Source organism: Vulpes lagopus, chromosome 22, assembly GCF_018345385.1.
Source record: "Vulpes lagopus strain Blue_001 chromosome 22, ASM1834538v1, whole genome shotgun sequence".
NCBI lineage: Eukaryota > Metazoa > Chordata > Mammalia > Carnivora > Canidae > Vulpes > Vulpes lagopus.
In genome coordinates, this window is record NC_054845.1 from 15,409,863 (window position 1) to 15,541,815 (window position 131,953).

Below are 131,953 nucleotides of genomic sequence, written 5' to 3' on the forward strand. Positions count from 1 at the left end.
GTCCACAGTCATACAGACAATAAGCAACCGAACTGGATTGAAGTCAAGTGTGCTTGATTGGCAGTTTCTCTCCTGACAACTCTGTTACATGGCTTCTCAAAACATGGTCTCAACAAGTTGGTAGTTCTTCATCTATGGTGCATCAGTTACCATGCTAGCTCCTTTACATTCTTCATCTCTGTTAATGCTCACAACAGTTCTGTGACTTGGGCATTATTATCTGCATGTTAGAGACCAAGAAACCAGCTTAGGTAACTTGCCCAAGGTCACAGAATTTATATGGTAGAGTCATACTGTTAGGCGCCCTTCATTCCTTCAGCTCACACATTAAGCACAGTCTCTGCGCTGGGCACCACAGGACCAGAGTTGGGCCAAGGTGAGAAAGAAACGTAGTATCTTTTCTCAGCTACTTAAATATTTGAAAAATGTTTTTAATGAAGATGCTGATTCGTGCAAGAACTAAAGAACAAACATTATTAGAGCATTAGCATCTCTGAAATTTGACTTTAGACTTTTGAAGGACCTCACACACTCCAGTGCCTTCTTGGAACACTCTGAGAATTACTGAACTGGGTTTAATCCATTTGTTTTGGAATCTAGGAAGATCCTCTTCTCTTACCCTGGGGCTTTAAAAAATCACTGGTTTCCAAGGAGAAGGAGGGGAGGGATGGGCAAAAGTGGGTAAAGGGGAGTGGGAGTTGTAGGCCTCCAGTTATGGAAAGAATAAGACACGAGGATGAAAGGTACAGCCTGGGGAATATAGTCCAAGATACTGTAATAGCTTTGTATGGTGACAGATGGGAGCTACACTTGTGGTGAGCATAGCATAATGTATAGACTTGTGGAATCACTATATTGCGCATCTGAAACTAACGTAGCATTGTGTGTCAATTATACTTCAGTTAAAAAAAAAAAATCCCTGGCTTCCTTTCCAGTCTCTTTTTGCTCCAGGCCCACTCAGTCTCTCTTATAGGGAAAAGACTTGATCTGCTGATGCCCAGACACCCACCTGCCCCCTCACTCTCATTCTGTTTGTCTCCTTTCTTCCACTGCCCGACACTCCCAATGAGGAGTTTATCCTGCCTGCTTCCATTTCCACACTCCCTGTTCTTTCTTAAGTACTTGCAGTCTACCATTATCCTTACCTCAAACTTTGTAAGTTTGAAGTCACCAATAACCATTAGTCACTAGTTTGATTGTCTTTTCATAGTCACCTCCACCAACTCCCAATGACAAGATCAAGTTCAGAACCCTTAGATGGGACTTCCGGTGTCCTCTACAATCTGGCTTGGACCAAGGTTCTGTTTACCTCCCTTGTGACTCTCTGATGCAAATAGCTCTGCATCAGCAAAACTGGTCTATCCCATGTTTCCTGAAGGCATTTTACACATTTTTGTGTTAGACAAATAGCAATTTTCTTATTAGACAGATGCAGTATGGTTTAGAATACCAGTGACATAAAAGCCCAAAGTATAGAGAAAAGTGAAGCTTCCATTAAACTACCTAGAATTTTTCTACTAGAAAATCTAGAAAGAAACTATTTTAATTTCAGCACACATGGGTGATCTGCACTTTAGAGTTCAGGGTGTGCATATGTTTCAATTATGAGTTAGATGGTGTGCTTGTCAGTTCTTAATAAGGTATCCCCCACTTACCAAAAGTTTGCAATTTATCACTTCCCTTTTACAAAAAAACCTACACTAATATGGTTAGGGCTGTTTTTGTAAAAGTGAAAGTCCTTTTGGGATTTCTTTCAGTTGGTGAAAACAGGTACAAACGTAGATCTTCTGTGAAAGCAAATGGCCTAACATGCTCAGAAAGTGGGGGATACTCTTCACTTTACACCATTCTGGCAGATGAAAGGTTGAAACTTCATGGGAATGCTCTACTTTTGGATAGCAGTGGGGAATCCTGTATTTGAATTCCCTGAATGCCACTAATTAAGTTTAGGACTTTGGGAAAGTTTTCTAACACACTGAGACTCATTTAGCTCATATACAAAATGGAGGTGATTATAGTACCTGATTGACAGTACTGTTTGGAGAATTAAAAAAGAGAATGCAGATAAAATGAGCAGAGAAGGTGTTCACTAAGTGCCAGCTCTTCTAGTTGCTGTCACTGCCACTGCTCATATGTGCGCCTCACTATCATACCAAATGTATTAGATTCCTAGGGTTGCCATAACAAATTACCGCAAACTTGGTGACTTAAGACAACAGAAACATACCATCTCAGGGTTCTGGAGACCAGAAGTCTGAAGTCAAGAGGTCTCCAGGGCTGCTTTCCCTCTGGTGGCTCTGGGGGAGAATCTGTCCCATGCCTCTTCCAGCTTCTGATGCCTGCTGGAATTTCTTGGTGTTCATTGGCTTATGGCCACATCATTTTCATCTTTGCCTCTGTCTTCACATGGTCTTCTGTCTACGTGGGTCAGGTCTGTGTCTCTCTCTAAGGACACGTTTGATGGCATTTAGGGTCCACCCAAAGGATCCAGGACAATCTACTTATTATTATATCCTTATCTTAATCATATCTACAAAGACCCTTTTTCTAAATAAGGTGATATTTACAGGTTTCAAGGGGTAGAATTTGGATATGTCTTGGGATCCATTATCAGCTTATTATACCAAATTAGAGGCTTTTTGAGAGGAGTGATCCATTTTCCTCATCTTTGTGCCTCCCATAACATCTAGAACTCTTAATAGAGTCTGATAGCTTCATGGGTGTCTGTAAGTTATTAATAAGTAAACAAACATGTAGATAAGTAAATTATCAAACAGGGTCATGCTTGGATCGAAGATGTGTATGTGCCTATGGTCTGATTTAAAAAAATCAAAACACAGGAGGTGTCCAACTGACATCCATTGAATGAAAAACCTAATGTTAAATAGTTTGTAACTAGGCAGTGGTCTGATATGATTATTAATTAAATTATTAGGAAAAGTTAGATTTCCAACTAAAAAATTGTAATGTGTACTAAGCTATGACCTATGCAGCCCAGGCTCTATCCTGAGTGCTTTCACATTCAAAGAAGCAGAGCCCACAAAAGGATTCCAGGATTTCCTTCTCTCAAACATTTAAAGGTCCATGCACTGGTGTACAATTCCTTAAAATCCCCTGCTCTCTTCCAGTCTCCAGTTTACTCTGAAACTTTGTGAAACAATCAAACCTCTCATTTTATTGATCCCAAAGAACACTACTATTCATGGTATGCTACCGGTTGCCCCGTTCCATGGTAAACGTGCCCCTATCTTCTTCTTACCTTACCTTCCTTGCCCAGGGAGGCTGCGGAGGCATGGACCCTCTATAAGGACATAGGTGGAGGGGGGTATCATGAAGGGTTTAGAATTGATAGCCACTGTCTGGCTGAGCCAGCTGGCTTTTCCTTCTCAGCCTCCTTATAGTGTTCACTAATCACAGAAATGTATTAGCTCTCCCCTGGTGATATATACAGTATCTAGAAATCAGATGTTTGGCAAATAGCCCACTTGGGTCCAGTCAGAATAAGATGAACAATTCTTCAACTAGTGTGAGATTAAAAAGACAGAGTCTGTTTGTGTGTGCAAATCCATTTCCTCTCTTAGAATCTTAGAAATCACAAAACATACACCACGGTAGGCCCTGCACGTACTATTGCCAAAGAGAAAATTCAAAATAAAGGCCCACTACTGAATGGATTGCTCAGTCAAAGGAGAGCCATGGCACATTAAATTCAATAAACCACTCAAGCTTCTGATCGAATATATTATGGGAACACTATAGGCTACAGTTTAGAAGATTAGTCCAAGAAGAAACAATATACTACTGCATTGGCTTTCTTGCTGGCAGTCTCAGCTTCGGGCACAAGACGATGCTACCTGATAGTTGCCATGGTAACCATGCAAGTGTTCGGCTGGAGCATTTTCAAATGGAAAAATAGAACATCATACATGAGTCTGCTGTTTAAAGAGAAAAAGGATGGGCAGCAGCTTGAAAAATGGGAATCTGCCAGTAGAAATTCTGCAATGTCAGGCTCACGAGTCTTCTGGGTTTTGTGAGGCTAGTTAGGGCTGCCACAACGCATCTGCCTGTGGGTGTCCCAAACCACTGGTGTCCTGGGTAACTTTCAGGGGGAAAATGTAGGGTACGAGTTGTATCTGTAATGCTGTGAAGGTCGGAGAGGACTCAATCTGGTGGAGACTTGGGCTTGCCATCTTCTCCAAACTAGTTCTCTACTGTCTTGCTGAATCTACGGAGCCCTGTTTTCACAATGGATTGTTTATCCACTTCCCCTAATGTGCTCTGCCCCGACTCTGCCTTTATGTCCTGCACACCAGTTCTTTGCTAGTGAAAGATCGAGAAGTTCATTCAGGGTCCATTCAAATAGTCCTTTCAGCCTATCTGAACACTGCCCTGCAAAATGAAGTTCATGTCTCACCTCTGCGTACAGCTGCCTCTCCACAGGCACTGCTCCCTCCCTTGTGCCCCTGCCCTTTGCCACCTGTGTCCCTCATTTGCAGTGTGGCTGCTTTATTTCCTATGAGCTGTCTGCTTCCTGAGCAGAACTCCCATATGGACCAGCTCTAACCTGTTGTTGGACTTGCGTAATACGAGAAAACTAAACCAACATTCAGTCAGGTGGTTTCACAAAACATTCCAGATAGGTTTTAGCAGCTCAAATCCATGTTTTTGCTCTGGCAGGAATTGGCTAGAGCTGAGAAGTGACCGCCCTCATTAGGGTATGCTCCCTCACCCTCGATGGTGGCTGTGTCACCACAGTACCTACTGCCCGGCTCCTGTAACATCTGGAAGTCTGAAAGAACTCCTGTTGCTGGATAGCGATAGCACTCCCTGTTCCTCCCTCTACATTTCTCATGTATTTGTTTCTCCTGAAGCCTAGTTCCCTCACTTGGTAGGTACACAATACTGGTGTATTGATGAAAATCAAAGGTAATGTCATCTATTTGATGAATGCTTACTGCATACCCGGGCTCTCCTCCTCAGATACAGTGAATGGGAGTTTCCAGCATGCTTGGTAACACGCACAGCCTTGTGACAAGAAGATGGGATGAGGTGGGAAAGAGATTCCAGTAGTAGTGAGGGTCTCACTTGAGGTATAGCCTGAGTCTGGGAATCTTTCTTTGGTTGAAGAGAGGGCTTGGCAAGCCTGGGGACTTCTGTTATGACAATTGCCGCAGGGCTGCTCTAGGGAGCATTCTTGTGGCCTCCCCCCAACCTGTCATCCATCACCCATTCAGTCATCAGTCATCCCATCAATGTCCATTGGGGCCATTTCACAACCAGACTCTATGGAGAGTGAGAACAGCAAAGAAAACAGTCTCCAACCCTGTCCTCACGGTGCTCATATAGTCTGGTGGACCTTTTTTCTTTTCCTACCCAAAGGGTTAAAGCAGCTGCTAAATGGACTTCATGAACAATTTCAGAGAGATAAAACTGTGCCAGAGACAAGTCCAAAAAGAAGGAGGAGGAGGAAGAAGAGATGTAAATGGCCAAAGCAAAGATGGAAACGATTGATCTTCCTCACGTACAAAGAAATAGCATTAAAACAATAACGACATGTCTTTATCAACACTCGATTTGGCAAGGATGATTTAAAAAGAATCATTAATGCAAGTTGTGGAGAATGTGTGGCATATTGAGCACTCTTGTTTCTTTTCAGAGGACAGTAACCTGGCAAGTCTTTTAAGAGGGCAACTTGGCAATAAATGTGAAGAATCTATAAACATTTTTTGATTTAATAATACAATTTCTAAGACTCAGTCTCAAGAAATAATTAAGGGTGGGCACAAAACTTTAGCTCAAAAGATTTTTTGTGGAAGAGTTGTTAGTAATAATAACATCATCCAACTAAATAGGAACAAGGAAAGTCACTAACATGTGTTAAGCACTTCCTATGTGAGCTCCCTCCTCTGAGACGCCAAACAACCCTTGTGAGAGGTGTGACTGCTGGTTGAGGAAAAGGTTTGGGGAGGATAGTAGCTTGTCCATGCTGACACAGCTGTAAGGCCACACCACTGGATGGGGGCTGAACCCATTCAGTCATCACACCATGTTTCCGCTGCTTCTATTAGTGAAAAAAAAGTCAAGGTCTCACATTAGGGAACTGGAGTAATAAATTATGGAGTTACCATGCCATGGAATGCTAGTCAGCCATAAAAATAACATAGATGAAGACACATCTGCTTGAAAAGATGTTTGAAATATGCTACTAAGCCAATTATCAGACAGTGTTTATGTGTGGCCCCATGTGTATAAAGAATCCATTTATAAGCACATGTAAGCATAGAAACATCCAGAGGCATAGATACCAAGGTTTAATCGGTGACTGCCTCTAGGTGATGAGGTAATTGTGTCATTTCCCCCCATCTATTCATTTTAAAATTATCTCTCTACTTAAAAAAAGATCAATCTCTACTATTTATATAAAAGTCTTTGCATTTACTTTTAAAGATATATTGGAAAAAAAAATAAAGATATATTGGGGGCACATTGACTTGGTATGAGCCTTCCAAGTTATTACATGACACTCTGACTCTGGCCTCTCTGAATTCACATTGCTTCCCCTGGGGTTTTATAAAAGTCATCCTGGACTGAGAATAGGCAGATGCGGGTTCCAGGCCCTGAGCTCATCTACTGATGAGCCCAGGATGTGTCCTGAGGCCAATTCCCAGCTCTCCAGGCCTCAGTTGATGGTGCTCAGGCTAGCTGAGCTCAGAGGCTCCTTCCAGCCCTAACACACATGCGCTTTTATGCATTCAGTTTCTCCTTTAGAGACAGCCTGTAACCATTGCCAGTCCACAAGAGAAAGATTTGAGAATATGAAATCATTTTGGTCTATAAAAAAGTGTGGATAAACACCTGCCTAACTCATTTTAAGAAATAATAACTCGACATTTATAAACCACTTTGCACAGAGCTCGTGAATTCCCTCCCCAGAGGCTCTGAGTTTGACTCTAGTTACTCTAATTATTTACATGCCTGCGCTGGAGTAGAGTCGAGAATTTGCAACTGGTGAGAAGGAGAAATGCTTCCTCTTGAGATTCCTGGGATTCAGTGTTGCTCTGTTCTGTTGCTGGTACAAAATGCTTCTCTGATGTAGCAAATTACCCCACAAAATAAAGTCTGACTTCATTTCACACCCAACTTTCTTCCCAGCTATATCCCTGGGAGGTTGTTGCTCCTGGAGGCAGCTGAGCTGGGCTGGAATTGCATATTAGAGTTGCAACTTGACCCTATAAGGGCAGCTCAGAGCAGCAGGGCTCCTTATGAGGAGGGTCCTTTTTCTCTGGAAATGAAGAACTTGAACAGTGTTTCCCGCAAAATAATTCTAAGGCTGCTGAGCTTAGGTGAGTGTTTAAGGGTTCTGACTCTGAAGTCAGACAAACCGAAGTTCACGTCCTTACTCTGCCTCCTGTTACCATGGAGTTTAGGGAAAATTATGTAACCTGGTCCCAGAAATCTTGTCTGGGAAATGTGGAAACTTAATAGTCACTTCATCAGGACATTTGTGAGGATTAAATAAAATCAGTCTATAGGGAATCTGGTGTGTGCCCCGCCATAGTAGGCACTCAACAAATAGAAGCCATTAACCTTACTATGCATAAGAGACCGTGTTTATTCCCTCTTATGAGGCACTTCCCAGATGTAGTCTCCTAGCATGTGAAGCGCATAATAGAAGACAAAGGGAACGGGTCAGAAAACAGATATTGTTACAGTGAATGTCATACACCTTGCCTGCAATTTCCAGTTGGAGAACATTGGGCATGTATATTATGATGTCTGCGGATGCTTTTAGAAGACACTGTGAAAAAGGTAAAAAGATCATGTTATGCTGCATGTTTCATGGATCCTTCTTTTTAATGTTTCAATGTTTTTTGGGTTGTTTAAGGATTATTCTTTTTTTTCAGCGGAACCCCTATTAGGAAAAATCTTATCATTTGAGTTGGCCCTTAATTTAACCTGTCCTGTTTCTTACTTAGTTGTTTAAATCTCTCTCTCCACTACTAGACTAATTAATTCATTGAGTAATTCATTCTGCTCCAGACCATGTGCTAAATACTCAGTACAGGTGCATTTCCTGCTCTCAAGGAGTGGACAGTCAAATATGGGGAGAAAATGAGTGTTGATTTCATTTTTCCTCTCCTCCTGCCCTTTAAAGAGGACCAACTGCTGAATTCTTCTTTGTGAAAGAGACTCTAAGTGTAATGAAACATTAGAGGTGCAGTGGTGGAAGATGTCCCTGGTAGTGAGGACCTCCAGTGGGAGGAGTCAATCCAGGAAGGAAGGTGCTGAAAAGACTTCATAGGAAGGAAAACTGTTACAAAGGATCAGAGACATGTCATACTTATATTTGTGTTTCTATTCCAAATTCTCTGCTTCCCATCCTGCAGCTATCATAATGTCTTAAATGTGTTGTCCACTGGACCTAATCGAGTCCTTCCAGTTCCACAGAGGAGGGTCTGTTCTCTCAATGGGTGCTGACTTCTCTCTCTGGGAGGGCCCATGAAATGAGATCCAGAGCTATGGCCCAAAGAGGAAAAAAGTCCATTAGGACAACTGTGTAAGAACTCAGGAATGGGAGGGAGTTTAGAGTTAAATAGCCGAGAGCCTGGAGTCTGGATTTGCCATGTAACAGTGATGTGAACCTGAATGAGTGACATAATCTCTTTAAGTCATGCACATTTGAAATGAAAGTAGTGATTCCAGTGCCACCATGAGATGAAGTTTATGAAATCAGTTCACAGAGTTTGTGGAAGTTAGAGGACTCTCATTTGAATTGTAGTTTCTTTCCGTTGACTAGAAGACAGTCCACAATATTTTGACAAACACTTCTCGCTGTCCCTCCACCTGGCTGATTTGCAGAGGAAGATCTGGTTCAGATGGTATCATTTAGAAAATCAGATATTTAAGGCTTGATTAAATGACCCCTTACTCGAACAGAGTGCAATATCAGTACCCTTTAATGATTGTTGCTTTTATCAGCTGGGATTTTATTTGATCTGAATGTGAGATCCCTAGGACAGTTTTTAAAGTTGCTTTCAGCAAAATATACCACTTGATTACCTAAGAATGGCACACCTTTTACCCAAGTCTGATGAGAGGTCAGCTTCAGTGTAGAACAGAGAGTAATCTGAAGTCACAGAAACTTTAAATTTATATCAACAGTGAATTCTCTGTAGCCCTGCTGGGTCTGTCAATAGAGATCCGCATAGGGGAGGAGAAAAGTGGAATGGTGACACAGCATTCTCCAGGGATGACTTAGGAGCTGCAAGCAGAGGGCATTTTGAAGGTGAGAAGGGCAGGGCGGGAAAGAGGTACGTTACAGAAGTAGCTAATCCAGCCTTTACTCCTGAGTGTATTAACTTACTTGGCTTCTTTGCAAGGAGTTAATTTGATAGGTCTAATGCTATATACACCTCCAAATCATTATTTGTTCTGTGTTTAAAATGGGAAATTGAAGTTTGACAAAGTCATTTAGACCAGCCCAGATCTCATGCAAAGCAATTGGTTCAGAGCTATTAGCACAGCAGATTTCTCGGTCCAGTGAGAGTTTGATGTAGTAGGGGAATCTCTTTGTGATTCTTTCCATTTCAAGCTCCAGACAAACTGCCCTTTCTGGGTCTTTAACTTGTTTCTCTGATTACTTTTTAAGTGTCTCTCAGGAAAGTTTTTCTTCAATTTGGTGCTCACTGATCCAAGCCTTTGCTTCCATCCTCCTCTCCTTGCTCCTTTTTCTTTCTTTCTTTTTTTTTTTTTAAGTATACCATCTTTGAGAAACTGCATCAGATGGAAATCTCCTAAATTTACTGTTTTCCACTCCTCACTTTTTTTCTTGGCTGTCTACTCAAATTTCTCCCTGATACTTTTGCAGTAATATTTCATATATTCACTCTTTTCCTCTAAATGGTTGCCAAAATATGCAGCTGCTTCCTCCTGAATATTGTGAAGATCCACCCTCTTATCTATCAAAAGAGGAAAAAAGACTATTTCCAAACCCCAAATTCCAGTTAACCATGTAAGAAATGAAGACTCTCTGGACAACTACTATTTGGTCAACTGGTTTTCTTCTGCTTGATTTTATAGTCCCATCATCACTTGGTTGGTTGGGTCAGCCTAAGCCCAGGCAGACACAAACATCATTTCCATTGCTCCCATTCCACTATTCACTCGGGTGCCAGGTCCCAGCAGCTGCAGGGACACAGCTAAAAGTAGCACACTGGACACTTTTAGCCATTTCCCTCCTTGCCAGAGTCGCTGGGGCAGTGAGGAAACATTCTCTCTCTTGATTCTTATTCTTCCTAGCCAATAAAATAGACATCTCCAGCCTTTTTGAGGTAAGAAGAAGAAGTATTTTTGTTTTTTCTTTTTCTGGCCCACTCCCATAAAAGGAGGGGTGGTGTTTATCTGTTTGCTATGATGACGAGGGTGGAGCATCTAGCTGTCTGCTGTTGGGTAGAATTAATGTGTAAAAGGTTGCAGGTGTCTATGGCCTCCTTCCTTTGTCTCTGTTAATAGAACCCTCTGCATTTAAAAGGGATGAGGCAAGCCAGGATCCTCCAGCACTTCATGGGGTGAAGGGTCTATTCTGCAAGTTTGAAGTTTTTGAGTATATGAAGGGTGAGGGAAGAGTATCCAGAAGCCTACATTGGCTTCAAGTGCAAGCTTTTTCTTCAATATAGTTTTACTAGTACTAATCAGATTATTTATTTATACTAATAAAATTGTTTAAAACCCCTTTATCTATGATTCGATTTGGGCTCAAAGAAGACAGGAAGAATGATTATTATCTCAAACTCCTATAAGACCAGGTGTTTATTTCTTTTAATTTTCTGATTATTAAAATTATATGTATCTAAAACAATCATCTGTATTTCCACAACTAATTTCTTTTTCTTTAGGTATTATGTCAAATCCTAAGAGTGAAAAAGCATCTCATGTTCAACATGATTCTAGCAGCATTTCCATGAGAAGGATGGGGTCTCATGGAGTTAATCACATTCTTCTAGAGATGGGGAAACAGACACAGGGAGGCAAGATGAATTGTTTAAGGTGAGACCACTTCTCTGGATAGTAGAGGAGCCACTGATATCTCATTACTAATGTAGGAGTCCATGCTGTCTCTTTTGCTTTGTGTTCTGCTCTGCTAAACACAGACTATTATTAATAATAATATTATCAATATTATTATTTCCACATACATTGAGATTTTTTTAAAATTTAGTTTGGGAAAATATGAATTGAGTAATTCTACAACTCAGGAGAGGAATTAAGAAGAGACATGATCTGGCTCTTGAAGAGAATAGAGCTCCTTCGTCATAGCCTAAATATAAGTAGATAGGTAGGTGGATAGGTAGGTAGATATATATATATATATATATATATATATATATATATATATACACTTTTCTGACTTTATTTCTTTAAATTAAGTGACTTTCTCCCTGGTCTTATTTTCTTTTACAGCATTCCATTCCTGTGCTTTTGCCTGCCCCACTGAGTCTTCCTTAGTTTGTGTCTTATCTGGCTTATTTGGATACCTATTCACATCTCACTAGCTAACCTTGTGCCTCAGGCAAATAATTTTATGTTTCTGAACTTCGGTTTTCTCAAATCTAAATTGACACCATTAAATGAAACCTCTAGATTCCCTCTAGCTTGAACCTCCAGCAGAGTAAGGTAACTCATTTGGAAAGGAGCTGAGGCCCAGATGCTCTGGCTAGTGAATGTGGTCATCCCCACTCCATTAGCTATTGCTTCTACCAATTTACAGTGGGGTTAAGCAGACTTCTGGAAAAATATTTAAATACTACCCAAAATTTTAATTTTGGAGGTTCACTCATGTATAAGCATTTCCAATAATTTGGGGTGCTCTGACTAAGGTCATATCATAGAAAAGGTCATTAGGGAACTCTAAGGGAACTCATTATAAGTGAAAAAAAATGTGAAGCACACACAACCCCTAAATATTAAAGGGTGGTCTTATTTCTGTCAATGGTTTGGTAAGTGGTAGGAAAGTTCATTTGACACTAGTCATCATTGACATAAGTTGTATACTCTGGGAGAAATAACATATGGGAGTGGACAAAGCTTTATCATTGTGCTATGATGCTTTAAGGTTCACACAGTCTAGCCCTGGAACCTCCTCTTCTTTCAGTTAAAAATGAAAGTAATGTGCTCCTTTTCACTTCTTAAAATCAGTAATGTGGATCTCTGATCTTAAAGAATGGTGGTATTATATCAGCTCTGCTGCATTCTTATCCTGTCAACATCAGGGCATTGTGGAGTTCCAGGGACATGGTGGCACAACAGCCATGGCCTCTGAAACAGAGTTATAGCTTGAAGTGAAACCACTGTGAAACTGCTGGGGCCTGAGTCTAACTTGTCAGCCAATTAGTGCATGTAAGCATTCTGGAGAGCATACTAGAAATTTCTGGAAGAAAGGGACTCTATAAGACTGACTGTCCTGTGGTCAAAAAATGTTAAACATTATTGTTGATTAGACAGTCTCCAATAGGTCCATTCATTGCCCTTCCCTGGTTCAGCTCTGGATGACATGTGGTCTCCTGCAAGCTCCATTTCTCAAGCATCATCATCTGGGTTCTGGGGGGCTCTGGCCAATGAGAGGCACTGGAAGGAAATTACAGGGTGGAAATAAGGGAAAAACCAGGGTATTTCTCCTCTTCCCTCTGTGCTTCAGGTGTTATCTCTGGCAGTGATTATGTATCTTTGATGGCTTCCAGTTGCCATCCAAAAGGCTGTCAAGGTTTCGTTTTCCACTGGGTGATCCTCAGCCTTCTTCTCTTTTTCCCTCCACTCTAGGGTAGAAACAGTTCCTTATTATTACCAATCTCTGCTTGTCTCAATGTCCCCTGGTTGACTTCTTAGCCTTTTCTATCGAATGATAGAATATAATCAATTCTCTGCATTAAATTTCTCTCTATTAAATTATCAGAGTGTTTTCTGCTTCCTGATTAGATCTACTGATATGTCAATAAAGCCTGGGAAACCTAATGTTTGAGTCAGCTATTGCCACAATAATGCTGCATAACAAACTCCAAAACCCAAAGGCTTAACATAACAGATTTTCTTCCTATATTGATGGACCTATAGATTGAATGTTACTTAACTAGATTAGGCTGGACTCCAGGCTTCCAGCTGAGTTCAGGATTGTCCCATGTGCCTCTCCTCTTTCTTAGACCAGGGGTAACCCAGAGCATATGGTATGAACCATCTATCTTCTGGAGCCAAGGTTGAAAGGGCACCATCTACACTGGGGACATGTTCATCTCACAGTAGATCATCAAAGGACAGAAGCTCAGTTGTGCAAGCTCATTTCTGCCCTAGTCACATTACTTAATCTCTCTTTGATTAAAGCAAGTCACACACCAGAGCACAAAATCAAGAGCTAGAAGGGTACATTCGGCCTGCCATAAAGCCAGGCAGGGGTGTGGCTATATGATTCTATTATGGGGAAGGAAGCAATTGGAATCAGTAATCAAATCTACCACATTCGGCTGAAAGTAAGATTCATCATCTCTGAAAAATTGAGTCATATCATCATTTACTGTAGCTTGTACAAGTGGTGGCTAACTCATAAAATCTGTTGTACTTGTAGTTGATGCTTTATTTTTTCTGTTTCTGGACACTAATGTTGATTTGTAATTCAGAAGTTATAGTCATTTTTTTCCTCCAAGGACCTTCTTTTTTACAAAAAATAGAAAAGTGTCATTTATTATCTCTCAAATTAAATATCTGCTTCTTTCGGCTGCTGTGCCTGGGACCTAAGCCCACATTTCTGCTTTACCCTCTGAGTCCATGCTTAGCTTTGCCAGCAGGGGGTGCTGCAGGGAACAGCCAGGTTAGAGCAGGAAATCGGGATTTTTCTCCTTTTTTGCTTCCTGTGGGCTTCCTTTCAGCTCTCTTTGCAGTGAATGTAACCCAGCAAAACTCTTTAATCTCAGCAACAACAGTTCCAGTGGCTGCAGTTAAATCCAGTTTGTAGTGTTCCCAACACTCCCAGCACTAGTGGAGTGGCACCCCCACCTCAGAGGAATCCCTCCTCCAAGGGCCTACCTGTTAATAATTCCAACCTCTTCCCTTTGCGGTTTCTCTTTATTTTAAGGAGTGAGAGCTGCTTCCAGCAGTTGTTACTTCATCTTGCCTTAGTGTTCTCTTTTTCAGTTAGCAGTTCTTTTTCTCTAGTGAATAATTGTTAATACCAAATTCCTTCTTTTAAAATAACAGGTGAAATTGCTGTTTCCTACCAGGAGATACTTTTTCATAGACTCTACTTTTACTTAATAAGGTTCTGCTTCATCTTTAGGGAAGATACACGGTTGTCCAAAATACAAGGAGGAGGGGTGGGAGGAGGGGAAGCAAGGGGAGGAGGGGGTGAGGGAGAAGAAATGTAGGAGGGCGAACAGTCCCTGGTGGGGGCCAGGCTGACCGAACTCAGCTGGCTTTTATTACAGTTCTCCAGGGATACAGATGTCTTTGCATTAAAAAAGCTGAAGACCTTTTAGGGGATGCCTGGGTGGCTCAGCGGTTGAGCATATGCCTTTGGCCCAGGGCGTGATCCTGGGGTCTGGGATCCACTATGTCTCTGCCTCTCTCTCTTTGTGTGTCTCTCATGAATAAATAAATAAAAATCTTAAAAAAAAAAAAAAAAAGAAAAGCCGAAGACCTTTTAGATGACCAAGGAGACTGGAGAGTAGTGCAGTCAAAAGGGCAAAGGGGTAACAGCCTTCCCTTCGACATAATAGAATAGCTTTTAATTTCTTTGAGACCTTAAAATTATAAAGTACATAGATTTTTTGCAAAGTGGGTTTATTATGATTATCAAGTTCCAAACATCTGTGTATCCAGTAGTTGCATTCTAAATAGGTTGAGGCATGGCCCATCCTGTATTTTAGGGGTTTTCACGGAGGCTTCATCATGTAGGCATGATCCATTATAAACTCCATCTCTAGCCCCATTTTCCTCTTCTGACAATGGCAGGTGGGGCTGATAGTTTCGAGCTTCTTGTCATGACTGGTCCTTCTGGTGACCAGCGACTCATCCAGGAGCCCACTAAGAGTTGCTTTATTAGAACTAAAGATAGCTCTATCACCCAGAAAATTCTAAGGGATTTGTGTAAGATGCTCCTATCACCCCCCATTACTCAGGAAATTAGTAGGGTTTTAAAATCTGTGTGTCAGAAACCAGTATCAAAGTCCAATTGTTAGCAGGAACTGGGGAATATATTCTTATTATTGCACACCCATTCTCACTATGGACCTTCATATATGCCATCCCTTCTGCCTCAAGTGATGTTACCATTCTTAGCCTTAAATTCCTTCCTCCTGGCTAATTCCTCCTTGTCTTCCTTCACAGCTCTCCCCAAACTAGGTTAGGTGCCCCAATTATGTCCTGCTACATTGGCATATTCTTATTTTTTTTATAGCACTCATCACAAAATACTGAAATGACTATTTTCCACATCTATCTTCACCATTAAAATATAAACTTGCAGAGACACAAATGTATGAGTTTTGTTCTGCTGTGCCTCTTAGCATAGTGACTGGTATGTTTTCGGCAACCAGAACTGTTCACTGGAGGGCCTAAGAAAGTGCTGGGTTTGTGAGGGGTGGTGGTGGCAGTCAAGCACATGTACATTTTTTACTTGTCTATCATACTTTGTACCCTGTGTATCTAGATCAGAGGTCGCAGGTGACTTTGATAAGCATTTGCTAAGGGACTACACTTTGAGAAGCAAAGCTATGGAAAATGTATCCAAGATGAAGCCCTGTGGCAAAGGCTCTGAGTAGGAAAGAAATGAGGCTTATATGTCTCCCTTCTACCCGACTTACCTGCTTTTCTCCTCACCCTTTATATCCTGGGCTTTTCATCTTTCCTTAGCCAAAATATATTTCTTGAAAAGTATATATATTCCTGAGTTGAGGCAGAAAAGTGTAAATGACCATGTGCCTTGTTTAATATTGTTTACATTTTTAAACAAGGAACAAATCCCCTATTTATTTTTTAAATTTTATTTATTTTATTTATTTGATTGAGAGAGAGAAAGAGAGAGAGAGCAGGGTGAGGGGTGGAGGGAGAGGGGGAAGCAGATTCTCTGTTGAGAAGAGAGCCCTATGGGGGACTTGATCCCAGAACCATGGGATCCTGACCTGACCCTAAGGCAGACACTTACCTAACTGAGCCACCTAGGTGCCCAAAACCCCTGTTTATTTTAGAATAAGGAACTATAACTCTTATTGTGTGATGTTAGGTTTAAGGAACTAGTGAGGAAACAGGAGACCACACTCGCAGTCAACCACAGAATTGATTCACTTAGGAAGTGCAGCCCCAAGAATGGTGCCTGGGACAGGGTGGGTGCACAGACATACTTGTTGAATCAATAAAGTCAGACCAGTCCAGCATATTTCTCAGTGAAAAGAAAAAAAGTATACAAATGTGCATGTACAGAATATCTGTGCCATTATGGACCGTCTGGAGTTGTCCATGAGATTCATTAAAAAAAATAATAAAACACACACACACACACACACACACACACACACACACAGACATCCTACTACCTACAGAGTGGTTGCTCATCATGAGAAAAACTGAAAATAAAATATTGTTAAAATAGATGTTATTCTGGCTGAAAATTTGCACATTTGGTAAATGATTCACTCTATTAGGTGGGCAGAAATAGGCACAGAAAACGAACTTGGGAAGAACCATTAACTATGAGATGCTTGGAATTAAAAGTAGGGAGAAGCATGAATTTCTGTGCCCAATCTTTGCATCCCCCCACCATTATGAAAGATTCTATCATTTCAAAATATAGAGATTTACAGTCTCTGATTTTTGGAAACTTCTCTTGAAGCTCTTGGTACTTTCCAAAAATGGGTGGTCAGTAACTCTCTGTAGAGAGGACCTCCATTGTGGGGGGTAAGAGCTGTCCTAGACATTATAGAGAACAGAAAGGACAACATGCTGTGTTCTCAAACATTCGTTATTTCAGTGAGGACACTCATTCCTTATGGATACCCTGATGAGCACCAAGCAATGTTGATGGATTGGTAAGGCTCATACCCTGACTCCAGTATTCCATCAAGGTTAGATATGCTCTACTCTGCTGCCTTTTTGGTGGTTTTGTGTTTGCTTCACTCTTTTCCTGTCTTTTATACATGCCTCCACGTGACACTTATTGATATCACCATTGCTGAGTTTGGGCATTCTTCCAAAGAAACTCAGATTTGCTCTTACTTTTCCATCCAATAAATTCATCTGTTAAATATTGGGAGAAGAATTCTGGAAACTCCATCACTAGTTTGGCAACTATCACATTTCTTAGGAGAAGAAAAATCTTCAATCTAGTTGGAATCATATTTCTTGTGCTGGAACAGATTTAGGACAAAAAATATATTGCACTTTTGGGCATGGACCTTGATTTTTCAACATATATCTTCCATGTGTTAGGAACTGATGATGCACATTTTTCCCCCCTTGGGGAATCTTCTTTTCCTTAAGGCATTAAATTGCCTGCTCAGATGTATAAAGTATCCAGTACCTTAAATGAATGTGCTAATTAGCAATGACAAAATTTATGAACATACACTAGAAGAAAGGGGAGATTAAAATCCTGTTTTATTTAGGTATTTTATGTTTACAAAAAGGAAAACAAATTAAGGTAAAGTGACTTCTTTTGTCTAGCTGACCATTTAGAAACAAGAGGCAGTCATGCATTGTGTAGAAGGAGGAAAGGGAACACTATCTTTTTATGCCTCTGGCAGATACTTCACACAAATAGTTCTTAGACTCTGCCATCCAAGGGCACCTGAGGAAGTCCCCATGGTCAGCCTTGCTCAGGCCTCTCTGTCCATTGCCTAAACTCCTCCATCCAACTGTAATCCAGTTGATCTTGTAGGTTACCACCACTTAATAGTTCTTAAACCTGGCCAACTCTAATACCTGTTTACTTTTGTGACATTTTCGTTCTCGAACTCAATGGTTCTCAGAGTGTGATCTCTTCCCCAGCAGCACCATCACCTGGGAACCTGTTAGAAATGTGTACTCTAAGGTACAATTCCAGACCTATTACATAATACATTTTGGGTGGTGCCCAGCAGTCTGTGTTTTAACAGGCACTCTAGGTGATTCTGATGCATGCCCTAACTGGAAAGATCTTGCTTCCTAATTTGAAAACGAAGATTAAAAGATCGTTCCTTGGTCTGAGTCCAAAGTAGTAAACAAGTAACCACAGAACAAGTATTAAACCCATACTAATCAATTAGTGATAGCCACATGCTTCTGAAGGTCAGCCAATCAGTAACGGCATCACTCCAGGAACTGCTCTGAAAGTCAGCTAATCCCTAACTTCACAGCTGAAAGTCAGCCAATCTCTAAACACTCCCACTTTAGAAAGTCTGCCAATCCTTGAACACCATGGTTCCTGAAACTCTTTATGATACCAAGTTTTGCTTTATACAGAGACTAAGATATGTAAGAAATAGCTCTCAATTGCTTAGTAAGCAATAAATTTAGCTTCTTTGTTTCACATGCATGTGATTGGGAATTTCTGCCATCAATAAATGGATCATTGGTGACTTTGAGAAAGTAAAAATGTGTACAGTTTCCCCTTATCCTTGGGTGTTAACATTCCAAGACCCCCAGGGGATGCCTGAAACTGTGGATAGTACAAACCCTATATATACAATGTTTTTCTCTATACATACATACCTCTGATGAAATTTAATTTATAAATTTTGCACAGTAAGCGATTAATAGCAATAACTAATAATGAAATAGAACAATAACAGTATACTGTAATAAAAGTTATATAAACTTAGCTTCTCTCTCTCTCTCAAAATATCTTGTTGTACTGGACTCACCCATCTTGTGATGAGCCAGTTGACAAAATGACTATGTGAGGAGATGAAGTAAAGTGAATGATGTAGGCGTGACATAATGTTAGGCTACTATTGACCTTCTGATGATACGTCAGAAGGAGAATCATTTGCTTCCAGAATGTAGTTGCCCCTGGGTAACTGAAACAGTACAAAGTGAACCTGTGAATAAGGGGGCTCTCTGCAGTATTAAGAGAAGATTTGAAAAAAATTTTAAAAATTAAAAAAAATGTTTAAAAAAAGAGAAGATTTGCCTAGCATTATTGAAATTTTCATGGTGAGGACAAGACATAATGTGTCTTGTCCAAGACAAGGACAAAGTATGAATCAGATAGAAGACTTATTTGGTAATCAGACTATATAAGAAAAACAAAAAATGGGATTTAATAATTATTCATTATTATACAGGCATAATTATTATAAACAATGACTAATCACCTTATAAAAGGTTGTTATATAATAATAAGAATAATGAGTGGAGAAGAAATGAAGTCATGAGGGTGGTTTTGGTGCTAAATCATCATTTTCTATAACAGGAAGTCAAGGTAAAAAAAGAGAAATATGGAAGAGTTGAAAAGTAGATAAAACTAAATGATAATAAAAAAAAATAAATGATAACACAATGAACATCAAGTAAACTTTAAGGCAATCTAAGAACTATTTGTTGAGCACATACCTCTCCTCTAAGATGCTGGAGATATAAAAGTCAAACTGTTAGAAGAGACAAGCTGTAAATAATTTCAGCACACTCCAAAGAAGAAATTAATGGATTCTGACAGTAGTGATGTGGTGAGAAAAAGTTACAAAGAGAAAACCATGTGAGTCAGGTCATTTAAAGATGGGTAGACCCTTCCTAGCCAGACTGAAAAGAGAAGAACATTCCAGGGTGAGAGAGAAGCAGGGCAAGGGCAGGGGAGTGAAAATAAGAATGAGATTTGGGAAAGAGTGAGTAATTGAGGGAAATGGACAGAAGTGAGGCTGGAAAGATAGTTTAGGTAGTTTAGGGCCAGGTATGCAGAGCCTGTACATCATGATCAGGAGTTTAAATTCATTCTGAAGGCATAATTTTCATTTTAACAGAACCAATAATGTCAATTTTAACGTCTTGGTATAAACTTAAGCTGGAGCAGACTAATGTTTACTGTTCTCAGTAGGGATGTGTTATGCACTGAATTGCATCCCTCCAAGGTTATATGCTGAAGCCCTAGCTACCAATTTCATTGTATCTCTAGTAAGGAAGTAATTAAGGTTAGATGAGGTCATAGGGTGGTCCCTAATCTGATAGGATTAGTGAGACACAGAGAGTTTTCTCTCTCTCTCTCTCTCTCTCTCTGTCTCTCCTCCACCCACCCCTTTAATCTCTCTCTCTCTTTCTCCACCCCCTCCCATCCCTCCACACCTCTTTCTCTGTCTCTCCATGTGAGGACACTGCAAGAAGGCAGCCGCCCACAAGCCAGGAAGCGGGCTCTCACCAGAATCAAACCATGCTGGCACCCTGATCTCAGACTTCCAACTTCTAGAACTACAGGACAATAAATCCCTGTTGTTTAAACCACTCAATCTACGGTATTTTGTTATAGTAGCCCAAGCACACTAAGAAAGGTACTACTGACAATGGTTGGAACAATCTTTTACTATATAGGACTATTCTGTACCTTCTAGGATACTGGGTCTGGTCCCCACTATGAAATACTGGTAGCGCTACTCTGTCGCCATGACAACCAAAAAGTGCTCCTGCGGAACTCCAAATGCCCCTTAGTGGGAGATTATAATGTTTCTGGTAGAAAACCACAAAAAGAAGCTATAAAGAAGATTACTATAATTAAAATAGGATCCACCGGTACTTCTTCATGATCTCTTAGCAATTGCAAAGAAGGGCTTTTACTTATCAAGAGTAAGACAATGTGATAGAACAAAGAACAACCTTGATAATTCTTCCCAAGCATCTATGGGGTTGGGATGAGGTCTCTAATTTTGAGAAAGCTGAAGTGATCCCTTGTCTTGCTGCCAAATGACTAAAGCATCATATACTAATGAAAAAACAAAGGAAAAAACAAGCCCTTTGCCTCATGAGATAAATAAAACCCAAACAAAAGAAAACAGTAAGGGAATATACTGTTTAACACTAATCTCCAAAATAAATAAAGCCTTGAGTCTTTTCTGTTAAGTTGCTTACCCTTTAGGAAAAAGTCATCTCTAATTTTTGCAATACTGAATTTGGCAGATATATGATACTTTGAAGATAGAATAATTGTATGAAGAAATTGCTGTTTATCTCACCCTAAAAAAGATTAAATTTAATCTTGGTAAACTTGTGAGGTTTTGTTTTCAAAACTACAGTGTCTTTTATTTGAAGAACCCAATTTTTCTGAACTCCTTTTAAAGCTCTTCAAGTAAAAATACTTTAGAATATTTTAACTACAGCTGAAATTTCATCATGCTCTTTTACAATTAGAGGCAATTATTTCTGCTTTCTATCACCATAGATTTATTTTTCTCTTCTTGGACTTCTTATAAATGGAATCAGTCACTATGATTATTTTGTGTCTGGTGTTTCTCATTCAACATATTTTTGAGACTCATCCATATTGATGTGTGTATCAGTAGTTCTTTTTTTTTTTTTCCGAATGGTATTTCAGTGAGTGGACATAATAGTTTGTTTATCTGTTCTTCCGTTGATGGACATGTGGCTGTTTCCAGGTTTGGCAATCATGAGTAAAGCTGCTAGGAACACTACTGTACAAGTCTTTTTGTGGATGTAAGCTTTCATTTCTTATCTAGAAGTGGAAATGTTGAGTCATGGAGTAGATGTATATTTAACTTTATAAGAAACTGAAAAATAGTTTCCCAAAGTTTTTGTATAATTTTACACTCCACCAACAATGTCTGAGAGTTGCAGGTGCCCCCCATCCTTGCCTTATGTGGTCAGTCTTTTAAAATTTTAGCCATTTTAAGTGACTATAAACAATATTACACTGTGGATTTAATTTGCATGTCCATAATGGCCAATGATGTTAAACATATTTACATGTGCCTTAATAAATTTTAAGTCTTTTGTCCATTTTTATTGGGTCATTTGTCTTTATATTGTTGATTTATAAAGACTTTTATATTTCTGGATACAAGCTATTTTTTCAGATACTGTATTTTTCCCCCAGTCTGTTACTTGCTTTTAATTTTCTTGATGGTATATTTTGATTAGTAGGCATTTCTAATTTGATGAAATCAAGTTTATTAGTGTTTCTCTTTTCTGTATAGTGCATTTTGTGTCCGAAGAAATCTTTGATTACCCCAAAGTCATGAGAAGATTCCAATGAGTTCCTTTTTTTTTTTTTTCTTAAGATTTTATTTATGTGACAGAGAGAGAGAGAGAACCAGAAAGAACAAGTGGAGGGAACAGCAGAGGGAGTAAGAGAAGCAGGCTCCTGGCTGAGCAGGGACCCTAATGCAGGGTTCGATCCCAGGACCCTGGTCTTATGAACTGAGCTGAAGATAGACGCTTAACGACTGAGCCACCCAGGCTCCCTTCTCCCATGAGTTCTTCTAGAAGTTTTATAGTTTTAGATTTTACACTTAGCTCTATAACTCCTCTCAAACTACTCCTTTTGGTATAGAGCTAGTATGGTCAAGTTTGCCATATATTGAGTTCTGCATGAAATGCATTTGCATGCAAGAGGTTTCTTGGGGAGTGCTCACAGGAAAAATACTTGTGAAAGGTGAAGGAAGCATGATCGGGCAGAGAGAGAACCTAAGATGTGATGCAAAAAAAGGCATCAGGCAATTCAATAAGGAGCTTGGGATTTAGGATGGCGCTTCAACATTGTTACATAAGATGCAAGAGGCCTGGGCCTTTGTACCTTTTTCTACATTAGCCAGTTATTAGATTCTGCTCTCACCAAGGAGAGGTTGTAACATTGGTTGACCAGTGTAATTTCTGGAGAGAAAGGGACCCAGCTGTGAGCTATCAGTAGCCAACATACCAGTGGCAGAGAAATGAATCTGAAGAGGGAATCTAGATAGTGCACCATAGCAACCATTGCAAAGGTATTTTTGTTTTATTTTCCATATGGATATTCAATTTCCTTCCCACTATTTGTTAAAAAGAATTTTCTTTCTCCTGTTAAATTGACTTGGTGCAATTGTGTGGGTCAGTGCCTCTACCCTATATTCTCTTCCAATGACCCAATCATCCTTATGGTAATATCAAACTGTCTTGGTAATTATAGTTTTGTATTAACTGCTGATATTGGGTAGTGCAAGTCTTCCATACTGTCAAATTTGTTCATTTTCAAAATTGTTTTGGCTCTTCTTGATCATTAGCATCTTCAGAAAAATTTAGGATCAGCTTGAGTTTCTTCAAAATACTGCTGAATTTTTTTGAGAGTGTGTTAAATCTATAGGTAAATTTGGAGAGAATGGATATCTTTTTTTTTTAAGATTTTATTTATTTATTCATGAAAGACACACAGAGAGAGGTGGAGAGGAGACATAGGCAGAGGGAGAAGCAGGCTCCCTGCAAGGAGCCCAGTGTGGAACTCCATCCCAGGACCCCAGAATCATGACCTGAGCCAAAGGCAGACCCTCAACCACTGAGCCACCCAGGTACCCGAGAGAATGGATATCTTAACAACATTGAATCTTTCAATAATTAACGCCATAATTAAAAATCTAAATGTGAGACTTGAAACCGTTAAAATTCTAGAAAGAGTACAAGCAGTTATTTCTTTGACATGCGCTATAACAACATTTTTCTAGGTGTGTCTCCTGACGCAAAGGAAATAAAAGCAACAATAAATTATTGGGACTATGTCAAAATAAAAACTTCTGCACAGCTAAGGAAACAATCAACAAAGCTAAAAGGCAAGCTACTGAGTGGGAGAAGATATTTGCAAGTGACACATCTGATAAAGAATTAGTATCCAAAATATATAAAGAACTGATACAACTCAACACCCCCAAAACAAATAACCTAATTTAAAAATGGGCAGAAGACATGAACAGACATTTCTCCAAAGAAGACCTCAGATGGTCAACAGACACATGAAAAGATGGTCAACCTCACTTATCATCAGGGAAATGCAAATCAAAATCACAATGAGATATTACCTCACGACTGTCAGAATGGCTAAAAATTCAGAAACACAAGAAACAACAAATGTCGGCAACAATATGGAGAGAAAGGAACCCTTATGCAGTATTGGTGGGAATGCAAACTGTTGCAACCACTGTGGAACACAGTATGGAGGTTCCTTAAAAAGTTAAAAATAGAACTACCTTATGATCCAGCAATCATACTACTGGTTATTTACCCACAAACTACAAAAACACTAATGCTTATAGCAGCACTGTTTACAGTAGCCAAATTATGGAAGTAACCCAAGTGTCCATTGATAGATGAATGGATAAAGAAGAAGTGGTATGTGTGTATATATATACACATATTAATATTGTTATATATAATATATATGAATATTATTTAGCCATAAAAAGAATGAAATCTTGCAATTTGCAATGACATGGATGGAGTTTGAGAGTATAATGCTAAGCCAAATAAGTCAGTCACAGAGAGACAAATCCCATCTGATTTCAATCACATGTGGAATTTAAGAAACAAAACAAATTAAAAAAGGAAAAAAAGAGCAAGAGAGGGAGACAAACCAAGAAACATACTCTTAACTATGGAGGACAAACTGATAGCTATCAGAGGGGAGGTGGGTGGCAGATGGGAAAATAAGTGATGGGGATTAATAAAGAGTACACTTACCATGATGAGCACTGAATAATGTGTAGAATTGCTGAATCACTATATTGTACACCTGAAACTAACACTGTATGTTAACTATACTGGAAGTGAAATTAAAACTTAATAAAAAATAATGAATACCATATGTTTCTCCCCCCTTTGTTTTTTTCTTTAATTTCTCTCAGCAATCTTTTGTAATTTACAATGTGTAGTCTTGCATATCTTTCATTAGCTTAATTTTCAGATATTTTATTTTTTAGGTGCTATTATAAATAGCATTTTAAACTTAATGCTATTTTCCAATTGTTCATGGCTAGAATGTAGAAATATGATGGATTTGCAAATTGATCATGTATTGTACTAACTCTAGTTCTGGTAGTTTTTGGCAATTTTCAAAGAGTGTTGTAAATGCAAATCATGCCTGTAAATAGTGACAGTTTTACTTTTTCCTCTCCAATCCTTATGCTTTTTATTTTATTTTGTTTTGTTTTCTTATTGCTCTAGACTAGACTTCAGTACAATGTTTAATAGAAGTTGTAACAGTATACATCCTTGCCTTGTTCTGGATCATAGAAAAAAGGTGTTTGTGATTTTATGATACATGATATTACCTATAAGTTTTCCACATATAACCTTTAGCACATTGAAAAAAGTTAATTTCATTCCTCATTTGTTGGGAATTTCTATTATGAATAGGCATTGAATTTTGTCAAATGCTTTTTTGCATTTATTAAGATAATCGTATTTTAAATTTTTTTTATGTTAGTGTCAATCATTGATTTTTCAAATAATAAAATAACTCTATATTCCTGGAATAAAATCCATTTTGGAATGCTTTTTATATATTTATATATTGCTAGATTGAATCTGCTAATATTTTTTGAAGTTTATTCAAATCTATATTCATGTGGGATATTAGTCTGTAACTTTAAACAATATTTTTGTCAATTATTGCTGTTGGGGTTATGTTAGCATAATAAAAATGGTGAGTGTTCATCTCTATTTTCTGAGTTTCCTTCTTAAAATTTTCAATAGAATAAACTGATAAAACTTGGAATTTCTTTGTGGGAATATTTTGATTGTAACTTCTACTTATTAGAGTTATTTAATATTGTATGTCTTTTTGCATCAGTTTTTGTAAGTTATGTTTTTCAAGGAATTTTTCCAAATTCATCTTGTTGACATTATCTCCCAAGATCTTCATGGATTTGTCAAATTCTCCATGGATTTGCCAAATTTCTGCATGTTTTGTGAGCTGAAGCACTGACAGCATTTGTCCCAGCCTGTCTTGTGAAGATGTTTGTATGGCAAATAGCCTTGGAATATAGACATGGTCTCTCTTTCTGGAATAGGGGGCAGGTTTGTTGGTATAAAGATAACATTTTTCTCTGGGACAAATTTCAGGCAGGTTTGCTTGCAGTTCTTTTTTCAAAGATTGGAGTATTTCAACCTTAGGATTCCTCAGCTATAATATAAACCAGCTGTATGTGCAGCATCCACCTGAACTTCTGTGTCACCTGATGGAACTCAGGATCAAGGGAGAACCTGCTCAAACAGGGAGCTCCCTTGCTGGGAGTAATATTGTCCTTTGTCTCTGACCTAAGAGTCTTGTGTCTTCTGCCAGCAGAGGCAAAACTGGCAGGCTAGCTCATTAGCTTGCAAATAAGTGATATCTTTACCGTCCTTGACAATTCAGTACACTTTGCATTTCTTGACAATTGGCATAGATTGCTTATAATATTCTTTATTATTGTTTGAATGTAGATTAGTAAAAACTAAACCTGCCTCTTTCATTCGACCTATTGTTCTTTCTGTGTGTGTGTGTGTGTGTGTTTGGGTGGTGTTTGATCATCTTTTTTTTTTTTTTTTTTAAGATTTTATTTATTTATTCATGAGAGACACACAGAGAGAGAGGCAGAAACACAGGCCAAGGAGAAGCAGGCTCCATGCAGGGAGCCGGATGTGGGACTCGATCCTGGGACTCCAGGATCACACCCTGGGCTGAAGTCAGGTGCTAGACTGCTGAGCCACCCAGGGATTCCTGGTGTTTGATCACCTTACTAGGAGTTTATCAATGTTATTTATTTTTTAATGACAATTTTTTACTTCATTGATTTTCTTGGCTTTGTCTTTTTATATCATTAATTTCTGCCCTCATATATTACTTCCCTTATTGTTCTTATTTTGGGTTTAATTTTCTCTTCTTTTGCTATTCCTTAAGAGGAAACTTTAATGATCAATTTTTATATCATTTTTATTTTCTAATAAAGGCGTTTACTGCAGTAAATTGCCTTCTGAAATTGTTTTAATGTACTTCACGGATTTTAATATATGTAGTATTTTCATTACCATTCATTTAAAAGTATTTTCTAATTTCCCTTGTGATTTCTTCTTTGACCCATGGGCTATTTAGATGTGTGTAGCTAACTTTCCAAATATTTGAAGATTATCTAGATGTCTTATTATGATCAATTTCTAATTTAATATAATAGGGGTCAGAGAGCATATTTTGTACGTCTGTGTTGGTGAATGCTCCATGTGCATTTGAAAAGAATGTATCTTTTCAATATTGTAGTAATTGGGTATTCTAAAATATAAATTTATTTGGGACTGATGGTAGTTTTCATATTTTCTATATCATTACTGATTTTGTCTATTTGTTTTATCAGTTACAGAGAGAGGGATGGTAAAATTTCTTATTTCTACCTTTTTAAAAAAGGTAGATTTACACATTTTGACTTTTATTCTCATGGATTTTTGTCCATGTACTTTGAAATGCTTTTATTAGGAACATGAACACTTAGAGAATTATTATGTTTCCTTGATGACTCAACTTTTTAAATCATTAAGTAATGTCCCTCTTAAACCCTGGTGATACCCTTGAACTTGAAATTGAGTTTGTCTGTTATTATTATAGCCACACAACCCATCTTATAGTTGGTGTTTGCATATTTTGTCTTATAGCACACATTTACTTTTCACCTGTGTCTTTATATTTAAAGTGGGTTTCTTGCATAGCACTTGGTTGACTCAGCTGGTAAAGCATGCAACTGTTATTGATCTCTGGGTTGTGTTTGAGCCCCACATTGGGTGTAGAAATTAAAGAAAATTTTTTAAAGTTATTAAAGTGGGTTTCTTGAAAGCTCACTGTCTTATATTTTTAATAATCTGACAGTCTTTTTTAATTTTAAAAAATTTTTTTCAGTCTTCTTTTCAATGGGAATGTTTAATTTTAAATTAATACAATTATTGGTATAGATAGGTCTGAATCTATCATATTGCTATTTGTTCTTATAGTTCCATTTACTCTTTGTTTCTCTATCCATTTTTTGGTGACTTCTATTGGGTGAATTTAATATGATTTTTTACTTATACATATCTCCTTCATTGACTTTATGGCTATACTTTTTTAGTGTTTGCTCGAGATTTTAAAACATACATCATTAACTTAATATGGTGCATCTTCAAACAATATTTAATTGTATCACACAGTGTAAAGAACCCTACAGTGGTATAAAGAAGCTGATCCCCTCCTGCAATTTTTTGTGTTCTTGTGATTATAAATTTTACTTATACAAATGCTGTAAGTCCAAGAATACATTGCTATTATTTTTGTTTTAGACAATCAACAATTACATATGTATGATACATACATATCTACAGACTTAACATTTCAGCAGCTCCTCATTCCTCCTTGCAAATACTCAAGAGGTGATTTCTCTCAATTATCATGCTTTGTCTCCAGCCTTCTGAGTACTAGCTCCATAAACTTAGTAAAGGACTGTGGGAAAGAGTTGCTGAATACATACTTGCTCTGTGACTGGGGAATGTTGGGATTCAAATCCACTATGCCAGTATAAATGGGACTATGTGACACTGTAATTTATAACAAATATATCTGGTCCTTTTCCACAGAACTAGTTCCTGGTTTACAGATCCCACAACCCTTGGGGTTTCCTGAGATAAGAGCAATGGGAGCACTTTTGTTTCATTTGGTCTCTTGCCCTTAGTTCCAGAAATTGCTTCAGATCCAAAAAGGTGAAATTGGTGTGTTGTTATTCATAACAAGCTCCTTTCCACCACAACTGGATTTATGTTAATGAGGTGACTTTTGAAAAGCACCTAAGCATGGGGGCTGGTGGCCAGGGGAAACAACTATGAATAGAAGGTTACGATTTTCAGTCCCACCTCCTGATTTCTGGGGAGGGAGAGAGACTGGAGTCTAAAACCATCACCAATAGCCATTGACTTAATCAACCATGCCTATGTAATAAAGGCTCCACAAAACCCCTAAAGGATAGAGTTCAGAGGACTTCTTGGTTGGTAAACATGTGAAGATATGAAAAGGTGGCACATCTAGAGAGGGCACGTAAGCTCTGTGCCCTTTCCCAGCACCTTGCCCTAGGCATTGCTTCCATCTGGTTGTTCCTGAGCTATATCCTTTTGTATCCTATGGTAGCCTAGTAAGTAAAATGTTCCTGAGTTCCATCCGCTGCTCTAGCAAATTAGTTGAACCCAAGGAGGGGGTTATTGAGACTGTTAGGTACAAGCTAGACAGGAGCAGTGGAAGGTCACACCCAGAGGCAGAGTCCCAAGTCCTGGAAGGAGAATGATAAGGACAGAAGCTGGAAGCAAAGACAGTGATAAAAAGATTACACATTAAAAGCCCAGAAGCACAACATCCTGATATTGCAGCTTCCAAGACCTTGGGGATTACAGATCAAGAGCCACAGGTGCAGGTGCAGAGCATGCACTCTCCTCTTCTACCTCTGCCCCAGGGTAACCCCTAGATGTATTATAACACATTTGCATACGGGTACAACCTCACTGCCTCCATGGAGAACAGCTGCCAGGACTGTTCAGGTAAAAATCTGTAGGATCAAAAACCCCCCACCCAACCTGTGCAAGGAGTTCCACAAATGATTGGAAGCTGTCTTTTAGAGACCACCCCACTGTACATCACAGCTCTTCCCAGCCCAGAAAGCTGCTGCAAATATCCAATCCCAAAACAACCTAGTGCTGGTTCCACCTCTTGGAACCTCCCTCTCCCTACCTTGAGCCCCTCCCCCACCTTGAGTGTACTTTTGCTTTAAAAAAAAAAAATTGCTTTGTGCTTGCTACTTTCCTTCTGGCTATCTTTAGTCTGAGTGTGGAACCTCACGTAAATCTTGTGGGAATCCAAAGACTGGGACCTCCATTTGCACAGCATAGACTGTCCCACTGGTAACAAGATCTCCAATCTATAGCCCATCGGTCAGAATAGGTGGTCACCTGGGTTTTCAACTGGCATCTGAAGTGGCAGGAGAGTCAGTCTCATAGGATTGAGCCCTTACCCTGTGGAATCTGATTCTATCTCCAGAAAGAGAGTATGAGGATTGAGTTGAATTGTTGGACACCCAGACAGTGTGCAGAAAATCATTGGATATATGGGGAAGAACCACACACACATTAAAAATTGGTCTCAGAACACCCCTTGTAGGCCACTAAAAGTTCATTTGGATTTTGCTTGTTTTTTCCTTCCCCCTATCAGTATTAGATTTTTTACTCTGCCAGGGATGAATGTGGCCATGGATCTCTTTTCCTCTAAGAAAGGCTGGTCACTTTCTGGAACATAGTTCATTTAGATATCTTTATGTTCTATCTCTCTGACAGATGAAGGAAAAATGCCCACAGCTATGATTTAGTAACTTCTCTGGAGTGCTCTTGCTGCTAGAATGAAAGCAAGAGTTTCTTGTGACTTTTTTACATTCTTACAGGAAGTGGCAGTCACCCAATGTCACTTTAAATTTATTTGAGGAACTCAGTCCCTCAGTGAAAATTGGTATAAACCTATGACTTCTGTGATCACTTTCAGTTAATAAAAAGGTCTTATAGTCAACAATTGAAATGTTTAGTCCAATATAAGAATAAATACTTAAAATTTCATTAAGTTTCCCCTTTCTTGGGTCCAGCTTACTGCAAGCTGGACACCAGCAATGGAAGTTGGGGTATCATTGGCTTTCTCCTACCTGTCCTGTGCTTTGGCCCTTCCTCTTGTCTTTCTAATTTGCTTTTAGAGTCCTGCAATGTAGAGACAGTGGAGACAGTGAAGAGTGAAGAAGCAACAATGCCTCACTTGACCAACACCAATTTCTGGCTCTGGTGGATTTTTTTTTTTTTTTTAACTCAGCTCCTCCTTGAGATCTTTCGTGGATTCTTGGAGACCTGTGTCTATCTCCCTCATTACCAGGAATCCCTCACTTGACTTACCCCCTATGAAGATAGACCTATCTCTATTGCAATGGGTCTTGTATATTTTTCTCAGCTCTTAGCACTCTGGCTTCAATTTGGCTGTGACTTTTGCTTCCAGGCATTACCATTGAACCAAATCTCCATATTGTCCTTGCTTGGGATCCTCATGCAGTCCTGAGGAAACACATTTTTTTGACTAACTTTAGAAGAACAGGTTCCCCTGTAGCCATCTCTTTGTTTATCTTCTAAGCAGCTAGCCACACAATTCTTACCTTTAGGTTTTCTAGATGGACTGTATGGCCATGTATTAAACTCCTTGGGCAATGACAAAGAAAGATGTTTCAAGATGGTTGCCCAAGGGGTTTAATACTTTCTTTGTCATGAAGTAAATAGTAAGGATCTCATTGCTCCCCCATGGGGAACTAGGATTCACAATCCAAGACAACAGTCGCCAAAATACTTGCTAATCTCCAAATCCCAAAATCTTTATACCCTTTCTGTGGAAACTTAAGATTTACAAACCTGATTTTTCATTTCCTTTAGAAATTATATGATCTTTTGCCTTAATTTGGGATTGTGAAAAACTAGACAATAGGCCCAACATATAGTTACTTATACTAAGCCCCATGTCACCAAACCAAAACTTTACTTAATCACAGTTTTAGCTCTCCCACAAATGGAATCTTAAGCCAGACAGTCAGGAATCAATCTCCTGGTCAGCACTAGTTAGGTAATCTACTGGATAGAGACCCCTGCTATCCCCTAAAGGAAAGTAACCTTATGATAACCAACCTACTTTTGTCTAGTATAACTTCCTTGTTCCTGTTCCCTTCTGCCTATAAAAGTCTTTCATTTTGTATAGCTTTTTGGAGCTTTGCATTTGCTAGATTAGAGGTTAAATGATTCATGAATCATTAAATAAAGCCAATAAGATCTTTAAAATTTATTCTATTGGATTTTGTTTTTCAACAAAATGTAACATCTTGGTGCCCCAGTGGAAACTTGCCTTTTTAAAAAATTCTGTTCTACTTGAAGTCATGAAAAATTGAAAACATAGTCTATCAATGAAATGATACTGGGGCTGAACTATTCAATATAATATTTTATAACACTCTCCCTCCAAAAAAGAATAAGGACAACTCTTTATTTGTTGATTTGAAATGATCCCTAAAATATAGTGTTAAGCAAAAAAAGGAACAGTGTATAGATACAGGATGCAATTGCTATTTTTTAAAAAGTAGAAATAGATATGTTTTTGCTGTGTTTAATAAAATATCTCTGATAGGATACACAGGAAACTGGCTGCCTCTAGGGAAGGGATAGGATATGTGGTAGCCAGGGATAGCTTTTTGTACTTTTTGAAATTTAAACCAAGTGAATGAATATATAATTATGTTTTTTAAAAAAGATAATGTTAAATTGAAAAAATGCATGTACAGTGAGGAAGTAAAGATTACAATTGATTTTTTTCCAGAACTTGACTGTGAAGGAAAGAAAAGAGCAGGAGCAAGAACTGGGTACACAGGGTTGAGGAGTGATGCTTTATTTTTCATAAGAGTCATGGCTATTCCATGATTTGTATAAGACTACAATAGGGCTCAGGAAATGTTACTTTAAATTATGATTCCTTGGCATATTGAATATTTTAAGCTAAAGGAGTTTGAGAAAACAGCAGAAGCAGGAAGGTCACTCTGACCTTCTCCCCGCTAGTCTCCCCTGCAAGAGATTGTAAGACCCTCATTTAAGAGGCACCCTCTCTATACCTAGAGGGAGGGAACATCCTTATCTGCAAAGACAAAGAGATACCAAAAAGAATCTTAACAAACAGGTCTTGGTAATTTTCCCCAGTTTAGTGTACTTCCTCCAAACTCTCTGACCTATCGTATTTCTACATGACTGCCTACTCTTCAACCTGAGCATAAAAATACTCAGGGCTAACTGTTTCCTCAGATCCTCATTTCCTTATGAAGGCTTCCAATACACATAAAATGTGTATTTAAGAAATTTGTATGCTTTCCTTTTGTTAACTTTTCTTTGTGTCACTTTAATATTCAGATCCAGCTAGGGACCCTAACGGGGTTGAGGAAAATTTGTCCCTTCCCTACAGCGATTGTATTGAATTGTGACATCCTTCTCCCATGCAGGTATTTGCTGACACCCACGGATTCACAGAGGACTTAAGATCCTCCTGGGAAATCTTGAGCTGTATCCACAATGGGGATTCAGATTATACTGATAACATCTCCCAAATGGTATTTGATTGGAGAGGGGGGAGCAGAGACTGGAATATTTGACAGGACTGCCTTTGAGAGAACTCTAAGAGTTACATTCTGAATTAGTCATTTACATAGAAAAGAGTGTGCAAGGAGCCCTCTGGAGTTGTACAGGCTTTGGGTCTGTCAGGGACAGACTTGCTATTAGACTTCTTAAAAGAAATTAAGGCAGAGGCGTGGGAGCCATTACCTTCTCCTCTGTCTGCATACTCAGTTGCCCAGGCACCACGTCATATACTGGTGCTAGTGTCCACACTGAGAACATTGGCAGGCAGAACCATCAGCAGTACTCTGCACCCCAGCATGGAGCCCTAGCTCAGCGGAGGTGAGGCCAGCAATTAGACATATTGCAAATTCAGCTGGAATCTTTAGAGGCTGCTGAGCTGGAGACAACAGTGCCAATAGCTCTCTAGCAGTGGATGATAGAACCTCGACACAGGGGCGGGGAGGGGGCTGGGAGAGGCAACAGCAATGAACATAGCTTTTTCATGAATATTATAAGATCCCCCTTCCTTCTGGGAATCTCACATATACTGGAGGCAGAGGTGGGTGGAGGTTGGGATTAGAATAGTGGTAAGGTGCAGGAAAACATTTGTAAACTTTTTTTTTTTTTTTAACCTGGTGCAATTTGAGTTCAATCGTGAAGCTGATGAAAACTGAGAGCATTTGGGTTGCATAATATTTTTACTTATTTGTAATTTACTTTTATTGTCATAGAAACTTATATATGTTTATTAGCTGTGTTTGAGTAATTAAGAGGAAGAGCTTGAACATAAAAGAATGTAAGTGAGGTAGGAAATAAACCAGTTTATCAAGATCCTGGTCCCAGAATCTGGGGTAATGGTGGAGAGATAGGATCTAAAAAAGAGCACCTTCTCTATAGAATCGGGGGGAGGAGTTGCAGTGGCAATGGATTTGTAAACATGGATTGGATTTCCTCAGTGCTAGCAGGGGCTGTCTTGTCTGGGGAGAGATAAGGAAGACAAGAGTGGACTGGGGTTCTTGAGGAAAGCCAATGAAGGCTTAACTACTCCTTGTGGGGAATTGTGGTTGACTAGACAACTATAAAATAAATTCTGAGTGGTGCCAAGGGTCCCACTGGAGTTGAAGACCATGAATTTTAAGTGACATAGCCTCGCTCAACCCCATAAGTCTTTAGGTTGGTGGGCTTCCATGGTACTCTGAGTTTCCATATGATAATTACTTATCATACTACGGTGTAGTTGTTGAACTTCCCTGCTCCATAGAGGGGACTCTTTTCTTATTTTCTTATTCTCACTTTTGTATTCTTTTCTGAGTCTAGTATAGTTTCTTCTACTGTTTTCAGTGCATAGCAGGTGCTCAACAAATATTAGCTGAATAAGCACCAGCAATATGGCCACTGTGAGATTTCTCCCATCACTCTAAGATGCCAGGATAGTGAAGCAAAAGAGATGGATGGTGTAAATGGTCCAGAGTGAATAGAAAATTTTCAGGTGGGTGATAGGAGGGGGTAAAGATATTAAGGGTGCTGGCAAAAGCCTTGTTGACACATGCTCCGTGAGGATTGAGTTGGACAGGATTTGAGAGGTGGTGCAGGCCAAGGTGAGGGAGAGGTCTGGGGTGAGGCCACGGGAGTGGAGTGTTTATGGCAATCATTAGAGCTGGAGCAGGGCTGAGACGTGACCTTGGCAGGTCCAAATGTTCTCCTGGCCTTGTATTCTACTTCTCAGTTCATTCCTCACAAACTAGTGGGGACCTCCCACCACCAAGAATAAGGAGGAGGAAAAAGTTTAAACAACAAACAGATCCTACTTGAAAAACAGATTTGTGAGTGGGAGAAGAAAACAGACACTGGAACATGATTTTTAAGTGACAATATTGACCTTAAATTCTTACAGAGAATTTTTCTTTCAAGTAGTTGATGTGAGATTTACCAAGTCATGTCATTGAAATTTGCAACTCTTGTAGCCTTGGGTCAGTATTATTATCCTGGTTTTGAAAGCTGGGACCATTCCTGAGTCACCCTTGTAGGTCCTGGGCCCAGGATATGGGGGGTATTGTTCAGTAGTCTGACACTGACCTAAAGTCTATCCTCAGGCCTTGCATTCAATTACTGTACTAATAATTAGAACCTATTTCCACTGACATCCCAATCAGTTAAGTTTACTTGTCTGTTTTTTGACCTAAGAGTTTCCCTTTCTAGCCTACAGATACTCTGTTTAGGTAATACCAGGCAGGGCAACAAGAAAAGGGTTGTACAGATTTTGGAACTTTATGAGTGAGGAACACTCACAGGTTCTGGAAGACTGCATTAAGAACGAATGTCTGCTGGGATATAAAACTTCACATCACTCTAACATCTTCTGGACATCTTCTCTGTGGAAAACCCTGAGCAAAGGGAAAATATGTACTCTTCTCCCTCTCAGAAAGTTTACAGTCAGGTGGAGAATGGTGGATATGACACAATTAACTACAAAGGAAGCAGAATTGTGGAGGAGCCAGAGGGAAGAGAAAAGGCCATGGAAATTAACAGAGAAAGAAACAGTGCTCTGCGGTACATAAAGGGCCTTCATTAGTTACACTATTATAAATAAACAACTTTTATAAGTTGCATATTACTAATATATTTTATATTGATGAATAGTAAAATTGTAATAAAATTATGGTATTAAATTATATAAAGAAAAGTTAGTTTGTAGAATGCCATACAATTCCAGAGAATATAACTAATACATTATATGAAATTAATACTTGAAGATCAAGAAGCAATGCAGCAGTTGAGAATGGAGTTATTAAATGATAAAGGATGTCACAATTGAATATTAATGTGGAGGATAATAATTTAAATCCATGCCTCATCCCTAAAATTTCATTAAGTTCCAAATGAATTAGTGGGTTAAATTGTATCACAATCAGAAGAAAATAAAAGAGTCTATTTCTCCCACCTGTGAAGAAGAGATATGTGTGTGTTAAGTTATACACTTTATATCATTTAATAGAATAAATCTAGGAAATATGATGTATTTCTCTTAGAATGAAAAAATTATAAGACCAACTTATAATACAAACTTATGGTTAAAAATAAATTTTATGTATGTATAAAATGATAGCCATTTATTTAGTGCCTGAGTCCTTGGTAACTTGGACTGGCTCACTGCTCCTTCTGCTGGTCTCTGATGGCTTATTCAGGCATCAGGGGTCAGTTAGGTGGTCTGGCCTCTAAGGGTTGGCTAGCTGTTGGCTGACGCAATGGGGTACCTGCTTTCATCATCTGAAAGTCTCATGGAGGTTTGTTCATGTGTGGCAGATGGGTCTCAAGCACAGCCAGAGGGCAAACCCCAATGCACAAGTGCTTTACATGTCTCTGCTTGCATCGCATTGACTACTGTTCGATGAGCCAGAAGAATCACATGGTCAGTCCCAGAGTCCATGTGGAAGGGCATCGCTAAAGTGTGTGGGATGAGCAAAGGGGCAGAGTGTGGCCATTTTTATAACCTACCCCACATCATAATTGGCAAAGGAGACTGGCAGCTCTACCACAGAGAACAGCAAATCATGATGTGGAAACTTTACAGCATACTAGTGATTAACAAAACACACATTAACGTTGGCTTCTGGCCTTTATTTTGTAGAGGTGGAACCTGAGGCCCAAAGCTTTGTTAAGATGGTGCAGAAGATGACTTCCCAACTTGCTGACCATAAAAGGTCTTCGATGCCAAGTCCAGCAGTAAAGGGAAAATCTGGGTTCAAACTCAGCTCCAGCATTTTCTATTGTTATAACTTGCTATAACTAAGCCTGAGTTTCATCTCTATAAAATTAGGAAAATTTACCTACTATATAGATTATGAGAATCAAATGAAATCATGTGAAACTATTCTGCGAGGATCCTGGTATCTACTCAGTTCATGCCTCCTCCTTCCATTTTCTATGATGTAATCTTATAGAAACAGCAACAAAGGAAAGCAAAACAAGAAAAGCTCAAACAAGCAAATAAATAGATAAGCCTAGGGGGCCAAGAAGAAACTCTACATTTGTAAGTAACTGATGACTGTTTATACAGTTATTAATTCATTAATTATTGAGAGCTCTTTCTGGGCCTGGCCCCATGATAGGCAATGGAAATACACTCCTGCCCTCATGGATAGTCTAATGGCAGAGACGGACAATGACCAAAACATCACATCAGTAAGTATGAAATTGTGGCCTTAGTTACTGCTATTAAAGGACTCTTGATTAGTGCTAATAGGAGAGCATGTAATTGGAAGAGATAGCCCAATTGGGAGTGGGAGGGGGCCAGGAAAGACCTCCTTGAGAAATGAATGGGTTGGGGTATGAAGGGGACAGTGATGGTTATCTAAACCAAGGTAGGGTCATTGGAAAGGGTCAAATCACATGGTCCTAGGAAATGACAAGTAATTATCTTAATCCTTAAAGCAATGTGAAGTTAGGGAAAGGTGTAAAGAAATTTGGGATTTGAAAAGCTTTCTCTGGAATCAGAGTAGAGAACAGATCAGAGGAGAGAGAGTGGCTGCAGGCAGATAAATTAAAAGACTATGGCAGGAGTCTTGTAATTTATAATTTAGTTCAATTTTCCATAAAATAATTGTAGACCTATTCATTCTACTTTGATAAGTCCTAAGGAAATATACCCCCAAATACTTGTACATTCATCAGAGGTGATCAGTGACTAACACTAGACTAATAACAATACATTTCAGACTGAATAAAGTTAACTAAATGAGTTTTAGGCAGCCAAGTCAGTGTTAAAATTCATAGATCTTTTTAATGACCAATAGGTCATAATTTTTTGGTCATTATCAATTTTAAAACTTATCTTTCCTTCCCAGCTTGGCCAACTTGATGATAACAACTTTCCAAGCAATATTGGAAGTTTGACCTCCTTATTAGTAAAATTTGTACAGACATCTCAAAAGTCCGGATTACTCCAGATAAAGTTTGGATTTGGGCTTTACCTTTGCTCCAGTTATTTGAAGATACCATGAGCCAAATTAATCTCACACAAATTCCTAATTAAGTGAAGCTTTTTTACTTGATCTTCAAGTAACCCTTCTAACTGCCCTTAAAAGGAATAGACCATAAAAATACTGAATGTTGTCAGAAAAAGTTGTGAAAAGCTCAGTAATGGACCACAAAGATTCTGGGACATCTACAATAATAAAAACTAGACAGGGTATAGGGCACTGTTTGTTGTTATCTGTTTTTCATTGTTTTTGATATATTTACAGATCTGTACATTGTAAAAAAATAAATAACAATCCAAATGATTCTTGTCCATAGGGGTACCATTGAATAGTGTTCAGTGAAAAGAAGTGACTAATTTTGCATCTTTTGTAAATTCATTTCAGCATTCCTGATGTTTCTCGGACTTCTCCTCTGAACAGGTTCTAACTTCTTATTGTCTTTCTCATTAATTCATGCAGTAAATAGAGTCTTTAACCTGCATTCATTTATGAAAGTCTCGATTTTACATTTAAAAAAATTGTCCTTAATCAGTGTCTTGTTTAGGTGTCCTTCGCATTGAGCTGGAGGGCTGAGAGACACACAATTTGACACCCACGAAACAGTTGCAAACTACACCTAATGGACCAGCAGGGGGTGGGGTGGGGTGGGGTGGGGTTTGAAGTAAGTAGATTTTACAATAGAGACTTCTGGTTGCCTCTAGATTTGAGAAAAGAGGGAGATTAGGGCTGGAGTAGCTAAAAAAGATTGCAGAGAAAATATAGGATTTCAGGGCTAGGACTTCAGAAAACCCAGAAAAGATGGAAGATAGAACTTGCTGTGATAAGATAGAGAGGAAATCAGCATGGTCAGTTCAGAGAGATGTGCTCTTTGACAAGGCCTGGATAGAAGAAATGCCCAGGTGGCTCTGTTGGTTAAGCATCTGACTCTTGATTTCGGCTCAGGTTGTGATCTCAGGATCCTGAGATTGAGCCCTGTGTCAGGCTCTGCACCCAGCTTGATTCTCTCTCCCTTTTCCTCTACCCCTCCCCCACTGCTCCCACTTTCTGTTTGTCTCTGAAAGAAAGGAAGGAAGAAAGAAAGGAAGAAAAAAGGAAGAAAGAAAGAAAAAAGGAAGAAAGAACAAAAAAAGGAAGGAAGAAAGAAGATAATCAAGGCGAAATTTTGTTCGGCATCTACTGCGTACAAAGCAATGGGTGCCAGAGATTCTCAAGCCTGACTACCCATTAGAATTACCTACGGGAATATAAAAATGCTGCTGCCCAGGCCCCATGATCAGAGATTTGAATGTAATTGGTCTGGGAAGGGAGATGCCAGGGAAAACCCTCCAGATGATTCTAAAATGAAACCAAGTTAGCGAACTACTAGGGATTCACAAATGTCCTTTGATCTAATTGTAACCATTCTAGTAACTCCCTAAGAGAGGTATTTTCATCCTGGTGTTCTAGAGGGGGGAACAAAGGCTCAGAGAGACTTGGTGATTTGCCTCAAGAGGCTGCGAAGAGACTGAGGGAAATCCTGATTAGTGGTGGGTGGTTTGTGGAGAATGCTCCAGGTGGAGAGAAACCCAAGTGGAGCAGTAACATAGCATTCCTGTAGGGTATTAAGGAAATGTTCATAGAAGCAAATAGGACCCACAATAAACAAATGAATATAAAGGTAACAAATGTGACTCATTTGGGGAGTCTTATGAAAGTGGGGAGTCTGGGTTGGAGACTCAGCCTTTCTGATCTTGCCTGGGAGATGCTGATGATGCTGGTCCCCAGTGCACATTCTGATTTTTTTCAAAGATTTATTTATTTGAGAGAGAGAGAGAGAATGTGCACAAGTGTGGGGAGGGGCAGAGGGAGAGAGACTTCAAGCCGACTTCCACTGAGCTCAGTGCCTGGTACAACATGCAGGGCCCAATCTCAAGACCGTAAGATCACGCAAGACGTGAACCCAAAGCAAGAGTCTAATGCTCAACTAACTGAGCTACCCAGATGCCCCCACATTCTGATTTTTAACTTCAGGTTTTGGATAACACTGGCAATGCAGGCTTCTGTGACTCAGTCTCCTTTTCTGTATTTGGGGTCAATAATTGATCCTACTGATTTTGGGGGTCAAGAAAGAATTCTTGAGACATTCTCAGTTCAAAAAGGTGGTTTTATTAAATCATGAGGATGGGACCTGAGAGCAGAAAGAGCTGCCCTGGGATTGTGACAGGTGTCTGATTTTATACTTTCAGCTTGGGAGGGAGGTTAGAGGTAGAGATAAAGGAAATTTCCAAAGGAATTTGGAAATTAAAGTAAATTCACAGGATCCTGGCGGGTTGGGATAACGTTAAGCTAAGATTGCCTTTGCCTGTAGCAAAGCATCAATGTTGAGACAACTGAGTTCCTAGAGGCAGATCCCTCTACCTATTTCAAGCACCTGTCAATGGGCCGTAAGCAGTAAGAAAATTTAATTTTTTCTTTACCTTTGTTTCCTACATCATTACTATGTGAAGGTTGTTTATGCATTAAAGCCCTACATCCAGGATGTAGTAATCACTCCATAAACTTTCATTATAACTCTGTAATTTGCTTTAACTTTTAAAAGACTTCCCATTAGAGCAACATGGCATCCTTCTAGGGGTTAAGGAAATGCTAATAGAAGCAAGAAGGACACAGAAAAGTTAGGGTAAGGAATATGCACCCCCCCCCTTTGCTGACATTATTTCCACCTATGGAAATAACGAGTATATGTCTTGTGAAATTGGGTGGCCTAAGTGTACAAGTATAGAACCGAAATTTTAAAAATGTATTTGGGTTTATTAAACTCCATAGTAGTTTCAATAACTGCTTTTTGTATAAAATGGATCTCAATACATGAAATAAAGTAGGAGTCTTACTTCTGTCTTTTTATTTTAGACACATGGTGGAATTCATGGGAATCCAAATATAGGAATTACATTAAATTAGGGATATTTTATATTAGAAGTCAACTATGCTGGAAAATGTTCTTAGGTCATAAACAGAAAGCTATGATAATATAGATTATATAAGTAGATTTTAGTAGCTAAGATACCGCTCATTTTCAACAGATGCTCATTTTCAAAAATCTGTTTTTCTAATGTATGTAAAGCTGAGAAGCCCCTCCACACTTTGCCCTCCCTGTAGAAAAATTCTTTAGAGAACTTTATGTTAAGAAATTTCATGGTGAAGGAGAAAACAGTTCTACATTTTACTGTCTGGGAGTTTGGGTTCTCTCTTATAGTATATAGTGTGGTTATCGTACTGGAATAATCTTGTGCTGAACTATAAGCTGGTTACAGATCCTTGTTATTAGCGTCAACGATAATTACACTATATATCTTTGACAGTTTTTACAATCTTCACAAGGTTTTCACATACATTATTTCATTTAATATGTTCCACAGCTCTGGGTGGGAGGGCAGACAGTTACAATTGTTTATGAAGGAACAGAGGTGAGGTTTGCCCCAAATTACATAGCTGATAAATGAGGAAACAAAAATTAGAACTGAAGGCTTCTAATTTTTAACCCAGTGCTTTGTACATGGCCCATCTAGTATTGTATGGAGATTCTGACAATGAATGTAATAATCTATAATAATCTGTAGTGATTTTGTTACATATCGTCAACAGAAATGCAAAGGTGTAGGGCAATGAACCTGGGGGAAAATCCAGAGAACAGAAGAAAGCCTGTTCTTTTTTTTTTAATTTATTTTTATTTATTTATGATAGACATAGAGAGAGAGAGAGAGAGAGAGAGAGAGAGGCAGAGGCATAGGCAGAGGGAGAAGCAGGGTCCATGCCGGGAGCCCGACACAGGACCCCATCCGGGACTCCAGGATCGCGCCCTGGGCCAAAGGCAGGCGCAAAACCACTGAGCCACCCAGGGATCCCCCAGAAAGCCTGTTCTAATTGTGTTGCTTTTCTATTAGACATACATATATGTATATTTCAATATATATGCATCTATATTTTACATTTTTTGAGATATAATGGACATATAACATTGTTTAAGATATACAACATGTTGACTCGATGCTCTTCTATATCGTAAACTGAAGTAATGTAAGCATTAGCTTCACCATGTCACATAATTGCCATTTCTTTTTTTGTGGTGAGAGCATGTAAGATTTACTCTTTTACTGTATTATATACAGTATTAGTAACTGAAATGACCATGCTATGTATGATAACCCCAGAATCTATTCATTTCTCTTTTTTTAAAGATTTTATTGGGATCCCTGGGTGGCGCAGCGGTTTGGCGCCTGCCTTTGGCCCAGGGCGCGATCCTGGAGTCCCAGGATCGAGTCCTATGTCGGGCTCCCGGTGCATGGAGCCTGCTTCTCCCTCTGCCTGTGTCTCTGCCTCTGTGTGTGTGTGTGTGTGTGTGTGTGTGTGTGTGTGTGTGTGTGACTATCATAAATAAATAAAAAAGATTTTATTTATTTATTCATGAGACACACACACACACACACACACACACACACAGAGGCAGAGACATAGGCAGAGGGAGAAGCAGCCTCCATGTAGGAAGCCCGATGTGGGACTCTATCCTGGGACTCTGGGATCACGCCCTGAGCCAAAGGCAGATGCTCAATCGCTGAGCCATCCAGGGGTCCCAATCTATTCATTTCTGACTTAAGTTTGTACCCTTTGACCAACATCTCCCCATTTCCCCCACCTCCCTTCCTCTGGTAACCTTCCTTTCCTCTTTTTCTATGAGTTTGACTCTTTGTTTAGATTTCATATATGTGATATCAAACAGTATTTACCTTTATCTGACTTACTTTATTTAGCATAATGCTCTCATGGTCCATCCATGTTGTCATAAGTGCCAGGATTTCCTTCTTTCTCACAGACACATCTTTTGCCTTTTTTTTTTATACCCGAGATATCAGTGGAAGCAGGTTGCAAGATGATAATCCTTTTTACCAAGTTTTCCGGAGTGATGATCCAGAGTGATGAACCAAGTGTTTTTGGTTTTTAAAGATTTTTATCTATCCTTTCATGAGAGACACAGAGAGAGGCAGATAAATAGGCAAAGGGAGAAGCGGGCTCTTCACAGGAGCCTGATGTGGAACCCTAGGACCCCGGGATCACCACCTGAGCCAAAGGCGGATGCTCAACACTGAGCCCCCTGGGTGTCCCTTGTTTTTGTTTTTTAAATTAGTTGGTGGTTAATGCTGAATGAGATACTATCCAGCTGGGAAAGAGATGGAAAAGCATCAGAAGGGCTAATTCCCAAGGTAATTGCCCTATCACAGTTTGGTTCTATGCCCACCCCTCACCTAGGCAGGCAGGTGGCTGGAATTTCTGGAGGAAATCCAAGCTCCTCTCTGGGATGTCTTCTTTCTCCTTGCCCTCCCACTTGCATAGTTGGCACTTGAGAGCATATATTTCTTCCCTTTTCCTCTTCCTTCCCATGATGATCTAAATAGGAGATACTTCAGCACAAGGGAAAGAACAAAGTTGATCATCTCCACAAAAAGATTGAAGACCCTACCCTACAGTACTGTGAACACATTAGACAGGGCAAGTAAGCCTGTAAGTAAGCAAGTAAGTGAGATAGAAAACATTTCTTCTTCTTCTTTTTGTCTTTTTTTCAAGCCAATTAGTATGGTGTGCTATTTAGCTAGCATGTAACTTTCTGTAGTTTGCTGGCTTTGGTTTGGAAGCTTGCTAAGGATTGGCTGTGTAGGATTGCCCCTGTTCTTCTGAACTTCAGTTTGGTTTCTGCATCTAATTATCCACAAAGTCCAGAAAGATCCCTTTGCCTTGAAAACAGTTGTATTCATTTATTTTCATTTGTCCTAGAGGCTGGTTGATCTGGTTTTGGCTGGATCATCCGAGAAGTGGGTGCCAACATCAACTTAGAAGTGGAAGAGATTTACAGGGGGTAATCCTTGTGATAGTTAAAAGGGAGGGGAAGCAGGAGAAGGCAAGGAGAGCCTTCGGAGCACGATACAGATCTGACAGCTGTGAAAAGTGAAGGGGAAGAAAGGAGGATTGGGTATGGAGAGCCTCTGACTATGGTGCCTCTCCAAGAAGATTGATACTAGAGGAATCCTGCACAGGTACAGTGGTGATCCCTTGCACCACTTCTGTGCTCAGTCATTGGTTAGGGGATGTATCTTATGTAGCACTTAGTCGCAGCTTTAATGCTGAGTCAGGTTCTGAAAGTACTCACAGCCAGAGCTTGGCAGCAATTTTTCTCTTGAAAGCAGATCTCAACAGGGTATAACCATAGCTAACCTCAGCTGGGGGAAGGGAAGCAGATGGTCACAGAAAACTAAATGCCTTGGTGCATAAAGTGAGAGGCTAGATCTAGCCAATGGACTTATGCCATCTGTCAATAACATGCATATAGATTCATGGATCCATCCCTCCACTCATGCATCCACACATCCACACATCCATGCGTCCACCTGACCACCCATCCACTCATTTATTGCCTTAGATGATAGCAGTATTTTCTCAAGCTTCTGTCAGAACTAGAATGTATCCTTGGTGCTGCCATAGAAACCAAATCTGGATTTTGCTTCTTCTGCTATTAAGGCCATAATCTCTGAATGACAGTGGGCTTGTGTCTCCACCCAAATCTGCCTGCATCCCTGCTTGTGACCATAAATCAACCTATTATCCATCTGAGACTAATCCCTTAAACACACCCTAATTTTTGCCTGACTGACATGCCTCTTTCTTGCGTCCTACTGATATTTTGTTCCACTGGATGGCCTATTACTCATGTTCTAGCCCTTTGACTCCGTCATAAAAGTCAGTTCACCTGGCATAAAAGGAATATGGCAAGTGATGAGTTTCACTGCAATATCCATGGGTTCAGAGTCAGTGAGAAAAATTAAGGAACAGCAGAGATGGTGAGCTGGCTTGGCTTCATACCTTCCAATTTTTAGGTCACTCAAGTTGTTTACTTTTGAAATGAACCTGGCCTCTGTTAATAATATTTCATAGAGCCTCTTTCCAATTCATATGGCAACCAGCCATAAGAAATCATGGGCTTCATTTTGAGAGCACATTATTTTGGAGGATGAAGATGGTGGAAATGTCCAGGGTTTGGCATGTAAAAAAAGAGGTTGATTTTTTAAAGAAACATTTCTGCTAATTGGAATGTAATCTTCCTCTGAATCAGTATGTCCCTAAGGTTCTTTCATCTCGTTTATCCTATTACTTATTCTATCAGGGAACATGGGTCTCACCATTATAGCAACCAATTCCCATTTCTTTCCTAGAACAATATTTATTTTTTGGCAAGTCTTCTCTCATGTGGGCTTAAAGAACCACATGTGTTTGTAAGCATGCTATCAAGTAGTTTAAAGAACATAAAACTTGTGGTAATATTTTTGGAAGTAAATTTTATTGTTATGGCTTTAAAACACAATCAAATAAAAACAAGAATTCCATTAGTAGTTGAATATTGTAATAATAGAGTTGGGGATAAATTTTACTATTATAGGAACTATAAAACAGCAATAATAAAAAACACTATTATTGTGAATAAATTGTTTGAGATGACTAACTAGAAAGCTATAAAACACAACGATAAGGAATAATCTAATCACCAGGAAAGATGTGATAATAATTCATCCTTGTTAGTGAGGAGTCCTTGGTTCCAGTTCATTGGCCCTGGGTGCTCTAGGTTACTGTTTTCATTCCATAAGGTTGCAGAAAGATAATCTTTGGCCAGTGAGTTGGCAGGAAACCACATATTGCAGTGCAATTGGACATGGGGATTGAGGAAAATCCAATTATCAGTGACTGTTAGGAAAACCCTGTGCAGCAATGTCAAATGTTCTCACAACATACTTTAAAAAATTATTTGCAGGTTTCTACTAACAATTTTATGTATTGTTTGTACATTTGCATGTTTTTCTTATTCTTATTTATGTTCTTTTGCTTCAGAATAACTGCATGGAATTATATATCTATTGGAGAGGGAAGCCTATTTTAATCTTGCTTTTTATTTGAATTACTCATGCATCTCTCTGTCCTGAGTCCATCTTGGTCCAATTCCAACTAGGAGAATGGGAAAAAACCACCCTCAACTCCTCAGTTCCAGTCTCCCTCTGTGGAACTCAAAGCCCCATTAAAACGTTTGCTTCAGACCTAGGATGACTGAGGTGACTGCTCTGACCCTGCATGTGAGTGAGAAGAGCGTCATGGTGTTGCATTTTACCTCTCATCCTGAACATCATCAAAATTTGAATTCAAGATTTCTGAATCGATGATATCCTAAAGGGATGATGGAAGATCATCACGCTGAAGTTGCTATTATGGTGAGACCATGTTCTCTGATGATTGAGTTTTCTATACTCACTGCCTCCACTTTCTCACTTGGCTTTCCTTCTTTAACCAGCTCCAATCAGGCTTTTGTCTCTGCCACATGTTGACTGAAATTGCTCTTTTCAAGGTCTCCAGGAACCTCTCTATCCTGCTGGATAAGATTGCTAGTTCTCAGTCCTCATCTGACTCCACTTCTGAACAACATTTGGCCCAGCTGGTAACTCCCACTTTCTTAAAATGCTTTTCTCACTTGGCTTCTAGGACACAACAGTCTCGCAGTTTTCCACCTACTTCCCTGGCTGTTCTTTCTTAATTTCCGTTGCTGGATTCCTCTCTTGTACCAGGACCTCTAAATGTTAGACCAGCCCAAGGCTCAATTTTTGTTGTTGCCTTCTCGATCTATATTCACACCCTAGATGAGCTCCTCATGTGGCTTCAAACACCATCTTTTACAAGCTGGAATCACAAATTTATGTACCTCACCCCAACTTCCCTCAGCTCCAGCTTGCCATAGTTGCTGCCCATTTGACAATCCCCTCGATATCTAATAAGCATCTCAAACCTGTAAGAGCCAAATATAATTCTTGAATTTTCCTCTCCTCAAATCTCATCCTCCCTCAATTTTCCTCATCTCATAAAAAGTCACCACTATTCACTCTCTTTCATGGCCCCAAAGTCTAGGAATTGTCCTTGAGTTTCCTAATTCCTTCACATTTCACAATTATTCCATAAGGAAATTTGTTAGATCTGCTTCTAAAATAAGCTCCTAGTGTGCCCATGTTGTACCGTCACTATGACTGGCTAGTCTGAGGCCCCGACATCTTTGCCTTAGAATGCTGTGGTATCCTCCCAGCTGGCCTTTCTGTTTCCATTCTGTCTCTTGCCTACACTCTATGCAGCAGTCAGACAAATTATTTAAAATATAAAACCAAAATCTTTTCAGTGATTTCTTAAAATAATATTCAAAGTCCATATTATGGTCTGTGGTCTCTACAAGATCTATCCCATTGCCTCTTTCCTTGACCTTGTCTTCCATTACTTTCACCGTCCCACTTTACTCAAACACTGACTTTCTTCTAGTTCATTAATGGGACCAAGTTCATTTCTTCCCGGGGACCTCTACATATGCTACTCCCTTTACCTAGCACACCTTTCCTACAACCTTTTTCATGAGCCATATCATTTAGAACTTAACTCGAAAATCATCTTAAATAAATCAGAACAGGCCTCTCTATCTCAATATAGTCTTCGCTCATGATCATCCCCTATCTTATTTTGATTTCCTTTACTTGAAATTGTATTATTTATTTGTATACCTGTTTATTGTTCTCTCAACTCTATTTTGAGTTCCATAAAGCAGAGACATGGTCTGCCTCATTCATCTTTGTGTGCTTTCATCTTTGTACTATTGCCTGGGATATAGTGGGTACTTGTTACATTTTTATATGAGTGAATGGATGAATGAATGAATGAGTGGATACAGAGCAAAGGATTTAGACTGAGCCCCCAAATGCCAAGGACTCCATTTAAGTCCTCTATTTCTCTGCACTAAAGCTTGCCTTGCTCTGTTAGACTTTTAGCAATGATCTTAACTTGAGCTTTTACTTTTTGGTGGTCATATTTGAGATTTAGGCATATCTGAGTTTGTCTGAAAACATGATGGGGTATCTGAGAGGGTCCTTTATGTGAGAGTACTGTGTGGGGAAATCCACTTGGAAGAGGATTTAAAAGGTTTTCACTGCTCAGATTTGGAAAGACCTGAATTTGTTTAAGAAGCTGGTGATGTGATCTCTCAGAAGAAGAGAAGGCATTTGACTCAAAATAAAGCTTTAAGAGAGGAGTGGAAATCCTAACACTAACCATGCCTACCGTATCTGGGGCAGAAGACATAAAATCCTCTATGCCCAGAGACCCCATAGGGAGGGAGGGTGAACAGCAGGAATAATGATCTCCTAAGTACAGGTGACAGGGACTCCTAGCAATGAGGACTTCACATTGGGAAGAAACTTCTTTCTGGATCTGTGGAACCAAGAGCTTGTATAAATTTGGTTTTCAAGGAGAAAGGAAAAACCCTTATATAGTGTTTACTGCTATATAAGGACATGATAGAGTTAATAAACAACTGCTCACATAGAATTCTGCTGAGACATCCATTAACTGACTTACCTTATCTTGATTGTGTGAGCCTCTGCCTTTATGCGTTCTCAGAGATGCTTGATCCATTGACCTACAGGAGAAAGCCTAGGATTTTCTAGTTCTCTCTGCAGAAGATGAAGCCTCTACTTGGGACCCTTTGTCTTTTGGGGATCCTGATTCCTGAGGGGCTGGGATATGATGGGTGAGTGTGAAGTGGGAAGAGGGACTGACTCTCTTGACTTAGATGGTCTAAATAGAAAGCTTTTTTCAAGATCATACACACTGCCTACTCATACACACTGCCATGAGATGAGAATAATAAAGTCTGTGAAAGTTTTATTATTCAACACTACTCTAATAATCTTTGAATAAATGAATAAATATCTAATAAACATTTTCCAGCACAAAATATGATAAATACCAGTAGATATGTCATATTTTATGATTGAAAAAAGGAAATGATAATGAAAATTCTATATCCTTCATTTACAGTTTCACAATTGGTAAATCAGATTATTCTAATTTTTGAAAAAAACGTTTAAAGCGTTTAAAATTTCACCAAGATATAGTTACTGCTAATATTTTTGGATAGATAGATAATTATGTATTCAGTAGTACTGCCAGAATTTTTTAGTTAAATTATATTGTAGGAATTTTCCTATGACATTCATAATACATTTAAAACATATTGCAACCACGAATAATATTCCATCATTGCTACCCTGTGGGGCATATGGTTGATTTCTACTTTGCCATTTTTACAAATAATGCCATAGTTAGCATCCAATCACATGAAAGTTTTTTGCAAATCTTTGATTATTTCCTTAATATAAGTTAGAAGATGAATCCCTGGGTCAGAAGCTGAGAAAAATGTGAGAATCTTGCTATGCATGGCTAAATTGCCCCCTAAAAAAGTTGCATCAGTTTGCATGTGAAAATACTCAGTTGATTTACTTTGCATTTTGTTGATTTCTAATAAAGTTAAATGTTTTGTCTTGATTATTACTCATTTTATTAGTTTATAAAATGTCTGCTTTTATTATTTGCTTATGTTTGTGTTCTTTCCTATTCATGATGCAGTAGAACTTCTCTAAATATATAATGTATATTGAATTCTGTGTGTGTGTATGGTATAGTTTTCATATAAAATGTATATTTTCCTTTGTTCACACATAGTTCATCCTGTTCATTTGACATATATCACCAAGCATGCGTGGTTATAGATAGTATTTTTTCTTTTGCTTTATAGTTAAGAGAATCTTGCAACAAACTTTCATAGACTAGGGAAATTTACTCTGATTGTTGCCCCGATGAATGGTGCAACCTCAGCTTATCTTTTAGCTTGATAGTCTGATTTCAAATATAGAAAGAGAGCCCACGATCTCCATGGCACTAAAATCTGGTTGGACATTGCCATCTAATGTTTTCCATCAGTTTGCTTGGTTTCATATAGATACTGCATTTATCTTTCAGAGATTATTTACAAACTAGAGACAAAGACTTACATATATATTGCAGGGCTTTGACTGGGAAAAAGAATCACCTTGCTTAGAAGTATCAAGAGCCTTAAAACTTATACATTTGTTTGAAGTAGTAAGTATCCCTGCCTCTGGAAACTTATTTCGAGAAAATAAACTAAATATGGAAAGAGTTTTATGTGCTGAGATGTAGCTTTATTTGTAACATAAATATTACGTAAAATATTATAATACTTGGAAATGACTTTAATGTCCCACATTAGATTATGTAAATGTTTACATGTGATATATGACAATGGAATACTATTTATCTATTAGAATAATGATTATGAAAAAATGTTGATAGCATGAGAAAAGGCATGTTTTATGCTAAAAACAATGCAGAATAGAAAATGTAATAAGATACTTAGAAAAATAAAAGGAAAAATATGTACCAAAATGGTCATTGTTATAATTGGTAGTGATTTCCCCCCTTTTTCTTCAACTATTCTTCATTTTGTGATTATTCTTTAATGAAGATTTTAAAAAAATGTTTTTCAAACCCAGGTTAGCTTATGGAAGTGATGTGGCTCAGGTAGTGGAACTCAGGCAGGATCACTAAGGATAACTTTAGGATAACTAAAGTGCAGCTTCTGACTGCACTTGGGGAAAACATTTAAAATCTGCTAGTCTTGGTCCTTAGTGGTTGTTTGCATATTCATTATTATTTACTAATAGAAAATATGTCCATTTTTAAATGGCTCTGACCAACACAAAACATAGGTTACTTGTCATTTTTGTTACTCTATCCATTACATATGATATAATAATAGTCTAGAAAACCTATGATTAACAAAGATTATGAGTTTTGTAATCTTTCTTTCAGCATTTAGGGAGGTGGACTTATATATATTGCACACTCCCAATGAAAGTGTAAATCTGTAGAATGAGCTGGGATTTAGCAATATGAACCAAATGCCTTGAAAATACTCATTATCTCTGGCCCACTAATTCTCCTTCTTAGAATGTAACTCAAGGAAATAATTAGACATGAGCACAAAGATTTATGCAAAAAGTCATTAACTCCAGAATTATTTACAATAGCAAAAAACCAAAAGGGGAAATAGATTTAATACCCAGCATAGATGACAATGTTTAATAAATGATGCTATGTAATATATACCTGCTGTCAAATATTATGCAGTCATTAAAATTAATGTTTATAAAAACTTTTCATTGATTTGAGGGAATGTTTCTGAAAAATATGCAATACAAGGAAGTGAATACAAAATTATATGTAGACATAATCTGCACTGTGTTTAAGAAAAAGTATGCACAGATAAAAGGCTGATGTGAAATATGCCAAAATATCAATAATGACTCAGGGAGGTGGGATTATTGAAGATTATTCCTTCCTTCTCTTTTCTATTTTTTCCCCCTCCATACCTTCTAAATTTTCCATGATAAGTGTATGTTAATTTTAGAAGAAGAAAAAAAAGTTTGAAAATACATTACTATCATGAAATATTCATATAACTGTATCCTTCCTACGTATTGAAAATACAAAATTTGCCTCAGTGTTCATTAGATTTTTGCCTCTTTATACATTCCAATCAAAATTCCACTAGACTATCTTAGATCTACAGTGTTTATTAATAATGTACCCAAGGATCATTTTCTCTGTTAAACATTTTACAAATTCCTATTCAAAAAGAATACACAAAGTACAATAATCTTTTCATTTGATTGGTGAGATGAGACTGGTGATAATTTGAGGGATTAGCTAGCTTTTCCTACCTCTGCATGCATTATGCATTACCCAAGAAATTGCCTAGAAACAAGGAATTGCCTTTTCTAAGTATATGGTTTAAACATTGCTTGAACTAAGTATTTGGGTTTCTGAGATTTAAGTATTGTCTTTAATCTCATGTAAAAATGATAAGCATTCTTAATAGCAGAGATTTTCACTCAGATCCCATACAGTTCTCTTTTTTTGCATGTTACATTGGACCTCATCATCCAATGCTCACACATTTGGCAGATATTAGCAGGGGGAAAACCAAGTATTGGTTCTTGAGGGTTTCCAGTTACTGTTAGTTTCTTCCATTCTATATTGTGGAATTGCCGGAGAATACCAACCCAACTGAAACAGGAATTCACTGGGACCAGCCCTGCTTTTTGTGTAATTCACTTTCTTACTCCACTGAGTAGGTAACTATGATAAATAAAGATCCAAACATTTGCTGAACTATATGAAGGATGGAATAGAGTCGCTCTGAATAGCCACCATCTCTGTCTCAAAAGTGTAGTAAAAGGCCTCTCTGATAATTGCATTTCTGGGCAGGACAGGACAGGCAGGACAGCCAATGTGAGGAAGGATGAAGGGATGGCTGAAAAGATGTCCTTCTCAGTTGCTTCATTTCTTCTCCTCTCTCCTTTCTGAAAGAAGCATTGGAATTGTTTTCTTTATTGTGTGACTTTACAATGCTGATACTTATTTTGCTTTCTTTGTAGTCCAAATCATAGCTGGACAATTTTTTATTTTTTATTTATTTATTTTTTATTTTTATTTTTTTGGACAATTTTTTAAATGGGCTAATATTTTATGCTGATTCTCTAAGGTATAATAAAAGCATAATTTAGCTTATATAACAAAATCTTCAGAACAAAACAACAACCTGAGATAATAAAAGTTATCTTAAGGATTTTTGTCAGGATTAAATAAGTGTATATATCAAGTTTTTTGAACAGTGCTGGCATGCATAATTACTAGGACAATGTTGGTTGCTATAACTGACTGCACTTGAGCTAGGAATTCTCCATCCCTATCTTCAAAACACTTAGTGTACCATTTAATTGGTAGTCAATGAGGCAATTTTCTTATCATACTTTATGCCTTATTTTTTAATGGCTGAGTTATTTTGTTTTTCATGTATTTATTTATATTTATTCCCTTAAGTAGATTTTAAATTCTGTAAGAAAGAAATCTACTTTTCCACTACTATTATCTATTACTAATTTTGCCTATAGTACCAAGAGTACCAACCCCTGGTTATTGAATGGATTAAATAAGATGAAACTATAAATGCTTTTATCAGTTCCTAGCATATAGCACTCAATAAAGGTTAACTGGTATCATAAAAAATATATATTTTCTGATTATTTGATAAAGACATGAACTATGCTCCTGAAAATTTATATGTAGATTAAATTTTTATTAATTTAAAGACACCAACGGTTGTACATATTTTCTTTTTAAATGATTAGATGTTTTGTCAATCAGCCTCAACATATTGCTTCCACCAGTATGTGTATTTTATACTAGAATTGCTTTCTCTGAATGAAGCACTCTTGCTTATTTACAAAAAAATTAAATGAATGATAATTATTAGAAATAAATCCCTGAATAACATGGAGAAACATATTGTTACTCAACTATTATATTTTTAATAACATTTGCTTCTTTTAATCTCCTTCTAAAATTCAATTTCATTATTTTAACTGATTATTTAAACAATCTTTTCTCATGAGATTTTCATTTGAACAAGGTACATAAGGTAAAATTCATTCAACAATGTAATAAAACATTTACAATTTTGAGGATAAAGAACTTATTAAATCAAGAATAACATTTCTTATTAATATTAGTAATTTTTATAAATATTAGCAGCAATTAAAAATAATAAATGTAGTTCCAAGTTTAAAGTCATGGAATTGTGTAGGGAAATTGATTTCTATTATAGTGGTACATGATGCTAAATGAACCAAATTAAAAAACTAAAATCTAGTCAATACATTTACTGGAGTTATGTAGCTATAAATGGAACTTGAGTTTTAATTAATTCTATCAAAATATTTTGTGGTTTGGTATTGTTTGAAGACAATTCCACTTAGGTGACTAAATTATTCTCCATACAATTTATTTTAAACTATTGTAACTGAATAGTGTTTTGCTTTGCTTTGTTTTGAACTCCTGGTGTGTCTTAACACTTATTAAGTATTAACTAGGTGTCAGAATTGTGCTAACACTGTAACATGGATTAATTTATTTAATCTTTGTATGAATCTTTTGGAAAGGTATGGTTATTCCCATTTTACAGATAGGAAATGAAGGTTTAAGGAAAGAGAAGATATAATATCACAAATATTCAGGGAGGAAAAATGAGAAAATAGATAAAAGTCATTGAAACATTAATTCAATCTCTGACACATATCCTTGCAATGCAAGGTCACTATCCAAATGTTCACGCCACAGCTTCTCCAAAGGCTCACATCCTGCTGCTATTAACATAGTAATCACTCCATACATATTTGTTGGGTAAATGAATTATCAGCTAGTATGTGCTAATAATGAAAATATAATCCTAGTTCTTGACTAAATAAAGCCTTTTAGCTAGGGAACTAAAACATTCATCAAACATTTGTGTAGCATAGAGAGAAGGTACTAACTGTATGACTTACTGGCTCTGTGACTGTTTGCAAGTTACTTAATTGCTCTTGGCCTCAGTTTCCTAATTTATAAAACATGGATGATGATGCTTCACAGGGTTGTAATGAGAATGAATTATATAAGGCGCATTAATATGTTATCTTAAGTGCTGACACAATATCTGGCGTAGAGGAGAGGAGTTGAATAGTTTTAGTTAACTATTTGCTGGGATGCCTGGGTGACATAGTCAGTTGGATATCTGTCTCTTGGTTTGAGCTCAGGTCTGATCTCAAGGTCATGGGATTGAGCCCACTATGGGGCTCCACGTTCAGTGCAGACTCGGCTTGGGTTTCTTTCTCCCTCTCCCTCTGTGCCTCGCCTCCACTCTCTGTCTCCCTCTCTAAATAAATGTAATTAATTAATTTAATTAATAAATAAAATAAACTGTCAAAAGATAATAGACAAGAGGAATGGAATAGTTTTATTAAACTATCAAAAGATAAACAATAAGTAGACAATCTGAATAGGCCTATATCTATTAAAGAGATAAATTTCTTTATATAATTCTTTTTTTAAAAAAGATTTATTTATTTAATTCATGAGAGAGAGAGAGAGGCAGAGACACAGGCAGAGGGAGAAGCAGTCTCCATGCAGGGAGCCTGATGTGGGATTTGATCCTGGGACTCCAGGATCATGCCTTGGGCGGAAGGCAGGTGCCAAACCACTGAGCCACCCAGGGATCCCTCTTTATATAATTCTTAATAATTAATAACCTTCCAAAAAAGAAAGCATCAAGCCCAGGTGGGGTCTTTGACGAATTCTACCAAACATTTAAAGAAGAAATTATACTAATTCTCTACATCTCTATAATCTCTATCAGAAGATGGAAACAAAAAAAAAAAAAAAAAGAAGAAGATGGAAACAGAGGGAATACTTCCTGATGTCTATGAAGTCAGCATTATCCTAATACCAGAATCAGAAAAATAAAATGTATGAAAAACACAAAACAAAACTACAGATCAATATCTTACATGAACACAGATATAAAAACCCACAACAAAATATTAGCAAACTGGGGATGCCTGGGTGGCTCAGCAGTTTAGCGCCTGCCTTCCACCCAGGGCATGATCCTGAAGTCCTGGGATTAAGTCCCACATCGGGCCTGTGTATGTATGGAGCCTGCTTCTCCCTCTGCCTCTCTTTCTCTCTGTAAATAAATAAATAAATAAATAAATAAATAAATAAATAAAGTCTTTAAGAAAAATTAGCAAACGGAATCAACAATACATAAAAATAATTATACACCACAACCACCAACTGAAATTTATCCAAGGTATGCAAAGCTGGTTTCATAGTTGATAATCAACTAATATACTCCATCGCATCAATAGGCAAAAAATAAGAAGTCACATGATACAGAAGCAATAGATACAGCAAAAGCATTTGACAAACACTAACACCCATTCATGATAAAAACAGTGAATTAGGAATAGAGGGGAACTTCCTCAATATCGAAAGGAGCAGATACAAAAAATCTACAGTTAACTTCACACTTAATGGTGAAAAACTAGAAACATTCCTGCTAAGATCAGAAATAAGGCAAGGATGTCCACTCTCACAACTGCTTTTGAACATCGCACTGGAAGTATTTAGATGAATAATGGAGTTAGAAGGTACACAGATTGGGAAGGAAGAAATAAAACTGTCTATGTTCACAGATGACATGACCATCTATGTAAAAAATATGAAAGAATTGACAAAAAAACTGAAATTAATAAGTAATTATAGTAAGGCTATAAGACACAAGGTTAATGTACAAAATTCAATTGCTTTTCTATATACTAGCAATGAGCAAGGGAAGTTTTAAATTAAAAACATATTATCATTTCTTTATCACCCCCCAAAATAAATACTTGTGTGTAAATCTAACAAAATATGTACAAGCTCTATTTGAGAAAACTATAAAACTCTAATGAAAGATATCAAAGGATAACTAAATAAACGGAGAACTGTTTCATATTAATACATAGGAAAGCTACAGTAATCAAGACACTGTGGTATTGATGAAAGAAAAGACAAACAGATTAATGGAACAGAATAGAAAGTTGAGAAATAGACCTCCATGAATATAATTAATTGATTTTTGACAAAAGAACAAAAATAACACAATAAAGCAAAATAGTCTTTATAACAAATGGTACTGGAACAACTGGACATCCGCATGCAAAAAAAAAAAAAATCTAGACACAGACCTTACACTCTTCATAGAAATTAACTCAAATTAGACTATAGACCTAAATATAAAACTCAAAACTAAAAGCCCCTAGAGGTTAATATAGGAGAAAACCTAGATGACCTTGGATATAGCAATGACTTTCTTAATACAACACCAAAAACACAATCCATGAAAGGAATAATTAATAGCTTGGATTTCATTAAAGTTAAAAACTTCTGCTCTGCAAAAGACTATGTCAAGAGAACGAGAAGACAAGACAAGCCAAAAACTGGGAGAAAATATTTGCAAAAGACACATCTGATACAGGACTGTTGTGTTTTTTTTTAAGATTTTTTATTTATTTATTCATGAGAGACACATACAGAGAGAGAGAGAGAGAGAGAGAGAGAGGCAGGGACACAGGCAGAGGGAGAAGCAGGCACCCACATCGAGTCTGATGTGGGACTTGATCCCGAGTCTCCAGGATCACACCCTGGGCCAAAGGCAGGCACTAAACTGCTGAGCCACCCAGGGGTCCCCAGGACTGTTGTTTAAAACAAGCAAAGAAAGAAAACAAATAAAATAAAATAAGCAAAGAACTCTTAAAATTCAGTAATAAGAAAATGAATAACCTGAGTCAAAAATGGGCAAAACACCAGAACATACACCTTACCAAAGAAGATATACCCATGGCAAGTAAACCTACAAGATGATGTTCAACATCATATGTTATTAGGGAACTACAAGTGAAAAAACAGTGCAATACCACTACACACCTATTAGAACGGCCAAAATCCAGAACAGGGACAACGCCAAATGCGGATAAGGAAGTGGAGCAACAGGCATCCTCATGTGTGGCTGGTGGTAATACGGAATAGTACAGGCACTTTGGAAGACAGTTTCTTGGACGGTAGTTTCTTACAAAACTAAACACACTCTTACCACATGACCCAGTAATCATGTTTCTTGGTATTTACCCAAATGAACTGGTAGCTTATGCCCACACAAAGCCCTGCACAGATGTTTATAGTATCTTTATTTATAATTGCCACTTAAGCAATTAAGATGCCCTTTAGTGGGTGAATGGATAAATAAACTGTGGTACTTCCACACATTGAAATATTGTGCAACTTTAAAAAGAAATGAGCTAGTAAGCCATGAAAAGACATGGAGAGATGCTAAATGCATGTTACTAAGGAAAGAAGCCAATCTGAAAGGCTACTCACTGTATGATTCCAGCTACATGACATTCTGGAAAAGACAAAACAATGGGAACAGTAAAAATATCAGTGGTTGCCAGTGACGGGTGGGGGGTGGGTGGGAATGGACAGACAGAGCACAGAGGATTTTTAGGACAGTGTGACTGTCCTCTGTGATACTACAATGGTGGATGCATGTCATTATATATTTGTTTGAACCCATAGAAGGTGCAACACCAACAGTGGACTTTGTAAATATGTAAACTATGTAAACTATGGACTTCGGTAAATAAAGATATGTCTGCCAATGTAGGTTCATTGAATCCAACAAATGTTCCACTGTGGTGTAGGATATTGGTTGTGGGAGAGGTTGTATGTGGAGGGGGACATTTTATATATATATATAAAATGTATTTACATACAAAATATATTTTATATATATATAAAATTTGTGTTTGTATATTTATATCATATATATTATACATAATATATATGATATAATATATATATTATACATAATATGTTTAATAAAAAATAATGATATCTTGCCATTTGCATATGGGTAGACCGAGAGGGTACAATGTTAAATAAGTCAGACAGAAAAAGACAAATACCATGTGATTTCACTCATGTAGAATTTAAGAAACCAAATGAACAAAGAAAAAGAAAAGAAACAAACACAAAAACAAACTCAAATACAAAGAACAAGCTGATGGCTGCTAGACTGGAGGTGGGGGGGATGGGTGAAATAGATAAAGGGGATTAAGAGCACACTTACATTGATGAGCACTGAAAGATGGATAACATTGTTGAATCACTATAATGTACACCCAAAACTGATCAATAACACTGTATGCTAATCATACCTTAGTAACATTTAAAAAAATAATTTAAAAAATATCGTAGGCTCTTCAATCAGGCTGTCCATTATTGTCAGTTATTGTCAATCCCAATAACACTTTCCCTGTGACTCAATTTTTTCATATCTGAAATGGGGGTAATAAGAATACCTATCTGTGTTTTCAAGAGAAGTAAATGATATTTAAATTGCTTGAGTGTCTTGTAATACATTTCAGTTCAATAAATCTTAGCTATTATTTCTTTTACACATTTAAAAACATGTTTATCTACAACATCTTACTGAATTATCCCAGCTTCCCTGCAAGATTGGAATGGCTGTCCTTGCTTCACTCTACAGATGAAGAAACTATACTTTGTGGGGAGACTCAATGGTTGGCCCACGTCTCAGTCAGTAAGTCACAGCAAGGAGACTCTAACACTGACTTTTCTCCTCCAAATCCTGTTCACAGTGCTTTCTACCACCTTTTTCATTAGCTTTCCACTCCTCGTGGTATTCTAGTTTCTTCACTCCTTTGAGTCTGACTTTCTTTGGCAGATCCCTAGCACAACCCAGACGTGAGGTTGTGGAAGAGACAGGGAGCCCGTGGCAGAGCCTGGACACCTATTCCTATACCAGATATCACCCTATGGAGGAGGTAAGGGAGGACACATGGAGTTGGGTGGTGGCCACAGTCTACTGTAGGAGGGGCGAGGGATGATTCACCGGTTAATATCCATTAGGCTAGAGAGTCTCAAAATGTGAGGTTGAGATTTGCCTGTGCACTGAGTTTAAGGGATGGTAGAACATCATCTTTTGATCACCACCATCGAAGCTATAAATCCTGTCATATGAAATAAAAAGGCAAACCACAAGGAAAAGGAGGTAAAGAATCCTCTAGCCAGTTTTGCTCATGTGAACATGGACTAAAATTAACCCTTACTCTTGTTTGTCAAGTACTTAGCTGGTTTCAGCAGGCAAGGCCAATGTAACACATGTGGGTGTGGGACATGGAGTGGAGAGGTCTCGTGATTTAATCACATTTAGCTGAAAATGTGGCATTTCTTGTAGGATGCAAAGGATGCAGGCAGTAATTCTTAAGAGGGGAAGATTTCTTTTAAAGAAATACTCGTATTGCTACTAAAATGAGTTTGGTTGTTTTTGAAACTGGATACAGTAGAAAAAAATTAGCTACTATATATGCATATTTGTGGGGGGTGTGTGTGTGATTTTATGCAAAGCTTTTTTTGAAGTGTAAATTTCTAAACATAGAATTTTTGGGTTAAAGGATAAGCACATCTACATTTTTATATAAATGCACAAGTTGCCTTCCAAATAGGCTTTACCATTTCTTCCCTCAGCATTTGGGAGTATATTAATATTTTCCAGAATTTTTTCAAAGAATGCAAGAATGAATTTACACATTCTTCTGAAACATTAACCCCCACCCCACCCCCCCCAAGTACTGGAGATTCTAAAAATTTGAACAAGGTCCAGGAAGGCCTATGGAAAGCTTATGCTCTAATATCAGAGATAGGTCACACCTGGCTTGGCCACTTGCTCTGTGACCTTGACCAAGGCACTTAACCTCTATGATCCTTGGTTTCCTCACCTGTGGAACAGGAAATCAGTACTGATCTTGTAGCTTTTCTGTGAAAGTAAATGAAATACCCTAGAGTACTTCTGATTAAACAATAGGTAAATAATTGTTGCTGTTACACTGCTGTTTGTAGCCCTCCCAGGGCTTATGGCACCTTCACCTGGCTCAATGCATCAAGAAGCATGCACAATACCCCTGTGAGAAGTTGTCATTCTCTTCTGTTGACAGAACTGAATTGAAAATACTCCACTGACATATTATTACTGTTACAATAGTGCATTTTATCTTACAGATATTCCATGCTAAGATGAATGTCAATCAAGACACTAAGATTTTCAAATAGAATATGTATTATCCCAAATTAATTATGGTTATTCACCATAACTCTTATTGTAAAGGTATTTCAACTCTACAGAAACTGAGTTGTAGGACTATCCTGTCACATGCTGATGACTATCATAATATATCTTATGTTTATGAATTCCCTCAGTCCACTCACCACTACAGAATCCCACATTACTTACTTATGGATGAAGGCATCAGACCCTTCCTTTCCAAGCATGGCATAAGACTTGTAATTAAATCAACATCCATTCAGATCTCCTCAAATGGATCAAAAATTATTAATTTGGAATTGATTTAGAAACTTCTATTGGCATGTTCTGTGAAGGGCATTTCCAGTTCTTCTCTAATCTTGGCTCCATGGGCATTAGCAAAGGATATTGTTGGGGCCCAAAAGGATCCACCCAAATCAGCCTGACCTGAAACTGCTGGCATGATTGGCTGCCACATGGAAGTCTAGAGGTGTGTGGCCATTTGAAGGATGTGTTATTATTGGATGATGTTTCTGAAGCGTTATCAGTGGATTATTGAAACTATTCATTCTCAATAACTTATTTGTGAAGTTCAATAGAATGTTCTAAGATCGAATGGCAGAGTAGATCCTTATGGAAAATGGGAGGGGATCAGCAATAATTCAGTGGTTTAGTCTCGTAGTTTGTTTAGCACAGAGTCGTAATGTAGAGCAAATAGTCCAGAGTTCAGTATCTTAATGAGAGAAGCAGTTATCTTAATTAGAGGCAAGCAAACGATTTTCTTATTGATATCCACAGTCCTCCCTGGCTGTTTCAGATCTATCAGTGGATGATCCAGATAAGTGAGAAGTACGCAGGAGTGGCGACACAGCATTTCCTAGGCATGACCTATGAAACCCGGCCCATGTATTATTTGAAGGTGAGTGAGAGGGCTGGGAATTGCCTTACTTACTTAGTTCACTGCCCGTTTACCACTTTCTGTAGACATGTTAATTTACAAAGCATATTCCCAAATTTGAGAGTTATCTAGAACTACAAAAAAAACCTATTGGTTCTGAAATTGAATTTACCCAGAAATTGAGTGAATGTTGATATGGTAAGCATGGGGCACCTACCTACTTGATTTTCAATGGGCCATCAAATTCTGAGCTGAGTCAGCCAAAAAAGATATCTAAATATTCCCTGTCTGGGGCATATTTTATTTTATTTTATTTTATTTATTTTTTAAGCATTTTTAAAATTTATTTATTCAGAGAGAGAGAGAGAGAGAGAGAGAGAGAGAGAGACTGAGAGGCAGAGACACAGGCAGAGGGAGAAGCGGGCTCCATGCAGGGAGCCTGACGTGGGACTCGATCCTGAGTCTCCAGGATCAGACCCCTGGCTGCCAGCGGCGCTAAACCGCTGCGCCACCGGGGGTGCCCTGGGGCATATTTTAAAGAGTAGAATTTGTGTATAATAAGGAAGCAATAGAGATAAATATATAATCAAACACAGGTACTCATAAAAGGGGTAATTTTAAGAGGGAATAAAGATAAAAGTTAGATTAGGAAATATGCTGGCAGTTTGGAAAATGGGTGAAGCTCTAGGGAAAAAGTTCCTTGAATATGATGGATCCAGTCTGGTCTTTATCTCAATTTGTAAGTTTCTCACTGATGAAGAGGAAGACTCCTCATCAGCCCACCTCCCAGTGGCTTTCAATGAATGGCTGGAGTCTAGGTCATTTACATTCAAAACAAATGTGACTTTGACAAACTTGGGAGTGTTCACTACCTCTTCTCCACCAGTGAGAATCCACACTTGCCAAGTTATCCAACCCATCCCTCTGAAAGAGGAAGAGATCTTTTTGCTGGAGTGAGGCTGAAATGATGTATAAGAATGGCAAGAAAAAGAAAGAAGAAAGGAAAGAAGCCTGGGTTGACTGGGAATGGTGGAGTCTCTAAGGAAGAGAGGGATTTAATGAATTCAGTAAGTATTGCAGGAAATTACGCATTTGGATGCATTCACAGTTTCAGGAAGTTTAAATGAAGACCAAGATTCATTTTTAACACCGTGAACCTTACTTCTGGTATACTTTACCACTGTAAGTGAACCCTATGTGGTAAGGTTTTATAAGATATATTGAGATTTAGCCTCCTGGTTTGTGGCTTGGCCATTTCTGCCTTTATCCATAATTAGAAACTGGTTTAGGGTAGGGAAGACTAGGCTTTGGGTCGGGGACATCCAGAGTCAGCGCATGGGCCTAAGAATAGCCACCCAAGGTACCTGGCAGGGGAGCAAAAGCAGCCATGGAAAGGGTCATAGTGGTGGGTGTCTCTGCCATCACCCCTGCCTCATTCTTGAGATCACAGAGTGGAGGAAGAAAGGGACCTGTAGGGTAATAAAAAACCAAATAACTTGCACAGCAGCTTATGATTATAGCAATTGTTTGGTAACAGAGTGTGAATGTCCCCTTCAGATCAGCCAGCCATCCGATAACCCCAAGAAGATCATTTGGATGGACTGTGGAATTCATGCCAGGGAATGGATTGCCCCAGCTTTTTGCCAATGGTTTGTGAAAGAAGTGAGTGTCTTTAGCTTTCTTGTAATGGTTAACCGTCTAACAAAATGCCTGTCACATGTCAACTATGTAGAAAGCACGCTTCGCTCACAGGTAGGCAATGCAGCTCTCTACTGAGTTACTCCTTCACCCCAAGGGAAATGGAATTTATAAGTAGCTTCACTGAAAACTGAATTGGGTATTATGATCTCTTTTTAGTGGATCCAAAATACTTTGTACTGGAAGGCAAATGTATCTAAATGTAGAAGACAATACATCATGGAAGTCAGAGATGAGTAAAGCCTGGTGGTGCCTTTTTCAGATAGTCTTGGGCAAATTTTCTAACACCAGGACTCCTAGTTTTTTGCCTGCAGGAGGAGCTTGGAATGGCCTTTCCAAGGAGTCTGCAAGCGCAGATGAAGAGATTTACGGTGTGGAAAATACCTACTCAGTGAATTGTTACATTTTAGCTCCACCCTACAAATTATTTTTTGTGTCAGTCTTTACAGAAGCCACAACAGAAAGAAACCCATAAAGAGTAGTTCTCAAAGTGTGGTTTCTAAACCACTAATATTAACATAAGAGAGAACTTGTTAAAAGTGCAAATTCTGGGACTACACCTCACCAACTTCTACAGAGTGGATAAGGGGTAGGGAATGGAGGGGGGAGGAGAGCCAGGCACTCTCTATGTTAACAAGCTCTCCAGGTGATTCTGATGCAAAATAAAGCTTGAGAACCACTACCACAACAAATAGGACAACTGAGGCAGGGTTAGGGAACAGGAAGGTAGAGGTTCCTCATGCAATCACCTCTTATAATTAAGTTGCAATTGTTAGGAAATTGAAAAAAGACCTCTTCCCCCTGAGCATTTCAAATGTTTCTTAAATTTCCAGATTCTACAAAACTATAAAGACAACCCAAGGATAAGAAGATTCCTTAGAAACCTGGACTTCTACGTGCTTCCAGTTCTTAATATAGATGGTTATATCTATACTTGGACAACTGTGAGTACATTGAGCATGGTTCTGGGATGAGTCCATGAACTAGATCCTCACTCAGGTTCATTTTACTGACCTTAGTCATTGTAGCGACGGGAATGTTTTGTGGTCAGGTAAAGAAAGAAACCCCATTTGGGATAAAAAAATCAACTCAATATTGTTAAGCCACCAATCTACATCAAATTTAGGACAGAGAAAGTGGAGGTCTTGTTAGAATTGAAATCCAGCACGTGTTTTTATGTCTGTTTGTTTTTGACATCTTCCCAGTTTTGCAGCCAGACTTAACTTTTCTCCAAGTCCACCTTCTTCCAGTTGGTGGACTTCCTGTCAGATTGGTATAAAATTCATATACTACCATGTAACCACCCAGTTTTAAAGCATGACGGGTACAAATGATGTATAAATTCTAACCCAACTTTCATTTTCCACTGTGATCATTCACACAGGGGTCAAATGTCTCATAAAGTTTTTAGTTAAAAGAAAACTCTCTCTTTAAAATGTCTCAAAAAGAAGATCACTCCACAAACAAGAATCCCTGTTTCTAGAGAGAATTCATTTCTTCCTTTTTCCCTTTGCTCCCCACAAAGTGGTTCCTGGGACCCCTTTTTCTGCAGCAGCTTTTCAGCCTGGGTATTAGTCAAATTCTTCCCTCCAAGCTTGTCTGGAGAAACTTGTCTTTAAGCTCATCTCCACTCATCAGTCTTCTGCTTCCAGAAATGTGCAGAGACCATCACTGATACACCTGGAACAGCCTTTTTCCATCTGCCAGGCTATTTACCTTTCATCTTGTATCACTCGGACATAAAAAATGACTCTCTGAAGCTTTCCCTGATTAAGCAGATCACGTCCACCAGGCACTGCTAATCTGCTCATGAGGAAAAGGCCATACTCCCTCCAAGCTGATGGTTTACATGTAGGTGTGCTTGGGTTGGACAGATGTTCCTGTTATTGGGTGTTGCTGGCCCATCTGTGAGACTAAAAATTATATGCACAAGCTTGATTATGTTAAAGGCAAGTTTTTCCAGACAATTGTAGGGACTATTTTTTATGTTCCAGGCCCACCCACTCATCACCAACACTGTGATTTATGAGACCCTAGGACAGAAGCATTTCTATGTTCCTCTGTTACAGGATAGGCTTTGGAGGAAATCCCGTTCATCCCATAATAACGGCACATGTTTTGGGACAGATCTCAATAGAAATTTCAACGTTTCCTGGTGTAGTAAGTACATGTTTAGTTGGTGACTTGATGAGCAAAAAATGGAGAAGAGAAGCTAGGGCAGAGGTGAATTACTGGAGATATAACCTTCAAAAATAAACATCTAATTTTGCACAGCTCTCTGGACTTCTGGACCAGTGTTTTCACTCTAAGGGAGGACATTACCTATGCAGTAAGAACCAGCAACACTCAAGTGCAGGACCCTTGTCAAGTGGGATTGACTACACATGGGCAAAGAAGACCTAGCTCAAAGTGAAAATGTTTGAAAGCTATCACCTTATTTGTAAATATATAAATTTTCATGAAGAAAAGAAAAATAAGAGAATTATCCTCACAGATTATTTTTATAGCAGGGAAGCAGAAGTAAATAAAGCAAACATTTCCTTCTCCCTAAGGCATGTTCATGTTTCTGAATCTCAACATGCCCAGTGAATCAGAAGCAAATAAGGAGGGGGAAATGGTTAAAGAGCAATCTGGTAAAAAACCAGATGGTATGGGTTAATATTCAGTCTTGGCAGCTGTGTGGTCTTCATCTTTCTGCTTTAGTTTTCTCTTATTTAAAATGTGGTCCATGGTCATACCATCCAATCAGTAGGCCCCTGTGGGGATTTGATGAGTTGTCAGGTAGAAGGGGCTAACGCTAGTACCCTGCATGTACAAGGTGCTCAGCTGCTGGTCCTTATCATCATCATCACTGAGGAGAACAGACCACTGTGTCCTTGCAAAATAGCTCTAATGAGACAGAAGCCATTGAGACAGCCAGACAGCCAGACAGGCTTAGGCCAATAACACTATGTCAGAGCCTGTCCTAGGAACCAGACAAGTGGTTCCCAAACATCTGCTTCAGGGCCCAGCTGCAGGTTTCCATGAAAGATAACTGAAAATGCCATTTCATTTTGCATCCTCTTTGTGGGCCATGGAAGCGGGGAGTTGGTCTCTAAATCTGAATGTCAGCCCTCCTCCCTTTCTGAGTTCCTCCCTGAATGACTGTCCTCATTCCTTAATGTAACCAGAAGGAACTTGGATAAGCCAGGGCAAGCCTCGATGCCACCCACAGATTGCCCTGAGCAGGCAGGGGGTGGGGGGGGACTCCTCGTCCTCCATCTGTTCTAAACTGGTATCATGTTGGCTCCCTCGTGGTTTTCTGGATATCCCAGGTATTGGCGCATCGAAAAACTGCCAGGATATAACATTCTGTGGCTCAGGACCAGTATCAGAACCAGAGACTAAAGCCGTTTCCAGCTTTGTGGAGAGCAAGAAGGAGAGCATCGTGTGCTTCCTGACCATGCACTCCTATGGGCAGCTCATCCTCACGCCTTATGGCTACACGAAAAATAAGTCCAGTAACCACGAGGAACTGGTAAGACCATAGCACGGAGCTTTTACAAAAACTTCCGTGGGACCCTTGCTTTCCTTTCCCTGGTTTCCATTTTCAAGATTTTGGCTCCAGCCCTGCTTTTGTTCTCTCTGCTCTTCCTTATTTTCTTTCTTCTGCTTCTTACACCTTGCCAGACGCCTGCTGGGGAGGCTTCAGGTTAAATGCTGCTTTACCTACATTAATTAACTACCTGTTTCGTAAAGTGTCAAGTTGGGAGACATCTTAGGTATTCGTCTATAATATAAATGAGACGATTATGTTAATAATCTGCAGGAATGTGCTTTCATTTCTGTAAATTCTCTTGAAGCTCCGTTCAGCAATTATAGCTTTTGAACCGTGCTTTAAAGAACTTGCCAGCTGTTAGTGGAATATGGCATATCTAAAATAACATGGCTAAATAATATCTGCTCTCTTCTCTGCTAAACACAATGCTTTATTTTCTTCTAGGCTCTGCTTCTAGTATTTGCTTAGGGATATGTGTAAGGGGAAGTGCCAGCAGAGTCCAAGCCCAGCCAGGGGAAGTGTGCTTTGTTACATCCGGGTCCTCTGAAGCTGTGTTTGCCTGACACAGTTGCTGCATAGGCCTGGCCTCTGCCTTTTCGTGCAGCTGAGGACACAGACACAGACCAAAGGGAGGGTAAATTTAGGATTGTTGTAATATTCGTTATCTTTTTTTAAAACATTATTTTTTTCCCATTTTTAATTACGGTAAAATTTGCATGACCTAAAATTTACCATCCTCACCATTTTTAGTGTTAAATATGTTCACCTCATTGAGCCACTAATCTCCAAAACTCCTTTGTCTTGCACAGTGGGCACTCTATACCCATTAAAACGATTCCTGGTCCCTGTTGCTTCTGAAGGCCACCATTCTCTTCTCATTTACTGAGTTTGACTGCTCTAGATGCCTCATACAAGTGGAATCATACAGTATTTGTCTTTTTGTGATTGACTTATTTCACTTAGCACGTGTCCTCAAGGTTCATCCATGTTGTATCATCTGTCAAAATCTCCTTCCTTTTTATGGCTTAATAATATTCCATCATGTGTATGTATCACATTTTCTTTTTTTTTTTTTTAAGATTTTATTTATTTATTTATTCATGAGAGAGAGAGAGAGAGAGAGAGAGGCAGAGACACAGGCAGAGGGAGAAGCAGGTTCCATGCAGGGAGCCTGACGTGAGACTCGTTCCCAGGTCTAGGTCTCCAGGATCAGGCCCTGGGCCGAAGGCAGCGCTAAACCGCTGAACCACTGGGCTGCCCTCATATTTTCTATATCCATCATCCATCAGTGCATATTTGAATTGTCTCCACCTGTGGGCTACTGCAGATAATGCTTCTATGAACATAGGTATACAAATCTCTTTGAAATGCCACTTTCAATTTTGGGGGTATATAACCAGAAGTAGAATTGATGAATCACACAACAGTTTTGTTTTTAATTTCTTGAGGAAAAAATCATACTGTTTTCCATAGTGACTGCACCATTTTCTATTCTTTTCTATTTTTTTAAAACAAGCTCCTCATGGGGCTTGGATGGAGGCTAAGCTCAATCTGCTCTTGAGCTCACAGAGGTCTGGGGACCCACTGGTTCTCTTATGTGTCCTGTCCTTCTCCCACTGAAACATGACCTGGAGAACACATGTCTGAGCATAAAAAGAAAAAATACTATCAGTCTTTGCTGAAGGGAGCCTTTTCTCCAACAGTCAAGAATATCCAGTAGTACCCCAATATCTTTCTCACAGTGTTTTTGGATATTTGTACTATGTGATCATTTTGTAAGATGTGACAATAACTAACATTTGCTTAGCACTTTACAATTTACAAAGGGATTTTAGGACCATTATCTCATCTGATCTGAAGACAATATAATAACCTCACTTTGGAAATGTGGAAATTGAGACCTTGAATTAGCAATAGACAGTGATTGGTAGAGCCTGGGTTGGAACTCATGTCTTCAGACTCCAGAGGCTACATTCATTCAGTCTCTTCATACTGCCTCTCTGCTCAGAAAGGACTTGCGACTTCTAGGAGCTCCTATCAACTTAGAAGACCAGATCACTGTGTCCTCTTTCCTTCTTTTCTTGAGTCTAGAAATTTCATTTCCTCAGTAAAGGAAGCTGCAGAAACAGAGATTTCAATTGAGAAGCCCAGAACCCATTTTATTTCCCAGTTCTTGTGGTATTTGTGTAGATGTCTACTTTCTGCTTGAAGGGATCTGTGACAAACACAAATGAACCATCAAAGATAGGCCATTATAGATCCTTAATGGGCCAGGCCTTCCGCCAGCCGAAAAGGCAGCCTGTAACCCCTGGTACTTTTATTTATTTATTTATTTATTTATTTATTTATTTATTTATTTAAGAATTCTGTTCTCTTCTTGGCTATCTTGGAAAACAGATATGACCATTTTGCAGACTTTGTATTCAAAGGTGAGAGGGTCTTGTGCTGTTGGTTCTCTGGTTAGAGCCCTCTGGCCACAGACTAGAGGATGTGAAAGGGCAGGAAAGACCTGTGGCACTGAAATTGCCATAACTGGAAGGAACTTGAAGGTGGGAATTACTGAGAACCTGTTAATACCATATGCAGAAATGGGCATACTGAATTGAGAAAGGTTGCTTCAATTCTGTATCTCTTACCAATCTCAGGTGCTGAGGAGTTAGCATAAACATTCATCTCCAAGACAATAAAAAGACAGTGTGAAAATTTTGCCATCTTGTGTCAACCTCATTGAAGCTAGCTAGCTAGCAGTGGTTTTAGGTTCTTAAGAGTAAGCTCTGATAGAGTGCACAAAGACACAGAATCAAGCCAACTATTGGAGGAGATCTCCATTTTTGGTACTATTTACAACTACCAGAGACTAGTAATTAATCTCTATATATTTACAAAACCAAAAATTTGTAGAAATTATGATAAATATTATACGGCATGATAGACAACTTGGCAATCGCTATGTAGGGGAAACATAACTATATATAGCCCTGTTCTAAATTGCTCTGGAAATTAGAATAGCTATAAAAATTCTAATGTTTTAAGTGCTAACATTCTTTCCATTTGAACTCTTCCCATATCAACTTCTAGATCCCATCCCAAGCTCCTTTCTCCCACACACATGCCAGGGCCTTCATCAACCTTTTTGTGTGCCTCCCTGTGAACATATGCCTATAGGAAGTTCTCTGGGAGTTTTAAGGAGGCTTGAGGTCTTTAGAAATGTAAATTATGTATTATGCAAAGGGATTTTTATTATTTTGACTAAAGCTCCTTTGGACTGAGAAGAAGGGCAGCAGAGAAATTGGCACTGTATGGCCTTGTGTTATAGTGTCAAAAGGAAAGGGAAGAATAATTAGGAGGTCCACCCCTAAGGAGAGAAGTCAGAGTCTCTGGATTTTACTTCACCTTCTTGGAAAGGACCAAGTCTATAAGCTAGGGTCACAACTGTATACTTCTCATAAACGTTATACTTCCTACTCCTATTGACCTCCCCATAGTCATTGCTAATGGAATTATTGAAAAAAAAATCAGTATTTCTTGTGTCAATAAAGAAGAGGAAACTAGGAATAGGAAGACTGTTTCCCATCCCACAGGATTTGAAGGAAAGGAAGTACATAGGATAAAATAAGTAAATCCGAAGAAAGAAGTTGTTGTCTGGGGTGAACTGCAGAAGACAAAAAAAAAAAAAAAATGCAAGAGCCATTTGGACAGAACATATAGCCTGGAGCTGATCCACATAACCCAAATAAAAGTTAAGGTCCCACATGGACCACTTAGCATGGAGTTTCATTCAAAGAAATGCAGAAACATATGGGAATTAAAAATAATTAAAAGCAATTCATGTCTCTAGCAGACTTCAAAAGGGAGTGTAGCTGGTAAATCATAGCAACTCTTTCCCCCTCCCTGCCTCATGCTCTTCATTTCACTCACAGATAGCAACTACTCTGATCCTTTCTCTTCACCATTCATTTTCATTTCTTTAGCAGGATTTCTCTCTCCAGAAATCCCCTTTCTGGTGCTCTTACTATTTTCTCTTCTATCTACAAAGAGCTCCTATACCTCTTTGCGGTGTTAATGATTCAAACCAACTTTATTTCATGCATTTCTTAAGCCCTTCCTACCTATCATGTCAATTCTGGACAACATGAGTCCAGGAACTAAACCAGACTTAGAATCTTTTACTCAAGAAGAGAGAGAGAAGGTGAATGGCCCAAGACAGAATTCTCAGTCGTGAGTAAAGAGGAAGCAAAAATCTTGAAAATGTGTTCAATGTGTTCACCACACACAGAAAGTCCCAAATGCCCTAAGGTTGCTGCTCACAGCTGCTGTACATGACCTACCACCGCTTACTCCTTTTTCTATTCTTTCTTTTAAACTTCAGCATGCCTATCCCTACTCTTGCCAAGTACCACTCTGTCATACCTTAGGATTCAGTGGGACAATGCAGGACCAGGAAGGAAGAGATAAGGTTTAAAGTTAGACTCATCACTAGTCAGAAGTTAGGGGAGCCAATGTACCCCTAAGCCCAAGAGCAGTTGGGCTACCTTAAGGGTTAAAGAAAGCAAAGGTGGAGCATGGTCCAGGCAGGGAGTGGCCAAGGGGATTTTGGTGATGTTTGTGTAAAATCAAAGGGGAAGTATTAGGGAGTCTGGAGTGGGGAATACCTGGAGAAGACTGACAGGATACGTGAGGAAATTTATCAGAAAGTTAGTAAACACAGCCAATACACTTGAATCTCTCAGTGTCAGTGGCTCTGATCTCAGGAAAGGGTCTGCAGAGAGCAAGGCTGGGACAATAGAAATCATCCAGTTCTGAGAGTTTCCAGTGTACTCAGGTGACGGGTGGTAGACATGGGGAAGGGTGTAGCTTCCATCTCTGAAATTCTGTAAGCCTGAGACATAAATATCAAATACCTATAAGGAAAAATAAAAAGGGAGTTATAAGAGTATGAACAAAGGGCCATGGGGCGGGGGGAAGTGGGGAGAAAGAGGATTTAGTTGGTGTAATGAGGAAAGGCTGAGGAAAGGTCAGCATTTGAAAAAGTCCTTTGAGGTTGGGTAGAAGTTCAGTAGGCAGAGAAAAGGGGTAAGGCATGCCCAGGTAGAGGGAATATCCAGAGAAAAGGTAGAAAGTCTGAGGAAATGGGCATGTCTGGGGAACAGTAGGAAATCTTGAGTTTGGCTATCATCTAGGGTAGGATATAAAGAATATGGTGTTGGAAAGGTGAGTTAGGGTCACATCATAAAGGATCTCAAAAATGAAGCTGAGAAGCTTGTGATTAATTCAGTGGGCAATTAAGAATAAGGCTCTTCAGCAGGATCATGATCATAGTTCTACTCTATAGAAGTTTACCTGGAATCCAGAGGAGATCAATTGGGATAAGGACTGATGAGAGGAAGGGAAACATACTAGAAGATGACAATAGTCCATTTTTGAGGTAATGAGACTGTAATAGGGTGATGGCGCTGGGAATGCAACTTGGTAACCATTTTAAAGAAAGAGAGTCAGAGGTGACTGCAGGGTTTTATGTAGATTTGGGGGAGCACGGTAAGTCAGAAATATGGAACTAGAATAGCTTTATTAGGGGCGGAATGATGAAATTGGGTGCGAGTGTGTTGAGTCTGAAGTATCAGAAGGCTACCTGGGTATAAAGGTCCAATGGGAAGTTAGAAAGATGGTCTGGAACTCTGGAGATGGATTTGGACAAAATACCCAACCCTCTGGATTGTTGGATTTATTTTTAACACCAGATATCTGTCTCTGCATTTCCCACCTACAGATCCAAGTTGGACAGAAGGCAGCAAATGCATTGAAAAAAAAGCATGGAACCAATTATAGAGTTGGATCGAGTGCAGATATTTTATGTAAGTCGCTTTTTTTTGCCTCTTCAATAGTATCTAAGGCACAAAAGAAGCCAGCGGACTTTGGGGAGTGCGGTGAGCAGGAGAGGGACGGAAGAGCTCCTGCGGTCAACAGGAAGTTGTGCAAATCAAAATGACCAAGGAGAAAGGGGAGTTTGTGCAAATCCAGAATTATGCTCTCTAGGGATAAGGTGTGAGCTAAAAGAAAAAATGAATACACTGGCTCAGACCAGAACTCCCTCTGGCTTCAGTTAAAAAGAGCTCGCAAGTGAGAAGGTACAGGAGTTAGCGGGAAGAATGTTTTCCTGTGACCCTTGGTCGGTTGATTCAGTTCTCAGAGGACCTGTCAGGCTGAGGAAGCAAAGCAGGTAGGGCCTGGAGAAAGGACCTAACACAGAAAAGAATTTAGTTAAAAGGACACTGCACTGCTTTCCTTCATCCCCAGCCACCACCTCCTCCACCCACCTGTGGACCACCTGGATAATATTTGCATAATATTAGTCCTGTTGCTCATTTTGCCTCTGTTCCTTTATATGTCAGCTCACTTGCCTTGTAGGACTAGGTTGTCTAGTCTTTGATTCAAAGACAAACTTAGGCAGCTCTCTGCTATGTGCCAGGCCTAAAGCTAGGTATTCTGGCGGGGGGGGGGGGGGGGGCAAGGGGAGACAGAGAGGCTAAACGAGATGGGATTCCTGCCCTACGGGGGCTTCATATCAATAAGAGGGTTAAGACAGCTCTCGGTGAATCTTTATTTTTTTTTTAATTTTTATTTATTTATGATAGTCACAGAGAGAGAGAGAGAGAGAGAGAGAGAGAGAGGCAGAGGGAGAAGCAGGCTCCATGCACCAGGAGCCCAACGTGGGATTCGATCCTGGGTCTCCAGGATCACGCCCTGGGCCAAAGGCAGGCACCAAACCGCTGCGCCACCCAGGGATCCCTCGGTGAATCTTTAATATGAAGAAATGTACTCATTTGCTGCCTTGAACCTTTATTCCCAGAAATAGCCATAGAAACCTGTCTTTTCACAATATAACTTCTACCTCTGCCTTCATGTTTTCATTTGTAGATGCCACATCAGGTTCTTCAAGAGACTGGGCTCGGGACATTGGGATCCCCTTCTCATACACATTTGAGCTCAGGGACAACGGTACATATGGATTTATTTTGCCGGCAGCTCAGATTCAGGCCACCTGCGAGGAGACCATGGAGGCTGTGCTCTCGGTCCTGGATGATGTATATGAGAAATACTGGAATTCAGACAGTGCTGGCAAGGTGACACCTGCCACGGTGGTCCTGGGCCTGCTAGTGTCCCTGGTGTCTATTTTCTGAGTGCATCCTACCCAGGTCTGCTCAGCCCCAATTACGAGAACGTGGCTACAGGGGAAGTGTTTGTCGGAAGTTAAGGAGGAATCAAATAATTTAAAGATACTTTCCATTTCAATAAAGATGAATCATGTTTGCATTTTCACGTGTTTTGCTGGTAATTAATTTTTCTTACTTTAAAAGAGTATACTGTTAGATGTTGCTATAAAAATGCCACACCAAACCATTCTAAATTTCAGTGGCTCGTGCATCTATAGGTCAGCTGAGAAGTTCTGCTGATCTTGGCCACGCTCACTTGTGCATCTGTGGCCAGTTTCAGGGTAGCTACCCTGGGGCCTCAAGCCTTTTTTTCTCATCTAAATATTTTGAAAAATTTGCTTGTGCTTTTGAATGAGGTTCACTTTTAATTTTGTATTATCGATTTAATAGCAGCATTCAGAAGATGTTACATAATGTTTCTTTATGCCTCTTGCTGGCTTCATGTATTTCGTATTTTTATTTATTTATTTGAAAATCCTTTTTGAGAATCTGCGAGGTATGTTTTGCTAGGCTTTGGAGTTACAGTGGTGAATAAGATAGACATGGTCCCTGTCCTCTTGGAATTTCTATTCCAGTGGGTAAGATTGCAGATGGTGGCTATAAATAATTGGAATAGACACACTGTTGCATACAGGGCAAATCTCAGCTCAGGGGAGCCAGAGCAATCAAGAACACAAATAAATAAACTGAATATTGCAGCTTGTGACAGGTGCTATGAGAGAAATAAAGAGTAAGTAGAGAGGTAAGCAAGGACCGGATTGTATGTATACAGGAATACAGGCATTTAATTGTGCTATCTTGTCTATTAAACTGTGAGTGCTCTTAAGGTAGTGTCTATGACTGTCATTTCCTATGTATCTCTAGGTGACACCTTGAAATGGTGCTAAGCACTTGTCAGGCTTGGAACAAATGTTGTAGCTGTAACCAGCTGACAGAGCATTCTTGGGTGTTCAGTCACCCATTTCTAAATTTCCTTGTTGGTCACAGTCACAATATACTTCTTGGTTGTAACCCTTTTACTGCCTTTCTTTGTCCTCTTTATTTCTTCCTGTTTTGCCAGTGTGTGGCTGATAAGGGTCAGAAAGAAAAAAAAAATGTCAGGGGCAATAGGGCTGAATGAATCAGAGAACAGCTATTTACATAAAAATGCCAACTCCACAATTGTGGCATTGTCAGGAAAAAATGGTAGAATCTCATCAGTAGTCAGCCTAGCAGGGAAAAAAAAAAAAAAAAAACCTCGTGTGACCACCAATGCTATGTTCAAGAAGAAAGTGAGGGAGCTGTGCCTTGGAACATGAGTTATTAGCTTTCATCTAGCCTGTGTTTTAGTTTCTATAACTATCTTTTAACAATTTGGACCTCTAAGTATTATAGGAATTCTGACCTACACATCTTAATTTATGTCAAAAGATTGAACCTGTGGGCAAATAAAATCGGAAGGGAACAGATGGAAATGCAAGCTATTAGCTTGCCTGAAACTTCTTACAATGGATTCTTCAAGAGTCTAGGACACAATCATAGCTTTCTTGGGGGGCTTCACATGGCTGTGAGGGCATGAGGGGATCTGAGGGCCAGAATATATTTTTTACTTCTTTTGAAAGTTTTTTACTTCTTGTGAAAGGATCCTAAGAGCAAGGGTGGAATGGTGATAAACAACCATACTGATCTTTTCAAGGAAGTTTTCAACTTCTTGTCCTAAATGGCAATAGGTTGGGAAAACTTCACAACAGATGCAATTAATTAAATCTTGAAAGTATCTTGTCTTCTGACTTTGTGGGGCCTGGGATTTGATATTACCCTACTTTAAAGCTAAGAAGTTGCCTTGTTACTGTTTTATGAATGTTGGAAGACAGGAGACTGGAGTCAGAGACACAGGACAGCATTACTCACAGCACAGTAAGCAGCTTGAGCATCAACATATTTACATTGGTTCATCTTGCTCTCAAGTTCCAGAGGAGCCTAGACGACACCTGCTAAGGTAGTGAGTTGCGTTATAGGAGAGAAATACTGAGCTTGAAGACTTTGCTGCTTTTATAGCAAGCAGTAAGCAAGCCTGCTCTTTATCCCAGTAAGAGACACTTACTCATTAATCTCTGTTGCTTGCTTCCTTCAGACACAACTCTGAGAAATGGACCAGAGCCTCACATCCTTAGCATAGTCAGCAAGATGTGGAGGAGCAAGAGAAGCCCATAGATGACTGCCTTCTAACAGGCTTTATGTATTAGGTTGAATCATATGAAATTGTTGCTTTCATTGATCAAAAAAAGTCCAAGTATTGGTGATTTTATATGGTTCAACATAACTTCTCAGTGTTAATAAAGGTGCCTCCAAGGTGCCTTTTAAAACATTTTTTAGAAAGTTTGAATATACTGCCTTTTCTGTTACTATTTCTTTCCTTCTACCAAATTCTGTTGGTACTTTTTTCCATAACTGTTCCTACAAAGGATCTAAATCTTCTTGACTTATAGGTAAATTTAGAGTTTAAAATGATGCAAAATGATAAATTCAGATGGTATCCAAGCCTCTAACTCCTATTTTTTTCTACATCAGTGTCAAAATGAGTTATATTTTTGTTTCCACTATGTATGACCAAGCTCCCGTTTCCCTTCCTTTTCTTATGCAGTTTAACCATCTTTTGATATGTTACTAAAAATACATTCTTCATATCACCCCAGTATTATTCTTATCTTGTGCATATAATTTGAATCTGGCATAAATGTATCATGGCACTAAGGGAAGCTCACTCTCCAAATATATAAAATTACAATACTAACTATAAAGGAGTTAAAAATTAAAATGAATAATTATTAATTTCTGTTACACTAAGAAGTGATTGAAATACTTTATGTATATCACCTCGTGTAATACCCATAAGAATCTGGAGTTAGGGGGCCTCTGAATGGTTCAGTTGGTCAGGCATCTGCCTTTGGCTCAGGTCCTGATCCCAGGATCCTGGGATCAAATCCTGCATCGGGCTCCCTGCCCTGTGGGGAGACTGCTTCTGCCTCTGCCTCTTTCTTTCTCTGTCTTTCATGAATAAATAAATGAAATCTTAAAAATAATAATAATAAAAAAGAGTCCTGAGCTAGGTACTTTTATGTATTTGATGGAAAAATTGAGACAAAGAGAAGTAGCATGCCCATGCTCACACGGTTCTTAATAATTGTTGATTGATCAAATAATTATTGAGAATTTCATATTTATAGGAATTTTCTGGCTCTAGGATATCAGAAGCACTGTCCAGTGGCCACTGTCAGTGCTTCATCCAGATCCCTTCAGGCCCCTTCTCCTGTATCTCTCTCTCTGTCCTTGACATGTTTTTTTTCTCTAACAGCTCACACATAGGTGACTCGTCTTCTGATGGCTACCCTTTGGCTACTGCACATACTTTTCCTGCAGCCACAGAGAGTGAGACACATATAGAGTTTGCACTCACCACCAGAAACCCTTATCACCTGCCTGGATGGGAACTGACAAGTATAACACCCTGTCCCCTTGCAGTAAGTTGGGGAAAACACAGAAGTATAACTCATGTTGCAGAGATTTTGTGGCATGAGGTTGAAGTTACCCTCCACAGAACTTTCTCTGAGGTACATGGCTTCTTCCCTGCTCCTGTCCTGCTACTCCCACTCCTTACCAGCTTATCTTGGGAGCACCTCCTGAGTAAACCATTTGTACATGAATCCTTACTGGTGGGTCTATGTCTGGGGAACCCAACATAGGACACCTCCCTTGGGAGTTATTACCAAAACAAAATATATTCTTAATTTCCTAAAATGACCATTAATAAAAGTCATACTAGGATTTAATAATCAGAATATGTCTGAGGATTATGAATGTCCTATAGACAAAAATATTCTTATGTTGAAGATGTTATCATTCTAGAATGTGAGGACTCTTGTTTCAGATAAGACTTTTATTTCAGAAAAGCATATACATTTCCAGTTTTGTCCTTATTGAATGCAAAGAAAAAAAAACGATCAGCGTTCATGGAATGTAAATTTTGAAGTATCTGATGTTTTGATAAAAGTTTATTGGAAAATAATGCCACCTAACCACAGTTTCCCACTCTGCTAGAGTGAAGACTGCATAGTCTTTTCTTAGCTCCCAAAAAAGGAATTTTATTTCTTTCTAGGAGTCATTCATTTAAAATAATAATAATAATAAAAAGTAAGGCTCCAGAGAGCTTCAATGGTGAGTGTATTAACTCCTTCCGAAGTTGCATGTACTTTTTCCATGGAGCTCTTATTACGTTTCTTTCTGAGAACTTGTAATTTTTTTTAAATATATTTGAAAAAAATAAAAAAAAAACACTTGAGCAAGTCACCCGAAAATAATGGTGCAAATCAAAGGTGAACAGTGCCTTTTCTCTTCCCACAGATGATGCAAAAGCAACCACAAAAACACAGAGGAGGCAAAGAGTAATATGTATTCATGGGTTTGAACTCCCTGAAAACCCAATTAACTAGGTAGAGGATCATGAGACGTGAGGTAGAAAGTCAAGGTGGAATCAGGTGGTTGAAGATCCTAAATGTGGAACAATTTGGATTTTATTGCTATAGGCTGCCCAGAGTCCCGATGTTTTTGCACAGGGAAGATAAATACATGCACGTTGTGTAAAGTCTGGGAGGATGAATTGGAAGGAGACAGTTGGAGTGGAGAAGTCTGAGGCAAACAGTTCGGAAAATATACTGTGCACATATCAACTGAATAAGACTCAAGTGGAGTTGGAGGCTGTAAAAATGGAAACAAGGGACAGAAATCAGAGGTGTTTTTCAGAAAGATTCAATACGGGGTCAATCTGAAAATGGATATGTGGAAAAGGAAGGTAGAAATTACTGCCTGTGGACGATTAGAAAAATTACGGTGTTATCAGATCATGAGAACTTGCCTTAAGTCAAATTGGTTTCATCCCTACCTAGAAAAGGTACAAGAGACCAATGCTGAAAGTGAACTTATAAATTCATGGAAGCCAGAAGGGAAGCAGTATGAAAAAATGAGGAACCACTAGTTTTAGACAGGAAGTAGGAAATGCCAAGTTGTCATGTTGAAGTGTCAGTTGAAACTTAGGCTTGCTTTCCAACTTTAGAGCAGGTCTCTAGTCACAGGCAACCCTCATTTCAATCTCATGTCTCAAAATTTCCTTCAATATGGAAACTTGGTAAAAGCTTTTAAAAAAAAGTTAAAAAACATAATATCCACGAGCTTCTTCCTGCACATACGCTAATGTACCCTATGACATTTATTTTATAATTAGGTTTGCAAGTCTATCACTTTAAAGGTTGACTATTTTCTCTAACGCAGTTGCTTCAAAGACTTGTTTTGCAGCAGAATTCCTATTTCAAATAAAAATGTACCTTAAAGCGTGATATATCAATCAGACAAAATCAGAATTGCTGTGCTGATCTGGGGAGAGGGATGGTGGTGGGTCTAGAGATGCCCCTCAGCCCCCTCCCACAATTTCTCTGAAATACTGAAGCACTTTCTGTTTTCTTTCTAGTCCCTTACTGCTCAAAATGTGGTCCATGACACAGTAGCTCCCATCTCACCTGAAAGCTTGTCAGAGATTCAGATTCTTGGGTATCAGAATTTGGGTTTAACAGGATTCTTAGGTAATTCATTGACCTTGAAAATTTAGGAAGCACTGCTCTAGAGTACACAAATCACTCAGGAAGCATGATAAAACACAGATTCTTGGGCCACACCAATAGATCTGTGGCAGAGCATAAAATTTCCATGCTTAACAAGCTCCCCAGTGATACTGCTGCTATTGGTTCTCTACAATACATTGAGTAGCAAGAGGCTAGAGCAGTAGTTTTCCAATGTTAGCATGTATCAGAATCATCTGGAAGGTTTGTTAAACATGGACTGGTATCAGGGCCCTATCTCAGTTTCTGATTCAGCAGGTGGGCCTGAGAATTTGCATTTCTAAAAGATTACCTGGTGATGTTGATGCTGCTGCTCCAGGAAACACAGTTTGGGAAACAATAAATTAAAGCCCTTGGCTCATAATCAGGATAAAACTGCCTCTAGGTAAGCAGAGAGTACCTTGATTGATTGATTTTAAAGATTTTATTTATTTATTCATGATACACACAGAGAGAGAGGTAGAGACACAGGCAGAGGGAGAAGCAGGCTTCATGCAGGGAGCCCGATACGGGACTCCATCCCACGATCCCGGGATCACGCCCTGAGCCAAAGGCAGACGTTCAACCACTGAGCCACCCAGGTGCTCCACCTTGATTTATTTTTTGAGTAAAAGGAGGCAAACTGTAAAAAACAAAATCTCTTCCCTCAAAGATCCTTGAGTTTAGTTGAAAATACAGAAAAGTAAACATTCACTTAAGGATAAGTACTGAAACAGAGGGCAGGTATATGAAGCTAACTAAGAATAGAAGAGCCATTAACTCAGCCTCTGTGTGAGGTGTGTGGGGGCCAGGGAAGATTTCACCTGGTTGTCTTAAAGCTTGAGCAGAACTCGGAAACAGTCTAATTGTTTAAATGATCTGTAGTCCGCGAAAGACACATTCTTTAATTTGAGATCCTAATGATAGCCGTGGATTTTCCATTCAACTATGCTTTTGTAATGAAAAATATTCTTTTAATTTAAAAAATGTCTTTTATGAAGCAGAATAGGGTAGGGTGGGTTAGGGTGGAAAAGTAGGGTTGGGAGTCAGGGGGCTTGCAGGGGAGCAGTGGAAGCAGGGATAAGTCTGAACAAACCCTCTCTCAAGCAGGGAGGAAAAGGTTGAATCTCAGTGAAAAGGAGTTAAATCTCAGTGAAGAAATATCTGATTGTTTATGGATCTTTGCCTCGTAAAAAGTCAGGCATCTGATGTCAGCTGTTGTCCCCAATAACAGGAGGAAATTCCCAGGACCCTGCTTCGGAGGGAATGGAATTCTTAAGCCCTAGGACTGAAGAGTGTGTCTTCTTCAAATCGCCCACAGGTTCCTAGCCAGATTTTTTTTTTTTTTTTTGATACAAGGGACTGGAATCTCAATCTGGCTTCAAACTTAAAAAAGGGAATTTATTGATTTGTTTAATAGAAATGTTTAGAGGGAGCTCGGGAACAGAAGGATCTGGGAATTCCAAAAATGTTTTCAGGGTTCATGATTTTTCATATTTTTAATTTTGCATCAGATTTTTTTCTGTTGGTTTTACTGAAGCAGGTTCTTCCTTTCTGGGGTCAATGACCCCTAGCAGCCCTAGGACTGTATCTTAGCCTCTCTGCCACTAGGAAAAGTGCTTTTCTTTTCCAATAGTTCCAGTAAGATGCCCAAATAGGGACTGAACGGGCCTCCTTGGATCAAGAAGTGGGACTATGTTGATGTCCACACCTGGGCCACTCATAGATCAGCTCTCCTAAACCATGTGGATTGAGACAGAACATGAAGTCAGGCACTCGTAGTGTAAGAAGAATGAGTGGATGCTGGTCAGTCAAAAAGCAAAGCTGGCCACTCTCCCAGGGAGAAGCCAGAGCTTTGCACAATCCTAGAATTTATTCCAACAGATTCAGAGGATCAAATTCTCTCAAGAAGGAAGTCAAAGTCTTTCTTGAACTGTGGGTTGGGCATACAACCAAAATTAGGTTCGAGGTTCCCCAAACCAAAGCCCAAGCCCATTCTAACCATAATGTCTACTTAATTGTAGCAACAATGTCCCTGGGGCTCAAAATCTGTGTGTAACTATTTTCAAGGACTAATCCCAGGTTTCATGTGTAGGAAACAATATAGAGCAGTGTTAATGGCAGAAATTCTGAAACCTGTTGCCCAGGAGTAAAGTGTAGTTTAGTCCCTTCAAGGCTATCTATCTGGGAGGAGCTGTGGATCCTGTTTGTGTTTCAACTGTCTTAGTGGTAAAATGGGAATAGTAAGAGGATCTACCTCATAGATTTGTTGAGACAATTCAATAAGATAAAGTTTACAAAGCACTTTGAAGGGTGCTGACTTTCCACAACAAAGTCACTTGTCCACCCTGGGCCACCTCACTAGTCACAGAGTAAGTGCTCAATAAATACAGGGAGTGAAGCCTATTATTTCTATCACCTCAGTCCCCAGCTCTCATGGGAAATTCCAAGATATAGGAAGGGAACTCTTACCATAGAGTCACAATAAAAAGGAAAGCACTTTTGAGTATATTGAGCTGCTAACGGTCCTCCCCCATGATGACTTGCCTAGCCTAGGGTATGTCTGATGTGATGGTCAATGACTAAATACTTCCAATATTCTCTCTTTTATCTCCTGGTTTCTTAGCATTCAGCTTTTCTGGGATCATAAGATGTCTCACAGTAGCATCATTGAAAAGGAATTTGCTTCTCAAGAAGGATACCTGGTATGGAAATATGGAGTGGAGGAGGAAGGCAAAGTGTAAATGAATGACTCCAGAATGCACCACAGGGGACCCCATATCTTGGCTACCTGCTGGGCCTCAGCACCTACTCTAAGATGTAAGCCTCACTGATGTCACCAGGAGGAGAGAGCTTGTCTCCTTTCTCTTGTAAGAACCTTCTCTTATTCCTTTCCCTCTTACTGCCTTTCCCCTTGCTGACTGCAGAGTCGCTTCTGGTCCTCTGTGGGCTCTCTGGGCTCCCTTCCCCGTTCCCTCTGTAAAACACGTTTCTGTATCACAACAATGAGGATACACATGTCTGGTGAGGAGCAAAGAGCAAGTTATCAGTAGTTCCTTAAGAATTATTTCAGGTTAGGGGAATAAGGAGATGAAGAGTAGAATCATTGTCTAAGGTAATCCTAACAGATTGCTTCCAGAAAGGTGAGGAAAAGGAAATGTCATAAACCTGGTGTAAAGGTACTAGATGGCTGAGGGATCAGTCAGCTTTTTTGCAATGACCTCTTTACTAGCTTTCACTGGCCTCTTGCTGGGGAGGGTGACATTTGGATGCCTGGCCCTGACAAGGGTTCATATCCCATGAGATTATCTGCAGTTGACATCAGCAATCTAGCTCTGAGTTGAGGTTACAAAGTTACAGAAACTAGGTCATCCATTCCCTGGCAGGCAAAAGTTTCTTACCTGTTCAGTCATCCACTCTTTACCCAATTTTATTTTATTCCAATCTCATTAGTTTTCATGGATCACTTTAAGCCATTGTCCCATTTCTTTCTGTCTTCATCTGGTTCATCAATGTTGGCTTTGCTCTCCTGCTGCTTCTCTTGAGGTCAGACCCTGATGTTTCTGGCCCTTATATCTTTTCCAGCAGAGTACAGTGTTTCTGACTTATCTAAAGTTAAGCATGCTACTACAAGGGGGCATACCTCCCAAATCACTACTTAAAAGTGACTTTGAGGCTCAACACTTTTGACCCTTGCCAATATAGACAGAAGACAAAATGAGACATTCTCTTCATTTACTCTGTAATGGTGATGTAAAATATGAGTAAAATATTCTGTAAATAGTCAACACTGGGTAATGGATTATTGTTGCCAATTCTTTCTCTGTCCCGTTTCTTATTCTTCCATCATTGCTTCTTATTAATAGCTTTTGTTTCCCACTATCATTTGTTTGCTGATAGTAATTCACTCAATCTATCGGGAGACAAGTTGCATCTGTAAAATAATAATAGTGGCCCTTTGTTAAGTCCTTGTGATGTAACATAGCAGTTAAGAACTTAGGTTTTTTGGCCACCGGAAAAGATGAATACCTACCATTTGCTTCAATGGGGATGGAACTCGAGGGTTTTATGTTGAGTGAAATAAGTCAATTGGAGAAGGAAAACCATCATATGGTTTCACTCATATGCGGAATATAAGAAATAGTAAAAGGGGGTATAAAGGAAAGGAGGGAAACTGAGTGGGGAAAAATTAGAGAGGAAGACAAACCATGAGAGACTCCTAACTCTGGGAAACCAACAAAGGGTTGCAGAAGGGGAGGCAGGTGGGGGGATGGGGTAACTGGGTGACAGGCACTAAGGAGAGCACTTGATGGGATGAGCGCTGGGTGTCATACTATATGTTGGCAAATTGAATTTAAATTTAACAAAAGGGGTAAAAACCCTTAGGTTGTAAGCCTTGTTCAAATTCCAATCCTGCCCCTTAGCTACTTGGGTTCTAGCTCTTCATGTTTCCCTACATCTACTTTTGCCATGGTTTCATCTTGGGAAGGGTGGGCTTCTCCATTCTTTGAGTTTGGGCTCACCCATGTGACCTGCCTTGGCTAATTTTATGTTGAAAGGAATTAGCTCCATGCTAGTTCTGAGCCTATGACTTAAGTGGCCTCATAAGTTTCCACTTTGTCGCTTTCATCTCTACCAGCACCATGGGAAGAATATGCCCCAGCTAGTCCACTGGTCCAAGAGGATAAAGGACACAGGGAACAGAACCACCCCCGCTGAATTCAACTTAGCACAGCCAACCTCCTGAAAACCCAAAAAGGCATGACATCAGTAGCTACTTACTATTGTTTGCCACTGAGAACGTGTAGTTGTTTGTTACACAGCACAATTGCAGCAACAGCTAGCTGAATCTTCTCTTAGTTTCCTAACTTGAAAAGAAGGGGTCATAATTGTACCTTTGTATAGGGTTGTTGGGGACAGTAAATGAGACAGTGCATGTGAAGTGCTAGACAAACTGCCTGATACCCAAGAACAATTAATGCTTCCTTGTTATTATCATCACTGTGTGCCTTCTCTTTATCTATGTGTGCTTCAGTTTTCCCACCTACTATGTGGAAAGAAATGAGGTTTAAATGTGAGAAATTTCGAAAAAAAGTTGAAAGCACCCTTTAAATATTAAAATCCATCATTTCTATCACCTTCAGGTGGAGAAATAAGAGTGAGTTTCCAGTAGCCTGCTGAAATGGGCCAGGAAGAAGCAAAACTGGAGAGCGAAAACTTCCTTGAAGGCTCAGTCAGAACAGGCTCATGTGATCATACAACCTCTGCCATCAGATTAGGAAGGGAAGACCAAAGACTTCCTTCTAGGAATTGATGATAAAGATGAAAACAAGGAGCTAAAGACTGTTTTTGGTTAGAAACCCGAACCCTGGGATAAAGCCTACATGCTTTACATGCTACATGTACATGTACATTACATGCTACATGCTCAGTTACCCCATCCTCCCACCTGCCTCCCCTTCTGCAACCCTTTGTTGGTTTCCCAGAGTTAGGAGTCTCTCATGGTTTGTCTTCCTCTCTAATTTTTCCCCACTATTTCATCACTATTTTAATGTAGCATTTATAATCCATCTCACTCTTTGCATCATGAGATTTGTTCCTTTTTTCATACACCAGAGTCCCCCGGAAGGGTTGTGGGGCTACTACCATGACCTTCTAGGAAGAAGTGGTGTATGATCTTCCTGTCACATAGAAGGCTGTGTTCCCAAATTACTCTCATTAGGGTTTCTCTCCAGGGGTGAAGACAAAGGACGAGCCCAACCAGGTGCCATGGCCGAGCCCTTGCTTCTACCTTGTTTTCCTGGAACCAGGCTGAAGCAAGGTGTTATCAGAGTTTTTCACGTGTATGCCTCTGCAAGTCCAGGATTTTCAAAGGAAAAACATTTAAACCTACTTTCGATATAAGGCCAGGAAATGGAAGGGAAGGGGAATTTACCCCAGCCATTCCTTGTAGGTGCCAACCCACAGGTCAGCTCATTTGCAGATATTCCTGAGGCCCCTTCCTTTCCCCCCAAAATAACCAGGAGACCCAAAACTTAAAACTAGGCTTGCAAAAAAAGTCTAGCTGCAAAAGGCATTTTAATTGAGTGCTGTTAAAATCACTTTGGTTTTGACGTCGGTGGGGATGAGCTTCATTAAATCATATGCAGAATGCGTCTGCATTTTTCTGGGGAAAGGATACATACGTTTTCATTTTTCAAAGGGTCTTCAGAAAGACAAGAACTACTGATTCAGAGGGTTGCTAGTTAAATTTAAGCAATTCAGTTAATTAACTGAAATCAATTAATTCAGCTAATGAGAAGATTTTTGTATTTGTCTTTACACAGATAACCATTTATTTCAAAAGAAAGCTGTTAGTACAGAAAGCCTATTCTTGTTCATGATGAAGAGCCTGATATCTTCCCAAATGCATTTTGTTCTAGCCAAAATCTGACAACTACCCGGCTCTAATCACTAAAGCCGTGTCTTTGAAAATCCACTGTTGCCTCACAGACACTGTTGGGTGTGCTGGCCTTCATATGTTGGGAGTGTAAACAGACACTCACAGGTGCTTTTCTGGGTCTTCAGTGATTTCTGAAAATATCTCATTAGTTATTCCAATATGTCTGTAAGGTGGAATTTCAATAAGTAATTGCCACAGAGCAAAGGCTGAAGGACGCAGGGCTTTCTGGTCTCTGATGCTCTGCCTGAGAAGGTGACTTCCTCCTGGAGTCCTCAGTACTGTCCTTAATGGTGTAAATAAGGCTCCTGCTTTTTCTCAAGATCCCGAGGGCAGGATTGTACTGGTGCCAGGCACTCATTTATAGGAAGCAGCGTCTGTTACCAGCCTCGGGAGCAGAAGGCAGGAGTAGTAATCACAGTCTCAGCACCAGTGGCCTCCCCAACCTAGTTATTTGTTTTTAATTAAGATGACAATACAACACCTTTTCATTTCCTTCAGGAATTGGCGTGTTCCAATTTGAAGGGGCAGAAGATGAAGGTTCTGTGTACCCAGACCTTTGGTGCTAAAGATAGAGGGCCCTGACCAAGGCCTTGTTTTCTGATTTGTGGCGTTGGAGGAGCGAAGACAGCAGGCCTCATGTATAGAGGGTTTTCCAGGAGATGGCAGTGCTCTCTAAGGCTGGATCCTGGCTCATGCCTCCTGCATCAACCAAAGAATATTGTAATTGAGACATAGCATTATAATGCATTCCAGACCACACAGCTGCTGGAGTGTCACCTCAAAATGCTTCTTACCAGTCTCAAAGTCACTGTAAACAGGGTAGGGAGATGGAAGTGACACGAAGCGGGGGGGGGAGGAGGAGGGAGGGGACTCTTGGAGACACCAGACAGCAACAATTGGCATTGCTGTCAGTGGAGTTTCAATACCTTCAGGCCAGGAGCTACCCTGATACATATTTACAACTCTTCCTGGGTTCACCTCTGAAGACCAATAAAAGGAAATTGAAGGACATGTATTGTCTGCATTTTAATTTCCAGGTTTACAAGAAATATTTCATTATTCTAATTCAGGAGGAAATAAAACATCTTTCCTTTTTAAATGAAAGGTCTCCTTGTTCGGGGTGAAGAGCATAGCCAAACAGCCTCTCCCCTGAGAGGCAGAGCTGTTCTCAAGGCTGGGCCCAGATTCCACACAGCTAGGGACACACGGCGACATGGGGATGATGAGGAGGTGGGAAGGGGAAGGGGAATACTGGCCATTGACCAAACCACCGCGTGTGATGCGCACGTAAGAAACATACTCAAGCTGACGGCATTCCTGGTGTGGCAGACAGAGACTGTACTTCCCAAGCCCGGACAATGACATTTCAGGACAGACCTAGGGACAGAGAATGAAACAGAGGATGGGCAAATATCTTTCCTCTGAAAGCAGCTGTTGGCTGAAGTGCTAGTTTATACAGGCACGTTTATAGGAATGAATGAGCCCAATAGTCAGGGCCAGGGGGATGGCAAGGACTCTTCAGTAATGGCACAGAATTTATTAACTGGGTTCACAGCTTGAGAGCTGAGTCTCTATTTCCAGGGTTCTTATTTGTATTTTTTGTTGTTGTTTATAGCTCCTTGGACTTTGCCAGAGACCTCCATATGGGTGATAGAGCGGTAAGATCAGCCAGGTAGATTGCCTGGGAAATCTGTGCAAAGGAAGATGATACTCAAAGCAGCAGCAGCCTGTCTTTCAATGTCTTTGAACTCCTCCAGAGTCTGTATGTGATTTCCTTTTAATTTTTGTAGAAAACTAGTTGCATTTTGTCTTCCTTTACCCTCTTCCAGTGGAATTATGTTCTATATTCCCCACAGATCCTTTTCTTCCGTTGAAACTCTGTCTTCATTCCACCCTCTTACCTAATTCTGAAAGTAATCCTCACTTAGAGCCTGTAAAGTGTAGACAATAAATGCATGGAAGTGGTGTTCCCATGCTCTGCTGATAGCACTTGAAGTACACCTGCCTTTGCCCCAGCCAAGTGATACTTTAAAAGTTAGGAAACAGACCAAAAAAAAAAAAAAAAAAAAAAAAAACCAAATGAAAATTCATAGGTAAAATTCAGTTTTGAGCGCTGGGATGATGTTCTTTCAAGAGGCCAGCCTTTCCTAAGAGAAACCAAGCTGCTTTCTGGGCAAGTAGGAAGAAGTGCCTATTTTGCAGAGAGGAAGAAAAAAATCAGAGCACAGAACTGAGCTATCCAGCATGTGAGTTAATAGTAGTAGTTAATAATCTAGTGAAGGAGGCAGAGAGAGGGAGGCCAGGAGGACTACAGAATGGGCACATATTCAGGGTGGAGACTTGGAAGGGAACAGGAGTAAAACAAAGACTCCTCTGGGTAGTGCAGGAAAGAATGAATAGTTCTGACTACCACAAAAGAATATTTTATGAGAGGAATGCAGTGGAGACCATGAAGGTGATGAAAATGATCGGGAAAAATCTATGCACTTTGGTCCTCTAACCAAAGTAAGTGAACGCTGGGCAGCTCACTGAGGAAACACGTTAACTCCCTGCAACCTGTATGATAACAGGTGTCCCTGATGGAACACACAAGTAGAGTCCCAAGACATGGACCGGCCCTGGTGGGACACCAGTTACCCATCCTGCTGAGAAGAATGCGTGGTACATGCTAAGCTCATTCTTGTTTCACTTATCTGAGCTGGTTACTTCTGTTTACTTCTTACAGTGTTTATGAATCCTCAGAATTAAATTATTTTCCAAAAATGGCTTTATGCTTGAGTCTCAGTCAAAGGAATCGAGCTTTTGCCTGATGCTCAAATATCTGAATCCATGTAGTTCCTATTGACCATCTGGTGGAATTGTTATATCATTAGCCATATTTAAACTCGTAAATATCAGCCAGGAAGACTGAGGAGGGAGTGCCAGGATTGTACAAGCTATTCACCAAAAATGGCGTCTCCATTGTACAGAAATGGTGCAAACCTAAAGAGCACTGCATTCAAAGTCAGCAAGTGCATGGGACAAGGGACTCTCTCCTCCATTACAGAGAGAAGTATGTGGTGAGGTGGACAAAGGAAATCATATCACACAGCTCCAGAATGTGCAAGCCTGCAGCTTTTAAATGTTTGGACATTAGAAAGAGCTAAATTTCACAGGCCAGTGCAGAAAGATTGGTGGGAAATACACTGAGGCATCTTTTATGCAAGAACATTTCTGACCTAGGTTTCTTTGTGGTTCCTGTTGGTGGTAATGTTGGTATTGAGTCAGCGGCCTGATCTCCAATAAGCATTTTCTCATGTTGTTGTTGTTGTTGTTTTTTTTTTTTTTGTAACTTAAACACATAGGACTAGGAACCACATCTAAAATTATCTGGCCCAAATTCTAATTATTTTAACAGTGGAACTCTATGTAAAAAACAAACAAGCAAAAAAAAAATCTTAATGAAACTTTATCCATTTAGGGTTATTTGGTTGTAGAGCTAACTAAAGCATAAGAGAATTTACTGGAAATACATTAGTGGTTTCAGATTATTAAAGGAAAAATGGAAGCGTAAGACTGGGAATATATATAGTAGCAGGAGATGAAGTGGTCTTGAATGAACTCTAACCATTTCTTTTGTCCTTATAGTCACTGGTCTAAGGGTCAAAATCTGAGAAGAATCTGGTTAAGGTTGGGTCGCATGCTTGGCTGTATCTGGATGATGAGAAGAAAAATCCATCAAACATACACACACCACAAATAAAACAGATGAAAACAGTTGAGGAAAGGAAAGGGGGGAAATCCAGAATCCCATCCCTAACCTTTTAGAGAGGTGTTTGCAGCATTCCATGGCACAGAATGAAAACAACTACTTTGGTTCATCTTTCAGCAATGTGGTACAATGAGACAATTTATGGTACCCCAAATTTTCAGAGAATGAATGTCACAGTGTTATTTTCACAATTTCCTCTAGGAATTCTTGATAATCATGATTACCTAACATCAACTCCTCAATATTTGCTGTTAATTCCTAATGTACATCAGTACAATCCCAAATTTATGTCTTTCCATTACTGGTTCTGTGATGTGATTATACTTCCTCACCTCTTCTGAAGTAAGCTGTGACCAGGTTTTGGCCAAAGAAATGTCAGTGAAAAGGATGTGTGTCACTTCTAGACAGAAGTTTCAGGAGCCAGTCCACAATTCGCCATGGCTTTGGCTGACTGCTGTTCTGCTGATCAAGCATGCACCATTAACCCGGGGCCCTGACTGTCATAGGAAGAGCTCCCCAACCCAGCCCTGCTGGATTTACTGAGATAAGCCACTAAGATTTTTGAATTGTTCATTATTGCAGCCAATCCTTACTGATAGATTGATTATCTTTTATTCTGAACTCATTGAAGTAGAGTATCTGGTCTTGTCTCCCAAAAGAAGGTCCTACTTAGAATCATGGTATGTTTTCTTTGGTAAAGACTTCAGGGGTCACAGGCTTTGCTGGGCAGGAACTGAGGTCCAGTAAATTCTTAAAATTAGTATGCTAATCTTTAATAGTTGTTTAATCGAACTCCCTCTAAGGCAGGGATCTCCTTGGCAACATCTCTACTTTGAAATTAAACAGACATGGGTTCAAATTCAGACTCTGCCACTTATAAGTAATACAACCTTCAACAAGTCACTTAACCCTCTAGACCTCAGGCTACCCATTTCTAAAATGGAATAATAAGCTTTCTGCCTTGCAGGATTATTGTGAGGATTTGAGGTAGTATATACAAAACACTTACCATGGAACCTGGCATGTAGTGGGTATTCAATAAATGGCAGCTAGTATTATCATTGTCAACCTTCAGTCTTTCCTGGATACTTGCAGGGACTCGTAGACTCTTGGCAGTAAGGCCTATTCCCTCACATTGGGCATCTCTAATGGTTAGCAGGCTCCTTTTTATTCTGCACAAATCTGCTTCTGCCTCTCTCTACTACTTAACACTTCATGTACTTCTTTTACCTTCTTGAACAGCAGAAACCAGCCTTATTTCCTCTTCTACATGACAACCTATTGAGTATCTGAATACAGCTATCTTGCTACTTCTAGAGGTCTTGTCTCTTCTAGTCGAATCATTCTTGGTTCCACTTCTCATAAGATTGTATTTCCAGATAAGCCATCTAACCTGAGAACTAGGTTTTAAAATCTCTCTGTCTGTAGTATCTAGTAAATAGTCACTGCCAAATCACTTTGCTCCCTGGCTGTGATTGATTGGTTCAGGGCTTCCTTGATATGAGTCAGTCAAAGTTCCTTCTCTTGGAACCAAACATGGGAACAATGGAGTCCAGTTCAATCTCCTCAAAGTGAGAGAGAAATATTCTGGTATACCTCTGTTCCCCACCCCACCCCCCAAGGCCAGATGAGTAGAAAAGAAAGCAATGTCGCAAGTACAGAGGAGAGAGAGAAGAGGAAAGAAGCAACAGCTCTTGCTGCTCATACTGTGAACAGCCTTCTACTGAGACCTGTGTACCTTAGGTCCTCTGAAGCACCCAGTTCTTTGTAATACTTCCTCCCTTTTACATTTAAGTTGCTTTGAGGATGGGGCCTCCTGTTCTGTGGAAAACGTAAAGTCCTAATTCATTTGAGTACCTTCTAATTCTTTTTTTTTTTTTTTTAAGATTTTATTTATTTTGAAAGAGAGAGAGTCAGAGGAGGGAGGGGCAGAGACAGAGGGAGAAGCAGACTTCCTGCTGAGCAGGGAGCCTGAGATGGGGCTTGATTCCAGGACCCTGGGATTATGACCTGAGCTGAAGGCAGATGCTTAACCCACTGAGCCACCCAGGTGCCCCAAGTACTATCTAATTCTTGTAACACATTAGCTCATGGAACCCATCTTGAACAAAGGCTCTTGGCTCCCATTTATTTGCTAGTTTGCATTTTGATTTTTCTGCCTCTATACCGAATGGCCTCTGTATTAAGTCAGGTTCTCTGAAACCTAAATCTGAGGCAGAGATTCAGGTGGTGTATTTACTAAGGGGCTGCTCTTCAGGAAGAAGTTGTAAGGGAGTCAAAAAGAAGGAGAAAGAGACTAGAGTCCAGCCTTCGCCTGAGGCATAGGGCACTTAGGAGACAAAGTGGCCACAAAGGTGTCTCAGTTTGAGGAAAGGGAGTGGGGCTTTTGCATCACATCAGTTGGTGATTGGCTGGGGTTCAAGGAGGGAGACAGGGATTAACATCCATCAGCCAATCGCAGTTCATCTCCAGAGAATGGGGCAAGTTTAAGCTGTTAGTGACTCACACTCCTAGCAGCTGGGAAAAGGTGCCTGTAACCTGGTAAAAGGGTTATAGGTAGGACACAGATTGTATCTAGGACAGCCTTCTTTGATTCTAATTATTAAATCCACCTTCCTGTTCGGGCTTGCTCTTTCAAGGACAATTCCTATTAGACCTCTCTGAACACTAAACCCCTCACCTGATAATTAACAGCTGTCCTTTTCTGCCTTTTGTTGTTATACTGGTTCTTTCATTATTCTGCAAAATATGCTGAAATTAGCACCAAAATATTAACTGTCAATTGTAGTTACTGAACATTGTAATAGGTACCTGGGGTGTTGCTGCCTGTATCCATTTCCCTCTTTTCATGATGATAGCATCCTAGATTTCCCTTGCTAAAAAAAAGTCCCACTCTCAATGGGAATGACCTCCACACTCTTCCAGAAATGAGCTCTGATAAACTTAAGCCAATCTGCAAAACCGACTCACCCCTTCCCAGGCACGAAGGTTGCCTTAGTGATGAGCATCAGGTTTGAGCCAGTAAAATGCAAAAATTTCTCTCGAGGTTTCATGTGAAAATGCTCCTTTAGTCTTATTAAAGACTAGAAAAGATGCAGTCTTACTTTCTGACTGGCGTGGGAAAAGGATGTGATGCTCTGAGCTGTGAAACCATTTTTGGAACGAACCTGGGACCGACCTGAAGGAAGGATCTGACATAAAAGGTGGACAAAAGGCTTTCAAATCAACAGAGCCCAGAGGATACCATGAATCTGTGCTTTCAACCACATGGGAAGCCCATATATCCCTAAATCTGTCAGTATGTGACTCTTCCATTAGTTGCTTATGCCAGTTTCAAATGAATTTTTGTTTTTTGAAACATAAACTATCCTAAGTGATAGACTGCAGGGGGTGGGAGGAGAGATGGATCATAGTCGGGGAATGTCACCACCTACTCATTTTTGGCAAACTTTCATGTATAAACCCTCCCCTCAAGTTCCCTCATTTGTTCAAATTCAAAAGCAGGAACAGTTGATTCAGCATCTCTGATAACCTGTCATACACAGCATCCTAACCTAGAAGCTGAGTGCCTAGCTGTCCACTGCAGACATCTAGTTTTAGGATTTGGTTTCTGATATGCTGAACCATTGATATATCAGCTTCATTTGGAACACCTCCAAGAGCTAGCAGAGTTTTGCAGAAACATTCCCTGAAATGAGAAGAAAATGACCTCTTTCATGGAGGTCTCTTCTAAAGTTTATTAATAAAACACGTGACTGAAACTGTACGTTAATGAACTGCTGAAACTACTTTGGAAATAGTAAAATTGCGCAAGATAGCTTAGGGGTTACGTGTATCATTTCACACTGTGGCCCACACTGTCCTAGAACTAGTTCCAGGTGTGGGGTGGGTGCAAGAGTCCCTTCTGGGCCACTCCTGGACACCAGGAGTCCTGATCTGGTCCATTTCTCTTTATCTTTCTTCCTCTCCAGAATCCTCCTAGAGCTCTTTAACACGAGGGCTATTGTTTTTGTCTTATGCCTGCAGGTTACAGTACCCCTGGATGATTTTTTAAAATAATAATCTCAGTTATTATCATGGTTAGATATCTCTTTGTTTCTTTTCTCCATCTATGGTGCCTAATGCTATCTTTGACCAGATGGAGAATGCAATTAAAATAAATATAATGTAATATAAAAATAAAACAGAACATATTGCTTTTGCAGGGCAATCTGGGCCCAAGATTTTCTGCAGTGGAAATTACTGGCTAAATAAACCTATCTCCTCATTGACACAAAGCTGAGGAGAGAGATTGGTTACAACAACAAAAAAAGAAAGAAATGTGATTATTTCCTAAATCGAGGCAAGAGAAGTTTTGCCCAAATGCAAAATTATTGAAGTAGAAAGTTTCTTTATTATTTTTTTCTTTTTCTTTTTACATAAACACCATCAGCAAATTCAATAGCATCACAGTCTCGGTGCTACAGGGGATGAAAAGTTGATAAGAAGAATCATCTCCCTAAAGAAGCTTCCAATTTACTGGGGAGAATACAGGTGCATGAAAGGGGAAATAGAACTACATGACAAGTGACCTCAAACAAGTGATTGTTGTAGCTGTGTTTTGGCAGAAGCCCTGCTCCCTTGGATCACTGGATGAGAAACTCATCTTTCCCAACAAGACACTTCCAGTGCAAGGAGGCTGGATAATAACCTTGACCACTTAATCATCATAGACACTGCCTCAATAAAGAGATTTTTAATACTGATAACAAAAAGACTCAAGTGTGTGAAAATGAGTATTTGTTAGAAGAATCCATGTGTATCTCATAGAATGCAACAACCCTTGTGCTCCAGCAAAGAAAGTAATAGGGGCCAGACAATCTGTAGGACGAAGGGTGCTATTGCCAATCTTTCTGTGACTGTGGTGCCATTTGCCTCCACTTCTTTCTGAGCACTTACTTTTTTTCTCTCTTCACACCAGCTCCTTTCGTACATGGTGGAACATCACAGACCCAGTCCTAAAACCATCACCTCCTAACATCAAGGTGCACAAGAAATGTATTTCCACCCTAGGTGTCCAAACACCTAGAAAAGAGTCTCATTGGCCCAAACTGGGTCCACTATTCATCTCTGGTCCAATCAGCTATGGCCAGTAAAAGATGTGTCAGTTAATACAAATATAGCAACAAAAGCCCACCCATTTGGGTGAGTAGTCAGCTCTTAGAAAAGTGAAGTAGGAGCTGGGAAGACACAAATATGGGTACAATGCATTATATTAATCCCTGGCAGTTTCCTAAGTACTTTCACTTGTGATCAGTTCTGTTTTATAATCCCATAAAGGATCTCTTTATCTTAACTAGAGTTTATGATTTATCATCGTTATATGTAACTCAACCTCTTAGAACTCTGTTTCCCATTTCCAAAACCTGAGAGCAGGACTGACATATGCATATACCAGAGCCTATACCTTTGGAAGAGCTATATTATTTTATTCAACTACTCTCTTTATTAAACCCATACAGATACTGCCAACAGACATATGAAAAGATGTTCATCATCACTTACCATCAGGGAAATGCAAATCAAAACTATAATGAGATGTCACCTCACACCTGTCAAAATGGCTAAAATAAAAACACAAGAAACAACAGGTGATGGTGAGGATGTAGACACAAAGGGACACTCGTGCACTGTTGGTGGGAATGTAAACTGGTTGCAGCCACTGTGGAAAACAGTAGGAGGTTCCTCAAAAAGTTAAAAATAAAACCACCCTACGATTCAGCAACTGCACTGCTGGGTATTTACCCAAAGAATACAAAGACACTGATTCAAAGGGATAATGCACCCTTATGTTTATGGCAGCATTATTTACAATAGCCAAGATATGGAAGCAGCCCAAGTGTCCATCAATTGATGAATGAATAAAGAAGAGGTGGCATATATATATACAATGGGATATTATTCAGCCATAAAAAAGAATGAAATCTTGTCATTTGCAATGATATGGATGGAGCTAGACAGTATTATGCTAAGCAAAATCAGTCCGAGAAAGACAAATACCATATGATTTCACTCTTATGTGGAATTTAAGAAACAAAACAAATAAGCAAAGGGGAAAAAAAAGAAAGAGAGAGACAAACTAAGAAACAGATTCTTAATTACAGAGAACAAACTGATGGTTACCAGAGGGGAGGTGAGTGGGGGGAATGGGTGAAATAAGGTGATAGGGATGAAGGAGTGCACCGAGTGATGTATGGAAGTATTGAATCACTGTATTGTAGACCCTAAACTAATATAATGGTGTATGTTAACTAACTGGAATTAAAATGAAAGCTTCAAAAAATTCTGTACACATACTAATGTAGCACATGAAAGTTAGTAGAGGTAAACTTTTATCTGAAGGATTTAAGTAGGGACATTTGGGAAAGGTTAGAAAGCCATATTCTCCTTGATTACATGCCAATAAAAATGTATGAAAAGTCATAAAAAGAGAGGAACAAATGGCAATGCCATGGAGAAATCTGATCAGAAGCCTTACTGAAGTAAATGGAAGTATTTCTGTTAGTATCTTAATTATACCTAACCAGTTATAGATTTTTTGTTCTTGTCCATCTTGAGTATTTTGACTGTTGACAGAGGATATTTGAGAGAACAAGCTCTAACATTTCTTGAACATGTACTACATGAAAACCATTTTATGTAATATAAGAAGAGCCATACAATCTTTATATTAATCTCATGAGGCAGTTATAATTGTCATTATTTTGTAGATGAGAAAAATTAAAGTTTAGGGAAGTTGAGTGGCTGGTCATAGTCATAAGCTAGAGAGGTATATTTGTGCATGAGTAGAATATCCCAGCTCTGTTCACTGCTCAAATTTTGCCTCCCCATACGTATATCTCAAAATTTGCCTTCCCATAAGTTTAGATGTCTTTGATATGATGGCTACATACCCATCCCCAGAAGGAATGACTGAAAATATAAAGATTTTAGGTCCTCTGAATCGAGTGGATATGGAGACTTGGGAAAATCAGTTCACCCCTGCAAGCCTATTTTCTTTCTTTATGACAGCAGGACACTACCCATGAAAGAACTCAAGCTGCAGTCACCATGTCAAAGGATTGAAAAAATGAGGAGTTATAGAGACCAGTCAGGGTGTCCTCAGGACCTCACAATTTTAATTTTGACACTAATTATTGGAGGATTAACCAAAAAGTAAAAAAATATCCTCTGTTTCCCTTTACTTCCCTTTACTTCCAGTCTCTTAGAAGACGCGTTGGAAATTTCAATGAAAAAGTTTCAATGGTAATAAAAGGGAAAAGTTTCTATTGTTTAATAACTTGATATTTTGGCTCTTGATTGAATCATCAGTTATCCCACTGCCAGGTCCTTCTTTACGTATGTGCCACTCTCCCTCTGCTCCTCTCTGAACATGCCTGAACATGCAGTGGAGTCACTTTCTGAGGAGACCCTTAAGTCCCGCTTAGGAGAGGCACCATAGTAGTGTGTTCAAAAAACACTGTATCAGAAAGCCATGAGGCCTAGGTTCTGCCATCACTGACCTAGTACCTGGGGAGTCAGACCTGCCTCTGGCCTTAGTTGCCTCATCTGTAAAGCAAGAGGGCAGGAGAAAAATGTTTTCCTGGGCTTCTTCCAACTTTAAGTTCCTTGACCCTGATTGAGAAGTGAGAACACTCCTCAAGGTTTATCTGGTCTCCTCAATCAAGTCTTTTTGCCCTGAGAACACTAACAGGATTTTCTTCAAGCTCCTGTCTTTCCTGCTTTTTGAGCCTAAGAGATGTGAGGTCAATACACAAGGACAAGCTGCAAAATCAGTGTAGAGCACAGAAAATGATACTCAATTTCTATGTTATTTTATTGTGACATTCTGTGGTTCATTTCAAATGTTTTGTTGACTTGTTCTCTAAAGAGGCATGAACTTTAATGAGTTCCTTTTCATAGAAAATGCTTGAGTCCCCAGGGCCACCATGGAGCATAACTCTAGGTATGAAAGATCCCTCTGGATTGTGCAATCCAGGAACTTGCTAGAGGGGTGATGGGTGAGGCATCTGCAGCATGACTTTGACACCCTTGCTCAAAACCATTACAAGGAGTCAAGGGCACAAACTGGTTAGCACTCGGTTCAGATATTTCATTTTCAATTCAGAGATTTCAAATTCCAACTTCACTACTTACTTGCCATTAGGTCTCAGGCAAGGTATTTATGTCTTTCTTATCGGCACAAAGAGAGCATTTATTTCTCCTTCACAGGATTGTTGTTGAAGATAAAATTTCATCTTTCATATAAAATGCTTAGCAGAGTGCCTAGTATATAGTAAGTATCAAAAACTATCTTAGTTAATATTATTATCTCTTAAAATACATGCACACACACACACTAAGTTCAAGAAAAAAAGCATTGTTTTGATTATAAAACATATCCCTATTGCATAAGCAAAGCAATTATGATTTTTCATTTCTTTGAGTTTTCAAGCAAAACTATGGGTATAAAATTCAGAGCAGGGCCAAATTGAATTTCCAGGAAAGTAATATCAGAGAAGCTTTTAACAAGAGAGGTTTGTTGGCTGAAAGGCATAAACATGTCTTAACCTTGGAATCAGAATGGGAGCAGACAGTGTGGCTAGTCCCTCACTACTTATTGATGAACTTCCAGCTGCACAAAGACCAGGTTATGCCCGCCAATTTTAACTCCATTCTGTGTCTTTGTTCCCTGCTACTTTATTTCTTTTCCTTAGTGAGAATATTCTTTTTTTTTCTTTAGTGAGAATAGTGAGGAGTATGGGAAAACTGGGTGCATTCATAGAATAAAACTATCATGGGGAATGTGGCACTGAAGGGGTGGATCACATTGGATATGGTGGGCATTCTATTTATATGTAAGATAATCTGTTTTCATACCAAAGTCACATATAAAAATACTATAGGGGTCAGAAAGACAACATAACTAAGTGAAATGGACTGGCTTGGGGCTGAGGCAAACCAGAAAACACATATCCTCTCTAAAGAAGGCAATCACTATTCTGCTCCAGGCTGCTGTGGCCATGTTTATTCAGTGCCACCAGATCTTTCCATTTTAAAGAAGTTAGGAACTCTGGACTCTCAGGTCAAACTTTTCAAATTCTTAATTGATGGCAACTCATTTAAAAAAAAATAATTTACTTTATTTTTCTGTTTTACTACACCACTGGAGTCAAAGTCTAAGCCACACAGTTGTAGCCCATTGTAACACCCAGCAGTAATTAGAGTTCAGATTTTGCAGATAATTGGTATATGTGTGTGGGGAGGGGAGGGCCTGGGGGAAGTGACAGCAGTTAGACAGACTTCAGTTTCTACTACATTGTTTTCACCAAACACATTTGTACTTAGTCATCGAATCTATACTTAAGGTTACAATTTTCAAAGTTTTGCTCCCAGCCATAAGGGAGCAACTGGTACCAGAACCAGATTTGCCCTCCCATCATAAAACAAGTATAAAGATGGTCAAAGGATATGATGTATTTGTTTTTTTAAGCATCAAGCAACAGACAATGAAGAATTGCAATCCTTGAGAGAAGAGAAACACACAAGGCAAATCTCTTATCACTTTCTTGGGGGGCATTTTCCTGTCACAATGTAGAAATGCAGAGCTGAGATAGAACGGCCATTTAGCTGAGTTGAAAAGGCAAGGTTCAGAATTCTAGACTGCAAAAGTATCTAGAATTGTCAGGAGAGTGTACTAGGAAAGAGGAAACTCCAAAAGAGGGTGTTCTAGAAATCAATGTAGGAATTCACTCTTGAAATTAAAAATGATAAAACTGTATTTATTTTGTTTCATTACTTAGGTACATATAAAACACATGGCCACAATAGCACAAAAGATAGTGATAGAATTTTATTGTTGAAACTCATACATTTTATGTGAAGTAGCACAATATTAACTGAAATTAATTATGATAAATTAAATATGCATATTTTTAACCCTGGAAACATGGTCCTCAAAGTTTGGCTTGCAGACTAATCACTTCGGCATCACCTAGGAATTTGTTAAAAATGCAAGTTATTGGTCTCTACACAGACTTACTGAATTAGGAACTCTTGGGAAGAGGGCCATCCGTTTTTGTTTTGCTTTAACTTGTAGGTGGTTTGAGAATCATGGCCTTGGAGCAAGAAAAAGCAAACCAAAAAAATTATAAAGATGTGTTTTTAAGGTGATAGCAATGGAAAGGAATAAAGGACTCTTCAACTAATTTTATGATGCCAGTATATCCCTGATGTGAAAACCTGAAAAAGACATTACAAGTAAAGACAATTACAGACCAATATCATCTGTGAGCATGGATGCAAAGACCCTAAATAAAATATTAGAAAATTGAATTCAAAGGCACCTGGGTAGTTCAGCGTTTGAGCATCTGCCTTTGGCTCAGGTTGTGATCTTGGAGTCCTGGGATTGAGTTGTGCATCAGGCTCCCCGTGGGGAGTCTGCTTCTCCCTCTGTCTATGTCTCTGCCCTTCTCTCTGTGTCTCTCATGAATAAATAAATAAATTCTAAAAAAAAGTTGAATTCAGTGAAATGTGAAAAGAATAATACATGATGACCAAGTGAACACAGGCTGGTTTAATATTTAAATATTTAACATTTAAAGTCATTCAATATAATTCACCATATTAAGAGATAATAAAAAGAGTAACTATATGATTATATTAATAGAGGCAGGAAAATATTTGACATAATTCAGCACTTATTCATAATGAAAATTTTTAATAAACTGAAAATACAGTGAACTCTTCTTACTCAATCTATATCTACATTTTTTTACAAAAAGCCTAAAGCTAACACCACGTTCAATGGTGAATCAATGGATCTACTCCAACATTGGGAGCACGTAAATTCCACTTCCATTCAAATTGAACTGTAAGTCTTAAGGCAAGAAAAATAAAGAGCATAAAGACCAGAAAGGAAAAAGTGAAACAAAGTTTATTCACATACTCATATGATTATTTATGAAAAATATTTTAATATTTTGAATATATTGCTATATACTACCAACAAATAGACAAACGAAATTCTAAAATATTTAAAACAACATCAAAAAATCAAATTGCTGAGAATAAATCTAATAAAACCTGTACAAGGTCTATTCTTATGAGAAAATAAATAAAAACTAAAAAAAAATAGAGAAATATACCATGTCTGTGAATTGGAAAAGTCACTATTGTTAAGATGTCAATTCTCTCTAAACAGATTTAAATATTCTACACATTCTCAATCAAAATCTCAATTGACTTTTCTTTGTGACAATTGACAGGATAATTTAAAAACATATGTAGAAAAAATGCAAAGGGTTTAGAATAGCCAAAATAATTTTGATAACCTGGGACAAGATGTGCTATCTGTTTTAAAAACTTACTATAAAGGTATAGTAAATCAACAGAGTGGGATTGATGTCAAGATAGACAAATAGATCACTAGATTATAACAGGTCCAGAAATAGACCCATATTAAGTCACCTGATTTTCAACAAAGGCACAAAGGCAATTCAATGGGGAGAGGAAATCTTTTCAATAACTTGTGCTGGATAGCCTTATCCGGAAAAACAAAGCAAAACAAAGCTGTGACTTCTACCTCTCACTATACACAAAACTGATTTTAAATGGCTTCTAGACCAAAATATAACAGCTAAAATGTCAAGTTTCTAGGAGAAAACAGAAAACTATCCCTGAATTCTAGAGTTGGCGAAGATTTCTTAGATGAGACACAAAAGGCACTAACCATAAAAGAAAAAAATTATCGGATAGACTTTATCAAAATTCTAATTTCTCTCCTTCTCAAGAAATACAGGTAGAAAAAAAAAAAAGAAATACAGGTAGGTACAAAAGCAAGCCTAGGAAAACATATTCACAAAAGCAAGCCTAGAAAATATATTCATGTTAGTTTTATTTGATAAAAGTTCTCATCTATATTTATCAAAAACTTCTACAAATGTGCAATTAAAAACAACCAAATTTAAAAATGAGTGAAAAACATGATCAGACATTTCACAAAAGCAGATGTATGGATGGCTAATAAGCATGTGGAAAAGTACTCAGTATCATTAATCATTAGGGAAAACCACCAATGAAACTTCCAGAGTGATGAAAATGTTCTATATCTTGATTGAGGTGTTGTTTACATAGGTATATATGTTGACAAAACTGATTGAACTTTATACTTAAGATTCATATCTCACTGAGTATATATCTTATATCAACTTAAAGGAGTACAAATGGCTTGCATTTTTTTCTAGCTCATTTGTTGCTATTCTAGTATTCGTACTTGAGAATAGATTTGGTTTTGTATTCTGGTTTATTTTGTCATTTATTCATTCAGCATTTACTATGTATCCAGCTTTGGGTTTTAGGGAAACCAGCTTGTCATCAATTTGGGTATGATGGGGCAGGGGAGGGCAGAAGGCAGTGTGGCCTGAAATTGACTTTGGACTTTACAAGATGAACACAGAGGGAAAATGACTGGGGCATAAACCAAGGAGTTGACATTGGAGATGGAGAAAAGGAAAAAGGAAACTTATTAGAGACATATTTGGAAGGTATACTCAACAGGACTGATTAGATTGGGGGGCAGAGTAGGGAGGTTCAGTCGAGGGAGAGTTATAGAAGTACACTTAGGTACCTGTCTTAAGTGACTAAAGATGAATGATGGTATCCAGTCATCAAGAAAGGAATAGAAGAAAGAATAGGTTAGGGTAGGAAAGGGATATGGGTAATAGGCTAATACAAGATGGTGAGTTCAGTCCTGCACAGACTGAGTGGAGGTGCCAGAGAGAAACCCAAAAGAAGAGGCCAATCAAGCAATTGGGTATAACATCAGAACACTGAATGCTAATTACTTTCTGCTTTGCAGTAGAAATTTGGCTTGGTCCCACAGTCCTTTTTCAGTCTTATCTATAAAATGGGCTCAGTCCATCTGACTACTATCACCAAAATATTTCAAGGTTAATGGGCAAAATTTTGACTTGATTTGTATTTTTAAGAAATCATCCCCAAACTTCAGGTCAAGCTCTATGATGTGCTCTCATGGTGGGAATAAAAAGCATACGGTGTGTGGAAGCAGGTGGACCTTGATTTCAATTCCTGCTCTGCCACGCAAGAGCTGGATGATCTCGGATAAATTAATTTTTACATACCAGCTTCAATTTCTTCTCCTACAAAAGAGGATTAGAATCCTATTTTGCAGCAATGTTGGAGTCTGTGTGGGAAAGTACCTCTCCCAGAACCTGGCACACAGTAAATGCTTAATACATATCCGTATACCAGTAGCTTTGCTTTCAGCTGATGAACGGATGACGTTTCACCAAGAGAACAGACCGAGCTAAAAGTGAAAAGTATGCCAAACCCTGGACTCCGTTTTCCTCCATCCCTCTTCAAAGCCCAGGTCTTTCTCCCCTTTTTGCATCATCAAAATCAGCCCTCAGGAGAGAATGTGACATCAGTCATTAGCCTCTCCTTGTTAATGAGCTTACATCATCTCTTCCTCCCTTGCCAGGGAGACTTCACATTCCAAGCCTTCTATGTAACAATAGAAAGAATGGCTCTGTTTCTGGTTAAAGGTTCAGTGTGCTGGTGAGGAAGGAGGCTGTGCAGACCGGGGGGCCCTTTCCTGGGACTCCTGAATTCCTAGCCATGAAAGTAGCTAATCCTTTCTTCTCTGCCTCCCAGTTTGTAGTAAACTGAAGGAAAGCCCTATTTCACCAGAGCTGGTGTACAGACAACCCAACCAGGCCTCTGCAGCTCTACTCTCCACCCTCCTTGTCTAATCACCTCCCTGGCTGTGTAGTTTTATTTTGGATTTCAATTATTATATTATTAGTAGTTGTAATTCTCCATAAGAGACAAATAGGGGAAAGGGGAGTATTTGTCTATTATTTGTTACTCTTTAAGCTAAATGTCTACAGGTTAATTAAATTGAAAAGTATTCCCCCTGGGATGTTCCAGATCCCTGGTGGTCCAATAAGGTAATAAAACCATGGTGAAACTGAAAGCATTATTGCATGGTGCTTTATTCTCATCAGCAATGGCATCCAAATACAAATTCAGTCAATTATTGGGTGATTCAGAACAGGTTTTCTGGGAATTTAATTATCAGAATGGTCTGTGTGGGCACCGTGGTTGCTGTGGGGCAAACGAGCTGGAGTCGTCCAAGGGCCAGTGGTCTCATGTCCTGACTAAACACATTTACCCAGAAAGCAACTATTGAACAAAGAACTCTGCTCTGCTTTTATCAAAGAAAGTGTCTACCACAGCAGCAACCTCTGTTAGGAATGTGTGTGTGTGTGTGTGCGTGTGTGCATGTATTTAAATCACCTCATTTTCTTTGTTTCTCCAACCTCCCTCCATTAATTCATTAATTTGGTAAGTCTTTGTAAGCATCCTAAATTCCCCCAAACAATAGGCCAGATGTTATCAGATCTGAGCAACAATGAAATCAATAAAGACTTTGGAGGGGAGCAAGAAGAAAGGTACAGGGTAATAGCAATTTTTCCCTGAAAGCAATCTAACCCATTTTTAATTTAATTTGGAGTGCCATTATTTCAGGATTCCAAATGCTAAGGCCATTTTAATCATGCAGATCCCATGTCTTATTGAGTTGTGGCAGAGAATTACTCTTCTCTGTGACCCTGAGTTAGCAAGGACATGCTGGGCAAACAGCCAAGGTGCTATAAGCTCAATAATAATAATAATCTATATTTAAAGTTAGCATGATGGCTATTAGCCATTGGCTCTCCTGATAGGAGGAGTGTCACCTCTTCACACCTTATAGCTGTTTGACTTAGCACTTTCTTTAGTGAATGAGAAATATCATCAAATAAGCTATCTTTCTTGCAAGAGAGGAAAGAAGGCATAAAACACAGACTATAGAGAAAAGCTATGAAGTAATTAAACATATAAGAGAGAAGTGCCTGTGGGGGTGAGGAGGGATTTGGGGAAAAAATGGAAAGAGACTGACCTTGCAAAGGAGGGCAAAAACCTCCCTTTCCTGCAGGGTTGTCTGAGGGTGTATGATGAACCAGAGGTTTATTTTGAGCCCATCTGCTCTTCACCAAAAGAAAAAAACTTGTTGATCTACTTTCTGTGAATAAAGCAAATAGATATGAAATCCCACATCATGTTCACCTGCATACTAGGTTTGGATTCTCTTTTCTAATAGCTATCATTTACTGAATCCATATTGTATGCACGGAGTTAACAAGTTCTTTGCATGCATTATTAGCCTTATTTAAATTTTCACCACCAGACTCACACTATGTATTTTCCACATTTAATAGATGAGGAAACGGAAGCTTTAGGAGGAGATATATAATTTGCCCATTGATAGCAAGAGGCAGAGCTGGAATTTTTATCTGGAATTCCAAACCTCCACTTTTTATTCTGCATCACCACGCTTTTTTCAACTTATAAAGGTGTTTTGTTGTTGCTATTTGTTTATTTTAATAAAGAGTTCAAATATGACCTTCTAAAATATGCTCTTCTGTAGTTAAATAGGTAGGTAAGCTCTCAAATAAGTACTGAGATGTCTGACCATTTAATCTCTCCTTTTCAGGGTGCTCCAAACGTTTAAGTTCAATTTTAAAGGCACGACTAGTCCAAGCAGGCCTTAGAAAATTGGCATGCGATCGGTTTGGGAGATAGGCTCTACTCCACAGTCTTAGAAATCAGCGACCACAGGAATGTAGACGTTGAACTAGAGGACACTTACTGTATCTTACGCTGGGCCAGTGTGTGCTAGAAGGTTCTATGAATATTCTGCAACCCATTCATTCTCAAAGCCACCGACTTACCTTCTCTGTGCCTCACTAGAAAGCAGGATGAGTGCTTTTAGTCACTACTTCATTTTGCAAAAACGGTCAAGGATTAATAAAATAATATTAGCAAAATACCAATTATCTTTTTAACTACCTCAAAAACATTAATTCCTTCAATTCACCTTCTAGAGAATGAAGTCACAGACAGTCAATAATTCAAATTCTCCAGTAAAATGGGAAAGTATTATTGACCCTAAAGAGCACAGAGGTTAATTTATTTGCAAAAAAAAAAAAAAAAAAAAGCCTCCTGCCACATGCTCTGGGTGGAAAAAAAATTATGTTAAGCCTCATGAGAAAACAATCATCTCTCTCCCTTTATACCTCCTCATTTCTGTTTGTTTTGGGTGTGTGTTTACAAAGGTTTTGATCCCCAGGAAGCCATGGAAGAGAGATGTTCAAGTATGCTTGAGTACATCAAAGTTTGTATGTTCTTAGTCTGCCCATGAGAGAAGCTGTAGGGATCAAGAGGAGAATTGGTAACATGGATGACAGCCAAGCACATTTTGCAGGCCAAGCAGAATTTTTACAGGTCTATTTATTTATTTATTTTCCAATGATTTGCAAGGCTGGGTAAATTAAATTACTCAGTGTTGATTATAAAGTAGGTTAGTAGGCAAGCCCAGAAGGTCATCTTTTTCACCACTACAACTGCTATTCTTTATCTCCACCCCAAATTATTCTTCAGGGAAATTACTCCCATCCTTAATCCAATCTATAAAGACAATGGCATTTCCTCAAATAACTCCCAAAAATTTAAAACAGAGAACGCTAAATTTAAGTAATGACTTGTTGACATTTGAATTTTAAATTCACGAATACATTCATTAAGAACTTTTTGGTTTAAAACATTCTTTTTCTAAATTGCATTTTGGAATGATATACAATGGACAATTGTTCTTTCTTTGTTCACTGAGAATCCATTCCCCCTGCCTTTTGTTGACAAAATCCCAGTTCCCCATAGAGAAAATATATCTCCCCCAGGGCGTATAGGTTGAGCGGGACTGCAAATGAAGGCTCCTCAACCTCCCCTCAATAAGTGATAGAAATGTCACTAAGCCAAGTCAATCAGGGCCTTGCTCCTAAATATCTTGAGGGTGTCATGTACATGGCAGCAGACCCTGATGAGATATCTTGAAATGGAGAATTCTAAAGCAATCTGGTTCCTTCTTTTCCCCTTAGTCCAATTCCTCAGTTTTCTCTTCAATTCTGTGAACCTCTTTTATCTGTAATCTCTCTCCCCACTTATAAATTCCCATCTTATGTAAGTTAGAATCCATTCCTTTTGTTTGCCACCACATACTCTACTATACCAGCTTGAGATGCTAAAATGAAATGGGAAACAATGATATTATGACTAAAGTCTAACTGGGGGCAAGGGTGTGGAATTTTTGTTTTCAATAGTGCTTTTATCTCATTTCTACCTCACATTGTTCTAGAAACATCTGAAGGAGAAAAAACACATTGTAGTGGAATTTCTTAATTAGCTACAATTTCTTAAAGGAAAAGTCAAGACTTAACCTTTCCTAGTATTTTCCTTTTTGTATTCAGTACCCTGGATGGTCTCAGTACAATACCCATACCAATTCTAATATAAAAAGTAAACAAAAATATAGCACTTAACAACAACTGCAAAAGGACTGGGTAAGATTTTCATCTAACATTTTCATACGTGTCCCTTCAAAAGGCAACATTGGGAGATTATGAATGAAATGAATTTTGAATTCTATATCAGACCATGCCAGTTCCTTAGCTTTGCAGATTCCAAAATGTTTCCAAATTAGATATTTCATTAGCTTTAATGCATCTTATAACCTGATTCAGACTTTAGGATGCATTTTGCAATGTGGGTTCATTTATAATTGACTTTTTAGGAAATTATTGTATGAATAACAGCTGGAAAAAAATCCCTCTCCCTGCTCTGTTCTAAGAATTGAGATAATAACAGCATGTTAGCACAAGTTTCCTTGGGCACTCAAATAACAAGCTACTTGGGTAATATAGTGGCTGAGACCACAATAAAAGAAAGGTAAGGAAGGAAACTAATCTTACATCTTGCCAAGCATTATGTTAGGAATTTATTAGCCCCATTTTTTAAGAGAAGGAAACTGAGGCTTAGTGAGGCTAAGAATTTTTTTGATTAATACTTATTTATTGAAAATTTACCATGTGCCAGGAACTGTGGTAGGCCCTGAAGGTACAAAGATGACTATGATGCATAATAGGTTGTGGATCCATGAATTAAACCAAGCTCCATCTGTCTCTGAAGCCTAGACCATAACTAATATTCCTCCCATCAAACTTTCCCTAGGTCAGAATTACTTCTGACATGAAAACGACACCAAGAACCAGAAGAATCTGTTTTTCCAAAGATCTAGCATTACAACAATAACCCTTTTTTTTATAATTTTTATTTTTATAATTTTTATAATTTGGATTATTTCTAGTTGTGGTAAAGGAATTTCATAATTCTTAACCTTATGATTTCAATTTTCCCAAGATTCCTACAAAACTGAGAACAAATATTATCACTCAATTAACATATGGAAGGAAAAAAAAACAGAGCTTAATGAGATTACTTAATGAAGGTCCTGGAATAAAAAAAAAAAAAAAGAAATGATGATTTGGGTTTAACAGTCTGGGCAAGATGATAGGTTATTGCAGATTATTGGTCGCCTTCATGTCTCCACTGAGGTCAATCTTGGAGATGTCACATGAGAGTTTGTGAGGCTAACGGATCACAGAACCCTAATAAAATTACCACTAGCTGCATATAACCCTTCGGAAGACCAAAAGTGATAAGAAGAAAAGCCTTATTTGATAGGTCAGAGGCCAAGGAACGGGATGACTACAGAACAGCTTTCTTTGTCCTGGGAGATCTCTGTTCACTCACTGCTGTCTCAGGCATGCCAGTGCCAGTCGAAGGTGGTCTAACATCAGGGCAGTGATGGAGCCCAGTAGACCTTTGGAATAAGAAGTAAAAACATCCTGTTGGAGAACTGCTAGCCTTCACAATATCAAGAACTCAATGGTTAGGTTGAATAGCAGAATAAAAGAACATAGTTGAAGAAAGAATTAGTGAGTTAAAAAATTATATATGAGAACTATCCTAAAAGTCATTAGAAAGGGATAAAAGTTGAAAAGAATGAAATAAGAGTTAAGTAATATAAAGACAGAACTGGAACAGCTCTGTCAACTAGGAGTTGCAAAAGGAGAGATATTAGTCTCCAGATGGAGAAAAGAAATGTTTGAAAAGGCAATGATGAAGAATTTCCTAAAATTGAAAAAAATATATATAACCTTTGCATACTTTGTCCTGGCTGCCATAGTATGTGATCCACCAAGGAGACTCAACTAAGAAAGAAAAAGACATGAGATCCAAGAAACAGGACTTACTTACATCACAGGAGAGGAAAAGGAGGTCTTCAAGTTAATGGGGAGAAGAAATTCCAGGATGACTGTCATGTGGCAGAGCTAGGGAACTGTGTTAGAGAAGGTCAGAGGGCTCTGGGAGAAATGCATCCAAGAAAGTGAAATTTAAAAATATCTGGCATATTTGAATGTTGAGAAGAGACTTACCCATGGAAGAAATTTTAGGGGTGAATTGGTGTTTATGCCAACAAAACTAAGCAAATAGAAAATGAATTAATGGTTAATGCCAAAGAAAAGAAAAAAAATTGCTCAGGAAAGAAAATATAATATGAATATATTACAATGCTTAGTTTTGAATAATCTCCATTTTAAATAATTTGTGCCCAAAAATGGGAAAAGGGAAAGCTGGCTGTATTAATTTGCTAGGACTGGGCAACCCGGGTGGCTCAGCAGTTTAGTGTCACCTTTAGCCCAGGGTGTGATCCTGGGGACCTGGGATCAAGTCCCATATCAAGCTCCCTGTATGTAGCCTACTTCTCCCTCTGCCTGTTTCTCTGCCTCTCTCTCTCTCTCTCTGTCTCTGTCTCTCATGAATAAATAAATAAAATATTTTAAAAAAATTTGCTAGGACGGCCATAATAAAATGTCACAAAGAGAGTGGTTTATGCAACAGAAATTATTGCCTTGCAGTTCTGCAGGCTAGAAGTCCAAAAAAAAAAAAAAATGTTGGCAGGCTTCATTCCTTCTGAAAGCTATGAGAGAATCTATTCCAGGCATCTTTCCTTGGCTTGTATATGGCTGCCTTCCTGCTCACAGGGCATTTTCCCTGTATATGTCTCTGTGTTCAAATGTCCCCTTTTTATAAGGACATAATTCGTACTGGATTAGAGCCCATTCTAATAACCTCACTTTAACTTGATTGCCTCTGTAAAGACTGTATCTCCAGAAAGGTCACATTCTGAGGTGCTGAGAGTTAAAACTTCAATATATGAGTTTTGTGGAGATACAATTCAGCTCATAACACTGACCAATGAATGCATTTCATGAAGCTAGTTTACCCTTAATATCAAAATCAAAAAATAATTTAATTGAATAAGTTCTACTTTGTAACTGTGTAATAAAAACATGTATAGGTCAGTTTCATTAGGACATGGATGTAATAATTTCAAAAAAACTGACTAGTATAATAATAGTATACAATACTATACTAAAAATAATTCATAATTAAGTCAGGTTTACCCTTGGAATGGAAGAATGAATGAATCAGAAATTCTTGGGATGCCTGGGTGGCTCAGCGGTTGAGCATCTACCTTTGGCTTGGGACATGATCCCGGGTCTGGGGATCAAGTCCTGTATCAGGCTCCCTGAGGGGAGCCTGCTTCCCCTCTGCCTCTCTCTCTGTGTGCCTCATGAATAAATAAATTAAAGATGTTTTTAAAAAAGAAGTTCTGTAAATATTCACCATATTAATGGACAAAAACAAAAAATCACCTGATCATCCCAGATGCAAAACACTATTTGATAAAATTCAATACTTACATTTGTAATTTGGGAAAACTTTAAAAAATAAGAAAAGCAGGTAAATGAAAATTAGGATAAAAGAACAAAATGTATGGTAACATCTTTGTGACCCAGGGCAAGGAATGACTTGCAGAACAAAACTTCAGAAGCACACATCAGAAGGCTAAATACATAAATACAATTTTTTAAAAACTACATTAAATTATACCATCATTAAAAATTTTAGCTTAATTGAAAGCACTATGCACAAAGTTCACAGAAGATATCTGTGCCATCTAAACCAACAAGGGATAATTTGTTTTGAATACATAAACAACTCCTAAAAATCAATAAGGTAACAATTCTAATAGATAAAATGAGCAAGGCAATTTATAGAAGAGGAAATCTGAAAAGTTAATAAGCATTCATCAAAATGTTCAAAATCACTGGTAAGCAGCGAAATACAAATTAATGATTAAATTGGCAAAAAAAAGAAAAAAAGAAGGAAAAAGAGAGAGAAAGTTGAATGATGCCAAGTATAATGGCAAGCAAGGATGTGGGGACAGAGACACTTACATGAACTACTGGAGTAAGGGAAGGCTGGAGGGCAATTTATCACTTCTTTGTCTTATTAAGTAGGCATTTGCTTATAAGCAAGCAATTTCACTCAGACATGGATCCCAAGGAAATGATTCTTTGGGTCTGAGTGTTTAACACTAGTAATGTGGATAGGAAAAATATAATTGGTACATACATGGAATATTATGTAGCAGTTAAAATCAAAGGATTAGATGTTCATATGCTTGATGAAAAACTTAGAATGACAGGTATAATACAGTATTATTTACAAATATTTAAAAATTACATACACTCAAAAATACATATATTCCAAGAACATAGTGACTTAAAAAGATACACATAAAACACATGGTAGCAGTATAAGGAAGGAAGGAAGGAAGGAAGGAAGGAAGGAAGGAAGGAAGGAAGGAAAAGGAAATACCATATTTGAAGCTGTTTAATGTAGCAGACATAGTTCTTTGCTGCTAGATGTATATTTAGCACATCAGAAGGAAAATTCAAACAAGGATTTTATATAGGGGTTGCTAATGAAAATCTGTTGAAATTTTAAAAATTGATGGATTTGACATCTAAATTAAAGACTTCCATTTTTCCATAAACAAACCAGCAAAATATTGGGGAAAAGATATTTGCATTAGTGATGTGGAATTGAAATTTAGAATATATAAAGAACTTTACAAACAAGCATAAAAGAGAAAGAAAGGAAATTCAAAAGAAAAAAATGGGCAATGGACATGAACAGGCAATTAACAGAAGGGGAAATGAAAACAGCTCTTGAGTTACAAAAGATGTACATCCTCATTAGTAATCAGAGAAATGCAAATTTTAAAAAGTGAAATACCATTTTACACCCACCAGGTTGGCAAAAATTAGAAAGTGCTGGCAAGGATGTGGGGAAATTTTACCCTTGCTGATGGTGAAATTATAAATTGGTGCAAACATTCTGTATAGCAATCTGGAAGTGCTTAGTATATGTATACCCTCACAATTTAGAAATTCTGCTCTTGGGAATATACTCTAGAGAATTTCTTGCTCTGAGATCCACATGGAAACATGGTGATGGAAGATTGCAGCATCATTTATGGTACCAAAAAGTTGGAAGCAATCTAACTATCCACTAGAGAATCTAGGTATCTACCAAATGCCCAGTACAGAAATGAATAAATGAAATATGCAACATGTCAAAGTCAGAAATAGTATTTGCATGTATATTGGTGAAATCCGAAGGATTAAGAAGCAATAAACTGGATTTATTTAAAGAAAAATAGGGATCCCTGGGTGGCGCAGCGGTTTGGCGCCTGCCTTTGGCCCGGGGCGCGATCCTGGAGACCTGGGATCGAATCCCACGTCGGGCTCCCGGTGCATGGAGCCTGCTTCTCCCTCTGCCTATGTCTCTGCTTCTCTCTCTCACTGTGTGCCTATCATAAATAAATAAAATTAAAAAAAAAAAAATTAAAAAAAAAAAAATTAAAAATAAAGAAAAATAGATGTTAGAAACTAAGTTAGGGCAGCCCAAGGGACTCAGCAGTTTAGCACTGCCTTCAGCCCAGGAGGTGATCCTGGAGACCCGGGATCAGGTCCCACATCCAGTTCCCTGCATGGAGTCTACTTCTCCCTATGCCTGTGTCTCTGCCTCTCTCTCTCTCTCTCTCTCTCTCTCTCTCTGTGTGTGTGTGTGTGTGTCTCATGAATAAATAAATAAAATCCTAAAAACAAAAAACAAAAAAAACCCGAGAGAAACCCATTTAAAAAAAAAAAGAAACTCTAAGTTAAATGAAAAGTAAGAAAAAGAATGAGATTTATAGCACACTACCATCTGCATAACTAAAGAACACACATTAGTGACACAACACAATCTTTTAAATAAATGCTAATGAATGAAATAAAAATGTTTACATAGATTCTTCCAATCCATAATCTATGTAAAACACTTGATGAGATGCTGATGGGAGTCCCAGGGTGGATAGGGGATAGAGACCAAAGCAGAAACCAAATGGAACAAGATGAAATAAAATAATAAAATAGGAGCCTCGTAAGGTTGATTGTTTCATGAATTGTCTCAATTCTGTAGACTTAAGATAATAAACAGCAAATGGAGTCCCTCTAACAATTCTCACTACTTCTTTAAAAAGTGCTATGATCAGAAAATATATTTTCAAGTGCTTGAAGAAGTCTAGCAACAGATAGCAAACTAGAATTAAAGCAAACAATGCCATTTATAGATTCTCTTAGTTAATCATTCATTTATATGCAGCAGTGGGAGAATGCTGATCCAGAGAGATATTCTATTGGTTTTGAACAAGTTTGCTGCAGATGAGTGACTGAACAACGGCATTTGTATAAGTTAAATTGTTTTCTCTCTGTTCACATGAAGTGACCAGCATTTGAGGACTAAACACTCTATCAAATAACTACATTTCTGACCAAATAACTGATTACCAGGAAATGTTGGAAACATTCCTGCACAAGCTGGGCAGCTCCAAATCTATTTTTTTAAGTAAGTAGGGACACTGAAAAGGGCATGAACTCTGAGCAAGTAGAAAATTCAGAACCATCCGAAGGTGATACTCCTAATCATTTTAATTAGTCGTCTTCCTACTCATAGAGAACAATTAGTATGATGGGGTTGCATTGCCTTTTTTATTTGGAACCTATGAATAGGCTGGTTATTAATAAAGATAAGTGGGACCCATGTTGCAGAATAGTGCTATGATGCCAATCTCTTCCAAGCAGGTTTTCAACATAGGCAAGAGTCTCTACAGCTCTGCAGCATTAATGCAAGTGAAATGAGACCCTTTTACATCTGGCTCCACTCTATTCTGGGCTGCTTAATGTACCAGTGCCAGCTCTTTGCCACTAGACGTATATTTAGCATATTGGAAGGAAAACCAAAAGCAAAGATTTTACATAGGAGCTAATCTGATAATTACATGGGTATCCAAAAGCCAGACAGTAAGGGATAGTGAAAACAATATAATTAAATAATTTGAGTGAGTCAGGAAGACTAGAAGAGAGGAGCCTGCCTCTGAGACTGGATGCTGAATACATTTTATCAAAGAAAGAAATCGAAGGAAGAATTTGATGCAGAAACACATTCACTCTCAGAAGATGGATGGTAGTTAATAATCTCAAACCTCCCCTTTGACCCAGTGTTCACTTTTCAGTGAGAACTCAAAGTATGATTCTAACTGAAAACAGAATGACAAGAGAGACTGGGGAGGAGTTAATTTTAACAGCATTCCAGGTTAATTCTTTCAGTTCCTGAGGTTAGAAAATGGGGATCAGCCATGAGAAATGTGGGATCACTAAGAATGACATTCTATCAGTACCAATTATTTTCAGCTAATGTTTTTGCTGTCAATATAGCCTTTCCATTTGCCAAAGTCTTCTAGGTCTTTCTGAAGCTGCCCAAATGATGCCTCCAAGGAGCTGACCATCATTACCTCCAGGTCCCAGGTGGTGAGGCTGAGAGGTTAAGTGAGATGCCCCAGGCCACACACTTTTTATTTCAAGGCATCAGGTGCCAATATGGGATTATCTCTCCAAGTTTCTGACTCTTTGTACAACAAATAAATCTTTCCAGTATAAAACATATCATATAACATCTGCTGTTTAGACAGTGTGAGAAATTCTCCTGAGCAGTGCAGACCTCTTGGGATGTAACATTTACCTTTAGAGGCACCCAGCACATGTTCATCTATGAATCCTCTTGATAACATGGGGTATACATCATGTTTATTCAGTAGCAAGAACATGGGGCTTATTCAAAGAATCCATGAGTAGGCACCAGACCTTCCAGATCACCAGCAAGATTGAGTCATGTCATAAACAAACACATGGGTTCTTTAAAAAAGATATCCAGTGTCACTTAAGGAGCCAAACTACTTGCTATCCTGAGAAGGCAGCATAATATGGATAGGATGAGTGTAGATCTTGGAATCAGACTGGACGTGATTCTTGTTCTCCACGAATTAGTAGCTGAGTGGACTTGTTCCTCATTTTCCTCATCTGCAAGAAGGAAAATCACACACGTACATTTAGGTTGGGTGGCTCAGGTGAAGTAGTGCGGCTTCTTCACATTGATGCCATGATCGCTGAGGGCAGGGGTCAAGTCCTCCATGGTTAGAGTGTACTTGAGGTCCTTGCTCTTGCTTCGGGAGCTGGCAGAAGTGGTCCTTGTACAAAATGTATAAAAAGTACCTTCTGGAGTGACTTGTGCTCTGCCCCTCAATATCCCAAAATATCCCACCAATAGCTCTGGGTACCCATTTTACAAATGGGGAAGCTGAGGCACCAAGCTGGCTCTTGCACTGGTGGTTACACAGTGCAGTGGGTGTTAGAAGCTGCCTTTCTCTGCATGGCCCAGGCTGGAGGTGATGGGGTAGAGGTTGATGGGACAGTGAGGGCAGGTCTGTGTGGTGTCTTCCCCAGTCCCTGAATCCAGGAGAGAAGGTGCTCAGGGCAGGACCACAACTCTTTACAATAGAGTTGTTGTATGTACTCTTCACCACGACCATACACCGAACCACCAGAATCTCAGAATGTAACTTTATTTAGAAATAGGGCCTTTGCAGATGTAGTTAGGTTCAGGTGAGGTCATTAGGATGGGCTCTGATATAATATGATTGGTATCCTTTTAAAAGGGGGAAATTTGGACACAGACAAACATGCACAGAGAGAAGACAATATGAAGAAACACAGAGAGAACGCTATGTGAAGACAAATTGGAGTTATGAATCCACACACCAAGGAGGCCAAAGATTGCTGACAAATCACCAGAAGCTAGAAAGAGGCAAGGAGGGATCCTTTCAGTACAGGTGTCAGAGGGAGCACAATCCTGCAGTCATCTCAATTTTAGACTTCCAGCCTCCAGAGCCAGGAGACAATGAATTTCCAGTGTTCTAAGGTACCTGATTTGTTGTTATGGCAGCCTTGGGAAATTAATTCATTGCAAATGTTGAAAGCAACCATTTATGTAAAATGCATAGTAGGTCCCCAATAAATTCAAGTTCTCTTCTTCAAAGACAAGTATTTATACATTGAAATACAAATACTTTTTATTTTGTTTTTGAACTTTATCATGGTCTGACCCCAGGGCAGGTGGATTTTTGTGTCTGCTATAGCAGCCTTAAATTCTACAGGTCAGTACCAGAAATTACCTGGTTTCCTAGGGGAATGAATATCTGAGTTAGGAAGGATTGAGCACTGAACCAAAATCTCTAGGTCTAAACTGGAAGGGTTAAAAACGCTGACTGGAACATAAACTGCCAGTTATTGAGAAGACCTGTGATGCTTTTCTCCGAGGGATACTGGGACACGGTGTCAGGCCAAGCTTAACTCTTACACCTTGGGTTGCATCTATCCAATAGCTGGTGCTTCTCAATACTCACCTACAGGTGATACCATGGCCAAGGTTCTCAAACACTATGACATTAAAGGAGCATCTGCTTTGAGGGGCCTTTGAATGCAGTGGTTGAGTCTGCATGCTGGAGGCAGATGGCCTGGGTTTAATATCAACTCTGGCACTTGCAGTGGGTCCTTGTTACTCTCCATGCCTGAGTTTGCTTCTTTGAAAAATGCACATGATGACAATAATACCCCAAACCGAAGCATATTGTGCGGGTTAGTTAACATAGATAGCTAAAGCATATGGATCCGTGGCAGGTGCATAGTCACATATGTGAGTGTGCGCTATTATTGTTATTACTGCTTTCATTAAGACTTAGTCCCTGCCTGCTCTCCAATCCTGGAAGCTGTTCCTAACCTCAGGCATGAAGCCCTTGTCCTCATAGCTTGCCTAGTATTTAGTTTCTCTAGAACTAGGACCTGGACCAGACTCTACAATCTCAACCCATGGCTGTGAGAAGAAACCTGTGTCTGTGTCTGTGGCCCCTCCACCTCCCCAAAGCCATCCCTAATGTTGCCCACCTGCCAGGATATCCAAATACTTTGAACTCTCTATCTCTGAGCTCCTCCCTCTCATGTTGTCACCTAACTATCCCCTAATGTGTTAACCCCTTCAGTGATGGCAAATGGGCTGGCTACCACCTGCCACCCACCAGCCAGAAGGGACTTGCTTTATATTTCAGCATCTGCACTGTCCCTGGAACATATACCCAGACATCCACAAGCAGGCTGAATGACTCCTTTTTGCTCTAACTTCCTGCAGAAAATGGAGTCATATCTAAATGTGGGACCGAATGTTTCCACATCCCAGCAAAATGGAGTCTGTTCATTTTGACTACAAAGCTGCTCAAGCATTAAGACTATGTGGAAACTACACGGGCACTTGACAATGTCTATTTAATAATGACAAACCCATCAGTCATGAGGAATTCCATGTGAATGTCCCAAATCATAAGATTAAGCCGAATAGGAAAGTCAACATTTATAAGACTTTATAAAAATTTCTCTCATTCTGCAGCACTCTCTGTAACTGCTTCAATGGGAGGTATTTAGAGGAAACATCCACAACAACAAAATACAAAGGTCAAAAGTTAAATCCTTTTCTGCTCAACATCTCCTCAGGATGACTACCTATAAGGTATTAGTTAAATTCTACAAACTGAAGAGCTGAAGGGCAACTGAGACACGGACCTGGACCTCGAAGGGAGTGAGGCTTGTTAAACTAACGTTTGTCAAGTACTCATTGTGTTCTCGACTCTGTGCTAATTGCTTCACACAAATAATATAATTGAATCCTCATAATAAACTTGTAAATTAGGTACTAATCCTGTGTTTGTTTTGTTTTACAGATCAGGAAACTGAGGCACAAAAGAAGTGAAATAACTTGACTGAAATTCTAAGTCTGCTTTAGCTGAGATTCGAATGTAGAATCCAGTCCAGATCCTGTGCATGAAAGCTAATGAAGTAATAGTCTTCTGCACTTTTTCTTCCTTTTCTCATTGGTTTTGGAGCCTACAGCATGACAGTGTCAAAGTAGCCTGCTCTTTCCAAACGTATTCAGTGACATTTGTTTATGAGAGTCACAGCCAGCAAACACTACCCTCATTGTCCCTAGCATAATGCAAAGTCACCGTGGTTAGGGCAGCAGAGGCAGCCACCTCCTTGTCGGTTTTATCAGCCAACCTTGGGGGAGGCTGGGCTGGGAAAGCACTAGAACTAGCCACCCTGCTGGCAGCCAGCCTGGCCTAAGGACAGTGGTGGAGTGTGATTGGGATCTGTCCCAGGTAATGGTCCACCTCTGGTTGAAGTAGGCTCTGAAATCGCATCTTCGCTGATTTGGAGTGAGTTGATGAAAATAGGAGTGGAGGAGGGAGCTTGGTGAAAATTTTTAGGAACACAGGCCAGAAACTGGTGGCAAAAGCTTCCCCTCAAATAAAAGAAAATAGCTTTAGGAAGTTGAGTCTTATCCCTGTTTCTGTTTCCTCCTCATAAATCTACCTCTAAATAATCTTTAGGGAGCTGGAGCTGTTGCTTTCTCCCTGGCAATAACGGGAATTCCAACTACAGACCAATTAGGATACACCCAGAACTGCCAGTAAAATGTTTCATTGACTTGACTTTATTGGTTTCATAAAACAAGTGAAAAGAATCAGAGACAGTCTAGAACCTTACTGAGGCGCAAGTCTCTTTCTGAAGCAGGCCAAAGGCTGCCCTGTGGGCTTCTGATCTCTGGTCGTTCCTCCACCAGGCTGCTCTCAGCAGCTGTCACCTGAGCAGGAGGTCACGAACCCCGGCTCAGCACACCCACCTGCGCTGTAGTTGTCACTTCCCTGATATGTGATCCATGCCCTGGGAAGACTCCCTTTGTTTTTCTGAGCCTCCGGTTCCTCATTTGTCAGCTTCAGGTGCTACCCCTTGTGTACCTATCTCAGGCACAGGTGTAATCGAGGAGCTTCGGGAAGAGCGGAAGAGTGGAACACTTAGAAATGCAAAGGATTGTCTTCAGGCTTTCTCCCGCTCCCCACACTACACCTCTGCGTTGGCTTTCTCTCAGTGTTCAAGCCTAGGCATAAATTATCCTTGCTCCTATTGACTCCCTATTGCAAGTGCTGCGTGTGTGTGTTTGTGAATGCGCGTGCCCTGCATGCCTGTATCCTTGTCAGTCTTTCTTTGTTCTTTCCCAAGGCTTCCGTGAGAGTAGCAAAGGGAGTGGAATGTCCTTGACCAGCCCCCTCCCCCTCGTCAGGACGGGGATGGACCACCTACCACCACTCCCTCTCCATCCCACCTCCTCTCCCATCTTCATCTATGCAGTCGATGAACTGAAAGCCCAGGAAGAGTGATTCGATTATTTGCCTGACCTTTGCCAGTGCCGGAAAATGTGTAGATCCACATGCTTTCCTCCAATAGCCCTTTGGGGCTTTTCTGAATGTGTCCCCAAAGGAGCCCTCCTGCGGCTCTGCCGAATCAGCCTCCCAGGGCTGGCTGTGGTTCAAAGCCTAGCGAACTCTCCTCCCAGCACCCCCACCCCAGCCTGCCTTTATCCCGCATCTTGTTCATCACAAACAACAATTACTGACAGTAATTAGCTGCCCAGAATAACAAGGATGTTATCTTTGCTCAGCTTTACTCTGAAGGCGCATGAGCAAACCTTCTTGTGCTTAAGCACAATCAAATACATTTGAAAATACCTTTTTAGAATCCTAGACATGACCCTTGCCACTTCCTTGTAACCTGTAGAACCAATTCGCCTCTTTATTAGGTTGACTTTTTCTTTTTGGATAGAGGACAAAGGGGTGGAAAGAAAACTTCTGGCTAAGGAAACTGTCACTTTGTCCATAATCTTGACAATCTCATTGCTTGATTAAACTAATTTTGCCACACACTCACTCTTTAATATGCACTTCTTGGGTTATAGGGCTTTTGGTTGCCTTGAAGGTGTCAATGCTCAAGCGAAGGCAACAATCCAATATGAAGCTAAAGAAGAGAAAGAGAAGTTATGACTTTATTTAAACCACTGGAGAGGTCGGGAAGCCAACTTACCAAAATAGCAGAATCAAAAAAAAAAAAAAATCTGAAAAACAAATTCACCACCAAACAGTTTCTACTGCTCCATTTATTTCAACTAGTGTGGTATTAATAGAACGCCTAACAGCAGGGAGTTGGAAAATAAATGTATTCTCACTCACAAGGGAATGACTAAATGACTCACAAATGCAAAAATAAATAAATGGTTCCCTATGAAAATCTGAAACTATATTACCCTGACTGAAACAACTAAGCTTCTTAACTGTAACCTAACATGTTAAATTCAATCAGTTTTATTTGAGGCCATGGATAGATCGAGCGATCAATCTCCATTATCCTGGGCTTTTTTTCATCTTCATAGTGCTATTTTTCTTCCTATGAGACATTTCAGTTCATTTCCTTGAGCCTTCTTCAGTTTAATGGCTGATTTTCAGACCCCAAAAAAAGAAAAAAAAAAAAAGAAGAAGAAGAAATCCCCCTTCCTCTAAAGGGAATGGGGAAAATAGAGCAAGGAAAAAAAAAAATTTCAGAAGGGCATGCCTTAATTCTATGTAGTAAAGAGAAGGAAAGAGGCTACAGTGTGAGAAAAAGATAACAGGTAGATAAATAATGTGTGTTTGAGCTTGTTTCAAATGTTAAATGTTAACAGGTGCTGCCTCCTGACACTATAAAAAGATCAACTTTTTGTCTCCTTTGTAATTTGTGAACAGGTAGGGCCCAGAGGACTTGAATGAGGTCATGCCAATTAACTCCCCGATTCCTGCAATCAGAGTGATAATGACATCCTTAGCAACCATCCGATCACTATGGCACCAGCTTGCTGCTATAAAAACCCTTTTCATCGACACTAGCTTTAGGTTAGGTGGCCAAAGCTGTGATCCTGAAATCCACAGACAGAGAATGCACATGAACACTCACCCCAGCCTCATCTCGCACGGGGTCATGAAATCTTTCTTTCTCTAAAGAGGAGCATTGAGAACGGCATTTTCACTGGCTCTACAAGCTAAGGATTAGGGCTTTTCCCAAACATCATATAAATCATTGTTTGGCTCTTTGGAAGCATCTCCTATTAAAAGAAACTAATGAACTTTATCTTTCAACTTCATCTAGCCTGATTGCACAGGACATACCTACCTGCTACCTAAAAACTGCTTGTTACTGGATTCCCTTTATCAATAAAGACTTTATCAGTTAATTTATAGGATGAGAACTGATACTCTAATCACAGCTAAATGAAAACAATTGGCAATATCTATATCTAAGGGTTTCTTCCCCAGAATACTTAGAGAATTTTCAGTGCTCTGGAGATCAAATTAATACCTATAACAAACAGAAGGCAGGAGATCAGAAAGATATAGCCCAAAAAACATATTGGGTGGGCAAATTTATCCCAACAAGCTTCTTCAGCTCTAAGCATTTTAGTTTGAACCAACATTTATTATATCGTGCCTCTCTTAATGCCCCTTGTTAAATTGGGTACTTTGGGAAGTCCATAAAAATCTAAGATACTTGCATGTGTCCTTATTTCAAGGAACTTAAAATCTATTTGAAAAGAGAGAAAGAGGCATCTGAAAAACAACAAAGTTCTATTTGGGAAAAAGAAGTCTTTATGGTGTGAGCTCTTCATAGTCATTAGATGCCCTTAAAAGACCTCTGGGAATGTAAATAATAGATAAGAAAGAAAATGAAAGAAGCAAGGAAGGAAGGTGGGGACAAAGGAAAGAAAGAAGGAAGAAGCAAAGAGTCTTATAAACAATCAGAGACTAAAGAACAACTAAACACACCAGGAGAGTAAAGAGAAGGCAGTTGAATATACCTCATCGACTTTGCATTGTTGTTCCCTAGGTGGAACAGTCTTTTTACTCTTTTCTCAAATCTTCACATCACTCCTTCATTTTCACTTTTTAAAAAAAAAAAAAAAACATTTTATTTATTTATTCATGAGAAACACACAGAGAGGCAGAGACATAAGCAGAGGGAGAAGCTGGCTCCTCGCGGGGAGCCCGATGTGGGACCCTGGGATCACTCCCTGAGCCGAAGGCAGCTGCTCAACAATTGAGCCACCCAGGTCCCCCTTTCATTTTCACTTTTATATGAAAATGTCTCACTTTGCTCTTTGTCAGTGTTTCTATCTGCCCCCCTCCCCCCAAGAAAACCCCTGGAACCAGGGACTCTGTCCAATCTAAAATACTGTTAGCACAAGGTAAGTTCTCAGCAAATCTGTTGAATGAATGAATGAATGAATGAATTGGAAGAGTTAGTTGCAGGGGATGGAAATTGCACATCAGGTAAGACAGTGTCCGATAAGAGCAGCAGGCAGCATAACTGAAGTAAGAGCTGTATTCTCAGACAGATTCCCTCAGCATTGGTGACAGTGTCGGGTAGGCCTGTGACTTCAGAGATGATTTGCAGAGCCGACGTTATCTGTAATGTCAGCATTTACCATATATTTCTCATTGGAGGATATCAATTCTCCGTTTTCCTAATTGATTCCAGTAACATAGATACCCTGAGTGCTGTATACAGCTCACTGATTGCTGGGCAAACATTATTGAAGTGTCAATATTTGCTCTTTTTCCTAGAGCATCATTTTCAAAAAGACTGCAATTCATTTGGGGACATTTCTCTTATATTTAATGCACAGGGAGTTCTGATACAAACTAAATCTTCATTTTATTATTCTTTACCCTTGCTCTGGTCACACGGATGGTTTGACTTACTAGCCACCATGGCTGTCGTTAGCCAGCTCCAGAAATGTTCCCTTTGGATGCTGGTATTGGCAACTGGTACAGAATGTCATTTCCACCTCTTCTGATGAGCTTTGCAATTTAGAAAAAGACAATCTAGAGTGACTTGGGCCACTGATGGTCAAGGCTCCTGATCCTTCTCTTCTAGATATGGCAGCTGATTTTCCCATGTGACTTCTTGGTTCTCAGCCTTTTGGGTTAATCTGAACAAAGTTTTGGCCCAAAGTTCAGTCAAGTCATGTGACTGCATGATTGCAAGGTCAAACACATGCAATATGCTTTGGAACATTCTCTTCCATTGTGGCAAACAAATGTGCAGTCCCTTTTTGTTTTGTTTGTTTTGCCTTAGAGAGGAGAGATTCACCCTTGGTAGAGTCAGTGACCTTGAGGTTAGGTCCTTGTAACTCATATGGAGGTGATTTTTCCTATATCTATTTCCAGGTGCAAATAGAGCCATACCCCAGTGCTTTCTGTCTTCTGGGAAATTCTGGTAGCATGCTGCTCCTGGACCATGTGGCCTGCTACCTTGTTAAATTAGAGATTAGAGTGTGCTCTTCTACTCTTGAGCAATCCCAATTTTTCGGGGTTACTTTTTTCCTAGTCTTACCAGGTGAGAATTCCAGACTTAGAATCACACTGTACCAAATCATTACTAATATACATGGGGGTTTAGAAAATGTTTTTACCCAGGCCTTTGATCCTGATGTCCCTGGACCTTTGTGTGCTTCAATTCCTTGATACCTAAATTGAAGATATTAATAACTACTTCATTTCTTCCAGCCACATTAATGGTAATTGAGATGCTCCTGAAAATGAAAACAACCCATGATGATCCTAAGATATGATCTGGTGTGATGTGCCAGGCAGTACTATTTCTGATTAGTCATCACTGGGCCACCTAGACTTTCAGTTTACTTCTAATTGTGTTTCAGATAATGCTATTCCCAGTTAGGCAGATGATCATTGTAATTTCTGGTAATGAAATGGCTAGGGAGACCATTCTGTGCTGGGAAGAGAGCCAGCGCCTGGCACTTTGTAAGAAACAAGTGTTATGGTCTAGGATAGAGAGATGAAGCCAAGGTATTAGTTGAACATTTAGAGCATATATGAGATTGAATCTCTATCTAGTGCCCTCTCTCGTGCTTGAGACTAATACGTTTTCAAAGGGGCATCCCTCAGCTTGAAAGCAACTCTGCAGAAAGCAAAGACACTAACAATTTTTCTTTCCCCTTTGCACCCTTTAATGTGCCAAAGAATCATCATTGGCCTTCCAAAATGGCAAAGTCATTTTCTTGCCATGGTCAATAGTGGTTTGATCAATAACATATACAGAGGGCATAAAATCCATAAATAATAATGGATTTTTTTTTTTTTGGTGAAAGTTATTGAATGATTGTGGTTAAGGGCTCTCTAAATGAGAAAAAAATAAAAAGAAGCTACCCCAAAAGTGTGGGGTTGTCATTTCCTCCTTTTCCTGTCTAACATCTTATGCCTCAGGTACGCTCATAACAAAATAATCATGTGGTTGCAACTTCTGGGTCCTTAGCCATTCCAGCTAAATGCTGAAACCTGAAATCCAAATGGCTTCTTTTCAATCTACCAAGCAGTTCTTCAGCCTGTGAGGTCACAGGCATGAAGATTTCTTTCTCCTCCAAGGTTGGACTACATCTCTGTTGATGACTCTGTAAACCAAGTTTCCCCTCCTGCCTCATCAACAGGCTTCTGGCCTGGCTCAGTCAATGGGAGGGAACAGGAGGCCAGGAGGAACAGAGGACTCAGGGTAGTTCTATCCTTCCCTGGTGACAGTTGACAACAGTGCTTGAACTCTGTGGTTCGAGCTGTCCTCCTGATAGCCCCTTTCTCTGAGGCTTCAGCTTCTATCAGGTAGGCCCTGGCTTCTGGCTTCTATAGGATCACCTCTTCCCTGTATTTCTTCAGTCCTAAGGGTGGCAGCTACTTTCTGCTATTGTTGACCTCTGGGTTGCTCATCATCTCCTGTTTGTCTTCTTGTCCCTTCCACCACCTTCATAATCAATTCTTGCATTAAATTCCCTCCATTTAAAATACTTAGAAATGGGTTCTGTTTTCCTGATTTGACTGCTGATCACAACCCCTTCTATTCTGTTCTACTCTTCACTGGATACAGGCTTAGATTACATCCTCATTCAGATTTCAGATGATCTTGTCAATAATTAAAATTACTAATACAATCACAACAATAATAGTAGCATCTCTCACTACTCAGCGAGAGTCTGTGGTGTCCTTACAGGCAGGCAATCAGTGCCAGACCAGGCATGTTACTCACATCAGCTCATCCAATTATCTCAAAGCATTCTGAGGCCAGTAGTATTATTATCAGCCCCATTCTCTAGATAAGAAGACTGAGTGAGAGAACATAGGAAACTTGATAAAGGTCACAGAGACAATAAGCATCAAACATCGATTTGAAAATATGTTCATTTCAAGCCCCTAGTTTTTTGCCCCTGTGATAATTTTGATGATGACCAACACCACACTGCGAAGGCACAGCAACTCCAGTACAGCACAGCAACACAGTACATCTCAGAGTGTACTCAGGAAGCGGTTCCAAGCAGCATTTCTCTGAATAACACTGTCTATTCCCTACTTTAACCTTGTAGGGTTATTTCTTCTGCTTAGAGGCATTAAAATGGATATTTTCTACATGTCAAGGACATAGAGAAAAGAACAAATGCCCATCACTGAGGACAGCTATTAAAGTCCCTCAGCATGCTTGTGGGGGATGAAAAGACTGTCTTCTTCTCAGGGAGAGCATCCCAGGTGCCTGCTGGATGCCTGCTGGTCTCAGCTGTTGAATGTGCTCTCTGAGCTCCCTGCAGGCTCAGCTGCCCAGAGCTCACAGGCTCTGATCCTTCCTTACCTAAGGGCTAAGAGATAAGCTGCAGAGAAAGATCATTAAGAGCGAAGGAAGAAACAGTCCTACGATGAGAAAGGGGGCTTTGAAAACAAAGGAGGATTGTCCAGACACATGTTACATCCTTCCTACTGGCTTTCTTTCTCCCTCTCTCCTTCAGTTTTTTCCACCCTAAGCTTTGTTTCCAGACTGATTTCTCTAAGCATTCCTTCCCCTTCCAAGTCTAAATATGGGGGGTTGAGGGTCAGGAATACGAGCCAAATTAGCCAAACATTTTACCTTTGGGACTGAGTGATAAAAATAACAGCTCCATTTCAGCTCTCTGAATCATTTCAATAGCACTGGAAGCATGTGGAGGAGTGCCACAGGAGGGGGGGCTGGGAGGAGAGGGGTTAGGGCTCTCACCCTGTATTGGAACTTGATTTATTGCAGGGATCAAGTTCATGTTCCTCTCAGGGTCTGGTTTTGAGCAAAAGCAATGGCTAGCTGCCAAGTCTGAAGTCCAAGATGGTCATGCAGAGTATGAACATGTTACCTTGGCCTCTGGGAAATAGGCATTGGTGAGAACCTGCAAGCCCGCAGCTTCCTGTGGAGTGTACAAAATGTCTCTGGTCCTTCAGCCCAAGAGTGTGTCAAGAAATAAGAACAGTCAATTTTCTATTATTTGAGGCTGCTTACCCAGTTTGTGGTGGGTGAAAATCTCATTTTCCTGTTCTCTCCCACTAGCTACTTGCCTTCAACACTCCTGAGAAGAGGTGGGCAATGGGAAAGAATTGAGAACACTAGCAGATTGGTCAGGTATTGCTGCTTGCTTCTAAGCAACATTGGAATTGTTTGTTTAACTGTCTTCTTCCTTCCTTCCTTCCTTCCTTCCTTCCTTCCTTCCTTCCTTCTTTCCTTTCTTTCTTTGAATGCACAAAACATTTTTTGAATATCAAAAAATCAGAGATAGAGATAACCCTTCCATAAAATCCAGTTTAGATCTCACTTTCTAACAGGCACCAGATTTTTTAATTTGACTATGTGAAGGGGGGAAAAAGATATTCTTATTTACCTTCTTGCCCAAATTGGTGAACAGTACATGGGTGTTAGTGCTTGAGTGACTGCATACATACAACATCTTTTTACACCCAAAGCCAACAACTGCCATGATGATTTAACACTGCAGTCATAAGAGCTATCGAAAATGCAGCTTTTATGAAAAGGGGATATTTTTATATAAATACAAGGATGATGGAAAATGAAAAATGCAAAACAAGTCCAGAGATACACCCTACAAAAGATAACTGTCTGCTATTTTAATTATTATTAAAAAGAAACAGAAGAATAGCAGATGGAGAAAGCTGAAGGAACATGTGCGTGGATTGAAAGACAAAGGAAAGAGGAATAAATGATATTTTAACATTGAAATGTTTGCCTCAGCGGCAATTATCATTGGCATACTCTGCCCTGACAAGGGGAGACAGGAGTTATATAAAAGGGCTTTTTCATTTTTACTTCATAGAGTTTGTGAATAACTGGCTTCCCAAGTGACAATTTCTCTGCCTCCTCCAAACACTTCCCCACTTGCTTCGACCCCTCACAGCCCAAGCACTTAAGGCATAAAAACCCTACTGGCTCCTCCAGTGTTCTTTTTTTCTTGATTTGCAAGCCTGGCCTTGATTGACCTACAGTTTGGAGGATAAAAATAGGAAAAGAAAGGCTACCTTGAAGACAAAAATCACCTCTTCAGGATCGGGTGGACCTCGAACATCAGCTGAAATTAAAACAGATTCCTGTGCTCTGTGAGCCTGTCAACAAAAGATCTAGACAAAGGGCTACATGCTGTCTTAAGCCACTTCAGACCTGTTCGGGAGTCTGGTGGTCAGCATGTGAATGTTCCCGAGGCAAGAGGGAGCTCTAGGAAAATACTGGTGTGCTGGCTTCAGCCTCTCTAGATGGTGGCTTCAGCTAAACATATCTCCCCAGAAGTGCCAGAGATTCCATGAAGATTGATTTGTAGCACTGGGGTAAACCAACGGGCCATATCTGCAATTTGGAACATCCCAAGGAGATATGATTTCAGAAAGACTGGACTAGACATTTCTCTTTCCTCAAAGAACTTTTTTCCCCTTTTAGGATTTCAATATCATAGGGGTAGTTGTCATTAGCAACAAACACCCTAGTGTGGATTAGTTTGTTCAAATTTCATTCCTAAAAGCATTTTTTTTATGAAATAACATACAAAGCTCACTTTTCAAAGATGCTAGAAATCTATTGGGGGGAAAGATTGGGGATGAATATAAAGGATAGAAAAAGTATAGAACTGTGCATTCATGCAACTGAATTACATAAACATGAAATTTCACAATTCAGGGCAGGGGTAAATCAGAAAGCTTCAGGGAGGAGGTAGGACTCAAGTTAGAAGGGAAGATAAGGGATCCCTGGGTGGCGCAGTGGTTTGGCGCCTGCCTTTGGCCCAGGGCGCGATCCTGGAGACCCAGGATCGAATCCCACATCGGGCTCCTGGTGCGTGGAGCCTGCTTCTCCCTCTGCCTGTGTCTCTGCCTCTCTCTCTCTCTGTGACTATCATAAATAAATAAAAATTAAAAAAAAAAAGAAGGGAAGATAAAACAGAAGTAGAAAAATGTAGTAATCATCCTACTTTTTTGCAATGTTCATCATTTGGAGACTTTGAAAGAATGGTATTGACTTAAAGAACTTTGAAAAATTAATGTGAAATGCACTGGGATTCTTTTGGCTCCTGCGACGAGAGTCTCTCCCTCAGGTTCCCACGGGTTATCTAGCCCTCCATGCCGCCCTCCTCCCGTCTATTCTACAAAGAGTAGCAAAGGGATCTAAAATTCTAATTGGATCTTAATGTGGCTCCACTAGTAAAAAATCTTCATGGATCCTCATTGGTTTTAGGAGAAAATCCAAACCTACACACACCTTTGACAAGGCCATACTCATACCTCCATCCCTAACTCTCCCTTTTCCCAGCATTGAATTTTAGCCATGTTCTCTCACCTCTCAGTTTAGAGCAGTAACTTCTACTCCATCTTCCTCCCTCCTCCCAGGAAACCTGGTTAGCTCCAACACATTCTTCAGGCCTCAACCTGAAGATAATTTCTTGCAGAAACCTAATCTGAGCCCCTCCCCCAACTAGGTCCCTTCTAAATGCACTACATGTCAGTACTTTTCTGGATCCTGTCTCCATGCTGATGACAAATTCTCCATAGTCCCTGCTCCTGGTGGAACACCCATTCTGGTGGGAGAAGGCACAAAACCCAAAAATAAACACATAAATATACATTATTATTTCAGATGGTGTTAGGACTATGATGAAATAAAACAGGATGGTGGGCCAGAGACCAATAAGAGCAAGGGGGTGGGGGTCAGCGAGTAGGGTACAGTTGTGACCTGCTTCAGTGGAGTGGTCAGGGGAATTGGGGCCCCTCCAACTGTTTCCCTTGCACCTTGCACCTCCCCATCACAAATATTAACCACCCAATGTGGGAAGAGCCATTTATTCATCTGTATTCCCTATGAGATTATAAACATAGGGGCAAGGCCTATCCATTTTCTCATTTCCCCCTACTTACTTAACATGGTGCATAATAAATATTTGTTGAATACATGAAAGATTAGAAGGAGAAAGACTTGAGTTAGATCATTAGTGTCACCCAGTTAGTTTACGAAGGCCTGAGGTAGGATGATGGTACTGAGGATAAAAAAAGAGAGACTGGATACACTCAGTAGAGTTGTAGAGGAAATATTAACAGGACCTGGGGTCTAACTGGAAAAGAGAAGGCAGCCGGAAGAAGAAGACATAAGGGATTTACCTCCTTGAAGACTTTAGACTCAGGTTGCAGAAAGACTAGGAGACAACTAATACTCACTAAAACCCATCTTCTTCTTCTTGGCACATGGCTAGATAACATTACCCGGCCTCCCTTGTCACTAAGCCACATGACCAAGTTCTAGTCAATGGAATGTGAACAATGTGATGCATGCCATAGGAGTTGGTCTATGTAAGTGTCCCACACAGATCTTTTCTTTTTTTTTTTTTTTAAAGATTTAATTTATTTACTTGAGAAAGAGAGAGCAAGTGTGTGAGAGAGAGAGAGAGAGAGAGAGCGTGCACACAAGCAGGGGGGAGGGGTAGAGGGAGAAGCAGACTCCCTACTGAGCAGGGAGCCCAATGTGGGGCTCCATCTCAGGGCCTGGGATCATGACCTGAGCCCAAGGCAGATGCTTAGCTGACTGAGCCACCCAGGTGCCCCCACACAGATCTTTTCAATGGCCTTTCTCCTCTTGTCCATCTGGGTGTCAGCCCCTGAGACTTCATTGGAAGCCATGCATTGAAAGTGGTAGAAGCTCTATCTGCCTGAGTCCTGAATGACTGAGCAGAGCTGACTCTTCTATCTCTGCCCATCTGGGGGTGGGGGTGGGGGGATGTTTCCACCTTGAGCTCCTGCTAGATCAGGAAACAGTCTTACATTAAGAAATGAATAGAAATAGGTAAATTAGGAGAAACAGATGGTTTGGGTCTGGTGTAGAGAACACAGATAAATTTTATTTAAAGTTTCAGAAAAGTATTCAGTTGAAGATGTCTCAAAGGATGTTGGAAAGGGAGTTGACCCCATGAGGATCAGACTGATCCTTCAGGCTGCATAGCTGTGAGCTCTCTGCCATCACTCTCTTATTTCATTTGGAGGCTCCTCTTTGAGTATCTAGTCTTGTCTCATCGGCTCCGTGTATTTCTTAATCACTAAATCATAAGATTGTGTCCATTGTCATGGACTTGGACCCTCGATGGTACTCGAGCATCTTAAACAGAGATGATAATTATGTAAAAGCCAATACACTGGCTGGAAGTGTAGAAAAGAACCATATTTCATGCTTGTAATTGTAATACGATTAAGGAGCCTATTCTGGAAAACAGTCTGCTTCTCTTGAATTGTAAACTCTCAGGGACCCGGATTCCTGGGATAGAAAGGGAAATATGTTTTCTGCCCCTAGCATAGAGCCTGAAACATAGTAAATGCTCAGCAGATGTTAGCTGTTCTTATTAATATCATCATTAACCACTCTCCCTTGGGGAGTAAAGTAGTCAGCCTTGAGTGTTATGACCAACATTAGACCTAGAGGTCGTTGATCATTACAGCCGAAGCCCAGGGTTTTCATGGCAGGACTTTCATTGGTGGGGGAGGGATGAAGTAGAGGCAGGACAACTGTGGGCCTGGGCTTCCCACTAATGGAGAGGGTCAAATTTATACTTTAATCATTTCACCAAATGAGGCAGTACCTTCAGTCGGAGTTACTCTGACAGGACTGAAAGAAGCTATTCATCATAGAACCTTAAACTCGTGTTCCATTTTTAGATCAGACTGCCTATGGTTCCCTAAAAATAACTAGTTTTCATAAATCTTTAATTATCTTGTGAGATTAAATTGCATTGCAATCTTATATTGTTAATAGGTTAAATGTAAACACAAATTCCAGGTTCAAAATATGCCAAATTAAATACATTTTTAAGCTTCATTTGACTTTTCTATTACATAGAAGCCCCCAAAAGTCAGATATGAGTCTGATAATTCCTGGCTAGAGATGACCTACCTTAGTGATATTTTAATCAGAGAAGCACATCTGAGTCACCGGTGGTATTTCTTGAAAAACAATGCCCCACCCACCCCAAGATTCTGCTTCAGGTGTGTCTGGATGTGTCTAGACCTGCATATATTCTGAAACACTCTCTGGTATTCTGACCTACAGTTCTGATTAAGAACCACTGACAGGACCCAGTTGTTTCTCTTGACTCCCCATCCAGGGATCCTCCCATGGGTTCACAGCCTGCATGTCATTTATAAACATATGTCCTGACCTGGAGGGCCTGGGGCAGGTGCATTTGCCCTCTTTCAATATTAGCAAGTGAGTCGTTTGTTTCTTGCCATTCTTATTAAATCAGCGCCCTGGAGCAGGACAAGATGTGGTGTCTCTTAAAAGCCATGTGTATCTGGCTTCAGAAACAATGAAAGAAAAGAGCTCCCCTCCCCCTTTTACTCTCATGAAATTTGGTTTGGGAGATATATGTCCCTAAACTTGAATTACTGATTAACCAAGAAGCTTGCTTTATGAATGGGACTTTAGTCCCTATGCCACTGGGCATGGAAATGTGATCAGTGCATTTTCACTTTCCTAGCATAGCAGCCTGAGTCCTATGCTCTTAGGATCCTGGAACTCTGTGTCTCACCCTTGGGGCACTCCTCCTGAAGAGGGGCTGAAGTCAAATGGTTCAGCTCCTCCCCTCCAGGACATTCAGGACCCTGGGACAGCTGGTCTCTGGTGCTCCAGGAAAAGACTGAG

At 39.3% G+C, this 131,953-nt stretch overlaps 1 protein-coding gene and 1 long non-coding RNA gene across 3 annotated transcripts; one reads left to right on the forward strand and one right to left on the reverse strand.

Moving 5' to 3' along the window:
- Nucleotides 1-48,580: 48,580 nt before the first annotated feature.
- Nucleotides 48,581-74,027, forward strand: CPO (carboxypeptidase O). 2 transcript variants are annotated; one of them, XM_041736977.1, is made up of 9 exons: nucleotides 48,581-48,732; nucleotides 59,227-59,326; nucleotides 61,400-61,501; nucleotides 63,038-63,142; nucleotides 64,012-64,122; nucleotides 65,248-65,338; nucleotides 66,493-66,695; nucleotides 72,484-72,568; nucleotides 73,632-74,027. In XM_041736977.1, the coding sequence occupies exons 1-9, from the start codon at nucleotides 48,665-48,667 to the stop codon at nucleotides 73,892-73,894; spliced, it is 1,128 nt and encodes a 375-aa protein (XP_041592911.1). In that variant the 5' UTR covers nucleotides 48,581-48,664; the 3' UTR covers nucleotides 73,895-74,027. The 2 variants fall into 2 exon arrangements, with proteins under 2 accessions (XP_041592911.1, XP_041592913.1); XM_041736979.1 differs by having other exon boundaries at nucleotides 48,714-48,732; nucleotides 61,381-61,501.
- Nucleotides 74,028-85,857: 11,830 nt separating this feature from the next.
- Nucleotides 85,858-104,835, reverse strand: LOC121480726. The gene is made up of 3 exons (XR_005985085.1): nucleotides 104,728-104,835; nucleotides 87,297-87,373; nucleotides 85,858-86,695 (listed from the first exon to the last, which is right to left on the reverse strand). It is a non-coding gene; the product is annotated as an uncharacterized LOC121480726 (long non-coding RNA).
- Between the last annotated feature and the right edge of the window lie 27,118 nt (nucleotides 104,836-131,953).

Excerpts from the sequence above, each read along its gene's own strand:
- CPO (XM_041736977.1), top strand. The coding sequence starts at position 48,665 with ATGAAGCCTCTACTTGGGACCCTTTGTCTTTTGGGGATCCTGATTCCT. Across the intron at positions 48,733-59,226 it reads GAGGGGCTGGGATATGATGG|ATCCCTAGCACAACCCAGAC; the intron begins GTGAGTGTGAAG and ends TTTCTTTGGCAG. Across the intron at positions 65,339-66,492 it reads TTTCAACGTTTCCTGGTGTA|GTATTGGCGCATCGAAAAAC; the intron begins GTAAGTACATGT and ends TGGATATCCCAG.